Source organism: Manacus vitellinus, unplaced genomic scaffold (genome assembly GCF_001715985.3).
Source record: "Manacus vitellinus isolate BGI_N305 unplaced genomic scaffold, ASM171598v3 scaffold_34_pilon, whole genome shotgun sequence".
In the NCBI taxonomy this organism is placed as follows: Eukaryota; Metazoa; Chordata; class Aves; order Passeriformes; family Pipridae; genus Manacus; species Manacus vitellinus.
In genome coordinates, this window is record NW_021940488.1 from 7,155,973 (window position 1) to 7,300,151 (window position 144,179).

Below are 144,179 nucleotides of genomic sequence, written 5' to 3' on the forward strand. Positions count from 1 at the left end.
CCAAAATGTGTGTGCAATGGCTGGAAAGAAAAATATGGAAGATGAGTTAGAAACTAGGCAGCAAGAAAGCAGCAACTAGGCATCAATAAGATACTATTCTAATAGCTAAATTGCTAAATGTCGTAGTTACTTAATACTCCCCATCATTAATAAGAGCTCCAACTTCCTATGCTTCTGACATACTTTTATTAAAACTTCAGAAAGCGAATTTCTACTGGGATTTTTTGCATGTGTTTCTACAGCAGCAAAAAGCCCAGCTGACCTCTGTTTAAACATCAAATTGACTTGCAGTTAGGAAAGGTTTAGTGCTCCATTTTTTTTTTTTAAATAATGCCAGATCATTTCTGTTTGTTGAAATCTTATCTCGATATGTATGGGATTTTTTTTTTAGTGGAAATATTTATTTGAAGAAGTCAGCAAGGGCATTATTGAGTGGCAGTGGAGAAGGTTGTTTTAGTGGGGCTCCTACTTTGGCTAAAAAGATTTAGATGAGGATGCTTTTCTTAACACACAGGTTCAGGGAGTTCATTCAGCCCTGGATAATTATTCAGTGGGACACATCTGGTTCTTACATAGTCAGCACTCTCACTGATTTCACTGGGATTGCTACTGCAGGATTCAGCCCCACATGAGCTAGAGAAGAGAGATGAAGCTGTTTTGCTGAGGCAGAGAACAATCACTGACAAAATAAATCCACTGAAGGAAGGAAAGAAATTATTACTGCAGTCTTATGTTCACCTTTGGAAAACTACTCTAAGGTATTTCACAACTGCAAGTGGGAGAGGGCTTCAGGAGGACCTAATATGCATGGGGAAGCAGAGTTCCTTGGATATTTTTGTCATTTAGTGGGTTGTTGGGTTTTTTTAAGTGTTTCTAACTAAGCAGGGATTTTTCTGCTTTATTTTCTTATTTTTGCTGGTGAGATTTGTGTCTCATTTGGTGTCTGTTGGGACAACTTTCTGCTAGGCCAGCTTTATCCAAACTAGCAGTTAAAAAAACCCCAGTGAGAAAGTACTTTAAGATTATAGAGCAGGGAATGCAAGTGAATGAATGAAGTGTTTGGCTCTACAGCTGGGATACTACACTTGAAGAAAAATGTGAATACAGTGCATGCTTCAGAATATCACTTTTCATTAGAAACTGTGTTTTAGAATAGAACTGAGACAACTAAAACAGGAATGGTACAGGTAAATTAAAGGTTTATACAGATCATACCAACACTAATCTATTCATTAAAGAAAACTGTAATTGCAGGGGACAGCGGGCCTATAAGGAGTGTTTCAGGAGGACTGATAATTTTGAAGATTGCTACAGAAGAAAAGAGACAAAGAATGGTTTGGAGGAAAAATAGGTCTAGATGGGTGAAGCGAGCATCTGATGGTGCAAGCAATCTGGAAAGAGGAAATACAGGTTATTGCACATACTTAGGGATAAAGTAAAAGAAACTGCAGTTCATATGTTGAAGAAGCTCGTGAGGGAAGAAAATACATGTGAAGACTCATAGCAGCTCGTGGTACTTACTGAGGGAGGGGGCAAGACATGGGAAGGAGGAAGAAAGATGAGTCTTGAGTGTGAGGAAAGCTGACAGTGGCCTAAAGCATACCAGGCAAAGCTAAAAGCTAGTACTGGACAGGGCTTTCAGTGAGAACTGGAGCTGCTGAGGGCAGGACGAGAAGGCAAGGATGCAAATTGTAGAACAAACCAGGGGTGAGGCCAATGGAAGGACCCAGGGGAAATGAGATAAAACGATAAAGGGACTTGGAGAAGAGAAATATCGTCTGAAAAGTCAGAAAATGTGGGAGAGCTTTAAGGAGATAGTGTCCTTAATTTTACTCCTACAGCCCTGCAGCAAGTATTGCGAAGGGGTCATACCAGAAATCTTTATTCATTGGTAATCTCTAACTGTCATAATGGCCCCTTGGAGGTTTTGGCAGACTCCAATTTAAAATAGCTCTGAGATACACTGACATTGTAAAAAAAAGCAGCATAGCTTCAAGAGATCTTAAAACTGCCCTAACTCAATGAGGAGTCTTCACCTGCAACTCAGGGTCTGGAGCTCAGCTTTGTATTTCGGTTTCTCCAAGCAGCTCCTGGTTTTATAACCTGTTAATCCAGTGATCCTCTTCCCTGAGCAATATCACCAGAGGTAACGCTGGAGAGATGGGGGTGAAATGGAGGGTGATTTAGTGCTTTCCTGCCAAATACAGGGGCTCATTACCTTGATAGCTTAGTAACAGTGGATGGCTATCTCACCAAAGTAGGGGGTTTGCCTTCTTAGTGTAATGGCTCTTTCTGGCCTGACCACTTATGAACATGAATCTGTAGTCCTCTAGTATCTGTGGCATCCTTGTGCCTGCAGATTCATAGGACAGGCTGTTTTCAGAGGCTCCAAGAGGTGGATAATTCCAGCAGGAGAGTTGAATAAAAGTCCTGTTGCTTGCAGTGATGTTTGTTAGGAGGTTTTATGCATCTCAGTGGGGAGGAAGGGAACCAAATGTCGCAGGTGAAACATATCTTGAGCTCAGCTGAGTGGAGCTGTCAGCATTCTACAGGTTTGAACTCAGGCTACTGTGTGCTTCTCAGTGGTCATGTGGCAACCAGTGCTGAATGACACATGTTGGCAGATATGGTGTCGTTAGGCATGACAAGAAGGGGTACTGTGTGTCTACGTTTTATGAATGTTGTGTGTCCCACGCTCCTTGGGAAGTGAAGTCAAGTCCTCCAAGGAGCACTGATGCTATGAGTGACTTACATGTATTTATAAACTGTTCAGAGATATAGGAGGGTGATGAGGTCAGTCGTGGCTTCCAGAGTGTGCCATAGTTTGGGTATACACAGATATCCACAGAGCTCAAGGTCTCAAAGTAAATATGTAATGCTCAAAGGATCCCTTTTCTCCTGTGTTCCAGGTGTATCCAAATGCTTCCACAAGCACTGCTTCCATTGGGCAGGAGAGCTGGATATAAAGCAAAAGGAGAAAAAAGGAAGGAAAACCAGCTGGTTATGGCTATTTAGAATATGTTTGTGCATATGTGTCTCCTTTTCCAAACACTTTGGGAAGAAATAGTCTGCAACTAAAGTCACATCAACAGTCTGATTCAGAGTGCCTATTCAGGTAACTTTTACTTACCCTGGTGAAGGATTCAGTGGGATTGTGCATGTGAGTTAACAAATTCTTTATGCAAGTACAGGGAGAAAAAAAGGAGAGAAGTAGAACTTCAGGTCCTTGCTGGTGTAAATCACATAACTCAGATGAAGTCAGTAAGAGATACCTCCTTTCACTGTTTGCAAATCTGACAATGTTTCTGAAGAACATAGGAGGTAAAAATATTAAACAAGAGAGAAACACACAAGGTTGTGGTTATGGCACTTCCCTCACTGGCAGTGTATGGACAGAAAAGAGAACTGAAATGGTAACTATTCATGAATTATGTAAATGGTGGATGTTTATTTTTCTGTTTGTTACTTCGTGAATTGACTGTGGAAGAATTCACTTTTTCTCAGCTTTTTCTTGTTTTAAATTGTTTGTCCAGTTCTTCCTGCAAATAATTCACATTTTAACTCATCTGCAAAGAGCATAGTGGAAGACTTCTTAATGGATGTGTTGGTCTTTTAGGGTCTGTGAATTGCCTTCTTTTCTTCTCTCCCATTGACTTTACAGGGATTAGATCACCAGCATGAATGATGGATGCACATCAAAAAAATTGCCATTTAATAGCCATGAGCTACACTTGCTTTTTGATTTTCATTGAAACAGATACAATTCCAGCTGGGAAATGTCAGGTTCTGAAAGGCAAAATTTTTTCCAAGAGACAAGGGCTCTGGAAGCCCTTGTCCCAGCTGAGTTCAGTGAAGTGTTAATGACACAAGGAGGGACAGAGAAATGTTTTCGTCTCCCTAAGGAAGTGGTTCTCCATAACCAGCTTTTAATGCCAGAACCTCCTTCACTACAGTCAGTGAGATCAATAGTCAATTCAAAGGTGCAGGAAAAAAATGTGTCATTGCTAGTTTTCAATCTCACTTTAATATTTGAATTTGAGCCACTTTAAATGGTCTGGGGCTGGTTTACACCCGCTGAAGTTCCAGGTAAATCAAGCAGCTGGCATGGATTTGGTACATGCTTCCAAACTGGGAGCCTCTCTAAAAGCCTGGATGCAGCTGTTCACGGCACTGAAGCCTCTGCTCATAGGAGGTCAGAGCCTGCCCTTTCAACAGAAACAGCTAAACCAAGAGATTATAATGAAAGCACTGGAGGCTTCTTTGAGCCAAAAGAGGGTACTTTAAAACTGTCTAAAATTTGCAGTGTGTTCTCATCAGCCCTTCTGCCACATGGAAATTGCTGTGTCTCATTATAACATTTACAGTTCTATCTGTCTAACTGGTTGTGTCAGCAGGGAAAACACCAGGCGAGCAGGCACTGGAACGCCTTCGAATGTTGACCAGGAATAGAAACACAGACACTGGTGCCTCTGGAAAGTGATGACCCAGATACTTTTTCACCGTGTAATTATCAGTCAAACATATAAATGCAAGATTTATATCACCTGGATATGAATTCTTACAGCATTAACTGTCACAAATTGGGGTGATGTCGTAACACAAATGATGCAGTTACCAAGTACATTTTGACAAACCAGCATTTAACAAGTGAAGATTAATGAACTGTTCCAAAACTGAACTTTTATGCATGCTGTTTATACAGAAGGAGTATTAAAAAGAAAAAAAAAATGGGCTGCCAGAGTACTGATGACATACAGAATATTGAAATAAATAGCTGATGATGCAAAAAAATGCTGAGAGAGAAGTTTATTCAAGCACTGCATCATCACATGCTCATATCATTGCTTTGGAGCTGTGTCACACCTCAGCTGCCTGTACAGTCCCCACGACTGATTCTTGCCATCGTTACTCTGGGGCTGCTGGTCCTGACTCCAGTGTATATATAACATCAGGGGGAGTTGTTCTGTCATGGTAACAGAATATTAATTGAAAACAACAGGCTCTGGATGTTTAGTTGTGAAAAAAACAATACATTCACCGACCTGAGTAGTCGATAATTGCTTTCTGTAATGCCTGTCTTCAGCAGGCCTCATTCCAAGGTGCCTGATGCAGCCTAGCACTGGGAGGTATCTCTAAAATTAATATTAAACTAATTACTTCAAAAAAACCCCAAATGAACAACCCTACATACTATAATATACCAACAAAGCAAACCTAACACAAAACGTGAAAACTTCAACATTTATATAACATCTTTGTCCCCAAAATCTCAAACTCCTTGGTAAGTGTGGTCATTCTAAACACCCTTTGTATTTTTAGATGCTTGGTTTTCTCTGAATACTAAACTGACAATTTTTTTTCAGATTCACTACTGTGTTTGTATTGCAACAGATACTTAAAAATCACTATCTTCTGATATGTATATATTTTTATTCTCCTTCCAACACTAAAATTCCTGTACTTTGGAGGTTTATGGTTGCTGCTACTGAAAAATATTCAATATGATCTCAAAATGGCTTGGAACAGGTCGTGAGCTAGAATTCTGCAGTTAGTGAAGTAAGGATATAGTTAGTGATATAGAGTTACATAAGCAGGAATTCTCCAAGGACATTTCAATGAAGTCCTCTATTGCTGTGGAAAGCTGCACAAGATTATTAATGATCACAAGTGGTCAGAATGTTTTGCACGGTCAGAAACAGGATAAAAATAACACTCAGTATTCTTATTTTAATGGTCTGCTAGTATGGAAGCATGCTTCGTGTTAAGAGTGCCAACTTTACTGTAATAGATCAGAAATCTATTGATCTATTGATTCTTCTACAAGCAAGTGAAGTACAGTGTCTGGGGAACAGTGCACCCCTCACGCTGAGCTTGAGAAGCAAAAGCTTATGACAGTCTTGAGTAGACTTAAAAGCAAGAACAGGAGATTTCTGAGAGGAGGCAATTGCAGTTCTCTGTAGTGACTGAAGGGTGTGTGATAAGCAGAATCTCTCCAGAATAATAAGGGAAAGCCGGAAATGGGAATCACATTCTCGTTGGTGTGGTATTTTCCTAATCACATGCTTCTAATGAAAATTATTGTGGCAGGGTCACTGAAAATCAGGTTAACCATATGGCAGGCACAGGGGTTGCTTCGTAATGCGTGGGTTTGCTAAGGATTAGAAATCTATTAGAGAACAGATTTAGAATTCCATTGAAGAAAGTAATGAACTGCATTTCAGTGGAGAGAAAGTAATCTCAGATAAGCAGAGAGCACAGTCAGTTTGACAGTGGTGAGTGCTGAAGAGGTTCAAGAGGTGAACTAAAAGTCACGCAAAACCACTGAAGAGATAAAGTGAGGTGAAGTTCTTTTATTTGTTTATTGTGCTGTGGATTTCTTGAGGAGGAGTTCTGCAGATGAAGTGCCTGCAAGAGCAGATGTATTAAAAGCAACTCTCAAAATACTGAACAAACAGGGCTAAAGAAGCACTTAGCTAAGGAGCAGATAAAAAGTGTCAAAAATCCTTGAAATGAAAAATTAGAAGCTAGTGACTTATGCTGTTTCTAAATGTTCAGTGAACTATTAGGAATGATATGTAAAAGGACTCCACAGGATACAGAAAATCTTTAAAATCAGATGGGGAGATATAAAATATCTCCAAAGCCTGAAAGGAGATCAAGAGGGTATCCCAAACTTTCATTTTGCAAACCAGAATCTAACCCCCAAAACCCTAGAAGGAATTTCTGCCTGGTTATAGAGTGAACTGTTAACAAATAGTGATTCTGGTTTGATTTCCTCATGTGTTTGGATATGATAGTTTCCCGTGAAACTGCATAAATATGTGTGGGGTTTTTTTTAAAACAAAGAGCAGTACCACAGAAATCAGTATGCAAACAGAGCGTTACTTCAATATCACTGCCAGGCTGCCCTGGATTCCAGACTTCACGTGTCATGAGAATTTATTTTCTCTACATAGCATGTATATTGGGCCTAAATTAGCTGTCAGCACAGGTGGATACTTCATGAGTAGTGAATTTTTACCTTTTGTTTCTCTGTGCTATGGGAAGCACTAAACTCTACGGGAGTGGTTTGCTTTCCTCTCTGCCCACCCGTCAGCGGATAAAAAAGTGAGCCATTTCTGGGTGTGCCTTTGTTTCTACCATTTCAGAGTTCACACTGCATAAATAAAAATATGAAAGGCTGTAATATTTTGAGATATAATTTGCTGTTTATCTTGAGTGGCATCTTATAGGATACCCTTCCATTAGTAGACCTATAAGGGGAGGCTCTGCAGAGAGCAGAGGGATATCAGACTTCTCTCTAAACCAGCCAAGAGACAGTTATTGGCTCACAAACTGTCTGACCTGGGATTCAGGGGTCTTAGGGCCAACGTTTGGCACTGATTTCTCTGTCATCTCACACAAATCATTTAATCATTGCACATGCCTGTTCTGTGTCAATTGAATGGATCTGCATTGTGGAATTTATGCACCCTGGAGGACACATGGTAAGAAAGTATTTAATCTCAGGTTACTGAGATCAGCCACCCACAGGCCTTCTTGCTTTGGTCTTTTCCCCCATCACTTTTTACAAGCAGTAGCTGATAATTTCTTATCCACTCTCAGGCTTTTTTACTGTTTTGGGATGGATGTTTTGGGCTTTTTTATTTTGGGGGTGTGTGCGTGGATTTGGTTTGTTAGTTGTTCTTTTTACCTTATATGTTGATGTATTATTTCCTTTCCATTCACTTTTAACATTAGTTCTTTAGAGGTGTCCTCTAATTGCATGGTCTGGCCCCGCTAAGCTGCAACTTAGAATCACTTTCAGCATTCAGTTTACAGCACTTGTGTATAAACAGTGCAGTGTTAAAATGAAATCTGCTTCTCCATGCTTGTGTCCTCCCACTGCAAAAGAATTCCTCTTCCATTTCCATTCCACAATCTTCCTGACTAAACAGTTTTTCTCTTCCAGCTCAACAACTCCATGCCTGTAACCTCACTCATATTCTTCCCACCTTGCATCCCCTTTTGAAACTTTCTACACCTTTACTCTTGACTTCTCTGGGCATGTTGATAGCAATTTATTCCAGTAAAAACTGTATGTACCTTTCCCCTTTGGAATGACCATTTGACCTTCCCACCCCATCCCAGATTGCCTTACAATCTTTATAAAGGTTCTGTGTCATCATCTCCCCCGATGGAGGTGCAAGTTCCTGAGTAATGCTCCTTCTCTAATCACCTCCAGTTGCCTCAATACCATCCTGTTTTGTCCTCAGTCTGTATCTATATGTTTTCCCTCCTTTACCCACTCCTTTCTCTTAGATGCTCCAGCTTTTCTCTTCGCAGTACAGTCATGCTTTGGTCTTTCCTATCTTAATAAAAATTGCTTGTGCACCCTTGGATTCATGTGCCTTTACATATTCCCTCTTTCTCCTTTTCATTTCTGTGTAATTGAAAGTGTGATTTAGAACTCTGAAGGTTTCCTTTTCCAGTTATATCTCACTTTTCTTCCCCTTTTGCTCCATCAGACCTATCCCACTGAAGTTACGAAAACCTCAGAAATGGCCAGGATTGTTACTCAGGGCTTATTTGTCTTGACACATCAATCACATTCATATTGAGTATCAAACATAGCACACCTTTCTCATGATGGCTCTCACTCTTGGCAGTGATTCCAATAAATATCTGAAATTTTGTCAGGCTTATTATCTTACCACGTTTCAAATTTTCTTTAAAATTCTTGCCCGTGAAGCCACTGGTGATCCAGGTCCCCTCTGCCATGCTGACCAGCGCTCTTCCACAGTTTTCCATATGTAGATCCATGTTAACTATTAATGTCTCTCATATTGCTCTTGTGACAGCAGCTATCTTACTCTGGATCTGTGTGTAGCCCAGTCAGGTCTTGCTCCATAATTGCTGCTTTGAGTACTACAGCAATAGTAATAACATTAATAGTAGACAGAATCCTATTGACATTCAGCACTGCAATCAGCACCTTCAAAAATGGTTATAAATAGTACAGAGAAATTATTGGCAGGAAGGTCAGATGATTTCTAGGTTGTTTAAATAACAGAAAACAAAATTAAATTCCTCTTAATGAGCATGGCTTGCATCTGATTTTCTTGGATTAAAACAGATTAACCCACTAAACAGATCCTGATTCAGCTTCAGATCCTGATTCAGTTATTTCTTTTCCTGAAGCTAAAAGATGTTTAAGTCCTTTTTGTATTGATTCAGTGCTTTCTTGTCACTGTGACAAACAAGGATACAAGAAAAAGATTTGGCAAAGAAGGGGTTAGAGGGCAGGTTGAAGCCACCTGATCTGAGTGTTCAATCAGAAGGATAATCAGGTATGATGAGCTGACTCTCCTTTTTGCACTAATAGAAAGGGATGTGGGCTGAACTGTTAAAAACCAAGTCTTTCAGAAGAGGACTCCCAAGAGGCAAGGATGGAAATGCGTTTTTCTCTGGTGTGTGGCCAAAGATTTTAGTGTGAATATTGGATTATGCAAACTGTTATTTATGTCTGGCAATGAAACAATCAAGACCTCCCTTACTCTTACATTTTTCTGCTGCCCCATAAAGCCAATAACATTTGCATGTCTCTCAAAAGGTATTTAAGCCTTGCATGTATGTGCAGCATCTTCTCTATCCTTGCTTTGAAGAGCTTCACACTTCATCTAGATCCTAATTACACAGTTAAGAAAAAGTGCTATTTCTGTCGAGCCCAGTAAAACCTTTACTGAAACACTCTTCTTTAACTGTATTTCTCATGCAGCTTCTTACCTGAGCCTCACTGACTTACAAACTGGCTTTGGATGACCCCTGCTTCTTATGCAGCCATCTCCTGATCTTCCTAGTGGTTTTCTTGTCAACAGGAGCTGTTTCTTTCCCAGCTCTCAACTATTTTGCGTGTCTCAACAAGGCAATGTCGCAGACTATCTTGGCATGACAAAGTTAAAATATGATAATCTCTTTATCAAGCTTCTAATTTGCAAACCCCTGACCCAGTATGTATTCATAGAATCATTTATGTTGTTGTGGCTGAAGTGTAGGACCCAGCACTTCACCTTGTTGAACCTCATACCACTATCCTCAGCCCATGGATTCAAATCCCTGTGCAAGGCCTTCCTGATGTCCAGCAGATTGACACTCCCAACCAAATTGGTTTCCTCTGCAAACTGATTGAGGGTGCACTCCATCTCCTTGTCCAGATCATTGGTAAAAATATTATAAAGAACTGGTCTAAGTACTGAGCCCTGGAGAACATCACTAGAGACTCACTCCCAGCTGGATTTAACTCTATTCACCACCACTTTCTGGGCCTGGCCATCTAGCTAGTTTTTTATTCATGAATTAATATTCTATGTCTCCCTATTACCTATTTGCATTTTCAGTGTATATTTTTGCTTTCTAAGGTAGAGCAAACCACAACTTTAGGGATGACTGGAGCATTTGCGTGGTTATTTCCAGCTTTTTTTAATGGCTATTACAGTGCACTGATTATCAGAACATGATGGTGAATGGATTTTTAGTAAATTAAAAACTTCTCTATAATCCCAGATCTCAGTGTGAGTGTAAGATTATGGAGATATTATCCAGGTAACAAGGGAAAAATCAAAGAGAAATTCTACCTTGAAAAGTTTCCACTGTCAAATCTCCCAAAATATATTTTCCTTGTATTTTGTTAGTCAGGTAGTCGAATTTTCCCTTTCTTGATTTTTTTTTTTTTTTTGAAGCTCACCAGAGAATCACAGGGAAACTCAAAGGACTTGGTGTTGATCTCACCCAGTGGGCTGAAGTGTCCTTCCTGGCCTCTCATATCCATCTGGTTTTGCTTTCAGGAGGGGTACAGGCAGAAGACATCTTCCCTTGTAAGAAAGGACCGACACATTTGTACCCTTACAGGTGCCTTCTTCTGGTGGCTTACAGTTCACACTCCCTCAGTTCACTGCTCCCTCAGTGCAGGAAAGTTGTAGCTTTCAGCATGCTTCACTGCCAGCCAGACCTCTCCAAGAAAGACCTGGCTTTATCCATACATCCTTCAAAAATATAGGCTTTGAGCTAAATGGCAGAAGGATAGTCACAGTCGCGTTAAGTTGTCACTAAAAACACCCTTGAATTTCTACAAAGCCTTTTCTGAAGAGAAAGCTGTGACTCAAGGTTTATGGTATTTCTTGGCAAGACATTTGTGAAGCCTGTAAGGTCATGTAATCACAAAGTGGTGCAAATGTGAAGGCTTGACATAAGGGAAGGTGTCATTTCCACACGTAGCATCTTGCTACTGAGACAGGACTATCTGGGGATTGTACAGTTCTTCATACACTGAAAATGCACTTCAGTCTCTAATATCCATTGTTGGGTCTCCATCTCTAATGAACAGTCCCTTCAGGCAATATTTAATTGGGTAGTACAGTAATTTTGTGATCCAGATATAAATTCATTACAGACTGGATTGTGACTGACAAACTCATTTCACCTATGACCTAAACTGAATATGAACTCAACTCTTCCCAGGTAGGAAGCTGATGTATAAAATTGTTTTCAACTTGCTACCAGGGGATTTAGAGTGCACATTTTTAGTGGTTTAATCTGGGATTTAAACCTGAAACCAGTTACTAGAAGAGCTGGGCAAAACCAAGATATACAGATAAAACATTTTTTTTTTCAAAATGGGATCACTTCACAGAACTTTACTGTTACCAAAACAGTGCTTTTGATGGGACAGACAAAATGATTAATTTTTATTTTAGCATTGAAATACATGGATGTACTGTTTATCAGAAATATGTTTATGTGTTATGTTCTTGACTACACATTGAAAGAACGAAAGCTAAAATAAATGTTACAGTGCTCACAACGTGTATGTTTTTGCATGTTTTGCTCTTGATTACTGATTCAGCAGTTTTAAAAGATACTTTCCATAAAATGCAATACAGATAACCCTAAAGGCAGATGTTGGTCAACTTCTTTAAAACAAATCCCTAAAAATTTACCACAGCTGGAAAGAAAAGGAAATGGCTTTCTCAGACAGTTTAATATATTGAAATTAGGCAAAGCAAAAGTTACATTTGTGTTGTGCAGTTAACAACTTTTAATAATCATTAAAATTCTCTCTTTCTTCACAGAAATGAAGGAGTCTCTAGCTTCCTGGCTGGGTGAACAAAGACCTTCCAAGAACATTTCTCTGCTCCTCTGTAAGTTTATTGTTTTAATAGATATTCCCATTGATCACTGTTTGCTTTGCATTTTTTCACTTCATATTTAAAATTGACATATATTTGAATACTTACCATTATATGGTCAGTGGAGCTATTCATTTAATAGGTCAAATAATCATTATATTTCACTGGGATGCTGGGGTTTAATTCATTTAACATTTTAATCTTCCATCAGTTTTTCTTTTAAGAGGATTTCAGTGCACATACAGGATTTGTATAAATCTGTGCAGTAAATTTATTCTTTTAACAGTTTTATTCTTTCATCAGAAATTCATTTAAATGGATTCTACTATATATCACATTCACTGCCAGTGTGGCTTTAGGTCAGGCTGTAATTGATGCAAAAGCAATGAGGTATTAAAAGAGAAAGGAAATATCTGAAATTGGAAAGGGTTCAAAAAGCATGCCATTGTAAGGCCATGACATTCCTTGGATATGATGGGGGATGGACCACTCATAAACCATTTTGGTCTAAAGCCTGGTATAGTTGCTGATCTCAGGTTTTGCTAAAGTCAGATTCTGTGCTAAGAGGGCAGTTGCTTGAAGGGGCACATCAACCCAAGGATCACCTATCAGGGTATAAATATGGTCCCCTCTGTAGTGCTAAGTCTAGAAGTATCAAAACAGAAAAAATTGAAGAAAATGCCGCCTTCTTCTTCTTCAGTTTGTTCATGCAATGCGTTTGACATATTCAGGGTTTAGGGTTTCTTTTTTTGGGATCATGTAGGCTACCCTGTTGGTATGGGGTGCACAGAGCAGCAACTGTAATACATGCCTTTTCCCAAGCTTTGAGGTAGGTTGGTAATGACAAATACATGCAGCATATGGGTAGACTTTTAAAAACATCAAACAAAATTAATTTGACTGTGACACTTAGCTGAGATGTTACACTTGGATCTACAGGGTGTGAGTTCATATCTCGATGCAGATCCAGCCCCACAGCTGTCTATGGGTAACCTTGCTGACAAAAGCTTCTTGGTCGTGGATGTGGGGAATCCAAAGACAATCCAAAATGCATCTGGCTATATGATACCTCCAGTGCCATTAACTACAGGAGCTCATGGAACTTTACTCCTCTGGAAACCAAGGACTCAGGATAAATGGGGTAACCTATGGACTTCTGATAGTACTGGTGCATTCAAACAGCCAGCTTGCACAGCCCCTAAGTAAACAGAAGAATAAAACACTGTTTTAAAACTGACAATACACAGGAAAAAATTGCAAAACATCTGAGGAAAATTGAGATAGTCTGAGGAATATGCTGGGGGGTAGAGTCTGTAATATTTATGCGTGTGTGTAAGAAAGACTACGTGTCTTTATCCAGTTAAATAATGTCGATAATTTTATTGGAAAAAAATCAAATAAAAAATAAATTGTAACATCTCTAATTTTAAAGAAAAAACATAAACCTGGATCCTTTGTTTTTATTTTAAGTGTGTGGCCCTTTTATCTTAGTTAATTTTGAAATTGTTATTTTGCAAGAATAGCCAAAAGTTGGAAGGAAGTTTGGAATATAACATTTAAGCACTGATGAGAAATGTTTGATTAGATCAATGAAGAGAAATATAATGAAGGGTCTGTTGAACATGTACCGTGCTTCTGATTTTAATTCAGCAAATAACTAGCTGCAAAAATCAATGATTTACATGTAAAACTAAAATGCAGTCCTACTCAGAAATTACAATAGTTGCACATAATTGTCTTTGTTTTTTTCATGGTGACCTTTTAAATAATATTGTGTAATTATTTCTTTTGTAATAACTTTTTAGTTTCAAACATGTCTTGGGGACCCAGGCTATGGCTCAGAGCACAACTCATTTTAGGCTTATGGTTAAAAGTACAGTGAAGATAAGGTTTAGTATTAGGAGAGGCACAATGCCTAAATCTCCAGCTGAAAGAGGGTTGGCAAGACGAGCAATATCCTGCAGAACAATTTCTCTGCTGACAGTTTTTTTATCTGGATGATGGCTTCTGAGTGTGGGCCAAGACTCAGCCCATCCTGGTGGTTGGGGTTAGGGTTAGGAGAGAGACAGTTTGCACTTTCTTCAGTCAACCTGATAATCAGTTTTTCATTTTTTTCTCTAAGAGAGGTCTGTGTTTATAGGATATCCTTCCATCACATTTGAAGTTACACCCTTAGACTGATGTGATGGCTTTGTATGCTAGGGACCTAGTTCCTTCGACTTGCTGCAGTGAATTTACTTTTGACAACCAAGAAATTTGATTTTTATAATGATGCATAAATCATAGGAAAGGGTTGTCTATAATGGACTTCAGCAGAGTTAGGAGCAAGAGTGCAGTTCATACCGAGAGGATTTTAAAATAGCTGCACAATAGAGGACATACTCTTCATGGAGAAGGAGAATTTAGAGAAATTTGGGACAGGTAGGTAATAATTACACAACTTGGAGGTTTAAAAACTGCTGTTGTCTTGTTGTGGTCCATTGTGGTTCTGGGGTGGCACTTGGTTTGATATATAGAAATGCCATTGAGCCAGGAAGCTGGCCGAGAACAGAAAGATGGGGTGAAGTGCAGCATGCCCGAAACAGCTGCAGTACACTGCGCTGAATGTTTGTTAAATTGAATTATACCTTTAAATTAATTCAATTGAATGTGAGATGAATGAATTATAAATCATTCCTGGTGAGGCTATAAATATGGCTTGATAGAACCTACCACCACAAATAGGAAAAGCCTACAGTAATGTATTTGCATGTTTACATATCACTCCCCTGTGGTGGATTAGCAAGCAGAAAGAAGTCTAAAACCACAGGGGGAAGGTTTAAATAGGATGATGCAGACATTAGTGAATGATTAACTGTAATTTCACAAAGGTGGAGGGTAAGCCGTTCATTTTGCAGAATCTCACAAATGTGTTTTGAACGATTAACTAAATTTGCTTGGCAAAAGTTTAATTAAGGCTGCCACTGATTAACCACAATTGTTTAACTCAGGGTATAGGCTGGCTGCACACACTGTGTGGAGAGCACACCATTAACCGACACGAAGGTGTTCAAGGGCTCTTGGGAGTGTCTGTGCTGGCTACCCCTCTGACATCCCATCTCTGAAGAACAGAGGGAGTTACTCAGAGAACATTACACAGTTCTCCTGGAAGCCCTCTGGTAGCCTCTGACAGACTCTCCTTAATAGAGTGCCTACACATATCCAGTGTGTGTGCGCAGCCAGCGCCGGGGGCCAGTGCGTGAGTGAAGAGGGTCAGATCCCTGTCCCCCTCGCTGCAGTGATGGATGCTGCCTTCAACACTCCTGGCATTTCTACAAAGCTGCAGAAACAGACTGGGTCTTGTGTCTGCAAGTGAGCTCAAGGCAGGGAATGAACGGAGCTCTCTTGTCTTCTCCTTTGCTCCTGCTTCCTCCAACACCCCCGCCCTCCCCTTCCTACTTGTTGCTCTTGTTCATTATGAGCCTCAAAGTAATCTGTCCCTGGCTGGTTACAGCAATATTTTCAAATGCTGATTACTGTCTTTTATGGGCAGTACTATTTTGGCACAATTGGACACACTCATGAGAACAAGTGACAACTGTGTCATTTAATTGCTTTTTTTTTTCCTTGTCAGAAGGAGAAAAAAATACTAGTACTCTTCATAATAACTTATGACTAGAGCTGATTAGGAAATAAGTATTTCCTGGAAAGCACTTTGAGAGGAAGCACAAATTTTCCTTTAAAAAAAGAACAAAAAATTCTTTTCATAGGTTTATCACAACCTTCTTACCTGTCTTTTTACTCCACTGTTAAACATTCTCCCAGCTTTTCATGTCATAGATTCTGGTTTCACAATGAGGCTCTGGTTGTCTTTACCCCAAGCTCCAGTGAAGAGGTGTTGATAGTCACATAATGGCAGACCAGGTGAATCTCTCTGATGGCTACTGAGTGCACCTCTTCCTTCTAAACAGCTCCATGAATGTTATTATAAAATGAGTTGGAAAAATGGTACATTTTCGTGGTTGATGTAGTGATGTGTAGTTAAATGCTGTTTATTATTAATGTTCTTTATGATTAAGAAGACCTCTGCAATCTAGGCAGGATTTCTGTGGCTTCCCAAGACTTGACAAAGATGTCTTACAGAAGCAGATCCTCCTGTAACTGCATCCTCTCTGATTTTATGCCTAAATCATGCAGTTTACTAGTGTTCCATCCATTGGTTTGGTGTTCCTCAATATACCTTGAATGCTTGATATTTTGGAGATACTTAGTATTTTATTTATATCTCTCCTATATTGTGATGTTTGCAGAGTCATAGTGTTATTCAAGCAGTAATTTTGCATGTTTCAGAAATTCCAGCATTACTTCATTAGCAGTTTCTATGAATGCTCAGTTCCAAAAATATCCGTTACCTTGTTTAGAGTGATTTTCAAGCTAACACACAAATTCACTAAAAGGCAAACTCATTTTATTATTCTGTTGAGAAAGCCATGTGTTGCTCTATATTTGCACCCAAGGCCTAAATTTAATTTCTAATATACCAAGTATGATATTTCTATTCTTCTATTAGCAACTTTAAAAAACTAGCTAATGTTTAGCCTACTCGCTTTCTGCTTGTATACCTCTAAATCATTATTTCATACAGCAGTACAAGAAACAACACACAGTCATGTATTATCATATACACAAAAAGTTTAAAAAAAAAAAAAGGATGGGAAACCATGAATCATCTTTGGATCAGGTTATTAAGAGAGTTCATATCAATCTGCTTCCATGCTTTATTTGTCCTTTGAATATTCATAAATAATTAGCTTATCTTCTTCTATCAGTGTCCAAATAAAGGACTAATGATGTCAGGACGGCTTGCTTTGACATTTATGAAATATGCTATGATCTACCTGTAACTGATTGTAGGGCTTGCTGGAAGAGCATATTTTTAGATTGCTTCATTTTCTGTTATCAGAAAATCTGTCAGCCTTAGCTGGAAGGCTTTAGCAGTTCCCCTACTTCAAGGAGGCCTCTACGTGTCGTGCCCTTGAGAAGCATCTGTTGTTTAATGTTGTGAACCGATGTTCAGGTTAAACTGCAGAAGATTATCCAGGTCCTCCACCTTTTTTTTTGTTCCCCCTCCTGTTCTTCTGAGCCCCCAGGGGCACACAGGGAGCTAAATGATGTCTCTGGGACAGACATCACAGCCTGTCATCTGGGTTCCCAAGGAGGGCCTTGGGACCGGGGTGAGGAGAGAAGCAGAGGGAAAGCCGGTTGTTGCCAGCAACCCCCTATTCTCTGACCTTCTCAGGCTCAAGGTAACCCATTCCCTTGCCTCTTGAGGCATCAGCTTTGAAGTGAGCTTTCCTTCCCTCCCAGAGGCAGGGTTTAGACCCCTCCCTGCTTCTCCTACATGATCCCTTGGATTACTGTCTTTATTGATAACATCACGCCAGGTCCCCAAAGGACAACGTGAATGCCTTATATTCAGGTATTTCTGGTTTTCAGGAGCTTTATGAAACTTTCATCTTTACAGTAGCATAGTTGTGCCACTTCAGTATTCTTTCAATAGTATGCAACTACAGTTGAGCCAGAATGGGTACTTTTTCATTTTTCATCGTTACCAAGCTGCCTTCAACTCCATGTGTCACTTCTCCCACTTGTGAGCACAAATCCAGGCTTGCCAAATCCAGGCTTGCCCACTGAAGTGCACTTTGCTCACCACCCACCCTACACCAGACCGAAAGGGCAGAATCCTGTGGGTCGGGTGATGAAGATGAGACCCTGTTCCTTTGCAATCCCAGCAGCAAAGAACTAAAGAACATTTGGCAAAGAACTAAAGAAAACAAAATGAACAGGAGGAGTTTTTTATTGGCATACACTGTGTGAAGCAGCTCTGTTTCAATGTGAGCTGGCTACCTTCTACCCCCAGAAAAATCCACAGACCCTTTTCTCCACCCTGAATTCAGGAGGTTCAGCTCAGATTTGACAACTTGGAAGTCTTAGAAGCAATTGACAGGTCTCAAGAGAAAGTGCTGGATTGCCCTAATCCGGTTGTGAGGTGACAGATGTTTGCTTAGCTGGGTTTAGGTCACCAGGTGGGATTGCCTCTATTCTTCAGGTTAGTCCCAGGACATAGGATAAGTAGTAAGATGTTGTTTTAAAAGTCAAAGTAACAAGGGGTTACAGAGGAACTCTTTCTCCATCAGAGTGTTTTGATGATTTGTGGCTGTCGGCTTTAGATGCTGCACTGTGGCTGCAGATTCTTCAAAGTATCTGCTGCTTCCTGCAAGTATAATCTCAATTTTGTGAAGGTTTAACATGAACCAGCTGTTCCACAACCATATGGTGACCTGAGCAAGACACTGGACTGTCTGGATTTCAGTAGTTTTACTGAATGTAGGTTTTTATTTTGATACAGAAAAATGCAAGACGGAGAAGTTTATTAAATCTCTCTCTCTGCATTCACTTTTATTCTTGGAGCAGCTGCTTATGCTCAGCCTCCGAACTGAGTGAGTCAATTTACTCCAATAGATACTAAATCAGTCCCTTTATCCTTAATAGTTAGACAGCAGCAAAAGATGCATCTGATAAAATGTAGAGAAATCCAACACAAAACTTAAGCTTCCCTCACAGAGAAAGAAATAAGCCCTAACTGTGACTGAGCAGGCTAATGGCAAAACTGCACCAAGTAAAATCATTCTGCAAAATGAAAGCAGGATCAAATTCATTAGGCACAGGCAATAACATATTTAAGGTGCAATAAAAAGAGTGCCTCAAGCCATATTTGTCAGCAACTATTCCTGCATAAAGAATGTCTTATAATTAACAAAAGATTACAATTGAGCTAAATCTTAACACTTTGCATTGCAGATTTTCTATAAGCGAAGTGATTTGTCTGGCTTAACTCTGTATTCCAAGTAACCTTGCAAAAAGGTCTACTTCACTGAAAACTACCATCCATCTCTTAAATTCAACAGTTTTATCTGACCTGGCTCCCTTAAACATTTTATTTTTTTTTTACAAAGATTAAAAAATACACTGTGGAGTAAAATTATCTCAGCTTTGAAAATATGAAATTGCATCTGAAGCAGTGCTTCAGTATGTAGTAATTTACTGTGGTAGCTCTAAAGCACAGATGGGAGCGTATAGAAAGAGGATTAAGCTGCTTTCCATATCCTAAACTTTATCAGGGATAACACAGAAAACTGTGTCATTCATTACTGCCTAGGGAGTTCTTAAGTGTTAACAATTTATCCAGCTGATACATTAGAAAAGCTAGGAAGTTGTTTTTTTTCATTAGCAATAGCAGACTGCAACTAAAATGAAAGTCAAAGTTGCATTGCAAGAGTTTTATTCACATGCCAAACAGAGGAAATTAATTGCTTCACATGGAAATATTGATCACTGTACATCTAAGCCAAAATCTAAGTGCATGGACTCAAGAAATGCACTGCTGAAAAATCTATTATCCTGAGCCTTTATTTTTAAAAAGGTTCTTTTTGTTATATTAAAAATAAAGAATAATGAGACACTGTTTGTGATACTTCATGTCATGCAAGGTTTGTTTTCATAAAACAAGCTTCACATCACAAAACCAAAATGGTTTGGGATTAAGATCAGAACCTATTAAAATCAGAAGAAATACCCTCATTAACATTTAGCAGACTTTGGATCAGACCTATCCAAAGATTCAGCTGATAATACCAATACATGCAAGAGATTACAACCAAAGTCTTGTTATCCCTTGTAATTATATCCCCCTCATGTTTGTTTTCACTTGGATGCTTTGGCAATTTTTCTAGACACTTCTGTTTAAGCTATGCTCTTGGATTTATCTGAGCTTTAGGACTCCATTAGTATTTCAAAGATTTCTGAGTTTCTACAAATCCAGAGTTGCAATCCTCAAGTGGCAAGTATACTGTGGTTTTCAGTAAAGATGACATTATGGAGTTCTTCTGTAAAAACCCATTGATATAACATGGATTTTCATAAGAAAGAGAAAAGCATATTTATACTTGCAGGTTTTCTAGATTTTATTGTAAAATGGTTTATGGAATCCACTGTTTATATATACACATAGAGTTCTCTGCCTCAAGAGTATACATTTCATCCTGAAAGTGGTAAGTTGATTAAAAAAATTTCCTTAGGATTTCTTTGTCAAATTCAGTAGGACCTCTGCATGAAGGCCTGCACCTCTCAGACAGCTGCCCTGAAACTCTCTGTTACATGGTATTTTTGTCCCAGTTTCCACTGCAAATGTTTGCTACAGATCCTGTTTCTCATCTCCTAGCTTTTGTTCTATTCATCTCTGCTCCCAATGGCTTTTTGTAGGCTGAACTCTATTTTATCTTCTGCTGCTATGATTAATACACAATCAACGGGTAACATGCGAGTGTAGGACACCTTTTGAAAATGGAAAAACATTTCTGGAGTGCTTAAGACCCCATGAGCAGACATACTACTTAGTGAACTGAGATGTTTGGACAAGAATGGTGAGTATCCCATCTCCAACAGTGACTGAAATTGTTATTAGTCATATTCAGAAATATAATTCCAGCCCTCATATCAGGTTTTTTTCTTATTGGCTATCTAATCCCTTAATAATATATTATGCCTTGCTTGCTGCATGTGAGATAAATAACATGTAATCTTTAAGTAAGCGTAAACTGACACCCAGCAAAGCAATGGCTGTGGCTGACACCACTTGTAGCAGTTTCCAGTTCTGGGCTAGGACATGCACATACACATTTACCCTCTCCTATTCACTTTTCACACAGTGCCATTGTTTTCTCTCAACTGAGATTCCCCTGTATCCACTCAATCCAATCAGCTTTTTCCAGCAGAGCACTGTTGACAAAACCAGCTGAGTTCCCTGTGGTTACTGCTACACACAGTAGCTCAGTACTCAAATCTACAACTCTGGTGTGTGGTTCAAATTTCCGTCTTCTGCAGACTTCTTACCTGAGCACCCATAGCCAGTCCTCCAAAACATCTTATTTTACTTGCTGCAAGAGTTTTAATTTCTGCTCCAGTGAACTAAATTAATATTTAGTGTTTATTGGAGCTGGGACTGGGGAATCCTATGGTATCCTCTGTCAAGTGACTGCTCTAGCAACCAGGCCAAGGAGTCACATGCAAACACATGCACACACATACACCCGTCTCCTGAGCTCAACTGATACATAATTAATTTGTATAAAGCAGAACAGCTGATTCTAGGTTCTGAAGAAGGAGAAAGTCTCCTACCTGGTGGTTGGAGAAATCAGACAGAAGAGAAGAACTGAAAACAAAAAGAAAATTTGAACCCTAGTGAGAAAGGGCACTGCAGTCACTGGGCTGTGACTGGTGGGCTGCCAGGTAAGAGGCAGCAGGAGGGCCAAGTCCTGTCCACTCCTCTACCCTTATTCCTTGGGTAAGTTTGCTCTGAGGAAAGCTAGCAGATTAATCACAGAGGTAACATAGGAACGAGTGCATAAATTATAGATCCTGATTTAGCTTAAATGTAGGGTAGCTGTCTAGCTGCTCTAGCTGCTAAATATTGCCAAGAATTCTACAGTATCTGAATTTCCTCACAGACAGACTTTACATTTCTAAGTATCATTAAGCATCTTAAGAGTGAGGAAGCAACTGAAACTACACATTTGAAAATCAGTGTTTTGGCTTTAGACACCCCATCATCAGTAACTGGTAGAATGATGTGTATATGATTATGCTTTTTAGTGATACAGACAGTAAGCTCAGCTGTATGCTAACATTGGTATAGTCCCACATTCCTTGTCACAGGGATGCTGAAGGGATAACTGTGCTAAAGATTGTTAAGTTTCAGATCTGATAACAATGGTACCATGTGAGGCCAGCAGAGCCATTTTGAAGTCCCACCTACACACAATACTGGGTAAAACTGCTTCTAGAAGTTTATAGCGCTAAACCAATACATGTGTGATTCACTAAGCTATTCCTGATGGATATTTGGAGTTTATTCATGAACATTATTTTCTGCATACAGCAGTGTTTTTCTTTCTGTGTTATTAGAGTAACATGGTTTTGAACTACATGTGGATTCAATAGAGTTAGAGTAAATCTTGGCTGATCCATGGTTATCCAGGATAAAAAACCCAGTCATCTATTCCACTGAATCCTACTTTGAAGAATTTGAGTGAAATAAGAGCAGGAGGAGTCACAGGAGGATGGGTCACTCTTTGATGTACAAGTCTTTGAACTGTAACTGTGTCTGTTGTCTGTACCCTTTTTGCAGATTGCTGGATGCCAGTCTTCTTCAAGAACTGTCCTGATTGTTCCTTGTTCTCATAAATAAAAAGAAGTCAGGCTATCTGGGTAGAAGTTCTTATTCAAATACAGAAATAATGCTTTGCAGTTTCCTCTGGCTCCCCTCTCAATCCATCTATAATTCATTAGGATGATATTAATTGTGCTGTTGAAAGACTCTGTTCTACTTAAAGTAGAACAAAGTTGAAATTTCCTCAACAGCAGGATTTTTGGTTTTGTTGTTTTAGGGATTTGTTTGGTTGGTTTCTCTCTCTTTTTTTCTTTTTTTTTTTTTTTTTTTAATGTATGTTCCAGCTTTCAGGTTATCCATCATAGACTTTTGGTCAGTTGCCTGAGGTAATCATGTTCTGCTAAATCAGGGCAGGGGGGCAAGAAAGGTTACCTACTCAACCTTTAATAAAGTCTCTGGAACTCCCAACTCCAAGCATCTTGTTTAACTAGGATGGATTTAGATGAGTGATAATATCCAGTTACTAGCTCTGAGAAAATTTGGCCATCTGAGGTACCATGAGGACTCAGCTACAGCAAGCAAGGCTGTTCTCCACAGAAATGAACATGTGCTGGTGTGCTGCCAAGATTATTCTAGGGCTGCAGATGGCATCTACAGTTCCCACTGTATAAGCCTGGGATTAATGTGACTGGTGCAGACAGTGTGTAGCTGATGCAATTTTTTTACTGGGATGTGATAATCAAATTTAATTTTTCTTTTCCCTAAATACTTTAGAACACACTGATGCGCCACGTGTTGTTCCTACAACTTGTCCTGACAGCAGTGTACTGACTTCTTCCCTTTAACATCAGCCTCTTTTGTATATTTGATTACCTTAATAAAAGGCAGTAATAGTGGGTACAGACGGGTCATATTTTGCAGTTACATAAAGGCAGGAGTTGCAACAGGGCACAAGAACTGCCTTTTCTTTACAGGGGCCCTAAAAGGCAAATACAGTTTGTCTCTCACATGGCATAGTATGTTTGTAGAAGTAATGGAAAGTGCTATAACACATGGAGAGGCAGTAAGACAGTGTAGCAGGGTCATGGATAGTCAAAAACGAGGACACTCCGAGCTGGAGGCTCTGCAGTCACATGCACAGGGATGTAAACAGCTCAAATTGCTGTATCCTTGCCTCCAAAAAACAACACTGTTGTAAAGATTAGCGACAGGGGGGTAACTGCTTGGTGACACTGGATGGGCTGGCACAACCCAGATGAGAAATATGAAGCTTTGCTGGTATCTACCTGCTAAGGGTCTACCCAGAGTAACTTCAAAGACTATAAATGGCGTGTCCAAACAGTGTGGAGCTGTTAAGCTACGAAAAACAGCAAGATGGAGAGAAGTGCTCTCTGTTGCCGCATCTATTTCTTGCTGAAACATGAAATATGTTATGTGATTGATTCCAGTTCATGATTCTATTTGCAGGCCCTAAGTGTTTAGACCATTGTCTTTTAAGCGAGTTTCGTATTTCCTGGGTGCATTGCTGCTCACACTTCAGAAGTGGTCTAGAATATTAGAATCTCATTGTATTTTACTAAGTAGAGATCGAAACCTAAGTTTGCAGAGTGTTAGAGAAAAGCTTTATTTGACACAGCAGCAACTGTATAGTCTTTAATGTATAACTGACATGGATCACTGGTCTTCTCAGGTTGTATGAAAGAATTGCCTTTTTTTTTATCAGAAAGATGGTTTTAACAAGCTCTTGAATCTAATTTAGAATTAGTGTGGTCAAAATGTGGTGCTTGTGCAGCAGAATTTATTTGGAATGATTTGTAAAAGAAGAGGCTGCAGGCAGCAGGTACATATCTAAATCAGCTAAGGACCCATGAGATATATGAAAACTGAATGGGGAATTTCTGAGTTCCTAATTTTGATTTTGTAAAAGGTGAGTCACAACAAACCTGATAAGAAAATTAAAACATGAACCAGGAGCTAAAAAATGTAATTGTTAGGTTTTATTTTTATTATTCTAGGTACTACTGCAGCATCACTTTGCCAGTGAGTCACTCCTGATTTGTTTGAGAGTGAGAGCATACACAGGGCCAAAGAGTGTCAGGGTAGATTCCTGAGGACAAAAGCATATTTTTAATCTGATATTGTGACTATAAATATAGGCAGATGCAAATCAGAACTGGCTGGCTAGGAACCAGAACCAGTCCAGAAAGCTGCAAAAAAGTTGATGGTATGGACAAAATAGTACATTCTGCTCAGAGGCTGTTCCTCAAGGTGCAGGGGTGGGAGGGGTGTGCTGTGAGAGCCAGTTGGCTCTTTCTGTTTCACTTGGAGTGTGGTGCTGTCAGCAGCCATCTGACATCTGAGTATCTCCTGGAGGTAAGGAGGTGCTTGGGAATGGGACTACGTGCCTATGGCCACAGGAAGTGGGTACAAGTTAGGGTTGTCCTAGAATCATAGAATCACACAGTGGTTTGAGTTGGAAGGGACCTTAAAGATCATCTCATTCCAACACCCCTCCACAGGCAGGGTCACCTTCCACTAGACCAGGTTGGTCAGAGCCCCATCCAACGCTGAACACTTCCATGGATGGAGCATCCACGACTTCCCCGGGCAAACTGTTCCGTGGTCTTGCCATGCTCACAATAAAGAATTTCTTTCCAATATCTAATCTAAACCTATCCTTTTTCAGTTTAACACTGTTCCCCCTTGTCCTACCACTGCATACCCTTGGAAAAAGTCCCTCTCTGGCTTTCTTGTTGACCCCTTTACGCACAGGGAGGCTGCTATGAGGTCTCCTTGGAGCCCTCTCTTTTCTAGGCTGAACAACCAAGGTATTTCAACCCTCTGATCGCTGTGGCATCCTCTGGAGTCACTCCTTTTTATGTTCATATTTTTTATTTTGGGGACCCCAGAGCTGGAGGTAGAGCAGGTGGGGTCTCACCAGAGCAGAGCAGAGGGGCAGAATCCCCTCCCTCACCTGCTGCCCACACTGCTTTGGATGCAGCCCAGGATATGTTTGGCTTTCTGGGCTCCCAGTGCACATGGCCGGGTCATGTCCAGCCTCTCACCCACAAGACCTTCTCCTCAGGGCTGCTCTCAATTCATTCTCCACCCAGCCTGTCTTTGTGCTTGGGATTGCCCTGACCCAGGTGCAAGGACTTTGCACTTGGCCTTGCTGAACTTTGTGAGGTTCACACAGACCCACCTCTCAAGCCTGTCAAGGTCCCTCTGGATGGCATCCCTTCGCACCAGTGTGTCCACTGCTCCACACAGCTTGGTGTTGTCAGCAAATTTGGTGAGAGTGAATTCAATTCCACTGTCCTGTCACTGACAAAGGTGTGTCCTCAGGCTGTATCCAGCACAGTGTATAAATTGCTAGAGGAACGCTGAATTAAATTGCCAGGAATGCTCAGATCGATAGATGGATTCCTTTTGGCTTCATTTAGCTTTGGATCACGCTCTCAAGGAAGAAATAGATGACTTAACCTGAATTCTCATAGGCAGAAGTGGAGAGGCAATCTTTCTTGCAGAGTGAATTGGAAAACCTCTGCTAGCCTTTGGAAATTCTGTTCTAAATGCTCACGCAGGGCCTGGGTGGCTACAAACTTAGAAGGTAGCACTGATTGTTTGGGGCTGTTTCCAGCAGAGTGTGCTTAATAACACTGTCATCTTGATATTAAAAAAAAAAAAGCCATCAAAGTAAAAGGGAAGTGGGGTGATGGGAAACTGAATGTTTGGAAAACAGGCTGGTTGTTTGAATTTCCCAATCCATTACATAACAGAAATGCATGAACTGTGTGATTAAGAATACTAAGTAGTAAGTACAGAAATCAATTCTGTTTAGTGAGGATTCAAATCCCCTTGAGGCTTTAAAATGTTTTTTAAAGTCTAAGGAGGTGTGGGGGGGTGACATCTTTTCTGTAAATGCATAGAATTACTAAGCACAGGGGATTTATTTAACCAGGAAACTTACATTACTGAGATTAGACATCTCGTTTTCAAGGTGCTCTGGGAAGATAATGACTCCTATACCCATAATTCACTGTAGACATCAGTTTTGTCTGATAATACATAAATTGACCTGATGATAGAAGTTAGCAGTTTTCACTCCAAATAGCAGTGTAGTGCTAGATAGCAATAAAGAATGTGTGGGCCTGATTCATTGAGTTTCAGTAAATTAAAGAGCAGGGGATTTGGCCCTTCTGTTTAGGAAATAAACATTTCCTCTCTAAAAAAATGCAGTTTTTCCTTTGCTTAAAATATAAATGTTGTGGGGAAAAAAAATTGAAAAAAGTCTTTGGGACAAGGGAAAGAAAAATGTGATTATTTATCCTAAAAGGAATCTTAGCTTCAAGGCATAGCTGAATGTTATTATTAATCATATGGAAAGAACCATGGGCTTTTATGATACTGTGTTTAAATGTGATCAGTTAGCAGGAGAAGGTGTGTGAAATTCTGGTTGCACAGAATTTGATGGGAATTTTGCCAGTGACTTTAATAGACTCAGAGCTTCTCTTGGTTTCTGGAAATTATGAAAGCATCTCACTTGCCTGTTTGAGTTAGAGAATATTGGCTCTTCTTGTCTTTATTTGCTTGATTTTCTGTGCTGAAGTAAATTTTATAGCTATTTACATTGAGTAAGTTTAAAATAATCTCTAACTGAGCTAAACTCTGTTGAAAATCCTTGTTGCAGAGGTGTAAAAACTGCTATGTTGAATTGATCACTGCTCCTGTAAAATTGCCTTTTCAAAGGAGAAACAGAATATTGCAATTTGGCAGGGGTGAGGAGGGTTGTGAAGCTTTTTCCTCACCAATTTTTAATTAGCTGCTGAATGTAAAAGGAGGAAATGAAGAAGCTGTCTCTAAATTGAAGGAGATTCTAAAAGGGAAAAAAAAATCAATATCGTTTAAGGAATCTGATTTTTAGTTGGTACTTCATGGGTCCTTTCCAAACTATTAAGTAGATGTAATTTAGATCCACTGATTGGAACATCTGATTCAGGCATATCAAATGTTAGTAGCTCTACCTTAGAGACACTGTTATGATTGTGATCTGAAATGCAGCTTTCTACCATTTAGAGAGTCTTCGGGGGATGTTCATGATAAAAAATATTAAACTTCTCTTATAGGAGCAGTCTCCTGGGTTCAACTTGGTCGTGGGTTGGGGATCAACAAGAAAAGCATTCTGCACAGAAATGCTTTGTCACCTACCTGTTGGAAGCGAACAGAAGGAGGTGAAGTGATGCAGGGGTTTTATCCAGTGTGCCACCTACATGACTGCCTTCATGTGTTAGGGAATATGTGCTGTACTGAGTAGGCATTTGCTGAAAGTTCTTCTTTCCAAAGAAAATGAGAGAGCCAAGAGGAAGCCTCTGACCGACTTAATTTCTGAATCCCCCACTTTCCACAAGGATAGCCTATGGATCATAGTAGCAATGCACTATGTTTACCTTGGAATGATGATAAAGTCATAATTCAGCCTTTTCTGTGGAGTGAATAGAGAAATGTGACCACTTAGCATATGATTAGTTTTATGTTTAAAACTCATACTATATCAGGCAGTAGCACTGTTGCTCTTAGTTTTAATGATGATCAGAAGAGAAGTAGTTGTACATTTTAATTAAGGATAGATGTGCTGTAAGAGGAATAAAGAAAGGAGGAAGAAAATAGGAGTAAATGTTAGTTCCAAATTTGCTGAAATGTGTCCAAGTTAACAACTACTAATACATTATTTTTCCTTTGTCCAGCAAACCAAAGAAATCTGTGAATTACACAGTCCTGCTGATGAGTTCTTCCAGTGGCAGATGAAGCTGCACCAATAGAATGGCTGTCACTGCACTGCAAGACTGGAGGCAGTGCCCAATTGTGAGTGCCTTCATCATGGCTCAGCTTTACCAGCTTGTTAGATTATGGATTGCCACTTACTCTGAATACACAGCTGAAATCCAGTCTCCTGAAAAGGCCAAGGATGCCTAGAGATCTCAGCTGTGAAGTCCATTCATTGTGCAGGAATAGAAAACTCAACATATCAAAGACTTGATTTGTGTGGGGTTTTTTGGGGGTTATTTTTTTTTTTTGGCAAGGGTATAGAGCCCAAGCATGTAGAAATCATGTAGCAGTGAAGAAAGAGCATTCAATGCTAAGAGTGGTTCAAGATTAGAGCTTGGAAATGAAGGTTCAAGTGTTTCCTGTTTGATGAAACTGATTCTCGTACCCTCATTATAGTGTGGGTTTGCTGTTCTGTTATGCTACTGCTGCAGCAAATTTCTCTATTTATACCAGATAAAATGTACATAGATGTCACAACTCTGATGTTACCTTCAAATTTTGTCTACTTAGTTACTGTTTTTTAATTATATTCAGAGCTCAAATTCTTGACACAGATGGCTGTGATATCAAGTGGCGTTATAAATTCCTGCTGGGTATATTTATATTATTCATCCTGATAAACCAATCATAAGCTGTTGTTTCTTATTTTAATTATTATAGTAAGTGTTCCCTCACAGTTTGTAATTTATATGTTAGTCAAGGACTGGAACCTGCTGGATAATATCACCTATAGTTTACACCTATCAACAAAACACACCCTTGCAGAAGGCTGTATTAGTGAATAGTAGATGTCTAAAATGTTACCCTTTCATAAGAAGAGTCCTAACACTGACAGTACTCAAAAACATGTAATAAATTTGCAATCTTTAGTCTCAGGGTTTTAGTGGCTTGCATCCAGAATATCTACAACAGTGCTTTGGGATCCCCCTTGAAGTCTTCACTGAAAGCTGTTTCTTGTAAAGCCATTGGCCCAGCAGAATGGAAATCAGAGCGGGTTAAACTTCTGTTTCTCAAGCAGGATATTTGAACTGAACATTTTAAACCTGACTGGAATAACTTTCACCAAGTACTGTCACCATAACGCCTTCAATACAGACACAGACAGAGAGCTAATACAGCTGGAAACAGAAGGATGAATGCACCAGGATGTAGAATGAGAGCAACTGAATGCTGGAGGTCTGCTTTTTGGAGAATAAAGGAAGTCAAATAAGCAATCCAGGCTGTGCACTCAGGAGACACATCCACAGAGTCCAACCCAGGATAATTCCCAGCTTTAATCTCCAGCTCTGTGTTTGTGAAAAACTTGCCTCTGGTTTTCACATTTCACTCCAGTGACATCGTGCCTACCTTGTGAGATTTCGAGCCTGATGTGATGAATTGCACCTGTCCAAATGGTGAAGCAGGAACAACTGAAACTAGAGTTGGCCCAATGCCTTAGAAAGTTTCAGATGAGCATTTATCTCTCTTGTACAGCTCTGCACTTTTACCTTCCTACCATAGTTGCTTGCCATATGTGTGTATCTCTAGCTGTGAATATAGACTTCTTTTTATATTTTGATTTTCTTCTTGAATTATTCTCTTTTCTGTATGTCTACAAATATAAGCAAAATGAAAATTTAATAGCTCAGTGTAAGGTCGAAGCTTTCTTGGTCACCCTTACCTTGAGGATCTGTGGCATAAAATTCAGAAACTTCCCCCTAAAGGCTTTAAATATAAGTAGCCAAATCACCTCAAAAGCTGCAATCTAAAATCAAGAGATTAAATTGATCTGAATGAAAGACACATTCTCCTGAGTTACTTATTGTCATTTTACTAGCTCTTCAGTCTTTCTGGAGTTTTCCAGATAGATATTACTGTAAATAGGCATTAAAGGAAAAAAAAAAGTAATTCTCTGTAGCTGGGAAAGGGTGCTTTTGATCATTACTTTCACAGTACTTTGCACATGAGGTTTGTGCTCTTAGTTAAGATTTCCAGCTGGAGAACCTGAGGCATGGGAAGGATAAGAACTTGCTCCTTCACAAGGAAACCAGCAAGTGAGCCATAAAGCAAATGCAAGCCCATCTGTGGCAAGCTAGGCCTCTCAAATGTCTATTTTTGTGTAATCACATTAGGGAAGCATCACTAGGTGGTAATTGACAAAATCTGTTACTGTTTCTCAAGTTTATATGAGGAGTAAATGAGAAATCTCTCATTAATTTGCTTCTAAACTATAACATTTGTCACAAAGCTCCTCATAACCAACTCTACTTTTCTAATACATGAAATCAACCTGAAATTAGAACTGAAAAGGAAGCCTGGGGAAAGCCTTCAAAAAGTCTTTTGTATAATTCACAGCAAATTGGAAAAGTGCAAACCAAAGATCTTTTTCTTTTGAAATCTCGAATCTTATCTGTCCTCTGGTGTTTGTTGGTTTGTATGAGCCTTGTTTGGGTTTTGCTCAGAGAGGAAACTAACTTATGTTAAAATGTATTTATTCTGACAAAGTACAGACATTTCAATTTCACTGGGATGCAGATTCAACTGGAAAATTAATATAATGAACTGAAGTAGTCAGAAGTATGAGTGATGAATGAGTTGCCTGTCATTTACAAATATAAAGCTCTGGGCTCAAAGAAGGAAATGAAGATTCTGGTCACAAAATAACACTACCTTTCCATTTGTGGTGAACTTCAGCTTATCTTTTTGGTACTATGTAAGCAAATTTCATAATATTTGCATGAAAGCTGTAGGAAATTAATTGTGGTTTGGTGAGCAGTATTATTCCAAAACCAGTCTTATTTCAAGTATTTTATAATCTGAAAAAAGTTGAGGCTTACACTGCTTTCATCATTAATTCTTTGTCAGACAATTTCACTCCACAACAGGTGATGAAATTTTCCTAATTTAGACCAGCTAGTGACATAGGCTACTGTTTTTCTTTACAATTGCTTATTCCTTGTTTGCCTGTCTGTATACATTATAATAACACTAGCCCATGGATCAGCTTTGACCACTCCCAATCTTTTATTTTCCAGATTTGCCATGTTTTCAAACAACAAAATTGGTTTAGTCCTAATCTTCATCATCAAGCAGTCAACATGCCAGGCACCGGTTTGGTAACTATTCTTTAGTGCACAGCCCCAGAGTGTGAGGGGTTTGTATGGTTGTTTGGTTAGTTGTGGGTTTTTTTAATGATTTGGTTGTGGCTCACAGGTTTTGGGGTTTTTTGTGTCCCATGGTCCATAAGTAAGATACTTCCTTTTAAAATGTAGTCAATAATAATTGCTGAATTTTGTAAATTAATTCATATGTATAGGAAACCAGTATTTCATGAGAATTTCTGTGTGTCTCTTGATAATCTGAGTAAGCTGAGAAGATTTGCCTTGGAGTAAGCTGTGTGTTTCAGTGGTCTCAGACAGAAAGAGCTTTACTTCTGTTGGATGACAAACTTTAATGGAAACAATAGCCTGCAAAGAGAGCGTTTTCTAAGTTCGTGGAAATCATTCAGACCATGCTTATGTTTTGTTAGTAAACACTGTTCTTTAATTCAGAAAGCAGTTTGTACTGGCCTGGGGAAGCCTGTCTCATTTGATAATGGGCTCTGAATCCAGTGGATTATTGCAGGGATTTTATCTTGCAGTAATCTCCGGGGGAAACGTACAAACAGCTGGGAGAGCAAGAAGGAGCTGCATTGTGCGGCGGGAGTTTGTCGAGCGGAGTTTTAGGGCGCTGGAGTGGATCTCAATACCAACATGAACCTTTTCTGTTTTTCTCTGGTAAGTGCACACACACGTGTTTTTATTTAGTGGATTACTGAGTTCAGAAACTGAACTGGTGGGTGTGTTTCGATGGAACAATAAGGAAGGTTTTATATCACGAACTGTGCAAGGGTTGTATTGACAACGACAGGTCTCTCTAGCCTAGATGAAGGAGTTTTTGTATGAGAAATTATGCATAGCAAAATATGATTCAGTAAAAATATGGTGCAAAGACTGTATAACAAATGTACCATGCACTATCTGTGACTATTGCAAAACAATGCAGATTTAGACATGAGGCATTTCATCCAAACACAGTGAAACGCCTCATATATAAGTTAAGATTACTAATAATATGTGTATGTTATAATTTGCTTTAGGCTAGGATTTTTTTTTTTTTTTAGATGATAGTATCTGTTTCCCTTCTTCAGTAATTTGAGAGAACTACCAGAACTTTTCAAATAATAGCTTTCTATTACCCAACCATGAATAGATACTCATAAGGGCTAATTTAGTCATATGGTAATATTTGCTCACAGACAGAGGACTTAAGTTCCTCTTTAGTTGGGGTTGTTTGGGTTTTTTCACTTTCTCTCCTTCTTTTTTTTTTTTTTTCCTCTTTCCTTGCCCCAAGGCAACTGCTCAGAATGAGCAGGTAAATCAGGATAGGAAATCCACAGAAACTGTTTCTGGTTTAAAAGCTTAACCATCTGCCAATACCAATGCCCAGTATTAGTAATGGTAATTAGCTGGGTATATTTGCTGTATTTACACAGCACAGTAGATCTGATTGCCCATTTTTCATCTTTTGTCCAGACGTTTAGTATATCTTCTCCATATGTTTAGAAAGAACAATAAAAATCAATATTCAAGCTGCACTAACACAAACTGAAATAGGGAAGCTGCTTTGTGCAAACCATTGCTCCTGATTGCTAATGCTACCTTACTGCAGAGTACTGGTGTTTTCTAGATCGTAAGGATTAAAAGCTGTTTTGTACTTAAAGTAAAATGCAGTGGTATTTTGGGATTCTGTGGCAAGAGTGACTCAGAAAAATAATACCCTGGGAATTCGATGAAAATTTTGATCATAGTTTAATGTGAATGCCTGTGTATTTGTTCAAAGTTAACAATGGCTTCGTGGTACAAGCTGTAACAGCTTGAAAATACTCATTTTTGAAGTTCTTTGGGAAAGAACTGTTCTACCAGTATTTTACTGCTCCCTTGGAGCAGCTTCTTGTTTTCTATGTAATTCACTTTTAAAAGAGGTGTTGACCCTTGTATCAGTTGAGAAATCAACGTTTAGGCAAAATGTCAGGTGGGTTGTGTGGGTGAGAGAAAGGCAACCCAGGTTTCTGTGGGAGAGGTAATGACTGCAGTAATAATGGATGGTTCAGACAAGTGAAAGCTGGTGCCATGATAGTTTCTGTAATGAAATAATTAGTTCTGTTTAAAGACTGCTGCTAAGAAGATAACCTCTGTTCCTTACAAGCTTTACATGGGAACCATTCTGTCCGCTTTGGTAACCTTTTGCACACCCAGAAAAACACATCCCAAGTTATCAACATCTAAAGATAGTTTATAGGTCATTTATGTGTTTCATAAAGTGAAGAGCCCTGTGCAGTCCTCCCTATGCATGTGATGCAGTGCAGTTGCTTTCTGTAATCAGATTGTCTAGCTTGGAAATGAGTTAGTGATCCAAGGATGTACACTAGCCACTTTTACTCTGTCGACTTGTGACTTGAAAAGACAGGCTGAAAAGTGGTTGAAGTAGCAATATAAGGGTATTTTTCTATTCAAGTGAATCAAGTAAGAAATAATGCACAGCAACAACATAATTAGAATTTAAAGACAACTTTTAAAGATGCTAGAGGAGTCAGGTTCTTTAGCAGATACTAACAGCCACTGATGAATAGAAATCACAGCTGATTTACATCAAGTGAACATCTGGAGCAACTGCTAAACCTGAAACCATGGAAGAGAAATTTAGATTATTGACAGAACAAAAAGAACTGTCAAAAAAAATTAGTATTCTCATGCAAGTGTTTACCTCATACAGACTGACTGACAAGATTTCAGACTGCAAAGTGTGTGTTCTTGCATGTATATATGTGTGTACATATGCATATGTTGTTAAAAGACATTGTTTTATAGCTCAGAAAATAGTTCTCTACCCTACAGAGTATAGTGGTTGAAGTAATCTACAACCTGAGGGTAATTACAAGAATATTCTGTTTAAAAACAGAGTATATCCAGGCTTCTGGTTCATCCAAAGAGGAGGAACACCAGCGTAGTTAAAAGAACATTAGTTCGTGCTGTTGACTTTGATTCTTTGTGGGTTTGCTTTCCTACCTGTCCATAGAACTGAAGCAGTTTTAGCAGGAGAGACACAGTGTTATGGCCAGTGTAGCAAATGGTGACATGGAGGCTGAAGACACACAGTAGTCACAAGATGGTTGTAGGGGCTTTGGAGGCTGAACTGGACTCTGCCCTTCCCAAGGAGGCAGCCAGAAATTACTCCCCTCTGTCATCACCTGGGAGTTCTTTGATCTCCTAGTAGGAGTGTTCCAGCATAGCATGCTTCCCCAGCAGTTCTTTGTGTCCTGAGTTGACTTCAAAATGATTTGGTTTCTCCACTGAGATTTTTTTTGCATCAGACTCATTGCCTTGGTCTCAAGGGATTTGCAGGCAAATTAGATTTGCCTTCAAAACCTTGTGTCCCTCTTCCATTTACAAAATAATCAAATGGATGAATGTCCCTTCTTTTGTAGATATATTATGTTAAAAGGTCAACCTTAGACCCTGAATTTGCAGTGTCTTTTCCATCTCATGGTACTTAGCGTGTCAGACAATTGAATCAGAACAATTCTCTTTGTATTATGGGCAATATACAGAGAGGGGTCCAAATCAAGTACTGCTTCTGTATGAATTGCAAGGAATTATTTCACCAAACCATCTGTTTTGATACCCTGCCTAAAACATTTCAGAATCCTACAAATCTGAGAAATAAGAGTTATTATTGAATTATGAAGTCCTTTAATTAAGGTAGAATATTTTTCTTGCGCTATTTTCCTGTATCGGGTCTCCAGTATGAAGGATATGCACACTGGGGTTAGCACCAATTCACCTGGAACATTGTCAGTTAAACCTATCCTACTATTTCTTGATGGGTTTTACTGTTTTGGTAGCATTTACTCCTGGAAGCAGCAGAAGTGCCTCCTTAGATGGGGCCATCTTTGACCACGGTTCTACACTTAGCCCAAATAACAGGCTTTGCAGATATTTCTTTATACAGGCTCCAATTAATAAAGCACACACTTTTGGAATGTGCCCCGGGACAAGTACCTGTGCCTGTTGTAGCAAACCCTCAAAAACAAGGTGGCTGCAGGCAACCTGCCTGTCAAGTATAGTTCTGATGGTGTTTTAACAAATGTGCCAAGGGATCGTTTGGGTGTCTGTTAGCTGACATAAGACAAGCGTGGGCCAGGGACTGTTCTGGCAGGGGGTACCAGTGCAGATGATCACACCTGGTTCATTCTTGTCCATAATTTCATTTACTAAGAGAGATACAGGAAAATGTATCTCTGTTTCAAAAAAATCCCAAACCCCATTATTTCAGCCAAGTTTCCGTAAGAAAGTGGATGTGAGGGGCACGAAAATCTTCCTTGCACAAGGCAATACTGAAAGACTAGGTCCTACCTACTTTGACAGTAAACAGTGGCATTAGTAATGGAACTAATGAAGACAGGGAAGTATTTCAGATACTTAGGTAGTGTCAACCTCTTGTATAGCAGAAATCCATGTAAGAAGGTCAGTAGAAAAAGGCTGTGACACTCCTAATCACAGTCTTGTCCAGTTGAGCACTTGTCTTAGGGTTTAAGCCAAATAAGATCACTTTCATTTGTCTATTTTTCTCCCATATGGTAGCTTTCTAACCACCACTTTTGCTAGTAAAATATAAAGTACTGAGGGAAAGTCTAATCGTCTTAGTGATTTTCAGTAGCATTGAACTAGTTCTACATTTTATTTTCATTGTTGGTGTAAGGATGTGGTGACAGCACAATGTAAAATGTGTTACATCTAATGCTATAAACTGAAAGAGGCTTTGGCACTAAAAGCTAATGTTTCTATGGTGCAAGATGCAGAGAGAATAAGTATTAATAAAAGTGATGTAGTGGATAAATTATGAACTAGTGGAGCCTCTATATGTTAAAGAAACCATAAAGTAAATAGAAAGATGCCAATGCTGCTATGGCTACTGGGACATGATGGTACTTAGAAATGGATGGGACTTAAAAATATGTGTTTTAACAAAGAAGAATTACCTGAATGTGGAAAGACCATCCTCTAAATTGTAACGTGAGCAGAAGAGATCTGAGTGGTTGAACTTTGTAGTGCTTCCCATATAATCATCTCCATATACTCCTTGTTCATTTTAGCTGGATTTCACCATACACAGGAGTCCACATTTAAACCTGATCTGCAGAATGGCCTGGCTGCATTACTAAATGCTCCTCTCCTCCTTATGATCAATCTAGTCTCTGTATGCCAAGATGATAATAATATCATGCAAAAGAAAGAGCTACAGACAATTATTTTCTTCCAGATCTGTCTCACATCCATGCTTTTCCTTGAACCTTATTTTCAACCTCACTCTAACTCTTTCACCTGCTCTTGCACTCCCACTCCCATGCATATGATCTCTCTCCATTCCACACCCTCCCTGTTCTTTACACACAAACTCCCTCTCTCGTGAGTTCTCTCTTTCTCCATTCTACTCCCTCTTCCCTCTACTTCTTCTCTACTCTATCCTTCTTTCTTTTTGCCTCTTCTTCTTTCCCTTTCTCACATCTCTAACTCCCTCTCTCAGATGCACACATGCACTTCCTCATGTACACTCGCTCTTTATCACACATGATCGTGCTTTTCCTTGCCCACTTGTGCTTGTTCTCACTCCCTCTCTTATACCATTGCACCCTTTTTGTGCCCTTGTACCCTTTCTCATGTCCATGCCCCCATTTCTGCAACATTTCCCTTTTTCTCATGGTGTGGCACCTTTTCTTGCAACATTGTTCTTGCTGACTTGTGTTCTTGTGCTCACTTTCTCACATCACCTCTCTTTCCTAAACATTCTGGCTTAGCAGTGTGCTCTGCTTCCCTCGCAATCTCCCTCATTCATGCTCCCTCACTGTCCACCTTGCTCTTTTCCCTCTTTCCTTCTTACACCCTCTTTCTCTTCCTCTTTTCCCACTCTTTCTCTTTCGCAATTCACCATTCTGTTTCTTTCCCTCTCCTCAAATCACCTCCTCCTCTGTCTCTCCTTCTCTATCACTCTTTAATCTGCTCACTCTTTAGCTCATTTTCATGTGTTCTTGTTACTTGTTATGCCCTTCCCTGTTCTAGCAACCTTGCTCTTTCTTTCCTGCTTGCTTTCCCTTATTTCTTGGATGCTCTTTTTCTTATGCCCTCACACCCATCCTTTCTTATGTGCATTCTTTGTCATGAAAACTTCCTGTCTCTCATTCTTGAGAGCTTCCTTTCTTGGGGGACCTCTTCCCCCTGCATTCCCCTCCCCAAGCACTTGCTCTTTCTCTCTTTCTTGTCCTTGTTCTTTCTTTCAACCTGTTCTCTTTCTCATGTCCTTACTCCAACAACCCCCCATTCTCCTGACACCACCCTTTTCTTATGACCTCACACCCTTTCTCTCAACCTCATCCTTGTTCCTTCTCATTCTCCCACACCCATTTTTTCATGCATGCTTTCCCTTTTTCTGCCATGTTCTCTCTTGGTTTCTGGTGTGGTTCCTCTCCCAGTCTCTTTTTGAGCTTTAACTCTCTGCTCTGTTCTGTCTCCCTGTATTTCCACCTCTTCCCCTTCATTTTTCTTCAGTCTTGCTATCTTTCAGACACTACCTCTTCCTTTCCAGCTCACACACTCAAACTCTTTCTTGCACACTTGCACTTTCTCACATTAACTTGCTTTCCTGTGCCCTCACACACACACACCTCTTATTGTGCCTGTTCCTTCTTGCACATGGTCATTTTTCTTGTGTTCTTTCTCACGTGCACTCCTGCTTTCCCATGTCCTCCACTTCTTGCACTCATTCTCATTCTCCCATAATTCTTTGTGCACATCCCACTCCCTGTGCCCTCCCTCTTTCACATGGACTTGCTTTTTTTGTGCATACTTGCTTTTTCTTATGTGCCCACCCTTTCTTGCAGCCTTGAGCTCCATGTTTCTCACACAAGATTTCTCTTTCTTGCTTCAGCTCTTTCTCACACTCTCCATTTCTCAAGGACTAATTCCCACATGCTCCCCAGTATGCTCTTTCTCCCTTTCTCTCTCATTGTTTCTCCTCTTATCTTTCCTCATCTCCTGCCTCTCTTATCCTCACTCTTTGCCTCCCTTTCTCTCTTTTCTCTTTCTGTCTTCTTTTACTTTCCTTTCTTACCTTTCTTCTCTCCCCCCTCTCTCTCCTTTCACTCTTCCTTGCCCTCTCTTTTCTTTCCCTTTTTATCTCTCTCCTGCTCCCTTTCACATGAGCTCTCCTTTATGCTTCTGTCTCTTAATTAAATGCTCTCTTCACAAAAGTCATGTGTTATTCCCTGTGGAGGGAGAAGTATGTGGTCACATTTTACGTTGGAGAATTCTGGAAGTTTGTAATAATGTTTTAAACTCATAATTTTTTTTCTAGAAATGCTCAATCCACAACTTCAGACAAGGAGCTGAACCATCACTGCTATATGGCGAAATACTGAGAAATAAAAAATAAATGCAGTAATAAAAAAACACAGTTGCTGTCAAAACCAAGGCTCAGCTGGATGTTCTCACATCCATGTGCAGTGTGTTTCATAAACCAGGCAACAGTGTCCCAGGAAGCATTAACATATTAGTTCCTACAATAGGCTCAAATACATAACTTGAGTGTTTTCAAGAACAATATATAATATTTCCCCCAAAACATCAATTTGGGCTTATCAAAACTCTGGTAGACTGAAGCAAATAAAGATGCATAGATAAACATTATGCTTGCAAAAATTAGTCATGTCTTTGAACTGCTGCCTCTCCAGCCAAAAATATTTCCTGTAAAATTTTACATATTAACAGTATAACTTCAAATATACATCTGTGTTTATCTTCTGTGCTAAAGTAACAGATGCCTTTAAATAATAATAATGAAATTGAAATGTTAATTTCAATAGCATTGCTCTGCTCTGTCATACTGCTATAAATTTGATTTATTCCTTAATTAATGCAATTAAAATTAGTAATCAAAATTCATTGGGAAAATATTCAGTGCAGATCAAAATGGCAACATCTAAAATGTGGGATCATCAGTTAGAGTGTCTTTAGTGTTGCCATCTGCCTTCATTTAACTCTTGAATTATGAAATGGCAGTGTGTATATGTAATCCTGGTTCTTGGAGTTGTGGGATAAATGTGAAAAATCTTAGTTTCTATTACAGTGTTTATATTCATGGTGGTTGGAGAAAAAGAACCTTACATGCACATTAAAACATGGAGTTCAAAAATTTGAATGCAAATGGAATTTATTTTTAATTTTACTCATTATCATTATTTTGGGGGCCTAAATCATGATTATCAAATTTTGGGAGCTGGCAGCATTGTTTCTCTTTATTTCTAAGGAATGGAGCTACCTTTCTGCATCAGATTAACCTTTTTTTTCACATAAAGAAGTACTAACTATAAAATAGCTCATACAGAAATTTTCATGGTTTCTAGTTTTTGTAGTTTTCACAGGAATTTTCATGTAGTGCTCAAGTGGACATATACCCCTGATTTTACTCCTGAGCAGATAATATTCATTTTTGCTGTACCCTCAGTTTTACATCTGGCAATCTGTGGAATCTAAGTCATGATACTGTGAACTCTGGCATTTGGGTACTTACTATAATTGACTTCTATATGCCTTTTTAGAGAAAGAACTAAATAAAGGATTTAAAAAGAGAGGAGAGGAAAAACACACTCAGTTTCGTAAATCACAGAAACGTCTTGCTTTTTTAAATTATTAATAATTTAATATGTTTACAAGTGTTCATCTTTGAAAATCTGTTTAACTATTTTAGGAGGGCTCAATGGACAGCTTGTATGAGCCTGTCCCAGAACATCAGGAACCCAAGGATACAACTACTACTGACAGCCAGGCTAGCACTCCAGCGAGCCCACCTCTGAACTGTGGACCACCTGATAGGTCTAAGTCTTTGGTAAGTAACATTTAATTGCAAAGCATGCAATGCCTTTTGCAAAAAAACTATTACTCTCTATGTGGACACGTGTTCTGCTGGCTTCTCTGCCATTTTGGGCTATTTAGGCTCTTTAGAGCCACTGTTCAAATCTCATCTCTGTAGCCAGTGACCTGATTTCTGTCCAGTCTTAACAAACACACTTGAAAAGCAGGTCATGAGTTTCTCTACAGTTAGTAGCACAGGGAGATTAGTGTAGCTTCAGTCTACGAGGGAATTTCTCTTTGCAAATAGTAACATATGAAAATGCTGGGAACAGATATTAGAATAGTTTGTCTCTAAATGAGATCCTATTGGTGTCTTTGGTTGTCCTTTTTATTAATTAAAAAAGTGCATTTCTAAAGAGTTTGAGTTGTATGAATTTTGTAACTGATGGCCTCTGGAACAACCTTTACATTTTACAAGACCTTGTTAGGTAAATGTGTGAAGAGAGTTGTCTTCTGTTTTTTACATTTTTTTTCTTCCTAAACAATGTTATCCCACTTAATTTTTTATTATTGGTGTGCTCTTGGTATAACATATAACTGAAACTTTGGCAAATACTTTAAAATAGTATATTAAATTTCATAATCTTATTCCTTTAATAATCTCTGTTACAACTATATTGAAACATGCCATTCTACATTCCTAGTGTCTAAAGGTGGATATTATAGTAGAGCTCCTGCATCCATTCATTTTCTCCTTTGCCATGACTACAAACTAACTTAATATTTAATGACTGCTATACTAATATTTCCTTGGCCAATAGATGTTTATCTGACAGGAGCAGTATTTAAACAAAGTTAAATGAAAAAACAAGATTTGGTTTTTTTGCTTGTACCCAGAATGTGACATATGCTGCCTTAATAGACCCCGCAATAGATAACTACAAGAAATTGCCCTTTATCTTCTCAGGGTATGGTACATCCATAGCACTGTGCTCTGCTATGGTTTTCATGATGTGTAAGACTAAGAAGTAAAACTGCAGTGGTTGTTTACATCAGGCTTCTTGTTTCTTGCTTTTTCTTGTGTTTTTTTTTCTTGTTTTATTCTGTTTTTTTGATTTGACAGCATTACTTCAGACTTTTCATTGTATCAGTGTAGAGTTAGGCTTCATCAATTATTTGGCTAAGTAAAAATAATTAACCTATCCAATACAGATTTTTATTTTCATTGGGCCAACCTAGAGAAACAGATTTGCTACTAGTGTAGATTAGAAAGTCCTGTACATTAATCTGAACAAACTGTAGCAAAACCTCTCTCACGTTGCTTATTGCTGTGTTTTGTGGGATGGCACTGCACAGTCCATGAAGATACATGTACAGCAGTGAATAGAAGAATCCAGAACTTTAGTTTCTGCTAGCTCTTATCATATATATTTGTTTTCTTAAAGGGGATGTTTTAGTGATGGCCCATTTACTCATCACTAAATGTAAAATTCATCATCAATAAAAACCAATACTAAATGGGTAAGCACACTGTTGGCTCATGAGGAAGCTTCCTAAGACTGGCTGTGGGTTTTATTTTCTGTTTTGAGAGAATATTCAGCTCAGCACTTAACTAAAAATAACGGCTGGATGCTGTGTCACTGTGCTGGCTGTAGAATCAACATGATTATTTACAAAATACTCTCTAGAAATGGAAAACAAGATTAGTGATGACGTGTCGGCAGTAAGACCTATGGAAAAATGTCACTGAGGCCAAAGGCCTGTGTGTAATCTTATCTGCTATTTCTAGCATGTGAGTTATTAGACCTACACCTTGGATGAAGCTGTTAAGCTTATTAACTGAGCCCATTTGTACTTCTCCCCTATTTTTAATTCCGTCACTTGGTTCCAGGCTGCGGGGCAGCCCCCACAGTGTGATAAATTCAGAACATTATTGACTCCATTTAGCCATCCATCATTACTCAGTAATGCACGTACTTAAGTGCACTGCTAAGTAGGTGTGGGCTCGAGTGTGTGTTTAAATGCTTGGCTGAGGCACGGCAGATTCCACTGAGCTGTTAAACCTCCTAAGGGTGGAGCAACCTGGCATGGCACACTTCCCCCTCAGGAGGCTTTGACCCCTTCCTTTTTCTTATACAACTTCAAAATCAACAGAGCAGGCGCTCCAAGGTGTGCTCTCCTCAATTTTAAAAAGGGTGACTAGGGCTAGAGAAAATTTTTCCTTATATTGCAACAAGATAGTTATTTTCTTGCAGTTATCTTGTCTGGGGTGATTTGTCCTAATCACAGCTGACCTGTGACATTCTTCTAGAGACGTAGGAAATATAGAGTACTGTGGTCACTGAAGCTGTGCAGGACATAATTCAGTGAACATACTCCTTGGACACCTTTTTTTGAACCATGGATCTCTTTGCTTCTGGCCAAGTATCTTCCCAAATGGCACATCCTGAATGAAGAATAATCTCCCTTTCATTTACACTGTTCTCCTTCACATAATTGAGGACACCTGTTTTGTTTACAGAATTTGCCTGGGCTGTTCCCACTCTGGGTTTCTGTGGTACTGTCTCGGGCCTGTTACATGCACTTGCCTTTTGATTTGAATCCTCTTGGGGAATTGCCCTGTTAACTTTGTGGTTACTTTGCCTGTTGCTCAGCTTCAGTAATATTCTCAGACAGAATTTAGATTTATGGAGTTGTTTTTGGACTTCATGCATAGCAAATCTGAATTGGACCTTCCTCAGAAACAGCTGGTAGCCATCAGCACATAATAAATCAGATGGGTGCTCTTTGCCTGTAACTGTGCTGTTAACTGGGAAACTGAACTTCTGCCCCTTGTAGCTTGCTGTTGCAGTCTTCTACCTCATGAGCTGTCTCAGGCTCCTAAGAAAAGAGTCTCCAGCATTAAAACTATTTTCATATATTTCCTGTCAGACTGCAATCACCAAATGTCATGAGATCCACATATTTTTCAACCGCTGACCGTGATATGATTGACTACCCTGTATGGCAGAAAAGGGCCAAATAACTTGTCGGTCTTTCTAAGTTGCTGCCAGGAAAATCACAATCCTTTGTGGTACCTGCTTTAATCTGCAGCGTTATAATTGGCATTTGATTTCAGCGAGGGAAAGAAGAGTGCTAGTTATCCGAAATTATCATTTCCCTGTTTGCAAGTCTTAACAGAAACAGGAGTTTTCTCAGCCAGCTTGGAAGCACTGGAGGGACTAATTCAACTCCTTATTTCAGAGTTATTTGATGAAATCAGGGAAGAAAGGACTTTTTCAATAATTTTATCATGCTCGATTTCCACATGTGCAGTTTGTTTCTAGGAAACAGATTGTTCTCATTTGGGGTAGGGAAGGAAAGAGTTGTTCCCATAAACAAGGTAATTATGCTCTTTGGAGAATCTAGGTGAGTCTTTGGAGAGTCTAGGTGAACCTTAATTTACATGCTAAGATAAAATAAGTTTCTAAAAACTAGTTTAACGTTAAAGTTACGCACAATTTTAAGTGTAATCAATGCTGAAAAGATACATTAAAAAAGTACAAACAACAGTAATTTATTCTTGTACTTCAATTTAGCCAGCTGATTCAGAAATAGCAGGAAGGGTGTGTTCAATGAAAGATGCCATTTTTAAATGGCCATTTAAATCCACTATCATATTTCATTTTGGCACTGCATCCCATGATATCCAGTGAACTCACATCAGTTATCACCTCAGTGTATGATGTATTGTCATCAATGTGATTTTGCTGGACTTTAGGAAACCCAGGAAATTTGGTTTCAAATCATGCAGCAAGAGATTAAACCCGTGTTTCATGATTCTCACCAGGTGTTTTGCATGTGAAGTTATGAATTAGTAGTCTTTCCAGGCATATGGCCACATTGGGGTTTAGAGAGGATCCTATCTCCAACTTTTTCCCTGGATCATATACAGATTTTTAACTTACAATATCTCCTTTGGTCTCTGACCTCCATGCATAATGCTTGCTTTAATAAGCCTCTTTGAAATAAAATATTTGATATTTTTTAATGAGATTTTGACACTACCCTTTTAAATAAGACTTAAAATCGCTTTTTTAAACATTTTTCAACTTCTCTGTGTTGCTTATGCACCTCATCTAGTAATTTCTCTTGAGCTATTGAAAAGATTTGTCCCAGGACTAAGATGCTGATTTTTTTTTCTTTTCAACAATAAAATTATCTTACTATGCTTACATTATTTCGAAGTGGATGATAAATTCTATATACTCTTTTGATTTGCACGCAGCATCTGTGAAAATATCAATACATGCAAAAACCCCAAAGCTGTGAGGAAACTGCATACAATTATTAACATTCATGAATATCCTGGCCAGAAGGACCTCCTACACTCAGCTAAAATAACTCAGTGCAGGAGAACAGCCTTTTCTTAATGCACTCTCCTGAAGAAGCTTGAAAAAACTCTGATGGGTTTTACTGAGAGAAGAGAAAAAATATAGAATGCTCAGTTATGCACTGACATAGTTTAATGTAGTACATGGCTTGGCTTTTCATCAAGCAACCTGGATGACACTTTTAAATTTTACTGTGGTCAGTCATGAAGATGTAGATAGTGTTACATGAAGGAAATAACTTAAACATTTTATGAGAAATGGGTCCATACACTGAGGTTTTCATATTTATAAAATTAAGAATGGTTATACTTTGTTTTAATGTCTCTTGTTGCACAACAGATTGAAGTGGTATCATCATGGACATTTTTATCCCACTTCCTGCTTTCCAGGCTGGAAGAAATAGATATGAAAGTGATGCAGTGCTTTGATATTCTGTCTTAGGGGATATCAAAATATTACAGGGACTAGAGATCTCTTCTGTCCTAGCATGACATCCTCAGGTTTTCTTACAACTAAAATTACCTTCAAGTCCCCGGTTAACTGTGACAGCAAACATGCATTGAGATGTTTTGCCATTATTTGCCTGGTGAGGCATCCTTTTTTTCACTCTTTCAACAGCTACACAATCCTTCCCACATCTTGTCAGGGTATATATATTGGCTGGATCCTGGGCTCTGTGTGATCTTTCCTCCAGGTCAGTGCTTGATTCTGATGGTCCCACTCAGAGCTTTACACAACTTTCAATTTTATTTACAGTTTCTTGCACTCTTCCACATTCCTCTGCATGTAATGGGTTTAAAGGGTGTGTGTCCTGTGTTCATCAGAAAACCACATCCCATTATAATGTGTGGGCATTCTAATCCTCATAAAATTTAAAATAATCATACTATGGAAGAAATATGATATTAATTATTGGGGTATGAGTATGATTCTCTGGTTTTTATCAGAGGTATTATGGTTATCAACTTCTTGGGAGCCATGGATATTGAAGCTTCCTAAAATCAGGACACATAACTACATATATTCTCTGCCACAACTTCAGCTGTTGGAAAAAGAAAGACTGGAAATGCTAGTGGATATTAAAAACACACATCAAAAGTACATAACTCATTGTCTTATCACTGACAAAAATATTATATTTGGATTAAACCTTTTTGATTTTCATAGATTTTTTTCTCTATCTTTTTAAAAGGAATTTCCTGACTTTGAGAACACAGTGACCAAAAAAAGAAAGTAAGTTGAGACCAGTTCAAGGTCTACACAGTGTCACTATATTTGTCTGTACCTTTCATCCTTGTTGTTTTATTAATGTTTGCCAATGTTGCTTTGATTCTCATAAAGTACATGTATTAATGTTGCAGCTGAAAAGCACGTAACAAGCTTGTAATGCATTACTAAAGCTCTTTTGCCATGATTTTTTCATATACACAAATCTTTCTTCCAAAATATCAGAACCAGGACAGCTAAAATCAAATGCAGTTAATCTGGGCTTGGTTTAACCATATGTCTCCTTTTCTGAAAGATTGAAGTGGTAACCTATTTTATAGCATGTTTGCACCATTGACCTGATAATCTCCTGAGGAGGGTTTTTTGTTTGTTTGTTTATGTTTTTAATCTAAGTAAAAAATTAGTTTGCAAAATGATTCAGATAAAGCAGGTCAGACAGTATTTTATGAATTATATTTGTGACAGCAGCATGCTTTGCATCCATTTGTTAAAACACAATGCTTATGGTTGGGGCTAATGATTAATATGTACTAGCAGGCAGAGGAATTTATTTTGAAAATTCTTTTTTTTTTTTGGCTTCAGGTTGAAGGATATTGCATTACTGTAGTGGTCTCCTTCAGACGAAATCTGAAATCCTACCTAATGGAATGATAGAGACAGATCTAATCTGTCTGCTCTGACAGACATGAAAATCCCTGGAGTTTTTGGGTTTTTTTCATTTGTAGGTGGGGCTCCACTAGATTCAGAACATTAATGTTATCTGTGCCTATTGCTAAGAAATCTCAAAACAGATAAAGATTTCTAAGAAAATCAAGAACTCCTTTGTTTTAAGTCACAGTTTTAATCTGTTTCTGGTCATCTGATAAAAACACTAGTAACTTATCACAGAGATGTATGCACTCAGAGCTGTGAGATCTCAACTGTCTGTCACCAGCCAGGGCCCCGTGAAAGTGCTCCCAAAATTTCATTAATTAAAGTATGGACATAACTCTGTTATTCATGGTTTTCTCATCAATCACCTGGATGCCTAAGAGTGTCCTGCTTAGATCAGAACTATCTGCCCCAGAAATAAAAAGAGCAACCTATAGCTACAGTGTCAAATTTTTCAATGCAAATAAAACTATTCTATTTGAAACTTAATCCATTCTAGGTTAGTTATAAGAATTTAGAAGGGTTGTTGAGACCATTTGACTGATCAATTAAAAAAAAATGAGTAAGCTGGAAGAAAATAGTTTGAGTCAACATGAAAAGATTTTGTAACAAAAATTATTTCATTGTGAATGTCCAGCCATCACTATCCTGGCATGGTATCTCCGGTAATAATGCAGAAATTTTCACACTGGCCTTTCCAGTAGATTTGGAGAAAGTGAACAAAGAATTATCATTCTCTGTTCCTTCCTCTGTCAGGGCAACAAAGAAACACCACATTATATAGAGTAGCAGAAATAAAATAAACAGAAGTATGCCTTGGTTAGGCAATAAGAATTAAATTGTGGAACTCTGGAAGCCAAAACAAAAAAAGAAATGCAAGTGATTTTAAAAGGAACTAGTGGGTACAAACCAGTTCCTTAAAAAAACCCAATAGTTCAGTTACACCCTCTTGCTCAGGAAGCCCTTCAGCACTTCCATGCCTGAAGTTGGGAGAGGGATCTTAGATTTCGTGCTCTTTCCCTTCTGCTGATCTTTGTAACAGATTAGAATCTCTGGTCTCTTCCAGTATATTCTTCTGGCTTCATCCTTTAGCTCATAAACTACTCTCCATTGGGTTTTTAATGGATAAAGTGAAAAAAATTAATCTTTATTCAAAGATTTCTTTTTCCTCTGTTAAGTTACTATATTCTTTAAGTCGTCAGCTGTAAACTACTGACTGCAGATGTAAGTGTGAGTTAGGACTACTCCCTCATGTAAATGTGCAAAAAACAAGGTTTACTCGAGCAATAAAATGTCACTAAAGGTTGTGGGGATGTATGTAGCTCTTTGGTTCAATCTGTTATTATGTCACCAAACTTCAGACAATATGTTCTAAAAGTTGTAGGACACTTCAGATCACATCTAAAGAAAGTATCTCTTATTTTCTTCCCGATGGATTCCCTGATTCAGTCACAGATTCCTCATTACAAAATAAAATTGAGTACCTGTTTTTGCAGAATGAAACCTCAGATGCTTTCAGAGCTTTGTGTATCATGTGGGAGTAGATGATTGAGTGAATGACACAAGCCAAGTAACTCCAATTAAAGCCAGTGGGAATTGCACAGCTAAATCCCTGTGCCCTGCTTTGAAGAATTAGTTGAAAATACCCATATTTGATTAAATGCACTTCCATTTTTTTCATTCTGACTTTCAGCTAATGGTAAATTCTTTTAATTCTTTTAGATCCATCCAGAAGTCCATGTCTGAAAATGAAGCATTTGGTTAGTAACTGCTTAAATAATTTACTGTATACCTCCTAATCTCAGAGAGCCAACTTTAATTAAGGGTCTGACTTGCTTTAGAGCTGCTGGAGCAAATGCAAAGGAATGGGAAAAATACAGTTAAGCTATCAATATACTCTTCCACCCTCCCTGCCTTTCACAGACACATAGTAGGTAGATGTTGAAAACAAACTTGTTAAACATAGTAACCACACTGAGATTTAAAGAACCCGTTCTGGGACAGCATTAGAAATACTCAGCATGTCCAATGTTTCTTTTAATCATTTCAATAAAGCCCTGAAATATCTCTGATCTAATAAAATTCAGGTCCCTTCTCCTTGCCATTTTAAACTACTTTGTAATAGCTTTCACAAACAAGTTCACCAAAAAAGAAATTCAGGTTTGCTTTTTTTTAAACCCCATCCTTACACTGTGTATTATTATCTACACTTGTGGTTCAAAGGGTTCTATTTTGTAAATCCTCTATAGGAAATAATAATCAGCTTTTAAAAAGTAAAAGTTCCTTTTTTTTCTTTTTTTTTTTTTAATGAGTGAGAGCTTCCTGTTAACATGCTTTCATTTATTGTTTGGAGTTTTGGTTTAGTTGTTGCATCTAGTCCTTACTGAGTAAAAAAAGGTTGTTATATCTGCCTGTAAAGACGCAGCTGTATTTCATATCAATGTGTCTCGGGGAGATGAAAGCTCCCCTGTGTTAAGGCTTCACTCTGTAGCCCTGCACTGGGAAGACTTTCATGTAGATCAGTATCATTTGGTCTACAGCAGACAGGCTCTAATGACAGGATCAACAAGAGCTTTCATAAAGAAAGTTTTCTGACATAGAGTGAAACCCACCATTAAATAAAACTTAACAAAACAAACCCAGAAAGCAGAAACCCCTAATAGTTATCAATATGTTGTGAAGCCTGACCACTTTGAAGTTCACCGAGGGAACAGGAGAATGGCCATCTCTTCTCAAAGCCAACCTAGTTTCTGCCATCCAAGCTGAGATAGTACAAGCCTTGGAGTGCTTGGAGTGGGCATCTTTGATGTTATTCCTTGCAAACACTCCAGCTTGTTAACTGTAAACTTAAATAATATCTATACAATTCCTGGAAGCAAAATAAAGGCACAGATGTTCTGTGGGCTCTTAGGTCTTAAAATCAGGGTTAAGGTAAAAATCCTTCTAATCGAGTTTTAACAGTGTTAAATGAGGTATTTGCAGCAAAAGATAATAAAACCTGAAGTCTGACTATAATAAATACCATCCATCCATCAAAATTCCTGTATTGCAAAATCATCAATTCATTTCCATGTTGAAGCAGATGCTACACGGTTCTGCAAGCTTGTTTGATTTGCATTCTGATGCTATTTTTATAGAATTTCCTGTTATTTCACGGGTTTGCTATGAATTCAGGTGACTGCTCTCTGTGCTTTTACTTTAGACAGGAAAAATGTGAATGGCACACTTTGGCAGGGTTCCAGGAAGCCGGAGAATGATTCGTACATCAGAAGGCACTGTCAGCTTGAAGGTAATTGCTAAACATATTTCAGCTGATTTTGCATTTTCCACAAAGTATTTTAAAGGGCACCTCGGAAAATTCCTCATTTTTCACCAATAATCCAGCTAAATAATTTGTCAGGTCCTTTTGAGATTTATTTTGTCCTCAAGGGGAAAAAAAGGTAGTTAAAATAGAGCTTATCTTAAAATTGGTAAGCTAAGAACACACTCTGTGACCAATTGACTCTATAGTCCATGGGCCAAAGGAGACTTTGCTACAGTAAATTGCCATAGTTGTGTTGTATAGGGCTTGCCAACTGTAGAAATCCATGTTTCCTGGATATTTTACACTGCTCCAGGTATCCAACAGGGAAACAGTGCAACTTTTCCCAGAAAAAAAACCCCAAGACAGGTGCAAAAGAGAGCTGGCAAAAGTTTAGATGCGAGTACTTTGTCTGATTCTCCTTCTAAACCCATTTGGACCAACTTTATTAGAACAACCTTGCAGCTCATATATGGGAAGTTGCTAATGGCACTGTTTAAGAGTTGACCAGTATAAATTCATTAAAATAACAGTGAGAAGTAAGAAGTGAGCAGTCACCTTGTCTAGTTAAACACAAAAATCAAAATGCTTTGATAATCTGCTTAATGTTGCTTCCAGGAATGGCAATTATGTTTATACTTTTCAAAGGGAAGGTAGATCTCTTAAAGTTGCCTAACCAGACCAAACCAGGCAAGGTTCAGCAGAAGCAGAAACCAAAATATGTAGATGCATGTTTTGTTCTCCACTTGAGCCAACAAAGCAGGAATATGGCCATTGCCTCAGCTTTTAATATCTTCTATACGAATGGTCTAGAGATTTTCCACTGCTAAGAGAGACTCCACTCTTACCTGGATATGTCAAAGAAAGAAAAGCACAGGGCACCAGCTTTCCCTCTGGAAAGGGATTTTATTCCCTTCACCACTTGAAGTTAAACTGTTAAATGTTTGGAAATAGATCTGAAATTGCAATAGCTACTGTATTTGCCCATGTGTGGGCAAATTAGGATTCTTGACCCAGAACAAGAAATAAGAGAGGACAGGAAGATTTAAAGGAACTCTGCTCTTGTGATGAACTAGTGAGGGGAAAAGGGACCTTCAGTAAGTCTTGTTGCCTTGCAAAGGAAGAGGTTCTGATGATAGGTGAAGGAAATATTAGGTGTTTCTCTTCAGACAAATATTACTTTTAACCAAAGCCCTTTTGGAATGATTCCTCAAACTATTCCAGCAGTTGCCAGTTTAGAAGTGGGGAAAGGCTGAGTGAGAAAGCAGAACTTTTTGACCTTCCTCCAAAGTCTTTTCTACTCAAGGCACTTTTTACCCTTTTAAATATCCAAAGCATGCAAAAGAAGCAGTGCACATTTTAAAAGCTGACAAGTGTTGTAATTGAAGGGCAGGGGCCCAGAGGGAACAGGAAGCAAAGCTGGCAGCTAAATAAAAATTTCCCTTTTCCCTACTGCAGTAAAATTATTTCAGGGGAAGTCCCCTTCACACAGTGGTGAAAACCACTGCAAGGAGATTTACAGTGTATCACTATCGATCAAGATAATTTGTCATTATTGATCAAACCGTTCTCTTAGCAGAGATAATCCTTCAAGGTCTGCAAGTCTATTGCATAATATGAATTTCTCTTAGATGTAAAATACCATGCATGGTGGTCAGCATAGGCTTCTCTGCTTACTTCAGAGCTATATTCACAGATCTGTCTCAAGTCTCACTAAAATCAATGGAGAGACATCCATGGACACTGTCAGCTTTTGGATGAAGTTCCTAATGCCACTGTGTGTATTTCCTCTAAAAAAAAAAGTTTTCCAGGCTGAAAAAGCAATGAAAACACATATCCCACAGACACAATAGTGGGAATACTTGTCTTTGCTCACAAGGCCAAACCCAAATCATCGAGATTTGCCAGCCTAAAAGCATCATTGTTGAAAAGCTGACTTGCAAGTCACAGTCATTGGGCTTTCATGAAAGAGTATTATGGGGACAAACAGGAAAGAACTGACAACTCTTAGAGTCAGCAGATGTAATTCTCCTCTGCTCCTACTTCATTCCATAGGAAAGTGACTGGTACCCATTGCCAGACTAGGAAGACAAGACAACTGTAGCTTATATATATATCTTTTCCATGGAGTTTTTTGGTTTGGCTGTTTTTTTACACAAATACCCTATTCCATAGTTCATTGGTTTGGAGAGCTGACCTAGGCAAGATTTAAGACTACTGTGGATGCATGTTATTATGGCCAGCAAAAGACATCATGGTTGGGAGAGAACACTTTTATTTATTATTTGCTTTAATAACTTGCTGTTTTCATCTGGTTTTGAACAGAATTATGTTAAAAGTAGTGTCACAGCATGTAGTCTTTCAGGTTAAGGACATTATATGTTACCCCTCAGCTTTTTTGTGATTCAGCTGCAAACAGCTACCAAATAATACTATTTTGGATTAGACTGTAAGAGGGCTTTGAGGCACAGGACTGAACACTGCAAGACAACTTTGAAACTAAGCTTACAGAGCACAGGGCTGCAGTGTGCTGAGATGCCTGCAGGAGATGAAAACAAATTAGCCTGAGGACCAGAAAGAACCCAGTTACGTTAATGGTGTGTTGCATAAGCACTGCTGAACATGAGTTATGCTGCTTCTAGAAGTCCATCCAGCTCTGTAATGGAATAAACAACCAGATTGTCAGACACCAGGCCCTCAGTGACTTCAAGAAGATTTGCAGCTGCTCAAGACAACTTAAAATCTGGACTAGGATTTTATGTACCTCTTTGAATATAATTTTTCGTGATCGTGTTCAGACCCTTTTTTCATGTGATAACTGAAGAATCTCAGTCACTAACTTAAACTTTCTGTTGATTGTAGAGAAAACAATGCAATCAGTCTCACCTGCCTACCCTTAGCTTTGTGACTCTATATGTTAAGTAAGCTGTCCTTTTGCAGACAGGAGAACTACTGATATTCCTCAGCAGCAATGTGGATATCAAGTTAGAATTCATGAGAAAAAAACCCTCAACGCATTTCTACTGGTTTCTAGTAACTTTGGAAAATTACAGTAGTATTATGTGCTGTGATTAGCAGATAATTTTTCTTCTGTTTTGGTTTTTGGTTTTTTTTTTGTTTTTTTTTCCCTGCAAAATAACTGAGTGCTTCTGATATCTGTGTTGATGCAATCTGATCACTAGGGCCATCCTACACAAGCATAATGGTGGATGCTTTGCCTTAAGATTAGGAGTAAGAGTAGATCTTTCAAAGTAGACTTACATAAAGTAAACTTTTCAAAGACTTCTTTGACTTATTACAACTCCCTGTTGTAGTGAAGGTTCATACTCTTCCCATGCAAAGCATTCATTTCTTGGAAGAAACAGGAGGATGTTCATCCTCTGAGAGGAATTTCTAATCTAATCTAAAATGAACAGATCTCAATTGCAAAGATCATTTTTGCCTTTAACTTTTTATATGAATATTCTACACCTTTCTGCTGTAAATTAACAGAGCAAGAGAAAGGACTTGGTGGGGTTCTGGGTTAGTAAACTGAAGACTAAGTATAGATAAGAAGGAAGCATGAATGAGTTTTCTTTATGTGAGTCAGTTTGCCAGTTTGTTCTCCAGTCTCACTTCAAAGCAGTTTAAGATAAAATGTATGTTTAAATGATATAAGATTAACTTCAGAGAGTCAGAATGTCAGCTCAAAACATCAGTGCAATTCAAATGATATTCCTCATAACAACATAAAACAGGACATTTTAAAGCATGTTTTCTCTTTTTTGGTCATAATTCACAGAAGATAATATTATTGCTGATGGAATACATTTGCTGCAAGGAAAGAAGATAGAAGAAACAACATGCCAGGTGAAAGAAATACTCTTTCTGAAATCTAAAATTTCATTCAAATGAAATGCGTATTTCTTGTTTCCATTCAGCATTTACCTAACCTTAACTTCATACTCAGTATGCTTGTGTATTTTAGAAGCTGAGTTTAAAAGAAGACTCTGGTGACTACCAAAGTTGTCCATGATTTTACTTGTGCAGACCATATGGATTTTATTGCATAGGAAGCCTTCTCTTTCCCTGAGCAAATCCATTTCTGTTAAACGGATGTGCTAGAATTGTGTCTAGCAAGATCTATACTAAGTGTTTAGATTAGTCCTGCATGATTCATATTGGCATATGTATCCTAATGCTTTCTGAATTTCTGTAAACATATACCATATCTCATCTTCCTAATACTGCATTAATTATCCCACTAGCACGAGCAGTTAAGGAAATTTGACCCTTGGGTTTACATAATCATAACAACAACATAAAGGTAGGTAACAAGCCATCAGCTGGTGAACAGCAGAGAGGTGAGGAGAAAGACTTGTATCTCTGGAATTAGCATGACTGATGTTTGCTTTTTATTCACTTCCAGCCCGATGTTTGCCCTGATAATATGTTACTTAAAGGGACAGTTTATATCTGTGGCAAACCATCTTAGCTCTGCTGATTTCACAGGAGATAAAAGTTCACCCAGTTTGGGAATCTGACTAAAAATGTGTAACACACCTCTCCATATGTGTGTCTCCTAAATGAGGAATTAATACAATAAATTATTTAGGAGCTGAAAAATCTATTAAATTTTCTTTTGCAGAGAAGTGTTAAATTCAAGGTGAGCACTAAACTTTAGAAAAGGCTCCAAGCTGAGTTTCCTCTGTTGTTTCTATACAATGTCAGGAGTCCTTTTGGATGTGTAGGTTAAAAGCAAGAAAAAAACTGTACTTGCATCACCCTGAAGGCATCTGAGATAAGACAGAGAGCTGTGAAGACCCAGCATTTAGGCAGTGCTCAGCTCCAGTGTAGGCCAAAGACACAATCAGGATTAAAAAGAAAAGTCAAATGATCTGCATATCGGGGGACAGATGACCGTATTGGAAACTTGAAAGTCAGTGTGTTCCAGGTTTCTCCTGCTTTCCCTCAGGCTTTTATCTGTCTCTGCACTGTTAGTTTGTTCCCATGATTATCTCCTCTTCCAGCTGCCAAAAAAGTAGCTGAGGAGGGAGGAAAGGAGAAAAGAACTCTTTCTCTTCTGCATCTCTCATTCTCTGTCTCTGATTTCTTCCTCTCACTTTCTAAGTACTATGAAGAAAGATTGCTCTTTAATTTCCCACAACAGTTCTTCCCTTGGTGTGAGGGATCTCTGGCTCTGCCCCTGTCCTGCCATGGAAGCTTTTGGGCTGATTTCTGGTTAAGATCATGGAGGTCATTCCCCAGACATGACAGAATATGGAGGGGAAAAGGGAAGAAGTAATAGGGAATAAGGCTTATGTTTGCCCTAAATATAAGTTTCCTTAAAATCCCTTAAATCTTCTTCCCATGAACCATTTGTCCCATTTTAGATGCAAAGTTCTATTTTTCATTTCTCAAAGTGTTTGAAGGCACTTCTTGGGGTACATGAAAAATGAGCTGCAGAGACTTGGATACCTCCAAACTTTGGTACTAATTTAAGAACTATTGCATTTGCTTTTTAAAAATTTCAGGGTTTATGACAGTATTTTGAATTTTAGTGATCGTTACCTCTCACCTTCATTATCATCAAGAAAACATTGATACAATGCTCTTTTAAGCTTCCAGAATAGTCTGATTATGTCTGTATTCCTTTGCTGTGCTACATTATGCACACAAATAAGGAAATGCTGAGAGAACAGCACTATGGGGAAAGCTCTCACTCTTTTTCTGCAAAATCAGCACAGATTAGTGCCCATATGAAGTGCCTGTTTGCTGATGCACAGAGCGTGGGGAACAAACGGGAGGAATTAGAGGTCTGCATGGAGTTGCATGGCTGCAAGTCTCATGACCTCAGCAATGTGGTGGGACAGCTCACACAACTGAACTATCCCCTGGCTGTTTCTCCTGTCTTTAAGAGGTCTGGAAAGAAAGTCCAGGGAACTACAAACCACACTGTTACCCCAGTCCCTAGGAATGTGATGGAGCAGTAGGCACAAACTGAAATGCAGGAAATTTCACTTAACATAAAGAAAGCACTTCTCTAGTGTGAGGGGAGGTCAAACACTGAAGAGGCTTCCCAGAGATGGTATGAGAAGTTCATCTTTGAAGATTCTCCTGTCAAGACACGGACCTCTGCAGCTTGTTCTGGTGACCTGTTCAGAGCATGGAGTTAGACTAGACAATTCCCAGAATTGCATTCCTGCCTAAGCTAGTCTGTGTGAGTTTGTGATTTTATAAGACATGGAACAGGCAGATTTACAAGCAAGGGTAAATAGCATAGATGAACATTTTAGATTTTTTTTCCCCCTTTTTAAAATAAAAAAAAAAAGAAAAAAAAAGAAAAAAAAAAGAGAAAAGAAAGCAAATAAGTTTTCCTGAGTCCTTCACAAAAGCTTTAAGCCTTCTCCATTTCCTAAATTGACACTCATTCATTCCATTCATTCTGTAAGTGCTGGAAAACAGGGGCTTGAAATAGAAGTACAGGTTGAGAGACACAGTGTGAGCAACACTGCAGTAAGTGTACCTTACCAGAAAAAGGAGCTTTACTTTTTGCATTTATTTTTCATACCTTTGGTCTTGTTTACTCATGTCTAGCAGGGCTCCCTTCGTGGCTCAAACCCTTTGTAGCATATTGGGAGGGACACAAAATATCAAGTAATACAGTCTTTGGGCTAATACATTTTCAAAAATATTTCATGCCTCATTTCTCACCTAAATTCTTAAGTTGCATTCAGCCTTCAAAGTGTCATTCACATTCATGAAGAAAAAAGGCCAGTGTTCATTACTTTCCTGATAAGCTATGAGAGCACTGCCAGGCTTGCCCACTAGGGCATCAGTGCCCCAGGGAGTGTATTCTCATGGTGTTCCCATTGTGAGGATATTGTGGCCAAAAAATGGCTTATGGGCAGGTGACGGCAGTGTATATAGTCCTGTCTTGGCTTAGTTCTGGGGATTGTTGTTAGCCCAGTTCAAACTCACACCCTTGGTGCTCAGCACCCCAGGCAAAATGAGGTGAACTGAGCAAGACCCTTCTTAGAAATGCATCAGTGACACTTGCTCCTCAGCTGGGGGGTTGGTGCTGAGGGAAGTCTTCTCTGGCTTTTCTGCTCATTGAGAAAGGAAAACCAAGATGTAGGCTGAGACCCAAAGATCCTGTACTATAGTGCATGGCTCTGCCACTGTACCACGTATGCTGTGGTGTCCCCAAGATGTTCCCAAGTCCCAGATAACTCAGGAAATTAAGACAGCTCAATATCAAAATTATTTCAATGGGTGTCAGCTGGTGCATGTCAGCCATTTACTTTTGTATGCACAGAGCACTGGGTTGGAAAACTGCTGATCTCCCATATGTATTCAGTTACATGATGCAAATTATGTTTATTTGTCTTATTTATGTTGGATTTCTTAAAAATCTTATTTTATTTTATTTTTCTTACCATCTAGGTGATAAACTATGAGCAATGGATTCCACCACGAGTTCACAATCCAGGTGTGCCTGGTAACAGTGAAATGGTGAGTTGCCATGAAAATTGTTGATTTTTTTTCACCAGCAGCCAGCAGCTGGGAAGAACAGGCTGTTTTAGTAGAATTTCCTGTACTATATGTTCCTTCCCCAAAAGCTGAAAGATCTTTATCCATATCCCTGTTATTAATCATGATATCTCTTTGTCTTTTATAAAATATCTTATTATTGCTTTGCTATTAATAACAGTATTTCTTTATCATTTATAGAATATTGTATTATTGCTCTGTGATTCCCAGGAGAAAATCTGTCTATAATCCTAGCCTGCTTAGGTCTGACTCTGCACTCATTTTAGACTAGTTGGAGTACCAGACTAAAATAATGGGAATATTTAAAGGTCAGATATGTGTGGGCAGGAGCTTTATCCAAATTCAGTGCATTTTACAGAGCTCTTCGTATAAACAGAGCAGAAAGTTCTCTATCATCATATACTATTTTAATATTCACTATCTGCAGCCAGGTTATTACTGAAACTTTCCAAAAATTTCTATGGTACAATAACAAGAGTGCCATGGACACAATGAACATAGGGCAATTTTTGTCTTCTCACTATTGCACTGTACACTCTGAATTTAAGCACACAGGTAACCATGATTAAATCATTGCACTTTTTTGGGAAAGGCAAAGCAGTTGAAGGAAAATCACAGAGATTAGACTCTGCCGTGACTAAATTCTTTAGGCAGAGAATTGACATGCTGTGCAAGTGGTTTTATTGAAATTAATGCAGTTACACCCAGGGAAGAGAGTGCTCAACAGGACCGGGATTGCTGGAATCCAACCAACAGTGTTTTACACTTAGCTTCCAAATTGCTGTATTTCTGTCACCAGGTTAATCCTCATAACACCTCACTGAGCAAAGATTTCTAAGGTGTTTAAAATACCTTAGGATAAACCCAAAACAGTTTATCAGACTCAATTCAGGTCTTTCTTCTGTAATGCATTTTCAGAAATGCATTTTAAAAATGTATACTTTTTTGTCCCTAAATAGTCATGCGCACTTCATGCAAATTATTTGCAAATAAAGGGCAGCCTGTGATTTATTTTTTTATGCAATTCATTTTTATTTGTGATGGGACATGATTTTTCATCACTAAAACCCGTTAAGTAGAGAAAACAATAATATTCTTGTTACTTGGTCATGCAGGAATTCTTTCCTTATAAATAGCTTTGCTTATAGATTGAGGAAAAGCACAGTTCACTTGATTGTCTATCTGGTTTCTATATCAAAGAATGTTTTACCTCTATTTGGATAGGCAGCTAAAATTCCGGCTTTGAACACTTAGGTAAACCAAAATAAAATACTGTAAATTTAAATGCTGTCCCAGCACCAGCTGATACTGCATGATCTTTTTTCTCCATGAAAGGGGGTTGCTGCATTTGTTATTTAAGCATTTATGACTTTTCCCTAATGATAGACTCTATGAAATGAGTGCTTTTAAGGCAAAGAGGATTAGAGTTTGCCATTAATGAAATTATCTGAATAGATTATCTTCCATTTATCTTGATGTCTCCATGATGGAAATCCCAGATCATAACTCAAAGTCATCATGTTGCTTTTGTGTCGTTACTTATAAGTGAACAAATTATTATTGCTACAAGAGATCTTATATGAGAGCAATATTAGCATTTTAAACCCCTATGATTTATTTTGCAAAGATATCTCACAATGAAAGACTGAAAAATTACACCCCAGTTTCTCTCTTTAGCTAAGGTAAAACTGCAGTCCTACTATCTTGAATTTGGAAGAGGAGAGAGGGGGATTGAAATGCAAATCAGAACGTGACCAACCAAAGCGTTCTTGGATTTGGCCCACAGTGGATGATGAATAATCAGATACCAGCTGTAAGAGGGCCCTGAGCTGACTAGAGTTTTAAGGTGGGTCTGCTGAGACCTTACCCTACAGTGAAGATCCTCAAGAAGACCTAAATGGTTTTAAACTCAAAAATGCTATCTTTTATAAAATCTACAAAATAATAAAAACCTGGCAGAGATTGAAAGCACCTAGGTTTTGTCTATATTAGTAACTGGCACAGTAGTATATGACTATCCTAGCATTGAGGAATACTGCAGCATCCACACTATGTTCCCTTTCTCCTGTAGATTTATCATAGCAGGATTTCTGCCTGCATTGCAGGCACAGTGTGTGTTTCATCTACACACAGATGAAGGAAAGATGAAGAACAACAGAACAGTTGGTGCTGATGAGTTGATGTCCACACTGTACGTCTTATGGGAGGTCTACCTCTGTTCACGTCATCTCTCTGGACATTCAAGAGCAGCTGGAATTCTTCAGCTGAACTTCTGGAAAGTGTCTTTCATCTTAATTTTGTCTGTGATGAATTCAGTTGGTGGCACTCTGAGGCGGAATCACAGCTTACAGGGACAGATGTGAAATTCACTTCAAAACTAAAATACTAATGTAGCTACAACTGGACACTGGAGGCATGGAAAGGTGTTTATATTCAACTCTCTGACTTCCCTCTATTTCCTTTGGTTGACTCCCAGTCACTCTGCAGATTTCAAGGAATGAAACATGCTGCTGAAAAGAGGGGAGTCTAAACCCAAGTGCTATCCACCATGGGAACTTTTGCATTACTTATTGTGATTAACAAAAGAAGGACTCCTAAGTCTTATCCCTAAGGAAAGAAAGCAGCATAGTCTATTAATGCCTCATGCCAATTTATAGCTGGAGCAAGATGAAGTGGTCATGCAAATCATTTGGTACAAACCCTTTCAACGTTTGAAATTAAACATCTGAATATACAGGGAAACATCTCACTTATTGTCACTTAGCTTTCACTAACTCTCTGCTTCAACTGAATATAATTTCAACACAGTTGTCTCATGACACAGAAGTAACTAAACACACATAAAAGTGACCTCTGCCTGGGCATAAGGTGTCTCAGACTCCTAGTTGTGCTTACAGAACCTCATGTCTTCATATAAAAATATCTGAACTTTTGGCAGTTCAAGCATAGCAATCTCTATAAGCGCTTATCTGTCAAGTGAACAGTGGACTTTTTTTTAATCTGAAATCAACATACGCCCTCTCCCTTATCAGTGCTGCAGGGGATGGAAGTGACTTGTAGGATGTGAATGCTGGAGCTTCAGATGTGCTTCATGCTAAGACTTTGCAAAGAGGCTTTAACCCAAATGAGAGCTGGGGAGTTCAGGATCCCTTGAGACCCATTCCTAAGCAGCCTGCCCTCTATACATTAGACTGCTGGCAAACTCTGGGATGACTTTGTCTCAAAGGATTATGCATGTGAGGAAGAAGGAAGCATCTATGATTGTGTGACCTATTTGCTGGGGAAACTGCAATAAGGACCTCTGCATTTCTACCTTTTGATAACATCAGCACCAGCACTTAATCGCTTGCAATATTGCCAAAGATTTATTGCTACAATACAAAATCATTATCAGTTTAAATAGGTGAATATCCATAGAAACCAGACAGTATTGTTCCAAAAAGGTAGCCATCCGTTAATTACAGTCTTAACTAATTTCTAATTTTGTTTTGGTTTGTTTTGCTTCATTGAAAATCAGATATTCTATGTGAAACACAGCGTGTGACTATGGAACAGAAGTTATTTGCTGTCAGAGTATGAAATTTCTCTCTGAAGCTCACAGAGAAGTTCAGAGTCAGACTGGAAGAGAACTCAAGTGTTTCTGGACTGATTTGGAAGACAGCAGCTGGTTTAACATAAGTGAACATTAATGAGATGGCTGCATGTTCATGAAGTTCTTGCTCTAGGAGCCTGTAGTATTTAAACCTTGAGTTTCTCAGTAGGAAGCTGGTGGAGTGTACAATAACAGATTTGAATTGTCTTTTACATTATTGTCATTTAATCTAGGAAACAAAATAAGGTCTTGAAGAAAGAAAGACAGATGTCAGTACTTCAGAACACAGTCCCATAAACACTTAAATGCAGTAGCTCACCACACCTGGGATTCCTGTACACACTTAAAAGGCTTCTAGATAATGTGGTGGATGCATGTATTAAAATGTTTTCTGGAACAAATCTGGAATTAAGTACTAAGCAATGCTGTGGTATTCAAGAAATGTAATATGTAAACAGCAATATGAATAATGTTCTAAGAATTGTTTATTTTTTTTTTACCTATTTTTCCCAAGCAAAGAAGTGCCTAACTTCTAAAGCATTGTGTCAGTGATCAGTTCTTTGAATCTGAAACTTTGTCATTCTCCAGATTAACACGTTACCCTTATTTTTTATTTGTAGGATTTGAATAATTTTAATGTCTTTGGTTTTTTTGCCAGGGCACAGAACCAGAAGATAAAGTAGAGTCCATGGGAACATTAAAACGACTGCAGAAATTGGTCCGAACAAAAAAAACGAGTACACAAAGCTTGGAAGATGTTAAGCATGTTTTGCTCCCCCTCAGTAAGTACAGCATCATATCAGCATTCTTGCCAACATTTGGCAAATGACACTGTATTGAACATAACTGTAAACAATCCTGTCCTGGTCTGTCATTCACCACCCACAATTTTCAAACCCCAGCTGAGATGTTACTGTGATACCACTTGAGTGCTGACTTCCTCATAGTGTGAAAACCTGTTTCCTGTCACACTAGCTCGAGTTTTGTAACAGTATATCTCGCAAGTGGGGATTTTAGATAAATAGAATTGTATAACAGCGGGGCCTCTGGGATGGGGAAAATTTGGTTTTGCAGTAGTTCCTAGGTTTGTATCACATTTCGGATCAGAAAGGCAAAACTCACGAATGTGGAGATAACTTTCGTTGTTAACCCAGGAAGCAGTAGCAGCTGGGAGTGCAGGAAGGTCTGTGTTATGATAAGCAAGTTGGCCTCTCATCATACCTGATTGCCTTGGGCCATAAGGCACAGGAATTCTACACTGATTCTGGGGTCAGGTTATTTTCTGGAGTCTCCTATGGGTCACTGATCTGACTGTGCAGCAGTTCTTCCTCTGAACTTGTTTTGCCAATTTAAAAGTGCATGCACTTGTTGTAAAATGCACTTGTGTATATGATCATTTTTAAACCAATGCAACCAAATGAGTTTAAACTGTCTGATGAACTACTGCTCCAGCCAACTCATTGCTTCGGCTGAAACACATGAGGAAATAATGGATTTCAGCCACTACTTTGTAGCTACATACTGAGAAGGGATGGGAGAGGAAATATCCAGAAAGTTTCCTAAACTTTTCCATTGTTTAGGCTAAACTCATGCTCTCTGCAACTGTGACATCCAGTTACCAAATTTTCATATTCAGGGGCAGAACCAGTAAAATTTTCCAGGCTTTTGAGGGAACAAGATAAATTTAACAAATGGAGAACAAATTTTACTTTTGGCTCAGATGCCGGACCCAATACAAAATACTTTCCATTTCCCTAATTATCACGGTTATTTGTTTTTTTTAATGGAGTCCTTGTGTTTTTCATTATACAGAATGCAACAGACAGCATTTAAAAAAAAAAAAGTGCCACTTTCTCTGTGAATTGCAACATATCATAACAGAAGTATTTGTATTTTTAAAGATGCGTTAGAGGATGCTTATCTCTCTGAAGAGGATGAAGAAGCACTGACTTCTTGCATGAAGCTGACAAGACCTCAGGAGAAGAAAACCTGGAAAGACAGCTCAAGGAGAAAAGAAGAGAGTGAGACCAGGCCAGATTTTATTTCTGCGTCTCTGGGCCGCACATACACTTCCAGACTTAATAACTTAGGAACTATTTCAATTCATTCAGAAACTGAATTTCACTTGTGGAGTGACTGGAAGACGTTTCCTGACAACCAGCTCTGTCCTTGTGACTTCTTGATTTCAAAAATAGAAGAATGGGAAAACTGTACTTGCTCTTCTCATCAGCCACATCTCACATATTCCCTAACTGATATGGATCTACAGTACTCCTGGGTAAGTGGAAGTGGTTTCTTTTGTGCTGATATGCATAAAAAGTGGAAACTTTTTGCTCTGACTCAGCATTAAAGGGATGCCGTCATCTTCCATGTGGTTATGAAATGCAATAAACCAAATTTAGATTTCAGGTAAATGGATGTGAATGCATTGTTCAGGCTAACACCAGGGTTCATATAGCCCTAGGTAGCTCATTTTTAACCATGCAGACATCAGCAGCATGGAGATGGAAGGCTTTAGGCTATTCTGTTTCTCATCAGCACACTCATGTATTTTTGGGTTTTTATCTGTATATTAAATACTCATCCTTCCAGGCTTAGAAAAGTTTCTGGAAGTCTGGGGTAGGTCAGTAAGGGACAATGAAGCAGATGGGCTTGGATCAGGCTTTTAGAGGTCACTGCAATACTAGTAAAGGACACTAGAGTTACTTAGGCAAATGTCAGAGGTTGAAATGGTATCTGTGCTTCTGCCTTCTTGGATCAGCTCAGCTGGTAGAGCCTATTTTTGCAGTAACCTGTGTGCCAGCAAGAAGATTTTCGGGACAGAATCAAAGAGAGTTTAATCTTGGTCTGAAATTATCTTTCTGGATAGTTTTCTAGGGGAGGCTTTTGTATTTAAATTGATGTGTTTTTTTAAAAGGCTATTTGAAACGGGAAAAACAAAAACAAGAAAAGCTTTTGTTGGTGAGATATACAAAATACAGTCACTGCAATGAGGCTTTTCTCCCTCTCCTCACTGGGCACAGCAGGTCTTCTGGCACTCCACATAGTGGTAACCACGTGGTGGGGGAACTAGTTGAGTGAAATGTATGAGGGAAGCAGTAAAGAGCAGCCTCTTTTCCCTTCGTGCCTGTTCCCTCAGCAGTGCTCCGGGGACAGAGCTGTCTCTCACTATGAAATAAGGCCAGCTCCCAGGAAAGTGCACCTAAACCACAGGGGGCAAGATACCCGCTGAAACCTGCCAGCTGAGTGTTCAAAGGGAGACCTGAGCAACCATAACCTCAGACCAGAGAGTCTCCTGCTGAAAACACCGTGTTCTGTAATGGGTGCTCATATATCACTGGGAAAGGTACATGTATAGGTGTGTGGGTCTATATAGCAACCATATTTCTGAATACATGGAGGTAGTAATTCAGGTCCTTTTCAATGGCACAGTAACTGACATAACAGGCAGTACCTGAAACAAGGGATTTATCTAGCTGCAGGTTTTCCTGGGATTTGATGTAGAAAACAGAAAGTGTAAAACTTCCATTGATAGAACCGTTATTAGAAAAGAGAGAAAGCAAACCACCCCTAAAAAAACCTGAGGAAGGTGCAGCACTGCAACCCTGGACAGCCCTAGCAGTGCAGAGTCCCAGGGAGAGCCCCTGCAGACAGACCTCTGGGGCAGAGCGCTGGCAGAAATAGGCTGGGAGCTGTGAACATAGGCTGTGCTCTGTCAGGTGAATCCTCCTGCCTGACAGTAAATAGGACTCTCTGTAGAAACTGCATTGTGTCAGGGATGCTGGGCTCCATCATATGCCTGGCTCCTAATGAAAGCAGCTTTCAGCATCCTGAGCCAAGGATGAAGTCCCAGGTCAAAATAGTAATAGATGTGTCGGTCAGATTTATGAGACCATAAGTGTCAATTCAAGTAATTTTATTTCATTTTGTCACAAACAGCCTGTTAACGTTCTCTGCCCTGGTGAGATTTGTCCTACCCATGTTACTATTAACTGCCAGCAAGGGGTTTAGTGCGTTTTTTTCCTGAATTGTTTATTTTGCCATCTGCCTTCCTGACGGGCTCCCTGACTTTAATGTATCTCTGTGGGCTTAGTGTCTTTGGATTTAGATTACAGTCAATGGCAAGTCACCTCATTCTTTGCATTTGCATTCTACCAACTGGCTCAATTGAAGATTACAAAGACTGGATTTTCAGTTTTGCTGTTTAAGGATCAAAAAGCGGACACTGGTGGTTTTACTATGAGAGGATCAGACACTGGGGATGGTGCAGATGTTCTTTCTGATGTTGATTTACTTGTTAGAGTAAACCCAATATATTCCATGATACTCTTTTTGATTCTATGAATAAGAAGATATAAATTCATTTTCTTGACTTGGCAACTACTCTGTTGTCTTTGCTGCAGCATGTTGTGGAGGAGATAGACTGAGATTGTACTGCTGAAATTCCTGTTGGTATGTCCTGAATTGAGGCACACAGGCAAAACTAGTAGATGCAAGACCAAGATCCAAGACTCTGCTATTCAATCAACAAACTGTGGCTTATCTGGCTTGGGGGACAGACAAATATCTAGGTTGGACACATGTTATTCAGGCTCATCTCAGCAGCATGTGCAAAGCTGATTGAGTCTAGCCTTAATTAAAGCTTGAATTGCAGATAGTGAATTAAGTAGTGCTCTTCCATAATCATAGGGAAAAAGACCTAGATGTCTTCATGATAGATTGCTGTTTAGAGAGACAAAATATGAGTAATCCTAATTCCCTTCCTCCATTTTCTTCCCTTGACTCCTTTCTTCCTCTTCCGTTCTTCCTCCTCAGCACTTTACAAAGCCTCCCTTACAGTGTTTCCTGTTGCCATTTTTTTTTAACCTAAACCAGTAAAAAGGCTGACAGAAGTCATCCGAGCCGGTCATCTGAATGAGAACTGTGAGAACAGACTGCAAAAATCGTGTCCCTCTTCAGCTACAACAGGCTCCCCCAGCTCCAGTTACTCTTCCTTCAGCCTCCCCCCGTTAAGCTCCAACACTCACCTACGTTAGCTGGACTGCCTCTGGCCCAGGGACATTGCAGGCAGCTCACATCTCACCCATCCTGCCCACCTTCATGTATTGTGAAAATATTGTAGAAGTCTGTATTTCTGTCCTTTAATGAAATCCAGAACTGTGTGCTGTGTTACCGTTTTGTAGCCACAGTGCCACCATTAGCAACTTTATGCAAAGCGAACTTAGACATAGGTCTTTTTTTATACTCTTTTTTTTTGTATTGTTTAGCTCTTTAAAATATAATTAGTGGTTGGTCAAAATTTTGCCTAGGGCAACACAGAGCATTGCTTTTTTCAGTGTGTCAAGAGTGCCATGTGAAATTATTGTAACTGGTATTCTTTCCAGAGAGAAGAAATTTACAAATAATTCTTCCTTAAAAAGTGAAAGAATATATTTTTAAAAATACAAAATACTTCAGAGAAAAAAAAAAGAAAAATATAACTGTATGCTTGAAAAAAGAAACTACTATGCTGCATATTTTCTCATTATCACAAAGTATATTGGGGGAGAGAAATGAGTGATGCAGGCTGATGTTTGTGATGTTATGAATCAGATAAAAATCAGATAAAAATCAGGCAGAGGATGGAGAAAAGATTGTCCAGACACCACTTTAACAACCACTTGACCTTAATGTGAAAGGTTATTGGGTTTTAATGCTTCTTTTTATTCCTCAAGCTTAGCCCTGCAAAAAACAGTTCAGCTGTCTGTCTCAGAATTTTTTTAAATTGTGGTTACTAGAAGCTGCCCTTCTGTTATTTGTATGCTAAGATCCTCACTGCCCAAACAAAGCAGTATACTTAGAAATGCCATGTCCATATGACTTTTATACAAGCTATTTCAGCCTTCTGTTGCTTTTTCTCAGTCTGTGCAATTGCATAAGACTTTTGCAGTCTCATACAAGGCACGAAAAATCCACAGTCAGAGGCTTTCAAAGTACAGGAGCTCGATAGGCTTGAATGGACCTGAAATAGGCACGGAGTGGAGCACATTGTGGGGTCACAGATGAGGGGTCCTCTTCACACAAGGGTTCAAAGTCTGTCCTCGACAGCCTGAGACAGAAAGAAAAAAGCTGATGAGTCCCTTTCTCTTCTTCCTCAATACTTTAACATGCTATTTCACTGGCTGACCCATCCACTCTCCCAATAACTGTGCAATATGGAAGCTGTGTTTGTAGAATCATCCAGGCCTCCTTTACAGGAGAGGGAGAGGAGACAACATCCTCTGTTGGAGACAAATCAGCAGGGAGTTACTGGAAGTAGGTTTATCTTTACACATCTGAGCAGCATGGTTAAGTTTTACAGAAGAAGGATTTAGGCATTGATACCATAAGAATATTTATCTGTTGCAGCCTTTGTTTGGCATTCAGTGAGAATGAAATACAAGGGACATTTCCCAAGACTAGAGAAGACCTGGGATTTTGGTGAGGAGAAATAAAATCTAGAGGTACTGCAGAGCAAGATACCTTTTCTCTCCCATTTTCAGGTTAAGAGAAACCAATCTGCAAAAGATTGGTTTCTATCCGATACAAATGCATTACATTGTGGTGGAATGAATAATAAGTTTGGGAACACTACAAGTGATTTTATGCCAATATATGTATTCATTCTGTCCATATTCCTCTCAGGAAAGTGTTGTGGTCTTGTTATGCCCTGCTGTTATGTCTGTGGTTCTCTGTAATGTCAGTAACCTTGTGGCCTCTTGCTTTCCTCGTGGTCTGGCTTGCTTCCTTGTCAGACAAGCCGTTTCTCAGCATCTCCCTTTGACCCCTAGTAGACATGCCTATTTTGACACTCTTAACTCTGGTTTTGGACATTTTCTTATCCTAACCTTTCCTGACATGCTGTACTTAGTAGGTTCTGGTTCCCAGTTGCCCCGTAATGGCCTTGCTTCTTTGCTGTGGTGCTCTTCCCCTGCCCTCTGCACTGCTTCTGCTGCTCCTGGTCATCTTGGTTCTCAAAAACATGCTGTATATTGCCTTGAGGTTTATGCAGGTTATTGGATCTGTGATACCAGTGACTGAGCATTGTTCCCTAGCTTGGTGAAGTGGGGAGGAAGGGTGTGGGCAGTCAGTACTGAACAAAGAGGACAGAGTGCTCTTCTCTGGCAAAATGTGCTCTGAAGCTGGAAGTTGTATTGACCATTTGCACAGCCCACTTGTGGGAAGATTTCTGCTTCTTTTCAGAAGTTTCTTCTTTTCAGCCAGCAGTTTCTCCTGCACACTAGAATGCCGTGGGCTTTAATGGACTTTCTGATTGCTCAATTTTCTTAAGCAATTTGACTGTTTTCTGCAGGTTTTGATTTCTTCAGCTAATGTCTTTCTGTTGAGAGACACCTGAACGTGCCTTAGAAGAGCTTTCTCAATTGCATTTTGAATCCTCGTTTGGCACAAATATAGCACTAAAAAGAACGCCTGGAAATCCCCAAATTGCCTTTCTGAGACACCAGTTTTAACTGCTCTGGTCACTGTGGCTGCTTCACTGTCAGTAATAAGTGGTCCTTTTAAAAGCTGTAGCTTTTGTTCCTATTTCAGTGACAAGGCAGGAAGCCAGATTCTCACCAAGTATAAATCTATTTTCTACTGCTGTTAGAGAGTTCTGCTTAGCTATACCCAAGCTGAGGCCCAAAGTCTTTGCCCAGGGAAGACATAAAGGGCAGCTGGAAGGGTGGCAGTAAACAAAACCCTCAAGACCATGATGATGGACGTCCAGGTGATAAGCTGTGGCTGAGACATGAAAACAGGATTTGTTTTCTAAGGTATGAAACTGTCCCCAGCTGCTTCTTTTTCATCTTATCATGTCTTAATTTAAAAGGCTCCCAACAGGTTTCCTGTTGCTTTTTATAACATTCTAGCTAATTTCACCTGTTACTCTGCTCTTCCCACCAGTTCAGCACCTCATCCCTTCACACTCTGTACTCAGCACCTCTCTTGCAAGGTAAAGATACAGCTAGAGACACCCCCATGCTCTCCAGACTGCAGACTTTGAAGATACATGAGCTGATAGACAAAAAGGAACAGTGCTACAGTTAAATTTAGCACATGATTAAATTCAAAGGCACTCGCTTTTCCTCAGTCCAAACCCTGTTCCAGAACCTTGTTAAAACTTACTTTAAATTTTAAGACTTGTGAGGGGGTAGGGACTGAGATGTATTTATGCAAGTCTGTTGTGGTCAAATGCTGGTGAAATTTGAATGGCTTTGTTTTTGAAACTGGTGAAAAGTCAAGAGCCAGGACTAAATTTTCGGTGTCTACTTTTCTTGGAAATACCAAGCAAAATATGGACTCAGACAAAAAGACACAAATGCTAGTGAACTTAAGAGTGCTTATTTTCTTGATGCTTCAGAGTCTGTAGAGATTTATTTTGTCTCCTGTCACAGGGAGCTTTATTTAAGAAACAATTACATCAGTAAGTTGGTAAATATTATATGTCTCGCTTCAGTTAAATACAAAAAGTGGAAGAAAATCACATCTCTTTGTGCTTGGCTTTGTGTTTGGAAGAGAGAAGCCTGTGAGGGTGTCCAGCCTCACTAGAACTGCACCATTGTACTGTGCTGATAGCAAATATCTGCCACTACCATTCCACATCCTACAGTGATTTTTGCTATTTCCCGCATAGTAATGTGAAAAATTTTGTGTTCTCATCTGTGGTGACTTTCCCATTGTAGTCTTACAGCAGTTTTAAAAAATATGAAAAATCTGATACCACTGCTCTTCACTGTGGTAACTCTTGTCCTATTTTATTTTTTTCATACCTTACTAGAATTTTCATAGCTATATAGGGAATGATGTCATATTTTTCATTAATCTTAGAGGCATGTGTACCTAACTTTACCAGAAAGCTTGACAAACTTTTTCCTCTCCACATTTCTGGGCTGTTCTGTAAAGTTGGATTGCTAGTACCTGCTAGTATATATAAGGCAGAATGGTAATGGAGTGAATTTATTTGCACTAAAAGATACTTTAGAATATCAGAACATTTTTAATATGGTTACAGATAACTGCAGAAGAACATTGTAATTCACCTCAGCAGATTTCATGGGTTTGCTTCTGACATAGCTGCTAGGTACTGCAGAGCTACAGCTAGAGAGAGAAATGAAAGATTTCAGATTACTGTCACGAATGTAGTGTGAAGGGGACTGTAATTGTTGAAAGTGTGGGGAAAACTGGGCAGTTTGTATACTTATTCTTTGTAAATGGTGTATGAATTCTTAATAGAAAAAGAAGAATGCTACCTGCTTCATGAAACATGATTAAGAGTCAAAATATAATTAAACTAAGTGCAGTTGTTGATAACAAACTGTCTGATGAAAGGATGACTTCCTGTTAACATCCTTTAGAATTGCCAAAACGATGCACTTTTGTGTACTGAAGGAAATATATTCTCTTACCTGTCTGCTGCTTTACACACCTACACTGTGATAATATTATCCTTATGTGGATCTGCTGTCAGCCCAGTATTTTATAATAGGTATTTTTCTTGGGTTTTTTATGAAAAAAAAAAAAATTATAAAGGTTATCTTTCTTCCCATACACCACACAAAGCAAAAAAAAGTACACATTACTCTGCTTGATCGGTGCTTCCACCGAATGAATCAGCTAATACAGGCTGTGTTTTCATGCTGTGTTGTCCTAATGCATCAGCTCCTGATGCTGGCAGGAACATTTTGACCAGTGAAGCTATCAGGTGCCTTGGGATATGCTTATCCAAGTCTGCAACTTTTAAAGTGCAATTTATCTTCTCACACAAAGTAATGCAGTTTTACTTCTGCATGGATTTTTGAAACCTAAACTTTTTTTCCTGCTCTTGTGCTTGTTGAGCTGTTGATGAGCTTCCCGTTTGTAGTCAAAATGTTTAATCTTCACTGTGCTTGCATTAGCTCAGTGCACCTTTTATGTGTGCTCATCTTCATTCAGGAGAACAAGCAAGCTCAGCTTCAGGTTTCTTCTGAGTCCCTGATGAAGCTGAAATTAAAGTGCTACTCACATGACTAATTAGGTAAGGATTTTGAGGCTTTGGTAAGGAAGCCACAACTGAAGATGACTCAGGGATCCTTACTGACCTTAAGTTACAAGAGTATGTAAGTGGTGGGTAGCAGTGCCATACCACAATGCCTGATACTCCTTGTCTTCTTCCCTATGTAATTCAAATGACTTTTCTCTTGGGGGACATCAATTTTCTGGAAGTTCTGATCTGGCTCAAAACCTGATTATGTTTGCTTGCTTGTTTTGTGAGTGTAGATTAAGCTAGTTATTCTCTTTGGTAAGTCATTTTTGTACGTTTTAAAGTGTTCCTGTAAAGCTTATTTGTGAAATAAGCCTTTCATTAATTAGAAGAAATTAGTTCTGTTTTCATCTCCCTCACATAGAAGTGAAGGGAAAGTCACATGATATAGGTGCTCAGCAATGGCATAAATGGAAGAGTGAGGATTTTCAGTGCCAGAAAGGCACTAAGGTTTCCAGGGCTGCAGCATTATTATAATTAATGCATTTCAGAGTCCTTTAAAAGAAACACTTTTGTTGTGACATTCTCCAGAAGTAGGGTATGTCTTGCATAATTTCACACTTGTTTTTAGAAACTGAAAATTTAATGTGAATACTGGGTGTTCATCCAACTTTGTGGGTGAAATGAACAAGAATAGGGTCTGAAAAATAAGACTGGAAGAGAAACAATGGACACACAGTGGACACACCTCTAATTCTGATATTTAAACACTTTCTGGTGTTTAGATCATTAGAAGACAAAGACCAGAGCTTTTCAGAAAGAACTGGAAAAGGTTTTGTATCTGACTATTCTCTCTCATTTTGAAAGGAATTCACCTGAGGTAATGAAATTTCTGGACCAATTTTTTTGTAGACATTTAATTGATTGAAGAAGTTCGCCTTCCCTAATACATAAGGAAAGCAAATTGGAAAGTTGAACCTAACATAATTCTTGCTGGAAGTGCTTGCACTCCAATCCATTTGAAGAAATCTGGCTGAATATTTTTGTGCAAAAGGAGCACATTAATTATGTTAAATGACACGAAACTTCTTGTTCACTTCTACTTACAGCTTGTGTTTGATAGCACAGCACAAGAAATGATGACAAACAGTGCGTGGGAAGTACAAAGATCAAGAGTTCAGATAGTTTAAGATCACGAGGAAAAAACTTTTGCAGGTATCTTGAGGGTTTCTATATTTAGTTCTAGGTCACGTAGGTGTTTTAATACCCAGCTTTCTTCCCTTACATTTATGCTTCCACGTATTTCCCCTAAAAATTGCGTCAGGATAGTATTCTGATTTTCTAGTTTGAAAGACCTGAAATCAAACTCCCCAAACTTTTCTCGCAGCTATATTTGCTTAGATTTTCTGCACATCTAACCACAGGGTCAAAACCTTAGAATTACATGCAGTCAGTGATCAACTGCAAAGTAGATAGCTTTTAACATAATTTCTTAGTGTTTTCCTGAACTAGAATGACAAAATGAATCCGTATTCCATTTCTTCATAACTTCCTTAACCCCATGAATCATGATCCAGTGATTAAGGATGTAGATAATACAGATTCAATTCCCTGCACTTCTACAGACTCTTGTGTGATATTAGACAAATCACTTGACTTGTCTGCCTCAGGCTTCATCTGCAAAATGGGGATAGAATGTTATTTTACACATCAGACAGTTGTTGCATGAGCAAGAATACACACACCAATGTACCAGAAGTGCAGGAGTTCAAACAGTTTATTTGCAGGCTCTGACACCTCCATTTAGATTCACTCACTGCACTGAATGAGACAGACATTGAGTAGAGAAAATGAGGTAACTATTAAAGCTGCATTATTAAAACTGCATCATAAAATATCCACGCATAGGACTGAGATTCAGGTATCACAGATAGCATTCATTCTGCCTTTCCTTGACTTTAAAACTTTGTTTTCTTAATCAAATGAGTTTGTGTGTGTGTGTCTGGTATGTAAGGGTGTTATTTTTTTAGGGTTTTAGGTATTATTATTATTTAGGCTTTGAAACACAAAAATGTTTCAAAGATTTTTTTGTGAACTTTCCCTCCCTAGGAGGGAGGAGCATAATATTAATATTTCACTTCACCAGTTTGTACACATATTAAGAAAAAACCCAAATAAGATTTGCTGTAAAGGAGGAGACCTATATCTAGCCTTCAGAGTTTTGCTGCTCCTGGAGCGAAAATCTTCTCCAGTTTAGTGTAAAACTACTACTGCTTTTGTTCAGTAGAATTTTTAGCAGATCATGGAGCTGTGGAGGGAAAAGTTTTGTCTCCTTTTCATCAGCCTCTGCTTTCTGAGGCAGCAACAAGAGAAGGGAGACAGAAAACACACAGAATAATGCGTGTGATAAAAGTAAAAAGGATCATATAGGTGAGAATAGGTGGTAAAAAAAGATTCTCTAGAGAAGGGGTATTCAAGGTATGAGTCAAAAGCTCACACGCTTTGTGGGAAGTGAGAGGAGAGGAGTTTGATAATACATTGAATAAAGATCAAGATTGGTGGAAGGAATATGGAAAAAAAAGTGGGGTGTTTGTAAAGAGGCCAAGCATCAATCTCTCTTTCCACAGAGCAATTTCAGAAACAGCCTCTCCTTTTCATTCCCTTCTCTCCCCAAAGACAAGTTACTGACACATAAGTAATTACCTTAAACATACTGAGCACCATGACTGTCCCTGTGAGTGCTTTTAGCCTACAGCCTGAGATAAAGCATGTTATCTTAAACCCTTAATGAAATAAATTTATGTGACTGTGCTTCACTTCATCTTGTTGATGGGCTAAGAGAAGGTTCCCACCCCGTTGGTGAGGCTCAGCTGACCTGGGGCAGCTTAGTCAGTTGTGACCATTCAGCCACAACCTGCAGTGTCCCGTGAAATCCTGAGTGAGGCAAGTAGGACACTAACCATGACCAGCAAAGGGTGCAGTGATCACCTTGCCAGTCCTCCCCAGTGAGGGACCTGGTGCCAAAATCCAGCAGGAAAAATGCCTTGTCTTTTTCGTGAGGGAGCTCAGCATGGCTGCATCTTTCCCACCCTCCTTCACCTGTACCCTGGAGCAAGTAGCTGTTGGATCAAGGTAACCACCTACACCTGCCAGACAGATGCACAGAGCAGAAGCCAGACCTCCCTGCAGTGAGGTTCAGGTCTGGAAATGAGAGAAAATCAACCACTCAAGTCTCATTCCCAGTATGTGTGATTTGGCAGTCTGCTGATGGAGCTAGTTTGACCCACATCCTGCTTGATTTTTAAGGTATTGCCATTGATGTCAGCACCTGAATCAAGTTTTGTAACAGTAAGCCCACAGGTCTGGTACAAAGTGAGAAAAAGAAAAAAGAAAAGAAAAGAAAAGAAAAGAAAAGAAAAGAAAAGAAAAGAAAAGAAAAGAAAAGAAAAGAAAAGAAAAGAAAAGAAAAGAAAAGAAAAGAAAAGAAAGAAAAGAAAAGAAAAGAAAAGAAAAGAAAAGAAAAGAAAAGAAAAGAAAAGAAAAGAAAAGAAAAGAAAAGAAAAGAAAAGAAAAGAAAAGAAAGAGAGTTATCACCTTTTCTTGATGATGACTTTTTGTGTTTCTCCTGCCTATAATCTGGTATCACATCAGTTAGATGGGTAGAAAGAGAGTTTTAAGCCTGAATACATATAAAATCATCTTGTCCCTCTCAGTCACTTTCAAATTATGATTTTCTCCCATATTCAACAAGAAAGGAAGAATAACATTTTTCTCTTAGAAGCAGTATGGAATCAAAACCCTGCAAGTGAATATGCAGTATGCCACACATTATTCTTTTTCATGTTAGTATTTGCACAGCAGTCCTAAAGCTGTGATGGCACAGCAATGTGACACTCTGACACCAGTGAAGAAATTCAGCAGGAGATATTTACTGGTAAAAGATGGTAAAAACTACGAAGAGTTTTCTGACAGCAGGCTGGCATTAGAGTTAATCAGAATTTACTTGTCTTGATATTGATTCTAATCAGAGATAGGCTGGCAGACATCATGTACATACCTTGAAAAAATCCCCTGCTGCACTGTCAGTGCTCCTGTGTTAAGCTGGTCTAAATGCCAAATGAAGCATATCATGCTTTGTGTATGAGATTAAAACAGAGGGCCTACATTTATTTTTATATCAGTTCCCTTTATTGAAAATCTCATATTTGAGCTTTCTGAATAGATGTACGAGGCAACCATCACTCTTTATCTGTAAATGCATTTCTGGGAGGCTGAGCTTCAGCTGGATGACTATAAAACAACAGTCACATAAACCTGCAAATTACGTGGCATAAAATGCCCTTGTAGCTGATTAGTAATCTCAGTGTTCACTCACTGAGATGTTCTAGGTATGAACACTGCAATGTAGCCCTGATTTTGATGTTCACCCAGACAAACAGCGTGCTGTTCTCTTGCCTGTCTGAGCTCAACAGCAGCACCTTCCTGCCAGTTACTTTCTGGTTTTCATCGCAGACTCTGCTTACAATAAATTGTACAGGAAAAGCACTGGTGACGCACACATTTCTGTAGGAAATCATTACACGGATTCTGGATAAGACTGTGGCTGTGTTTTACAAGACACCAACCTTGCTGACTTCGAGTTTTCTAAACAGGAATACCTAGAAGATATAGACACAACTTTGGCTCTTACTCTTCAAGGTAATAAGAAAGAGATTTTTTCAATAGGCGAAAGCCAATCTCCTTGAGAATCCTTTTGTCACAGTAGTATAGATTTTTATTAGTGTTAGTGCTAACCTGACACAGTGTAGGTATGACTGATCTGTTCATCTGCTGCTAATGCAAGAGAATGTGTTGGGATCAAAGCTTGAGATAAGTTCTTGGTACTTCATTTTCCCTTTAGGCCAGGTGGTGTTGGGAACATGCCAAGGACACAGTCTGAGAGCCTGGCAATGAGACACTTTTTCTTACTCACAGGGTAGTAACCTCTTTTTTGTACCAGACACCTCTTTAAACTCAGTAGGAGCTCCTATAGTAATGCACTATTAGCCTGTCCCTGCCATATTTCCTCATGACTCCATTGACCTTAGAGGCAAAGGATTAGCATAAGAGAAGGAAGAATCATAATAATAGTTTTTTTCAGGAAGAAAAGGAAGCCCAGTAGTCTGAGAGAGGCCAAATTCACAGTTCCTAGGACTTGGCATGGTGAGGGTATTCCTCCTGCTTTGTGCCCTGATGGTTGCTTAAACAAGCTTAGACTCCCACTCTTTGTTAGTGTCTCATGTCTTTTCATTAGATATATGTCATTAAAAATCTCCCCAATATAAATTATTTAGCAAAGACTAAGTTTTTGGATCAAAATTCATATATTAGTTGTTCACTTTGCTGAATAGACAGTTTCTGCAGGTTTCATAAAAATTATGCTTTCTATGGAATAGGAGTCTTCTTGATACAGTGTCAACAAACTGCCAAATCAAGGGTGTAAGCTTAAAATAGTCTTCAATTGTGTCTTGTCTCTCTAACACTCTTGAGTTTCTGTGGCTTCTCCATTTTCTGTTCCTGATGAAAAAAAGCACAGAAGAGCCTATTCAACAGGAAATTATACACTTTGTTGCATGAAATCCCTGAGCATTTTGGACCAATTTTCAGTACTAAATTCTGGCTGCTCGTGGTGATGAGTTTGCAGTGAGTGTGGGCGTTTCAAAGATGAAACCTTAAGCATCCAGTTCTACTCCCCAGCACCCCAAAATCACAGCCTCCATCTTTGGAATTAAAAGAAAAGTGAGTGTGTTGTTTAAATAGTTATAAACAGAGCCCACCCTGCAACCTCTGTCTTCTTTCATGGATTCTTGTCGGGGGAGGGAGCACTTAACTTCACTTTTTCACACTTGTTCCTTTTAGTTTCCACGGAGTCTTTGCCCTGTTGGTTTATATGGAGAGAGCTCTGTTGAGGATTAGCTGTGCCTGTATCTGTGGCTGGCCCTTGCTCAAATCAGACCAGGAGAGGGAAGTATCTAGCTAAATTCTGGCCCATAATTAATACATATGAGGAAATTGTGTTCTGCTCATGAACATTCCTTGAGGAAATAAAGATTAAATTTGTTAAGTAAATTATTCACTGCAAATTACTCACTCAGCTTCACTTGCTATTCTGAGATTTCTGCAATATCTGAGTTAGATCATTTCAGGGAGAGGCATGGCCATAAAAGCAGAGGCTGAAGGCATGATTCCTTTCTTGTACAAAATATAAATCTTCTTTTAATTAAAATAAACAGACTAAGACACTCTGGGATTGCTTAGCATTAGGGAAAGTAATGTACAGCCCCAAGGTATCCTTGAGTCTCTGGTTAAACTTGGACCAGATTTGTCTGATGGACAATGAAAAACGAGTTGCTAATATGAGGAAAGTCTCATTTCATTTGCTTTTGACAGGTGGCCAGCATGCTAAACCTTTCAATCTACTTCACACCCTGCCTTATAGTTCAACAGAATGATCAAGTTTTGAAAGGATAAGTTTACATTTACAATTTACACTGGAAGTGATCCCTCAGGGAAAGGGAACTGGATGGAGCTCTGAGGGGATATGGAGCTGTTGCAACACTTTGATTCCATGTGGGAGGGAGGCACATAAAGCACTTGAATATCCAGGACCATTCATCATGGTCCATTCATTAAAACTGAGTAATGATAATAATAAGCTATAAGGTATGTTGCCTTTTATAAATATAATGACAGTGGGAATCATTCTCATGGGGTCATCTTAATTATTTTTAAGTGGATAGCCCTTTTCCCCATAAGACTTTCCAGATAAAAGAGTGACATTGCCTGGTTATTTCAGGATAGAGGAGTCAATCCAAGCCCCATAAAATTCACCTGAAAACCTTCTATTGATTTCACTGGGGTTTGGATCAGATTCAAAGTCCAGCAAGGAAATGGAATAAGTTACCTGCAGTCATGTCCAACAGAAAACTAAGTATAAGAGTTTTTCTTTTAATTTTACATAGATACTCCTTCTCCTTTGAAAAATTAGCTTCAAATACAGAGGATATAAGCACCAAGCTTATTATTAATTTTTAATTCAAAAGAGCTACTTTTGAAATGTATTGGTTAACCAAATTAAATGAACTTAATGTTATATATGTTTGATTTTCTTCACTTTGTTACTTTTTAAAACTAGTGTGGGTCACCCTTCCAAGGGCAAGAACATAATCAGGTCAGCTTTCAAGCTGCTATAATTTTTCTGGTATGTGGATGAGGATAGGAAATAGATATGGGTGGGTACTATATCTCTTGAAATAGCCTCTTTCCTCCTGTTTAACAATAAATATTCTACAGAAAGGAAGCTCATATATTACTCTTCAGATGAGTTCCCATTTTATTAATCATGAAGATTTTAACAGTGGCCTGAGACAGGAAATCACAGTGTAATGATCAGCACAGTCTGATTTAATCCTCACGTTTGGATCAGATTAAAAAGAGAACCAATATACTGCAATGTAAGTCTAGGTAGATAAATAATCAAGTTTAATTACTTTTAAACATACATACAGCTTTTAAAACCATGTATGGCTCTACTGAATTACTAAGGCTGATTAAATATCCATGGTAAAACCTCCTTATGCTTAGAAACTTAAACTGACATTTCAGGTGGTGTTTTCAAATATAGAAAAGAAACATATCTCCCATAGTTCATAATTATAAATAATTAATTATTATTAAGATCAATTATTATGAACTCTGATTAATATGTTGTTTTTAATAACGAAAAACCCCACATTTAACTCTGTTTTAAATTAGTGTAGCTCAGATTTAAAAGTGAAGTGAAACATCTTGGTTAATGGGTTGAGGTTCAACACACACTCCATTGCAACCCACTAGCCTGGAGAGTTTTTTGTTATATTTGACAGAATTTCAGTACCTTAACTCCAGTTCCTCCTCCCTCACTTCTTACCAACCCCATTCTTAGAAGGCCTGGAAAGGAAAACCTCATAAGACCATTAGCATATAATAATTATTCTTTCATCAGTTGGTCTCAGTCCATTCAGTTGCCCATCCATCAAAATCCAAGAAAGCCTCCAAAACTGTTCTTAAGCCTTTACACAGAAGTCCAAAGAGCAAACTGAACTAGGAATTCATCTGAGGAGCATGTCCTTGGAGTACTCATATGGTAGAGGAGGAGGAAGAGAGCAATTCATCCAAGAGACTACTTGTCTATCTAGCAGTGTCTTCTCATGCATGTCCAAAAGGTTAGAAGTGTTTATGGGACTGGGAAGGGCAATTCTAAAAAAATAAGCAGTAAGACCTGTGCATTTCGTACCATGATGCATTTCAACCGTCAATTCTTTGTGGTTTCAGTTTGGATGGTTTCTTGTTTTACCTTTCCTTGAAATTCGAGTTCCATCAAATCTAATATTAAAAGAATGATGTAGAAAAAGAAAGGCCTGTCCACTGAGTATTTGGATTCACAAGAACTTTGGAATTTTTATTTGGTGCAAGACACCTCCACAGTGAAGTGCTTTTTTAAAAGTGCTTTTATTTATGTAAAACTTAGGAGTAAAGGCTGCTTAGAATATATTTATTTGGGGAAAAAAAATTGGAAAATATATTATAAAATTTTGAAAAAAAAAATTACCAAAGTTTTTTCTTGACACTTACTTGAACCTTTTCTTGCAATTTAGAGAAATATATTTCTTTTTCATTTGTAGTAATCTTAAATTAAGGTTTAATTGAAACTCTGTGGGTGGCCCAAAAAATTTGGGGTTTTGAAATTGAGAATTCACCTCCATCTTTCAGCAAAAATTTGGGAGTGTTTCATAGTTTCAGGTTCTGTGACCTATGATTCACAACAGATAAGTTTTACTTAGAATACTCAAGGTTTTTGTTTGTTTGTCTTTGGCAAATAATATCAAGCAAAATGAAGCAGAAATTCAAAGCTATCTTAATACCTCCACTTTCCTTTATCCTCTGGGTTTTTTTTCAAGAGGGTGCAAAGGACCTCTGCCATTCTCCTCTGTCTCTTTGTTGTAAGCCTTCTGTTGTAAGACTTGCCTTTTCTCCCTGTGACTTTGTCAGCAAATCAAGGACAGCAGAGGACTGAAAAGTGCTGTTTCAGGGAGTCCAAATCCTCTGATGAATGACAAAAAAATTATTTCACCACTCAAAAGAAAAAGGTGGCTTTAGATACTTCCCTTCTCTACCAAACAGTGACCTTTAATATCATTGCTTTTGTTGCATTACTGTAGAGCTAAGAGAGAAGAGGAGGTGTTGGCACCAGTTGGACCACACACCCACAGTACAGTGCAGATCTGCTGGGCAATAATATCCCTTGGTCCTCTGAACATCAGCACACCTTCTTCACAGCTGAGTCCCAGCACACGATGAAATAAAGGTTCAGTTAGTGCCATAAGGCTGAGAGGGGAAAAGTGAGAGAGGAAAAGAGAATGATTTTCTTGAGGTTGTCCAAAGTCTTACTGAGGCCTGATGGTGACCCAGAAGCAGATAAGTTTTAAAGCATTTCTCACTTTGAACCCTGTCCTCATTTTCAACTCGTCTCCTTGGTGCACCTCTCTCTTTCTTGTCCCTGTCACTTCCTCCCCTCCTTCCTCACCCCCTCCCCAAACGAAGTGTTCAGTTTACTCCCCCACTGCAACAAAGCAGCTGCATGAAGTCACATCCTGACCAGAACAAGGAAGTGACCAATGTACACGTCTGTAGTACCCCCTGTTGTACTTAGTTTGGTCACAAGGCAGTAGTGGTTGCACATCCTCTGGATAAACGTGGCTTAAACATGTTGAAGAGAAAACCATCTAACGCGTCCGACAAGGAGAAAAGTCAAAAGCCAAAGGTAAGAATGTTCAATTTTTGTTGTCAATGAGCAATAGCAGGAATTTTTACCAATTTTTAAGAGGAGGCTTTCCTTTTAAATCCTAGTTTCAGGGTTTCCTAATGGGCTAGTGAGTGCCTCAGTGCTAAAACCTCAGGAATCTATTTGAATATACTCACTTCATAACATAAGGATCATAAGGATCCAATTCAAGGAATCATCATTGTGAAGCTGCTACAGCTGTGCTAAAGAGTCTTGGTACTGGACTTTGTCTATTATTTTAAGTTCTTCATCAGTCTTTTAACAGAGGAGATCATAAAATCCCCTCTTTCCCTTTGATCTATGATAAATTGATGATGTAGCAGAAAAGAGTGTGAGAATTGGTGAAGAATTAGAAAAGCTATTCAATTTGTTCCTTATTTTAATAAATTTACTTTTGCATCACCATAACCAAAGGAGGAGAGAGTACTTGACAATTAGTGTTTATCTTCATTTCTCTGGGAATTATTGAAATTCAGCCTGAATTAAATATTCTAAATAAATTCATAATGTGCTACACTGGACACTTTCCACAATCTGGAATTGTAAGAAAGGAAGTGAGAGTTTTGCAAGAGGCATAACAATGTGTCCAGTGCTAGAAATTTATTTTCAGTCCCTGCATTGAGTGCAAAATGACCTCTGTGTGTTGTATTGTACATATGTGTTGTAAGGCTTAAGTGAAATGGCTACTGCTTGACCTGAGGGCTTCATTATCCATTTCTGCCTCAGTTTATCAGTGCTGAAAATTTAACAAAGAGGTTAGAAAAGTCTTTTAGTATATCTCTTTTCCCAGCAATTCGGCAGCTCCTAGTTTACAGACCCATCTTCTTATTGTTTGAGAATACACCTCCCTTAGTGACTTCTGTGTCCTAAAAGATTGTTGCAGACACTGTTACAGCAAGAATCTTCTGGTTTTACACAGCATTGGCTTTTGCATATTGTGCTTGCAGTTTTAAACTATGATTCATTAACAGTTAAAATTAATGTGAGCTTTTTTTTTCATGGATTTGAAGCAATTTTGAATCCATTTTCCCATACACAAATGGGTTTTTTAAGCATTGCACTGGTTGCTTTGGTGTGCATTTTCTTCTGTTCAATCATCATACTGTTTTTTAATGGCAGGGAAGAAGTATAATTAATATCTAATTACACTATAGATTAAACAAGAAATGACCATGAAAGACTCTGTGGATAGGCTTTGTTTTCCTGTATGCTAAATATTTTCAAAAGCCAGTTTTGGTCTCTCTCTTCTTCCAGAATAGAACATTCCTTAACAATAATCTGATTTTCATTTTTAATTTTCCTTCACAGTTATCCACTCATGAATTCATTCCATGCTATTAAAATGCTGGCATTATGGCTTCTCAATTATATATATGTATATGTACATAATGCTCATGGATTTGATTCACTGTAGGTGCAAAGCAGGGACAAAAGGAGTCTAACCACTTGACTGAGTGTCACAGCTGCTGACTTTGCTGTGCTGTTTTTGACCTATTGTAAGTGTTTACAAAAATGGAAAGGTCTTGGTGAAGTGTCTCAGGATGTCTTTCTGTCTCAGGAGTGTTCTTTCAGACACTTCACCTCCTGTTGGCCCACTTTTGCACAGAGCTGTGTAAACTTTCCATGACGAGAGTGCTCTTGCTCAATGTGCTATTCACAAAGAGGGCATTGGAGAAAAGAGCCCCACTTTGCATAGAATAGAAATCTGACTTTGCTGTAGCACGTTTTGAAACTTATCCCACAGAAGCAACGTCAATACTTAACTTGCTTAATGCAGAATTGGGTAAGATGGGGCACAGGTCCTTACCTCCTGACAGAAGTTAGAGGATATCACAAGTGACTTCCCCAGATCACGTTCTGGCTGCCCCTGCTCTGAGCAGGCAACATTTGGTACCTCCTCATGCTCACAGGTCAGCATTCCACTGTCACTGTGAAGGTTGTGGGCTACCTCACCTTGCCTTTAGGCAGCTTAGACATCCCAGTGTCTCCAACACATCCACACAGGGCCAGCACGAGACCTGTGGGAGAGCCATAAGGTCTGGAATGTTAAATGAAAATCAGGTTTGCTACCCTAGACCTCAAAGAGGACACCAAAATGATCTTTTTAGGTAACTGAATCCTAATAATGGTTACTAGTTGTCTTTATCACAAGTGTATGAACTTCTGTGCATTAATCCAAGTATTTTACCAAGATTTTCTTTTTAATCCCTTTGGTTTTATTATTTTCTAATGTGAAGAATGTTGGCATCCGGTTATGCCTTTTGATGAGGATGAAGGAACACGATGCAAAGCTGGTGTTAAAGCCCTTCTCGAGGCAATTCACTGTCCCTATATAAAGCCCCTCATAGTGGTGGACAAATGACCAGTGCAGCAGTAATACAGGTTTGCAGCATCTAATTGTCAGTTCTCTGTGTGCAATGCATTTACCTTACTTATTTACTACTGTGGTGCTTAAGGGACTTCTGCAGGCGTGGTAAGTGCTGCATAGACAAAAAGTCTGTCTTAGGACTCTCAGTTTCTGCTATGAAAAGTTTGATCCTGTGCCACGAAATAGTATGGTTGTAGTTTTTTCGGTTAAGCAGCAGGATTTCTGTAGTGCTGCAGTCATGCTAATAACTTATTTGAATGTCTGGCAGCTTTTGTGTATGCATGGATATGCATATAACTACTGAAAGCATTTTATGTAAACTATATAAATAAACATTCATCGTTAGGCAAAAAAACCATCTACACCTGGTGTCATACAAGAGAAAACTGGGAGAGAAATGGGAGGGAAATGCTTTCAAAAGAGATGTGGAAGGATTCTGATCCTTTGCAAATGTTAATCATTTGCATTACTATTGTACTAATGTAGTTGCATTACTACTGTGGAACTGTACATTTGTACCTTGTACAGCAGCTGAGGATCCCAGATAACAGAACTATAAGGGAAAAGTCCTAAGGGTTAAAATTACCCTGCTTAATATTGAAGCAATTCAACCAGTCGAAGGGCTAAGCTCTCTATTTCAAGCCTATCTAATCTAACCTATTGTCTACGCAGGACCTTAAATGATTTTCTCTCACGACAGAGCCTGTGCATCTTCCATCCCTTCCTTAAGGGAGTCCTTACCTGCCCTCCTTTCATTTCTGCCAGATGAGACACGGCTTGGTTTACATGGTGTGGCTGTTTTGAGCTGTGGAGTTATTTGTGGGCAAGTGAGGTCAAACAAACCAGGTCTTGCACAAAGCCCTGAGGTTCCTGGTCACGCTGATGGCTGGACTCAGCTCACTGCAGGGAGAGCATGTGCATTGCTGGAGTGGTTATTGCAGGGCAGAAAAGCAGAGGGGGTAGCTTTTACTAGATGTGTCTCAGCTGTGGGTCTGTGCAGTCTGTCCCACCACCCCTTAGAGAGCTGGGGAGGAGGAGAGCAGTTTACTTGGAGGATGAAGGAAAGACTTCTGAAAACACCTGGATTTTAGCCTCTTTGACCCTTATGATGTTACAAATGTCAGTGCATCTGGGGAATGGAATGAAGCAGATTTAGAACGATGGGGGGAAAAAAAAAACATTCAAAGAAACTATACAGTCTTCTCTTTTGTATAGCTTCAGGCAGCACCATACAAATAAAACACCCTTAAAGAATTTCACAGATACTCTGCATTCCACTTTGCACTGTTTTACACGTTTGACCAGGTGCAAATAATCTGTAAAACATCCCTACCTTGTCTTGCCCACTTCACAGGACATAATGTGCTGTGCAGAACCTATTCCTTTCTCTCTCTCTCTCTCTCTCTGACATTCCTCCGGACACAGCAAACTTGAGAACTGCCTGATGATTCTTGGCTTTACTTCAACGTGAAGGAAAGACGACTTTGTGCCATTTTTTCTGGCTTGACTGAAGAAAGTCTTGTGTCATTATCCTACATGACAGTTGATCTGTGTTTATGCTAAAGGTTTGAGACGTCTTTTGTTTCCTTATTCTGCTTCCAAATGTGCTTGGTGCTTTAAACTCAACTTACTTCTGGTGTGTCAGACAATTCAGGGTCAATGCCTCTGCATTTTGTTTAGGCAAAAATATGTCCAAGCTTCTAATTAAATCAATATTCACTTACTTAGGTGATAAACCTTTATTTGTTTTCAGGGTTATGAGATAATAGTGGCAAATCCAATGGGAGGAAACATTTTAATATGCAGATTTATTCCATAGTACGATTTCATGCCAGTAATGTTACTTTTTTATAAGCTTTAAACAAAACCCTGACTTCACAGAAATGAATGCACTTTTTTGCCATAGACTTGAGGCCAGAATTTCCCCTTTTTATATACTCTTCACAGAAGGCCTGATCCTGATTCTGAAAACACTTAAATGAATAAATTAGCTGTGATCCCATTGATTTCAGTGGGATTATCTGAGTAAAGTTTATCGCTTGCCTAAGTGTTTGGAGCCTGTAGTGCAGACAGATGCTATAAGCAAGTTTTTTGGTGCTGTATTTTTCTCTGACAGTGGCTTGTGCCTCTCCAATGGGGAATACTTGTTAAAGAAAAGAAAATAGAAAATAGGTACAGCACACCTAAACACCAAAAATAATTCAAGGCATAATTAGATCTTCTGTAGGACAAGATCTGCAGTCTAGAGATTGCTCAGTGTTAATGAATATTAACTAGGATTTATCCTTGAGTGAGGAAAGCTGAAGGTTTTAATTTTATTTCAAAGGTAAAGACTGGTAGAGTTATGAAGTTTTATATTCTTTTCTTTCCCCCTGAAATTTCGAGTGCATAATAAATGAGCCACTGCTAATGTCACAGATGCTAATTTTCACAACCATGACTGAAGTGATGTTCGTTTCCATTTGCATTTCATTCTAACAATGATGAGAGGTGATGAGTTGATGATAAGCTGTTTTCACCGTACTGCCCGCTGTGCAAATTTATGCTTATGGGCAAAGATGACACATAGTTCTGTCATTAAAGGTCTTTACTGCACTGCCTCTTGAAGAAAGACTGTTTGTCAAAATCCATTTGAACTCTGTTAAATAAGCAGAAACAGATGACAACATCTGGGAAGTATTTTTAAGAACCTGGTTTATGGTGTAAATACCTGTGGGCCTTTATCAGAGAGGGTTCAGAGAAAGAAAAAATGATACTTGTAATAACCATGTATGTCTAGATGGGAAAGGAAGGGATTACAGGTGACACTTCAGAAGGTGTTTTCTGTCTCCCTTAGGCTTCATAAAAAACTAGAACAAGGTTAGAGTTAACCTTGGGTTATTTTCCTTCTGTGAATGGAAGGCTCTACAATCATATTACTGCTCCTCTTACTTCTGATGTTTTTTCTTCATTTATATTATCATCTTGCTTCTTGCTCATCAGTTAATTTTTTTTTTTCAACAGCAGTTTCAGGAAGTTGTTTGTGTCTTAACATATATGTTAGCATATCTCTTTTAGTAAGGTCTTGAAATTGGGGGAATTTTGTTTTCTCACCAGGAAGTCAGGGTCCAGAGTCTTTGTGGGGGAAGAACAGCCATCCCTCACCTGCCCCTTGGCAGGAGGCTGATTAGGATGGCCAGACTCCACATTTCAATGCTCACATCAAGACACAGGCTCATTGAGGTCTCATATAACTCTTGACTAGGTTTTGTGTCAAAGCAAAAATGAGATCTGTGGCCTGGTCCAGTACTGACATCTTTTGTGTGTTCCCTTGATTACACCACTTTTTAAATTTTCAACCAACCTTGCACAATGTTCAGGCAATTTCCTATTTCTTCCCTGTCTTGGTTTTCCTTAACTAGCCAGGCTTAAGTCCTTAATAGCAGAATATTTTAAAACAAGTGAGAGCAAATCTCCTGAAGGGAATATTGACACATTAATATTCATTTTGCTTAGAGTAACAAATCCAGTTCAGTTCTGTGTTTGTTTTCCTAAGCAAGTGAGAGCATTTCAAGAGGTATGTCTGAACAGTCTTATCCAGCCATTTTTAGAAACTACATCATTTATAACTGTATTCTCTGATAAATACATAGCACAACCAGCAAAGTGACATAAATCAGCATTTAGTTGTCTTCTAACTCTTTAATTAGATTTGTGAAGCAGTTGACTTCAATACTGTGTTTCTAGGAAACCCAGAATACCCCAAATTAAACATTGGCAAGGATGTCTGTCATTGCTGGGAAAAAAGATCAGTAGCTACATATGGGCAGGACTGGCAGAGGATGTGGCCTACAGTTTTCTGTAGTTTCAGTGCTCTTCTAGGAACCTCTATCACAGCAACATGACTGAAGTCATTATAAAGCTGTTTCTTGGCAGCTAGTATAAAGAATCTGTGGTTGGCTACACACACTTCATCCAGAGGAAACAACCCCCTGGTATGTGGGCAGAAACCGCTGGGAATACCTAATCCTGAGAAAGGAAAAAAGTCTTCTGGGTCTCTATAATCACAATATCCCTTAACCTTTATCTTCTGGAAGCCTGCAGCAAAGACAGCAGGGTTACTACAGCTGTTTGAAACAGTTATACTCTGTTCCACAAATTATCTATCAGTGTCAGTGTTTTTGCTAGACATTTTGCTGCTTGGCACCAGGCTACAGATTATATATGCTCTGAATATTTAGCAAGTCTTATGTCCTTTAAACCATCCTAATGGAAATCTTTGTCTCGTGCATCAGATAGAGGCATGCTGTATGTGTGTTGTTATTCCACAGAGAGATGAATGACCACCTACCTTTTTTCCCAAGTGAAAGCTCTTCTGCATACATGCTTGCTCTTACCTTTCTAGCTCTTTTTTGAATCCTATTCCACTTACAGCGCATCCAAAACTATGTTTTTACTATTTTTCTTCTTTTCAAACTTGGGGCTGAAATTCCACCTTAGGGAAGAGTTTGGAGACTGCTTCAGGAAAGTTGCTTCTTTGACTATATATGATATATACCTTACTGCCACTTTTTTTTCCCCGGCCCTCTTTGGTTTATTACATGGATACACAGAAAGCTGGTGTGAGCCACTGAGTTATTATATTAATTATTGGGTCTGAACAACTCGTAGCTCCAGACTTGGGGTCTTACAGCTGGATAATGACACATTCTTCAGGCTGCTTAATTGCCAGTCATAGCATCTTCTGGCACTGTTCTGATAAGCTGAATGTCAACAGCAAATGGTCTTTTATCTCTGATCATCACCCAGCACTGAAGTTGACAAGTTTTCTCTGGGAAGAAGATCAATCTCCTGTTTTGCACCATTATGTCTTCTGGGTGGAGTTTTAGTCCCGTTCCTACTCTTCTATGTCTTTATCTCTTTTATCATTGTCACAAGAACAACCATATAACCTCACACTCCTGTACTTGATTTCCATGAGATGCTGAGTGGTTACTTCCCTGAGAACTGTAGGAAGTTGGAATTTCTTCTCCTTGGTCATGTTGACCTCATTCAGAAAGTCTGTTGTTCCTTCAGGTGTGTGGAAAGAGACATGAGACACGAGGTTACTGAAATACTTCCGTACTTGGCTTTAGGTTTTTCTGCAGTGTTTCTCACAGACAAGATAAATGCTAGAGGAGTTCTGTTTAATCAGAAAACATGGCAAAGCTATGGTGCAGTTTCATGTCTGCCCTCTACCACTATGTTTGAGATAGAGATGGAGCTTTGCCCTGAAATAAAGAAATCAGCTTCACTTAGCAACAGCACAGCCAAAAGCAGATGTGTGAAGGTGAGACAACAAAGTGGCTGAGACAGCTGAATGAGCTCACTCAGCTTGACTCTCTGCTGCCTTCACCTGTGCAAAGTGGATGCTAAGCTTTACCACTCATGAACTGCTTTCACTCGCCACAGTGCTGCTGTTTTTCTCTTGTATTTCTGTCTGTCTGCCTCCTTCTCTAAGATCATATATTCAGTATAAAAACCTCTTCACAGAGTGGCAAAGGAGACATGGTTCACTGATGGATGAGAAGCTCAGAACCTGTGTAGAGGGTGCATGAAATGACTGATGATGGTAGAGCAGGCATTCAGCTCTAGGCGCAAGCACATGGCAAGCCTTTTCTGATGTTGTCCATTGGCGTGTTTCCATTATTTCCTTCCTGTCTCTGTAATGGAGTTTATATTTGCTTGATTAATGTATCTTGGTAGTTGTGGTAAAATGTTTGAAAACTTTGTATTTGGGATTTTAGCCAGTATGAGAATGAATGGGAAGAGGCAACATCTTCCCACCTGTTCGTGAAAGCTTAAAGCCTTGTAGCTGGGACAAACCCCTTTGCAGTGATAGGGGTGATTTCAGTAGGATTTGGAATATGGCCTTGAATTTGGGGTTCAAAGGACACCTTGAAGGCCTCGCTGCTGTCTCTGCCTCAGTAGCAGCATCTCATTGGTGTCTCTCAACTGCGTGCGGCTTTCATGGAGATTGCAGGAGAAGGGGGGGGGGAAGAGCTCAGTCTCAATTTTGTCATGTGTCGAAAGGAAAACATACTTCATGCACCTGCTACATTTGTTTTTCATGAAATGAAGTTGTAGTTTTCCACTGAACTGTGATTGTCATAACCCCATGCCACAGAGATAATCATATGGAGAGAGGGTAAGTGATGTGCCCATAACAGTACCATTTGTTGCGCCCAGTACCCCAGGGAGCTGTTGATTGTATTCATTCCTTTCTGGTCTATGAGTGACCTGAACAGTATCAGGATGCTATCTTGTCTTCAGATGAATATGTTTTTTCCTGGGATAGCAGTTATAGAGCTTATGCTACAAAGAAAACCCAGAATTTAACACATCCTAAATTCTGGACTAAGAATTATTCTTACCTAGTCCCCAGTCACAGGGAAAGCCTGAGCTGGCAACCTTCTTTCAGTTTCTATAGTCGTCCAAAATCAAAAGGTTACTGAACTTATTTTACGAGTTCAAATTTCCAAGGAGCATATTTTAGATTCCCTGGCATAAGTTGTGCAAGCATGTCCAGTTTTTGAAGCCTGAGAGGCTTCAATGAAGTGCCACATGTCTTTCTTCAACTGCACAATAAGGATAACTTATAACAATAAATTATGACAATAAGCCAACACTGGAACTCAGACAAGGGAGGATACATGAAAGGGAAAAAATGGTGACTCTGGTCTACATTTGTTTGTTTGTTTGTTTGTTTTGTTTTTCAAGATAAAAATAATTTAAATAAATGGACATATAGATCTGATGAAACACGAAAATTCACAGTGACTGATGATAGCTACTGCACTGAATTTTGCTTCTCTACTGTAGTGCATCTCCATTAAGGCAATTTTAGCTAATCTCACTATGGATTCATTAATCAAGTGTAGTCAGGATGTCTGAAGAGAGATAATGAAGGGGAAAAAAATGGCCTATTGTTTGGATCTTATTCTTCAGCTAGTTAGTTTGTTTATCATATTCCATAATATTTGTACCCCGATAAATAAGTTCCAGCTGCAATTAGTTATCATAATAGACAACTAGCACATTTTTATTTACTTACAAGTTCAAAATTATTCTATAAATAGATCAATTAACTTTGTGTTATCTTTAGATCAAATGCCTAAACAGATTTCCAGCCTGCAGTATCAGCTAACAGTGACATGGAAACAAGGTGGACCAGTAGCATTTTAAAATTTCCTCCCTTTATCCAAAGACACAAGCATCCATGGAGACAAATTCCCTAATCCTACATCTTTTCTCTAAGCACTAACATCCTAAGTGCATACTGCAGTATCAGCAGTCCTTAGTGCCTTCCAAAATTTCTCCTCTAAAAAGCCTAAGAAAAGATTTGTTCATTTTTTACTTACTTTTTACTCATTTAGGATTACATACTGTATATCTGCCCCACATAAAGCTGTCACTATGTTACTTTAAAAAAAAAAAAAGAAGTTGAGGTTCTAAGAGCCTGGTGGGGCTGGAGCCTGCTGAAGATGGGAATGTTTATAAGCTCTGTGATATTAACTGCAGCACTCAACCTCAGGTGACATAAAGCATGCAAAAAAGAACTTTCTGTCAGTTTTATTATTTCTAAAAAGGTTCCCCTTGAAAGAGAAGAGTGACCTTGCTCTGCTGAGCTGACATATGCCACTGAATTAATGGCTAAGCTTTGCTGTAGGGAAGCTTGCAGAAACATTACAACTCCAATGGCTGAGTTTGCTGTGAACATTAATCAGGGGAACCAACATGATGTATCAAACACTCATTTAAAAGTAATAAAAACTAACTTTCTTTCTCCCCCTCTCCACCAAGTTTCTCAGAATTAGCTGATTGTTGGTTATTACCTGTTGTCAAGGGTAAGACTGCAGTATGGAAGTAAAAGGGTTTTCTAAAGTTTGCTTACTCTTCAGAAAAACAAACAAACAAACAAATGAGCTTTTGGGATGGTCAGATTTGACCGTGACTTAGAGGTTATTTTTTAATCTTGTTCCCATCTAGAAGGTCATTTGAGGGAACACCTTCCACTGAAAATGTCCTTTTCCTTGTCAAGGAATGCACAAGCTGCCTTGTATCCTCGGTGACTCCCTGGAGGCAGGACAGCTCCCATGATACGCGTGAGCAAAGCATAACATAGGCAAGGAGGCTCTTGCTACCACTGAAATAATCCCTGTGGAGGATCTTGTGGTGCAATGGTCAAGTTGAAGAGGCTCTGACCAAACCACTGTCTCACCAGGCAGGAGTATTTTCTGCCTGTCCTGTGTTGCTTCGCTCCACAGTGGGTAGGTGAGCGCGCTACAGTCGGCAGCTGTAGCCACTCCTCGGGCTTCCAAAGGGAACAGGAAACCCCTCAGGCAGGCTGTGTCCCTCCAGGCTATTCTGAGTGTGGTCTATGTGCAGCACCACGAGTAGGCTCTTCATTGCCTCTTCTGCTGAGCATTCATGGCAGTCACATTCCCACCTCCCCTGTGGGAGTGTGGTGGCTGCCCCGCTCCGGGTGTGCTGGACAGGCAGGGGGGTCCCTTCAAAACTGGGCCCTTGGGGGCTGTGTTCTTCCAAGATCATCATTGGGCATAAAAGTATTTTTGTCTTCACTGAAAGCCTGCAAACGTGCTTGTGAGTAATTTCTCTCGCACAGGAAACCCAGCCAAACCCTGCAAGGTCAGGACCTAGATAACACACAGCATTAATAAAATCATGCTGTATAAGTAAGCAGGGGAAGGGCTTTAATTGAAGCTAGGTGATTCGTTTTATTAAAATATGAGAATTCGTCTGCCAATTCATCTGGTTTGAAGAGGAGAAAGTTTCAGGAGAGGAAAGATGTTGGTATTTAAGAGATTAAAGATCAAAGCCCGCAATGCTTACGTAGTGTTTAACCAATCTTTTCTCAGACAGCGCTCCCCTTACTGCAGTGATGGTTTTGTGGAGGGTGGATTTCAAGGCTCGTCCCTCAATGATGTTTCTGCCCATGTGTAAATCAAGGGTAAAAAAAAAGGATACCAGGGAGGTAGAAGTGCACATCATGCCAAATCCTTAACTGTCATTTTCATAGCTCCTTTGAGTTTGTCACACATCCTTAACCTTCTTTTAAAGTCATTTTCTTTTCATGATTTTGCGTGCTACTGAAAGTCACTTTTAATTAAATGTCATATAAATAATAAAGTCTTAATTACATAATTATTGCAAATACCTGTGTGCACACTCCCAGAATTGGACAGACTGCCAGAAGAGCACTTGAAGTGACTTTTGTCACTGGGAACTGAGAGTGCTCTGCAGTAACTGGGCAGGAACGACGGTGCTAAAAATTCAGGGTCAATGTTCATTTAAAGAAAGAGGAGTCAGGTCCCTTCCCCCCCATTGCACATTTTGCAACACTCACTTGCACAAAACTTTCCTACTGTTAAGACTGACGTTTCTTAAATTACTTCCTTATTTAGTTCCTCACAAACTTGTTTAATCAACACAGTACAGTTTTTGCCAGATGAAATTGCCGTTTTGCTCAGACATCCTACCTGGCTTGCCTCTTCCTGAGGAAGACTTACAGACCTTACAAGCTATCTCAGTGTCGTTGAACTTCAGGAATGGTAGTTTCCCCCTTGCTCTCAGCTGCCCCAGGGCCTGCCCTGTGCGAGGTGCCCTTTGAAAGCGCTCGAGACGGGTTTCTGGTGGAAACTCTGACGTGCAGGCTGGGTTATCTGGAACTACGTACTTCGTGTTGGCAGAGCTTTTGGCTTGAGAGACCGAGGCTGGTACCAGGTAGAGGTGCTGATAAAACAGCTGCTCAGTGTTTACTTTGGAGAGCACAGTTTGTTCACCTGGAGGAGTGTTAGGCACGATTAACTCGTTATTTAATCCAGCTTTTCTTTTCCAGCCCTTTCCCATCATTAAAATGAGGCAGTTTTGCTCAAAGTCCACTTTGCTCCCCTCTCTCCCCACCTCCATGTGGTTACTGAATACCAGGCCACGATAAAATTATAGAGTCATTTTTAAACCAGTTAAAAATGCCAATTCAGTAGATTGCTCTATTTGAGTTAGCAAGAACAAGATGTATCTTTTTTATTGCTTTTGACTGGTGAAGTACAGGGTTTAGGCCATGTTTTGTGTGGGCCATAAAGTTATATTAATAGATTGGTTAGTGGTCAGAAGTTCTGTATGTGTAACTAATGTGTAAAAAGGAAAAAAATCCCTGAAGTAGAAAGGTCATGGTATCTTCTCTTTTGTTGCTTCTCTTACTCCTTGGAGAGTTGCTTAATCTTGTATGCAAATTCTCATTCTTTATACAGAACCGAGGGGATTTTTGGTAGTGGTGTTGTTTGGGGTTTGTTGGTTGTTTTTTTTATTTTCCACAGAACATCCAAAAAGCTAAAAACTGCCATCTTGCCATCTAGGAAAGTAGGAGACAATTCTTTTGATTATCTATGCAGCAAGATAAGCTAGCAGAGTGGAAATATTCATCCCTACTTGGTAACTCTTAATTGCATTTTCAGAGTAGTTTCCTCCTTCTGAAGGGACTAGGACCATTAGAGAACAGAAGAAATGGACGGAATTTTGATCTCCACTGGTCTCCATCCATCAAAGCATCAAGAACAGGCTGTTCTCTTGAGGGCTGCTGTGGTTTCTTCCAAGAGAGAGGGAAGAAGACAAATGTCTGTGGCACGCAAGGAAATTGAGCAACATGCTGAGTTCCCTTTTTGTTACTCCCACATTTGCCCCTATACAGCTTACACAGTTTGGGTAGTCTGAGGGTGAATGGAAGCTAAAAATGAAAATGCATGGAGGAATTGGAAAAGATTGACTTGTGTGAGAGGGTCAGTACAAAGCCATTGCATCATGCTGGACTTAAAAGATATTTTGAACAGGACTTGAACCAAAATATAATGGGCCAGAATTTCTCACAGTGGGGAACCAGATCTCTGAGCAGCGTGAATTGTCCAATGGAAAACATGAGATGAATATCACCCATAATGAATTTTTAGCAGGATAACTGCTGTCAGTTTTGGCTCAAAGGTTGTCTTTAGACACAGAGAAGCTCTGACTAGCTTCTCATAAGAACTATCTGACTTCTATAATATGTCCTACAAGGGAAGAATGTTTTATAACTGGAAGACATGTATTTCAGAACCTGTTGTTGTTGTTTTACTATTTACATACCATACCATACTATTTTCTGGGGAAAACTATAGGGTATTTACAGACAAACCCAACCACCAACTGCAGACTGTCCAAATTAAAATAAATGACAATTACATAGCACTTATCCCTTTAAAAGGATTATTTAAAGTTCCTGGATTTCAGGGAATAAACAATATAGGAGAAGATGGAAGGAGGATTTAAAATACTGAAAAGCATCTTTGATATTTTTTATTATGCTGATTTGGTATACTGAAAGGGAAGGGATGAAAGTTTGTGCATTGATTTATAGAAATTACTTGATCGGTCCTTGTGTGGGAAAACACAGTTGTTTGTCCCCTGCCCACGCCTCCATTAGATATTACTGAGCAAATTCCTATTTGCTTAACATATCCACTGGTAGCTCCTGCATGAATCAAGCGAGAAAAACCACTTAACTTTATAGGATGGTATCAAAAGTCAATAGCGTATTTTCTCCTGGTAGCTTTGCATTTACTTTAAAAGCCTCCCTTCACCTGGAAATAAGGCCTGTTCCTATCTTCACAAAGTAGGTGTTCCCTGACGCTAATGCAGTGACTGACACTACTGAAACTAATAGTTCCACTCTCTTTGCAGCCAGGAGCTCCTAAATCTGCTTTTCGTTATCAGTATAATGGGGTTGGATATGTTTTTAAAAGGTGGTGCCTATTGATTACTTAATGGAAAAAGTTAGTATAGAGAACTGCTGAAGCAGCCCTATTTAGTGCTCTCCAGTGCAGCAAGACCATTATCTACAACAGTGGAAATCATCCTGTAACCCTTATTAATATTTAATAAGGATGAAGCAACATTGAAGTACACTACGAAATAGCCCAAGGCTTCTGCACATGTAGGATATAAGGTTGTTTCGAGGGTTGAAAACGAATAACTGATTTCCCTGTGCTCAAGCTGTTTATAGGTAACACCAACAATAAACAATGTTTTTCCTCTTGTTCCTTTTAAAGTATTTGCAGCACATCTGCACTTTAATATACAGTTATTCCTACTAGACATATTGAAGTGATTGAATGCAACAGAAAGGTCAGTGTATGTTTAGAGATCGCTGTGGGAGACTATTTTATACTTTCCCAGTATTGCTGTGAATCCCAGCCTCCCTCTCTATCCCTCTCACTCCATGCTGCAGGGCACATTTGGCTGGGTTGACAAGCTAGTGAAAGGTGTTAATCCTGTCTAATAGAACCATAATCCTTGGGGCTGTGTTTTTATATCATACTATTGAGCTAACCCCTTGTCACAGGATATTGTTCATCTACTTGATAGCAAAGTTCTTTATGGGAATTTTAGATAAAATTAAAGTGTGCAATCCAAATTGTCCTTTTCAATTTCACAAGGTAAAAACAAACAAACAAAACCACAATGTTTAGCCAACAGAGATTTTCTGAGAGATTACAATCAATTAAGAGGAGAGCTGTGTGGGTTTTTTCATTTTTTTTTTCTTTTTTTTTTTTTTTCATTTTTTTTTTTTTTCCCCTTCAGTGAGTAGTGAATGTCATTTTACTTGTCCAAAAATATTCACAAATCTGGGTCAGTTTCTTCAAATAACCTTTGGCTGGAAATATTTTTCAGGTTAGATGTGCCCAGAAATGTAGGGGAGAAAAAAAAATGTTATTTCTCTTTCTCTTGAGCTGTACTGCTTAGAACATGGAGCCAGAATGTGTGTACACTTTTCTCTTCCATTTGTCTGTGCTCAGGCCTCTCCCCCTGCTATGTTGACATTAATTTTTTTGGGGAAGGTGGCAAAGCTGGTTAATAAATAAGTTTGGGAAAACAGGGAAATATAACAGCAAGGAGCTTTTATTTTCTGTTGTGTTCCAGGGGATGCTGATTTTATTCTTCTCAAATGGAGATTTTAAGACAAAGTATTTTCACATGGCTTCCTGTAGGGTTTTTTGTCTTTTTTTTTTTTTTTTCCTCTGCAAACTACTTTTAGTTTAAAAGTGGCTGCATGCAAGAGAAGGGAACTAATATGGAGAGAAACCTTGTGATTTATGAGCAGGGACTGAAAAAGATGGGGTCCTTCCTGGGTGAAAACACCCATGGCCAAGAGATTTCTCCTTAACTTCTCTGGAAGCTGGTCCATGCCTGTGTGACTGCACTACAAAGGCAGGCAAAGGGACAGCCTATTAAAACAGTCCTTTTCTCCTCCTCTTTTGTTGCCCAAAGGATGATCTACCTCAGTTGCTTCTGAGGCTACCTCATGGAAAGTTTTGCCCAGTGAAGAAGATTGGAACTCTGTAATAGTAGAGCCAGGAGCTCACAGCTCTCTTGTGTTCCTGTTTGGAAAGCAAAAGGAGGTAGCTGGAGATTCCAGGTGAAAAGGGCACAATGGGTCCTTTAAAAACCTGGGGGAAATGAAAAGATGACTCACGTTGCTGGGGGTGGGGGAAGAAAGCAATGGAACAAGGAACTAGTTTGGCTGAAATCAAGGGGGCAAGGCAAAATGATGAATAAGTACAGGAAAAGCTGTACTTAGCTGTACAAGCCAGGTAGTCTGAAATCACTTATTAAATCAGTCAGGATGTATTTATTTTGTGGTTTGCTATTTAGTTCAGGGTTTCTTTTTTTCCTCCAGAGGGGATTTTGAATACTCAAAAATAGACTGAGATGATATTGCATCGTATATAATAGTAAACCCTGCTCAAGAATTCTGATGCTGCATTAAAGACTTTCATTTAGTATGGAAGAGTGAAGTACTTAAAAAAAAATGAGTCATTCTGGATTTAGCTTTGAGTATTGGTGAAGACATAAAAACAAGCTCTTAAAGACACTGTAGAGTGGATAGATGTACAAATTCTGGCTGTTATTAGAGCCACACTTAAAGGGACTTCTGACTTGCCATCAATGCCAATTTTATGCATTTTGCCACCATGGGTAGCTCTGTGTCAGACAGCTCTGTCTGGGCATGTCTGACAGGTATTTCTGCATGACCTCTCACCTCAAAATCTGCTGTACCACTTCCCTGCTTTCCATGCCACTTATCTGCATGCAGAAGGGGTGAAAATTGGAGGGAAGTAAGAGCAATCCATTCACAGTCTCTTGATGCACAGCTCAGGTGATGCAGCTTCTCTTCCGCTAAGTAAAGCTGTGACACGGGAAAAAACTGTACCCATTTATGTTTAAAAATCAGACATTCTAATTGGACAATTGAGAAGAAAAACACGAGGCCTGCCTGATTATTCTGTTACTCCCTCTGCAACGTATGCATTTTAGACAAGATGTATTTACAATCCTCGGTGGTCCTTGCTGATTCCTGTTGGAAAAGAACCATAAATAGTTTCCCCAGCTGCAAAAGTACACTGTATAAATTGTCACAATTTACACCACCGTGCCTGGGTCTATACCTTGTATCATATTTATGGAAACAGCTTTTTTCCCGAGCTCTTAGACAGCAGTGTTTCTGGCCTACAACTAGTGCATAGGTATCTGAGTATAAGTAATGTGAAATAGATGTAGAACTCCTAATCATATCCATTACCTAATTAGTATTTGGAGCGGTATTGTTTCTCTTTACTCATTTTTCTGCTTCTGGCTGAACAGTCACAATTTTTTTTCCCCTCACAGTCACCTTCTAGTTGGTTTCTAGCTGGATGTAGCGGTTCACGGTCCACTGATATGGGAGGAATTTTTAACACAAACAGATGACTTGACAGTTGTATTTAAGTCTTAATAACAGAACAAAAGACCACCAGTGAGTCAAGGTTTGTCTTCTCCTCTTTTACAGCGCACAAGCAGCTTTGGAAGCTTTGACCGTTTCAGGCACCACTCGATATCAAAGACAGATGATTCAGCTGAGGTCTGTATAACAGAAAGTTTTAATTTCTTCAGTTTGCTTTCCCATGACAGTTATGCAAAAACATTGGGAAACTAACGTGTACATTTTACACTGGTGGGAACTTTGCTCGTGTCCCTGAGCCTGTCTGGGTGATTGAGGCCTTGCCAAAATGAACAGGACAATCACACCTAAACTTTAGCACTTTGGTGTGAAGATTAGAAACAATTTTTCAAAAAAACCACAAAAGTGCACCTCACAGTGGTGCATGCCCAAAGTAACCAGCACTTTACAAGTAACCCACAAATATGTCACTTTTGTTTTCAAGACCCCTGCAAAAATCCCCTCAATTCTTACTTGTATTAGGAGCAATAAATAATGGCAAACAACATTTTCTAGCATAAAACATACTTTCTTTCTTTCATTCACACATACACTGGTGTGCTGCAAACCTGTTTATGTACATGATTTCCCAGGAAAATGGCCATGACTGACTTTTATCCTGCTAACTGTATTAGTGTCCTTAATATTTCCCTGTAATTCCTATTTCACTACACTGCCTTTTACTTTCATGGTGAGTTATTGCTTACTCTTTTATTTCAAAACAGATCTCTGAGCTGGAGACTATAAGTGACATTGGAGAAACAGTACAAACCAAAGCAGCAAATAATGGAGGAAGTCTGAGTAAGAAGATGAGAGCCATCTCACTCACCATGAAGAGAAAGATGGGTAAAAAGTACATCAAGGCACTCTCTGAGGAAATGGTAAATACAACCTAAGAGTCTTGTGTTTGTTGACAATGCATGTGAAGTAAAAATTTTCTGTGAATTTCTCCCCTTCATGTCTCAACTATCGTCACCTATGACAATCCATAAAAACAGGGTAACACACACTGAATTAAACCAGCTTTTGGTATGTACCCTTTCTTTTATGTGCATGTTAGTGTACAAATACACACACAGCATCACATGGTAAGGGACTAAGTGGAGTTCTACATCACTTAATTTCACTTTTTCATCAAGGATCATGTGTACAAGCAGTGCAAAAAAATGTCCTGATATGGACAGAAGGGAGTATCGACTGAACCCCATCATCAGTCTCATACTGAAGTTGTAAAAAAAGCCCCATTAGAAGAATTTATCTTTCAATACAAGAAATATTTCCAAAGTCCATTTTGTAAAGGTCAGCCAGCATCCCAGAGAATGATAACTCATATGCCTTATCTCCTTTTACCTTATCTAATCTTAGTGAAACTATCCTTATTAAACATTAAAACTTACTGCAAACCCTGTTTTCTCAATACATTGTGTCAGTGTGTTCCAAATTAAAAAAAAATAAGGAAAAAGAACTTATCACACTTAACAATCCTAAAAAATCTAGCTGCTCTGCATCCTATCTCACACATGTGTCAATATCAAATAAGTAGGGAAAATAAATAAGAAATCTCACAAGTAGAAAACAGTGTTTCACAGGATACCTTTAAACAGTTTTCGGAGGTCAAAGACAAGGATCCCTATTTCATTAGTTTAGGGTTTTTGGTTGTTTGTTTTTTTTTTCCCCTAAACTTTGAGAGGTGGCAATCCATGTTGTTTATATTATATTTTTATATTTACTATCTACACAAATTCCCATTATAGAAATTCAATGGATTATCTGGTTGGACACACATGTAGCATGATCTCCTTTCCTGCAGGAGATGATGACAATCAATACCAGCCCCCATGACTAATCTATTGGTTGTGCTGCTGGCTGGTGTAACAAGCACGGTCCTTGTTGAAAACCAGTATAGTCTCATTTCAGTGCCATGCCTGATATGTGCCTGTATGGGCCTCTACTTCATCCATGCACCATCATCTTTGCTTCACTGCATCATTATAACTAATGAATAACTAATATTTCCCCAAATACAATGTAACATCCTAAGTACCGCAGGAAATTTCAGTTGCATCAGGATATCATGCACACTGACAATGTGATGAAATCCTCTGAAGAAACTCCTTCCTTTGAAAGCTCATCACTATTTCATTTAGCTGCTACATCATCTCTAACTTACCTGTGACCAAAATATGGGTCCTGTTGTTTTGAACAGGCTTGTGATTCCTGAGGTGTGAGGTATTGGTATAAACTCAAGGGGCCAATTTCACACACCATTAGATTTTGTGAGAGAAACCTGCATCTGTTAGTTCTGAAATGCACTGGATTTTGAGGCCAACGTGTAGGTTGGGCAGCATGGTGAGCGCAGTGCTGGAACACACCAATGTCATCCGTGTGTGAGAGAGCTGTCTCCCAAACACCCCGGCCACAATTTTCAGAAGTTCAGTGCAAAACACAGCTGTGTCAGCTAGAACTTCACCATGTGCTTTCAGAATTGAACTTTACATTTCCTTCTCTGAGACAAGCAGAAAAAAACCCACCTTATCTGTCTACCTACAAATTTCCCATTACAAACCTTTGTCTCTGCCATGGTATATTGCAGCCTTTCGAGAGGGAGAATCGGAGTAGCTGTTTGAGCAGGGGTGGAATAGAGTGAGTGAGACAGAGACAAGACAGAGAATTTCTCCAGGGTTCTAGGGGTGAGTGCTGGGCACCCATAGTACCAGGCATTCAACTTCTAAAATGCTTTCTCTGACAGAGTGGTTCTTAATAAAGTGCAATGATTAATTAATCTCCAATGATGATTTAAAAAGAAAAAAAAATATGTTTATCTAAAATACATTTCTTGGGGGTTAACATCTGATTTTTGTGTTAAAGAATGAAGAAGGAAAAGACGACAGTGATCCTGGTGGTGGAATACACACTGAGAAGGTATCCCTAAAAACCAGTGACTCTTTGGAAAGTCTCTATAGTCTGAACAGTGGCCAGAGCTCATCTAGTAAGTACAAGATATCTATACTTCTTATTCAGTCATTTGATCAATATAGTTATTGTTTAAGTCTGCAGTATCGGAGCTGGTGATGGTAGAGAGCTCTTCAGTCTGGCAGACAAAAGTGTAATTTGATTAAATGGGTAAATTGATTAAATGGGTAGCAGCTAGATACAGCTCTGTCCAGAAAGAAGCTCAGTGTTTTCAAGAGTGGAAATATTAACTGAATTTAAAAAATCGCATGGATTATAGGGGATGTTGCTGGTAAATATGCCACAATTTTTTTGTGGGGTTATCACTGCTGTAGTGCTGTCACCCACAGGGTTGCAATCACTGGGTGCAGCCACAAAAACATCCTCTCTGTGAGTAGTGGCTCTGAGTTCATCCTTTGCCCTGCAGATGAGAGGCAGACAGGGAGAGGTCTCTCTGAGATGACAGGTGGTGGGGGTCTGACCTGGCAGCTTCAGGTCATGATGCAGAGAGACACAGCTCACTTGAAACCCACTGAAACCCCTCCCAACAGGGTAGTCTTGGCCAGAGGGCAGATGAATCTCTAATGAGAAGTTTGCCTCCACCTCTCCATGTGCTGGTCTGCTGTGGACGTTGGCTGGGCAGGCCACAGTTAGCCGTGATGACATTGCAGTGCCACCCCTGCAGGCACTGCTTGAGCCCTGACTGCAGACTGGAGCTGCAGTCCACACCATTTGCACTTAGCAGTTAATCTGGCCCTGAGATGGAACTGTGCACTTAAGCAATCATCTCAAACAAAACCATTTTTATGATCATTTTCTATGATGTGATTTGTGAAAATCTTATATGGGAGTTTACTTCCAACACGCTGCTGCTCTTATCTAAAAACATATTTGGATGGGATATTGCAGAGCTTGCTCAAATTTGCTTGAATTACTCTGCTGATATTTTATTGCTCAACTTGGATAAAATGACAGGCAGAAATGTTGATAAGATTAAAATTTCCCCCTGCAATGCAGGTTCCTTTGATGTTTCAGCTAGCTCTGTAATGAAATAAAATAACTTCTACAGTACTTGTTTTCATTTCTCTGAATAAACAGGAGAAGTTCAGCAGAATTAATTCCCTAAACTGCACTTTTAGGGTACATATTATTAATCTGCAGAGGTAATATTTCAAAAAGTCTGTAAGTAAAATGTGTAGTCTATTAGTATCATCACCAGAAAAAGATTACTGTAGGGAAGATATTAATGAAAGATCTCCTACCCATTTTCTTTGGTCTCTTGTAGTATGATTTTTATTGAATGTATTTATCCTGGAAAATGTCAAACCCACACAGAGTACGCTCTGTCTCTGATTCTGTGTTTTTAAACACTTTCCTCTCGGCTGCCGGGCAGAATTGCATGTCTGGGCACTTGGTGCAGGAGATCTCTCAACTTGACTGTCTTTCAGGTGGGGTGACCAGCTGCTCAGATGGAACGAGCAACAGAGACAGCCTCCGGTTTGATGATGAGGTCCCCTACAGTGGCCCCTTCTGCGGCCGGGCCAAAGTCCACACTGACTTCACACCAAGTCCTTATGACACTGACTCTCTGAAAATCAAGGTAAGACAACCACTTGGACTTCCTATTTCCCAGAAATGCCAGGGGAGGCATTTATTACATGTGAAGAATATGTTTACTTATGCATTTTTAAGTGTTAAACACATGTAACACTCTAAAAGCAAGACCCATCTGGTTTTGCAGTGCTTTTGTAAGGACTTAGTTCAGACAGTGCTGCAAAGCCAACTGCTGTTAAAGGCCTTTTAAAGCATAGATTCCAGGTAGGTACTCCATCATGGCATCTACATAGATACCACAGCTTTCCTCAGAGTAACATACATGTTGCTTCCCACATACTAGGTCTGGAGTAAGACTAAAATCTCCTGGGATGTGAAGTTGTCTCCCCAGCTTTTTCAGTCACAACCAGGATATATCAGAAGCTCAGTGGCACCCACTGTCTTTAAATAGATGCTGTTTGCCTTTCCACAAAGCTTTTCTTTAAGCCTACCTTTGAACTATGAACTTTCTTTGGCCCAGACATGGCAGGGGTGTCCAGGCTGTGTGAGTGAGGAAAAGGAACAACAGATGAGGCCCTAGGTGAACATTACTAAAAAAAGTCTGGCCCTTTTCTTCTCCTATTCACAAACACATCCAATATCATCATCCTTCTGACTACTCATGTCTGTAAATCTGGACCTCTTTAGCACCTTCATATCCAGATTATATTCATACTTCAGGACCTTTTCTTTTTCACAGCCTCTTCTTTTTGTCAAAATCCCCATCTGTATCTCATGCAGACTTCCTCTCCTCTCTGGCCTAACCTACAGCCATTGCAATGCTGGTACTTGCAGTCTTCACCATTTGCACTCCACTTCCACTGACATCTAGGGCATTTCTTTTAAAACAGTTTAACTGTAAACCAGCAAATATCTGTGGGTTCATATAAATCCCTTTTTTAGTCACTAGGATAGTGTATTTTAGAATTATATACTCGTACTTATGGTTGAAAACCCCCATATTTATTTCACAAGATTTCAGCACCCTGAATCTGAATTCAAAGTGCGTCTGCAGCTTGGCTTAGAGCCACTGCCTAATCCTGATCTGCATCCACATCTGAAGTTCCTGAGCCTGCATGAGTGTGTAGAACAACATGTGTGCTTATAGAGCTTTAAACAAATGTTTGTTTAGTTTCCGTTTCAAACGTGCTCACAGCTCTGAGCTCCATATTCTAACAAAACCAGGTCACCAGAACACAGTCAGTTTTGTACTTGGGTTTCTACCAAAACTAGTGTGACCACTTGACTTGCAGTTTCCTGACCAGACCAGAAAAGATCTAAAAGTTTTGTAGTTGTTAACATATATTTTTAACAAACTGTGTTTGATTTCTAACTTAGTAACAGAATGCCAAATGAAGCTGGCGTTTGTTGGATAACTCTTCGAAGATTTTCAACATTTTCATAAGTTCTGTGATACCTGCCAAGGAGACAGGACTCCCTGAAAATTTTGAGGTCCTGAGAGCAAGTTGTGTGGGGTGTATGACTTAAAAGGGAGCCTTTTTGCTACGAGAATTACTCAGTGACTTTTTTGCTGAGCTGAGGCTTTGATTCCCACAGTGTGGCTGTGAACACCTTTGCCAAAAAGCCCTCTTCAAGTAGCTGTGTTGTCACTCTTTTTTAGCACTCATATTTCTTAGTGAGTGGACAAGTGTGAAGAACTGAAGTCTCTAGATCTGTCTGCTAAGGCCCCATCCACTATTTTCTCTGTCAATTGTGATAATAGTAGTGGGAAAATTTGTCAGTCCTTTGGGAAGGACAGATAGGAAGGTATTAAGGGAGTTAAATGTTCTTTATTGCCTTTGAGAAATGTAGCCAGTGTTTTTTACTGTAAAATGGGTAAGTTCACCTTTCACATAGCTCAGCTATTGGTTTTTGAAGCCCCTTTAGGGGCTGGATAATAAGATTATTGTGTGAATGCTTTAGCACACATTCAGAAAATAACCTCACAGTGATCCCTTGCCTTTTGCAAAATCTGTTCCCACTGTCCATGGCAAAAGTTGATTGCTGATGCAACCGTATGCAAGTGGAGCACAAAAATGGTGAAGGGGGCTGCTTATGACCACCTTTCTTTCACAAAGGTATGGAGATAAGGGCTAGCTCAGTTTTCTGTAATTATTTTCATGAGAGTTTATAAAAGCAATGGTGCTAAATCTAGATAATTTTTAAAATGATGACTTTTGATCCAGAAAGGAAAAGCTGCAGATAACAAACCAGAGGTGTAAGCAGTCGTGTGCTTTTTTTGTTGTTCTAGAAAGGAGACATTATAGATATCATCTGTAAAACTCCCATGGGCATATGGACAGGCATGCTGAACAACAAAGTAGGAAACTTCAAGTTTATTTACGTGGATATTATCTTGGAAGAAGAAGCTGCACCCAGAAAGATAAACCAGCACCGAGGAAGCAAAAGGACCAAGCCTAAAACATTGCAAGAGCTCCTGGAATGTGTCCGCCTGCAGGTCAGCCAGCACATTTCCCAGCTCTTCGTGTAACGTTTCATTTCTGTGTGCTCGGGTTCGGATGCCATTTACAGGCAGGAGTAGAAAGGCAGGTTTCAACAGTTTTGATGTCAGCAAAGCAAGGCAGCTTCATATCTGTCTTTTATCTGACACGAGGGGCTATAGAACCGCATTTTATCACCTCATCTGGTCAGGGTAAGAGGCTCCACACAAAGAGGCACAGCGGTGACTTGTCAGGTCACCGTACCCTGACTGCAGTTGTGTGTTAAGTGCAGGAGGTGTGTGACTGTGGACAACCTGAGGACAGGACTGCAGTCTGACTCCAGTGCCAAAATCTAGAATTTGCGTTTCTAATTTCTTTTGGTCTTTAGGGAGCAATAGTCTTTTTGCACTGTGCTCGTGTTGCTTCTTTCTCCGTCTCTGCAGCCCTAGTTCTCGACTGAGCATCAAAGCGTAATGGGGTCATGATTTACAAGTAACATTTTTAATAACGGTAATTGCTTTGCTGCTGATGCAAACACTCATTTCCCTGGAGCACGCAGAGTTTCATACTGAGTCGACACACAGCTCAAGGGGGACCACGTGTGACACAGCATGGCTGGGGTCTGCCCCACCTTCTCACCCTTGCTTGTATCAAAGGGCTCCTTCTGTGCAAACACAGAGCACACCTTTCCTCAGAGAGCCCTCCTCAATCCAGCATGAGAGACACTCATGGAATGACCCACAAAAGTCCAGACACTTGGCAGGTTAAATAGTTTTGGCAGAGCTCTGTCCTGGCCCGATTTGCTGCCAGAGTCTGTTAGAGAGTTCAGGCATAGATGCTGGGAAGGCCAGGATGACCCCCAGGCATCTCTACCTCTGTCCTCTCTTGCTCTCCAGCTCTGGTTTTATGCCAAAGTCTAGTCAATCAGACTGGAGAATGGAGCCCATTTCAACCTGACAAAAAAGTAAAAGTGGAATTGTGCCTATTCCTCTACATAGTACTTGTTTCCATGAGAGGATTTGCTTGTTTCTTTTTGTAGGAATATGCCTCAACCCTCTTGCTAAATGGCTACGAAACTCTAGAGGACTTAAAGGATCTCCAGGAAAGCCACCTCATCGAATTAAATATTTCAAACCCAGAAGACAGGGCAAGATTGTTATCAGCAATTGAAAACCTACAGGATTGTGACAGTAAGTGTTTAAGCTTTGTTAAGAGTCATGTGCAAGCTGAAACATATTTAAAGAAATAGTCGTTCTCACATTGCTCTCTTAAATGATTTTTCTTTTAAATATGAAACATGGAGTCAGATGGTTTTCTTATTTGTTCAGATAGCAAGCCATACATCTCTTCTAGATATGTATATGATTACTATACTAGTAACACATGAATGATTTAAAATTTCTTATTTATAGTTCCTACACTAGAGATTAGTAGCAACTATTGCTTAGGAACAATCCTATCTATGGTTGGGGACTGAATCCTCCCAGAGGTTAAGTGGCTTCCCAAAACTCATAAGTCTGTGCAAGAGTAGAAAATAAAACCTCCCCAACTCTGCACTAATATATTAACCAAAATAGAACTTATTTTAAATAGCTGCAGTAAAGAATTTTTTTTAAATTTTTTTAAACAAGGTTCTGCAGAAGAATATGTGTTTTCCTTCCCTCATTTCATCCCACACTTAAATCCTTATCCAACTTAGTTTCTTTCGTAGAAAGGTTTTGTAAAAAAAAAAATAAATATACACTAATAACTGCTTTGCATTCTTTTCTCAAAATTAATCTAACTTATTTTTTTCCATAAGCTTCCAAAATCTGAACATACCGTGTGTGCGTATGCACATGTATTGATCACCATTTTGTTTTCTTCACTTGTTCCTTTCATGGGGAGTGGAAAAGCTAGGATACAGAACAGAAAAAAAACTACTCTCATGATATTTTAATGATGTTTCCAGTCTGACTTCCAATCTTAAATAATTTATGTCAAATTTGTAGAAACTACAGCTAAGCATCTACTTAATTAGACACTCAGCCAATACAGGAGATGTTTTCCTCTTCATTAATATTCGTGCATACTCACCCCTGTGCTAAGCAGTCATTTCGTCAAATGTGCACTTGCAGTTCAGTAGCATCTGAAAGAAAGAGAAGGGAAAACAATGACTTCCTGGTATATTTAAATATCAGTTATTGTCAGGCATCCACTTGTTATCTCCTCAGTCAGTAGGCAGCTTTCCAGTCTTTTTGTTCTGAATTTTTGGGCTTTTTTGGAACCCCTTTTGTACATTCAGTCTTTCCTGTTCTTATTCAGCTTCCAGGGAAAGGTAAGGTTCTGGCAAACACATTGGAGAGGTGTTAGAAAGTGGTTTTTTTGCCCTCCAGGTTCAAAAGTTCTTTCTGGTCTATGGCTCTGTGAGATGACAGGCTAGAAAAGGACTCCTGAAGGGCTGTCTGTGTAGAAACAGCGACTGAAATAGTGAATCCAAGAAAAAAAGGGTTATATTTTGCAAGAATTGTATTGCAGGGACCTATCTGGGAATCATCTGAAAATGTTCATACTGACTATACATGTATTAGCGTATACTTTGTGGTTAACTAGCCTTGCTGTGCTTTCTGCACCTTTTATTGCATATATTTTTTTCAATGTTTAACACCAAAAAATAGTGAAGAAAAATGCTAGATTGTAATTTTGCAGTTTTGCATCAGTGTGAAATCCAAACTGAAACATAATGGTTTTTAACAGACCACAGGAATGTTAAACTGTTCGTAGTGGTGAGGATATGGTTTACTATTTATGTTCCCTGAGTAACAAAAGCACAGCAATCAGCATCAGATATTGAACCTTTTTAGAATATAACACCAAGTCTTTTTTCTGAAGGTGTCTTAACACTTAATGTTCTACATACACCTGTGCAAGGACCAAACCTAACAAGTCTTTACGTGTCCCATACACTGAAAATTAATAAATTTACCTTTATTACCCAAATAGGGTTCTTCCTATAATAGAATCATGGGATTAAGTCAGTTCTCCAGGCAAACCAGTGTCCCTGATGTTATCTGTATGGTAGTCTAATAGTTCAAATTCTTGTAATGGTTCTTGAAATAATAACATTAAATCTTAGAAAGTGGTCCATGCTTTAAAATCAGTGATGACACTGTAGTCTTTTTTCAAGAGATGAAATGAGTATTTACTTCACATGCACTTTAGACAAGTATAGCAAATCTTTCCAGTATCCAAATTCAGTAAAATAATTTCCCCAGAATTTACAATTAGTCACAGGGACCAGAACCACAACAACTTTATATGTCATGCCAGCTGTAAACATTCATTTAAGTCCAGTTGAGTTTCACGAGACTCATGTATATTTTAAGGTAAGCCATGCATAAATACTTTCCCAGTTTGAATCTGGAATCGGGACTGGATCAAATCCTCGCTTTGCCTGGTTGTGAAAGGCTCATAGCACTTGTCATGTGACTGGTAGGGATGGAAGAGAATTTAACAACCTGCTCTAAAAAGGAAGACACTAAAGACTAAACTGGATAGAAGTTATCTGTTAAGTCTCTATAACGAAAGATGAGGTGTCAAGATGATGTTGGGGATAAGCTCAGCGTGAGTCTGACGTTGTACAAATCATTTGACCTCTTTGTCCTTCTGTCAATCAGATTGGAAAATTGGGTTGAAAGAGCTGGGTGCTACTGTGAAAGTGAATTCTGCATCTGAACTGAACTTTCCTGGGTCAATATTTTTTTTTTTTTCTAAATGGGCATGGCTCAGTCCGGCATAAATGATTTTTTAATTAAAATTGATTTTCTGCATTGCTTAGAAGTGAGCTGCATAATTACCCACAAATACAAGGTAATCTGTTTACTGGCCAAGAGTATTCTAATTAGAATTTCAGCACTTTTCCAGGTAAAAGTTCACTTTTATTATAAACTTTGTGAAAAAAAAAAAAAGATACTAAGGCCATAGACCATATTTACTCTTCTAAGCCCATCTTTCTCACAGAGCTTGGAAGACTTCCATGTCTCTGAATTGCATTCATACTTCCATGGAGCATATGTTTGATTAATGGATGGAGTGTCAGGTATGGTCCAGAGTTGAAATACAAGGGTTTCTGAGTTTTTGTGACTCTGCTATTATTCAGAACAGCCAAGCATGTTGGAACAGAGCTTCATTTTACTAGATTCTACTATAATTGTAGTAAAGCAGGATGTCATATTTTTTTAGTGTGTTATCTGATCTTTTGAGATGTTCGGATGCTTTTACAGGGCTTTTAATTTCTTTTTCGCTTCTTGGCTTTTTCTTTATATTTATTATGTATTATACTAAGTGATTTCTTCATGCCACATACTTGTGGCTATATGACTCATTTTGCAGAATAAATATTTTCCATTCAAAAGACCTGCAACAATAGTTTCCACATTATATGCTTCTTAAAACCATGCAAAATGTAGGATTTTTGGCAGTGAGAATTTTTTAATCTTACATTTGATTCAAACCTGAATGAATTTGAAATGAAAAAATTGCCCATCTCATACCAGAAATTAAAAAGTAAGTTTTATTTAGCAAGTGCTACCACATAGTGTTTTTTAAGCAGATTTTGCTTCCTAGCACTGCACTATCTTCTTTCTATGTTTCCTGAGAGTCCGGACCCAAATTCATCATCTTCAATACTTAACAGAGCAAGGCTATCCTAGAACTGCAAGGTCTTGTAAGCTCTTCATGACCTTTCCTCCCTTCCCAGATCTCTTTTTAGATTTTCTATAAGTTGATCAGACCTATATATTTGGGACAAAATGATTGGTTTTCATGAATTCATGGCTTGTGAGGGGAAAAAAAAGGTCTTTTTTGTAAAGTATTTCTTAATAGCTTTCCATTCTTCTCCCAGATGGCTCCTAGACAGGAGATGGATGTCTGTGCTTTTTTAGGATGCTATTTTTAAAGTGAAGCAGTTGCTGGATGGTTAATGAATAAAGTAATAAAAGAAGTTTTGAACTTTTTTTTTTCTTGACCGCTTCCCAGGACGCACGTTTTTCTGTGTGCATAATAGGCTTGATTCTCTTCTCACTTAGATGATTTAAGTCAAGAGGTTCATCCCTAAAGTCCAGTGGGTTACATTAGGCTGAAGCTATTCTGAGCTAAAGAAGAATTAGACTTGATTGGATATGTGCATACAGTTCATTTTATGGAAAAAAAAAGGTGAATATGTGCAATTTGGGGGATAATATTTTATGCTTATCTCCCCAAATCCTTTCCTTAGCTTACTTTTCATATTTAAGTGCAGATCATACTCTAAATTCTAATGCCAGTTCCAGATAAGATTTGTTCTTATTTGTTGTACTTGGACAGCAAAATAGTAATTAGCTAAGGACATGACTTCCAGTTCTCAGGTGCATTCCTTACGTGACAATCAAGCATCAAGAGTACTATTTTACACTGGGCAATGCCTTTAAATACGTGAGATCACACAATATCATGTCAAGGTCAGATAGTGCTCAAAGACAATCTCTCCTTCTGTACTCTGGTACAACTCATTGGCCTGGACATAATATTTCCAGATTTCCCAAGGAAGCTCATCCTTGCATGAATATTAGTTTATTTCACCTTTTCTAAAGGCACATCTGTTTGCTTCCAGATTTTAGAGAAAAAAAAGAAGCTTCTCATTTCTGTTTCCACCATACACTCTCACATCAGTTCAGTAACTTTTCCCTCCCAGAAAAGCTATGCCATTGGCTTCAATGAGAGCAATTTTTTCAGTTGCATGTCTGTACATCCACAAAAGGTTTACTCCTTTTGGTGCCCAAACTATTGCACAAACCCGTTCAGGTTTCTCTGCTTCTTTTTCAAGAATTATTACCCTCTACTGCTTCAAAATGATCCTTTCTGAGTTTGATGCTTTATGAGTTTTCATTTCATTTTAACACTTAGCTGGTCTAACTGGTACAGGCACCACAGGTTGATACATGGCCTTCAGATATACCTAGGAGATCTAAATTCATGCTCAAAGACACACTTTCTTCAGTGATGCCCGGTGACAGGACAATGATAATGGCCAAAAACTAAAACACAAGAAGTTCCACCTCAACATGAGGAAGAACTTCTGTCCATTGAGGCTGGCAGAGCACAGGAACTTGCCTAGGGAGGGCATGGAGTCTCTCTCTCTGGAGACATTCCAAACCCAACCAGATACACTCCTATATAACCTGCCCTCCGTGACCCTGCCTAGGCAGGGTGGTTGGCCGAGGTGATATCCAGAGGGGCCTTCCAACCCTAACAATTCTGTGATTCTGTGATTCTATCTAGTTACTACATCATGCTGCTCAGCACATCACCACTGCACCTTCCAGGAAGACAGGCCAGTGACTCAGCCTAAAGCACTATACTCCTAGTCCAGTTCTCCTCCTGGACAAAACTCATGAAGGCAAACTCTCAGAGGGCACACTCATGAAGTATGGCTTGCTGCTTGGTGACCTTCTTTTTGCCCAAGAAAAAAATCCAAGCCTTCGTTCCACTCATCTGGTTTAAACTGGCACAACCACACAGGAGTCAGTGTGACCCCTGTACGTTCTTGAGCTGAATTGCCTTAGACCTAAGCTTAAAGTGCTCTCCTAATCAGGACTTTAACCTCATTAAGAAAGGGAAAAGAGCTGGTGAAGGGAAAAAGGAGTCTATCCCTGCATGTGTCATGCACATCTATGTCACTGAGTAACAAACCCTCATTTTAAAGATCTAAGCAGCGGGGGAGATAAGTATGCATCACACGTCTCCTACCAAGGCTAAAGGCCTCACATTTTTTTTCAGAAGTCTGAATATAATCCTACCCGTCTAAAGTAGTACTGGAATATATGTGTCAAAATGATGCATATCTTGGGCTCTTCTGGCCATATCACAGACAACAGTGACTGAAAGCTATTTATCTTATGTGAAGCTGCTTTGCTGTAGAAAAATGATAGGACTCCCATGCGTTGATAAGATAGTTATTTCCGATGATTCTGCAACATCTAACAGCAGTTTAATTTTATCAATTCCTGTTTTCTGTGCATCGTAGTTTTCTTCTGATGTCCAAAAGATCAAGGCAGCAAACTTACCTTTACTTGAACATATAAGTGCTAGAGAAAGGACTTAAGTGGAATCGAATATAAGAGCAAAAAGCTTAAAAAAAGAAAAAGAAAAAAAAGAGCAAAAGTTGCTTTGCTTTTCTCATGAAGCGACATCTAAAACTGCATGCTGTATGTATTTTTAATACTCAGTATCCTGTTCAAGTGGTTTAGTACTTACTGCATAATATTTAAGGCACCTTTAAAGAGAAAAAAGGTGTCGAAGTTTACTTTCAGTCTTTTCTTCTTAAATATGGAGGGGGAGGGCTTATCTTCAACTTTTTCTGCTCAGAATGAAAGATAGAAAATACAATATTTTTGCTGTCTCAAAAACCTGGATATTTAGTAAGTTTTTCATGTAAGAAAAATTCTACTAGTGTTATAGGAAGTTTTACATATTTGTATGCTTTGTAAATAAAGATTTCTTATTCTCCTAACTGATCTAAATTCAAATTAAATAAAAATTAATCTTAGTTCCAGGCTTCCATTTCAGCCTTTTCCCCTGAAACACACATGGGAGACGTTGATACAAAACAAATTTAGGACCCGTTGTTCACATGGGAACTACTCAAATTATCTAGACAACTAGTTACAAGGCATTAATACACTGACTGAAACTGCGTTTTCCTTTTAACCCGCTAGTTACTTGATCTTCCCATGGTAAAACAAAGTGGATGGAGGCTCCTCTCTGACCTTGAAAATGTAAACAGGATTAACACTTTTTTAGGTCAGTGCTTGCCGGGGCAGCAGATGATGCTGGGGAAGCAGATAAAAGCACCAGGGAGCAGCATTAGGCTGATGAGGGGATTAGGGTGGAGGCGGGCAGGGAGCGCTGCCCACGGCCGCGCAGGAGGCTCCGGGTGCTGCCCGGGACCCGCGGGGTCTGTGCCCGTGGGATGGGGCTGCGAGGAGCTAATGACACGGTTTAGACAGGGCTTTACTGGGGCATCTGCTGGTCTTTGTGCTAAACTACTCCGGTGGCTACGAATAGCAGCAGTAATGCCTTCGCTGGTGTAATGCCTTTTGTAATTCCTTCCTGACTAAAATCAGAAATCAATTGGACCCTACATGATCAAATATTTTCCCTGCAAAGAGAGATAACATTTGACATGACAAACTGTGTTCTGTAAAGTGAGAAGGAGATCAAAGAGTTACAGATATCAATTACATCTGCTGAAACGTGTACTCTTTCACGCAAGTGCAATTAACCACTAATTTATTTGGGTACAAGGTGGAACTTTTATTCCTTGGAATATATTTAAAGTAATTTTTAAAATTATTTTTAAATACATCAGGTTATGTCTATAGCCTCAGGCTTAATGCAAAAATGACAAAGTTGAGACTTTGGATTCTTTTCTTCAAAAATCAGATTAATTTTTCGACTTATTTAGGCAATTGAAAGTTAGAAAATATTAAACAGACTTAATTAGGCCAAAGAAATCTATGAGTCTTCCATCAAGATCTCAAAATGTTTCTCAATATACCACATTGGTTTGTTAAATAAGTTTGTTGAAATCTCACACAATGAAAAAGGTTTCTGAAGAAATTCTCCTGCTGTTCCATTTCACTCTAAAAGTGAAACATTTCAATTTTTCATTTCTAATTTATGCTTCATTATACAATACAAGATTTAAAAAAAAAAAAAATCAAATATAAAGTCTTTTCCCACTTTAACAAATCTTATAATTTCCAACAATTGAAACAAGAGTCAGTATGAACTTTCTTTGTGGAAATTTTAAACTTTTGGGACCTAAACTGGATTTAGCTTTTGACACAGTATTAAATCTTTCATATATTAGGACTTCCAGTCTGCCTGAACTTGAATGGAGACAGTTTAAACATGACTCAAAATCTAAAACTAACTATTTAACCATGGAGTAACAAATCAAGTGAAATAAGGGAACTGTCTTTGTAAAAGCAAAAAGGTTCCATTTTTCTGAAGAGCTAAAAGTCTGAGGTAAAACCATCTGTTTCCTCTGAGACTTGTTCCCCATACTTTGGAAGGCCAGACACAGTTTGAAATAAAAATTCAGTTAGGGAAGGGTGATAACAGCACACACACACACACAAAAGTACAAAAGGGAAAGGTTTTATATTTTATAGTTTATTTTCTTAAGAAATGTACTGTGAGTAAACATCACGTATCTCAAAGCCAGAAAAGAGGAATACACAATTTAAAAATGAGATAAATTAGAGTAATGATATACAGGTATGTCCTGTCTTGTTGAGCTTTTTTTTGAAAGGTCTGTTGATACTCTCACCGAGTTGCATTTTTGAGTTTCAACAGATTAGTCATACAGCAGCTAAACAAGGACAAATTATTTGCAAGATAATTTGCTTCTACTCAGTTTTTGAACAAGGACAAATTATTTGCAAGATAATTTGCTTCTACTCAGTTTTGGAAAGCTGTTCAAAAAACATACAGCAGAAATCAGGCATCTCAGCTTTCTCTGAGGTCTCTGTGTTTTGGAAAATAACCTTCTGGATACCTTCCTAAGCTAAGCTTAGGAAGTTTCCATCAGGCACCCACTCGCATTGAAGAGTTCAGTGCTTTAGAAAACCTGGTTACCACATCTTTATGCCGAGCACTTCTGAAGACCAGCACATTTTATCTCCCTACACAGCACACAGTGCATATCAAATGGTGGGGGTTACAGTCAAAAGGCACAACATCTATAATGCAACATGTCATAAACATGAAATTGCCTGGGCAGACTCTGGAACACACAAACATAGATGTGTATCTGCCATCTGTGGGCATGGTGACCTCACACGGCAACTGTGGGCAGCCTAAAGGGCCTCAGGCTGAAGGACGAGGCCAAATTCTCCAGAATTCATCTCTGAGAAACATACCGAAGGATAAAAACCAGCCTCAACGTCAACTCAGATGTTGTTATACTCGTGTGACCATATTTTTAGTTCTTTGATTCTGAGGTTTCTGTTTCTGGTGGACAAAAGATATTGATCTAGTCATGTGTATGTTACCAGCTCCGTTTCTAAAGTTCAAGATCAGTCATGCTGCTACCTCAAGCTCTTTCCCAAGATGCTTATTTTGACAATTTTTTTTTCTTTCTTTTTCTGTTCTTTCTAGCTGAACAACAGCAAAAAAGTGAGGATGGTCAGGAGACACAGAACTTAAGCCCTCACCCAGACTCTGACAAATCACAGTTAAATGACTGTCCAAGAGATTCTGGCTGTTATATCTCATCAGAAAATTCAGATAATGGCAAAGAAGAAGTAGACCCAGAAGCCCTGTCTGACATGGTGCAGTCAATAGCAATCACTGAGTCAAACTGATTCAGTCCTGCTGCTTCTCTGGAGATTTTCGAAAAAGACAATCGGATTTGGCAGTATGATGGCACAGAAGCAGAATGCAAAATATTCTCAACACCAAAAATCTACTTTTGTCTGATGTATGATGCTCTAGACTGTTTAATACGTGGACACTTGATAGCTAAATGTTAGTTGATAATAAGAATATCTCACATTTTTCTTTTCAATGAATTCACAGACTTTTCACTGAAAAAGTTTATACATAAGTATTTATAAATATTTGTACAGCGAATGCATTTTCTATAATAATAGAGATATTTTTTAGGTAGTGGTTCATAATCTGGAAATGTTAATTTCTGGAACTGTCTAAAATGTAAATATTGTATATATTTATTTTAAAAATATATGGATTGATCACACTGTCTCTATTTTCAGCTGTGTTTTGCTGATATATGTACAGAATGTACTTTCATTGGTATATCATCATAATAAAGAGTGGATATATTCAAACTCTACTTTGAAAAGTACCAAGCTAATTCTCATTAATATTAAAACTGTTTCATAGCACTCCTCTCCAAAAGGAGCTCTAAAGTAGACTATCATCTCCTGTACTTTATCTTGAAGGCATGAAAGAACTGTAGGGTGAATCTGAATCTAGTTCTCTGTGTTCCTTATCTTTTAGAAGAACACAGCCACCCGAATGGCTTGTGCAGTGGCAATTCTTTTATGGTTATTTTCACCTGTTCTCATTTGTCCCAAGCATTACACAGAGAATGCAAGCTTGGAGAAAAAAAAAAAATCAGTATCAATGTTATGCTTTTATGATAATCTTTTTGTGAAGCTGTTGCCTTTTGTGTGTGGTGTGAAGTTTGTTAATAGAGTATTTGTTTGTATACAGAACTCGAAAGCTAACGTGGTTATTGTGCATGATTGTCTTTCATATGAGATTTTATTGTCTTTTCCCAGTATATTTCACACTGGAATGCACATTTTAACCGCCTGTCTTCTTTTAGAGTACTTCCTTCAATAATAAACAGAAGCATGTGTTTAAGCCCTTTAAAAACTACTTGATTTTTAATGTGGTCATTACATTTCAAAGACTGTTCTCTTCTAAGACTAACACAGTAAATGGCAACTCCATTGAGCATTTTTAGCATGCATAATAATCTGTGTATCAAATCAATAGAAAGACTTTTTGCGCACTCATTAGTCACACAATTTTCATAATTTAAGGCATTTTGCATTTATTTTAAAAAATTTCACACATATTGCTGACAGTTTGAAAGAAAATCACCTTCAGAAGAGATGAAACACAGAAAGTTCCACCTCAAAAGGAGTATTTCTGAAGAAGCTATAAACAAATGGAAAGCTTTTCTCTCTTTCTTTTTTTTCTCCCAGTGTAAATACTTTCTGTTCTTTTCATGACACCTCAACTGACTACTGCTGTCAGACTCCTAATATACAGATCTGCTTTGAAGGCTGTAGCATAAAAATTGCAATTTTAGAAAATGGCATTAACTAGGTTTCAAAGATTTGGAGTAAATACACTCTATTTAGAAAAATAAATGAGGAAGGGAGCTACTAAGATTTGGTTTTGGTTTTAACTTACTTTTTACACTGGAAACAAGCATCATTATTTAGCAGGAATGACCCCATACCGCCAGGCATGGTGGGGATGGAGGATTGTGAGAGCTTGTGTCAAGCAGCTACATTTGTTAATGCTTTTCTAGCCAGTAGTGCATCATGACATGCAGTACTGACATTGCTTAATATGACTGAACATCTGAAATAATGTATTTGGATTGGCTTCTATCATCTCCTCATTCTAGAGGAGGACTAAAGTCAGCCTGAATTCCTCTAAGAGTGGCCTCTCTTTTGGCTTTTGTGGCAGAGGCGCTTAGTCTTCAGGTTGCTTCTATCTAGACATCTGTAAAAATGCTGAGCCTGTAAATAACATGTTGAGGTGAGTTTAAGTATGATTAGGACTGTCAAGAAACAGCTAAGTTAGGTGGGTCAAGGGCTAATGACCCCAGAGACCAGAGATGTATCCTGATATAAATACTCCGAGAAAAGTTAATTTGCGTAGATTTGGAAACAAAAATAGGTCTCCCTAACTAGTTACAGTGAGACAGGCAAAGCTTTCAACAGAGCAGAACACCCAACAGCTGATTTATTTTACAGGAATTAAACTCTCAGGAGCTTGAGGTGATGGTAAGAGTATAAAGGTGTGAGGTTAACTAGTTGGGAATGAAGGGCATGAGCTGTGGCTTACCCACTTCTGTCTCTAACCAGTAAGGCTCTATCCAAAGGGCTTCTTATTTAGAAAAATGTATCAACTGAAGGCTTTTTTGAGACATTTGTAGCTTCCTGCGAAGGCAGAGCAGATTAGATCTCAAACTGAGAAACTTCCGTTCTCTCACATTATTCTGAGAAAAAGAATGAGGAAATTTGGTACCACAAAGTAAGAAAATGTGTTTTCTACAAGAAGCATACCCAGCTTTCTTTCATCTTTCAGTAGTCTCATTAATCACACTGATCATGGACTAAACTCTTTGTAATAGCACCAACATTTCTCCAACTGGCTTTAGTGCTGGGTAATCTGAATAAAAAATAATTCTAGGAACTGTTGGGAAAAGTCTGGTGCAGATCTTAGCTCCTTTTGATCTGTTAATCTCAAAAATGTCCCGGACACAGGGAAGAAAAGAAAGCAGTACAGGTTTTGTTCCTCTCTGTCACTTGCTCAGTAGTGTCATGTCCCTTTTCATTTTTATTAACCTTTCTCTACCATTAAGGAGGACCAAAACATTTGTAAGTCTCTTATTTGGAGGTAACTGAGAGTCCACTGCTCCCTGCAGTTACAAAGTGTTGCAGAACCACTCAGTGACAGCAGAGGTGAAGCTAACGAGGGTAGTCCTTCTGGCCTTCACCCTGGGGCTGTCCTGAGCCTCAGAGGCTGCGCTGCAGCTGCAGCAGACTCCCCCAGGGCTGGGGCACTGGGCTGCTGCTGACACGTGTGCTGCTGCCTGCCCACAGCAGAAAGCCACTAACTCAGAAAGACTTTGGGGACCCACAGATAAACTCAGGTGGTGGTGAGCCCCATCCTCCCCAAAGGAGAACCAGCTCTGGTCAAAGTCAACACCGCATTTAGCAGCACTGCCTCATGCTCAGCCGCATTTGACTGCTGTTCACAGCTGCACCACATTAAAGGAGGGCTGCTCCACCAGCAAAGAGGGCAGCTGAGTGCCAGATCACAGCCCTGTGATCCATGTGGACTAGCCTGCAAATCCCAGGAGTCAGCATCCTGCTCTCCAGGCTTTGTAACAAAACTTCTGAAAGTCAGAGAGCATAATTGCATCAGCATAGAGGCTAGAAACAAGGAGGGTTTTGCTTTCATTTTGCTGAGGTGGGAATGAGCACAGGAAGCATATGGTGGAACGTAGGCAGACCTGTGGAAATTCTGGAGGAGACTCGTCTCTGAGGGACTCAACTAACCACTGGCTGCCAGCTGGACTTTGCCCAGCAGTCCAGCCAATTTTCCACCCAGCTTTCCAGCCCATACCTCACCAAGCCTACCACTGAGTGGCCAGTCTCTCCAGTGATGTGAAGAAACCCACAGCTTGTCAGCTGTGATATAAAAGCTGCCTTTATACCGCAGTGCCTTTTCCCAGGTAGTGGCAATTCAAGTAATTTCTAGCATTGTCACGGAGCTGCATCACACTGGCAGAATCTTTAGAAGGCTGGTGCAGAGATAACAAGCCAATATTGAAAGAAAAAAGGATACCTTGGGTGCTGTGAAACAGGCCAGTTTCTAGATGTCACTGTGTTCACAGGATGAGTACAACCTGCCCCTTCCCTGGAAATTAGCTGTTCCATCAAGTCAAGATCCATATAGTCCTTTCTGCCCACAGATAAACACATATATACACACACAAACAGATGCCTGGCTCTTTTGTCATGTCAGAGGGAAGTAATTTCAACATGTATAGTAACAGCTTGGCAAACCTCCTGCCTCTTTTTCACAGCTCAAAGATGAGGTTTTGGGCTACGTTAACCACTGAGGAGATTATTTGCATCATGCTCAGAGGTCTGTGGGCTGTGTATATTGTACTGCTGCTCTGTGCTCTTTGGTCAGTTCCAGGAACACAAGACATGGGATAGTATAAGCATATTCTTTTGGTCTAAGAGTTCCTGCATGAGGTGTTCACTTGCATCCCGGATCCTTGGCTCCTGGTAGGCAATAAGCAGATATTTGCCTACAGCTCAGGAGAACGTAGAAGAGCCTATAATACATCTGTGTAGAGCTTTCAGTTTGTATATCCCCAGTGCCTGTCTTACCTGATGAACCCATAAACCTGTAGCTCTTTTTCTGCCTCTAAAGTCCTGAGGGCTGGCCAGAGGTCTGGCACTGGCTGGAATCCCTGCTGCAGGCTGACAATCAGCCACTGACTTCGTCAAGCCTTTTACTGCATCCAGCTCTGGGGTCCCCAGCACAGGAAGGACATGGGCCTGTTGGAGGGAGTCCAGAGGAGGCCACAAAGTTGATTAGAGGGGTGGAGTACCTCTCCTACAAGGAGAGGCAGAGAGAATTGGGGTTGTTCAGCCTGGAAAAGAGAAGGCTTCAGAGTGACCCAGTTGTGGCCTTCCAGTACCTGAAGGGAGCCAAGAGGAAAGATGGAGAGGGACTATTTTAAAGAGTAGTAGTCTGGACAAGGAGGAATGTTTTCAAACTGACAGAGAGTAGGTTTAGATGACATATTAGGAAGAAATCCTTTGCTGTGAGGGTGGTGAGGCACTGGAACAGGTTGCCCAGAGAAGCAGTGGATGTCCCATCCCTGGGAGTGTTTAAGGCCAGGTTGGATGGAGCTCTGAGCAACCTGGTCTTGTGAAAGATGTCCCTGTCCACAGCAGAGGGGTTGGAATAGATGATCTCTAAGGTCTCTTCCAATGCAAATGATTCTATAATTCTGTGATTCTACAATTACCTGACCCTAGGAGAAGGCTGGTCTGTTCCTTACAAGACCAAAAGAAGTGGTGACAAACCTTCTATTTTCTCCTGTCTAGGAAAGGCCAACAAATGCCACTACAAGTACATGGCAAAAAGGACTGGGAAATAGTAATAAATTCAAGCTAACACAACTGTTAAATCTACTGATTTGCATCATGTATGCGTAATTAACAGCAGTAACCGCAATGAACCTGAATTTCTTGGGAAATACATATTCTCTTGAAAGAGGAAACAGGTGGGAGGAGGTCCATGATAGGCTTGGAGGGTTTGAGAAGGTCATTTCATTTTCTGTGTCTTGGCAGAATCTGTTCTGACATGCCTAGAAATCTCTGCTAGTCATGAGAACTCTCTGCTGACAGTAAGAACACAGAAAATCTGCCTGTGCCAAGAATTCATACACAAATGAGGGACAAGAGGGCTGGAGGGCAAGCGGTGTTCCTTAACGGTTCATATACCTCGGCTGCTTAAGTTAAACCTGGCCAGTGTCCCACAGTGTGCATGTTCCTTGGGCAGAGCCTACATGCCTTCACCTCCTAAGGCCTGTTCCCCATGCCAACCAAACACATGAATACCCCCCTACTCACTGATGTTCTGACATGGGGCTGTGGCAAAGCCTGGGCTTTCTCAAATGACCCATGTTCAGGGAACTCAGGTTTCAGAGTTTGTTTCTCCATGGGTCCTCTGTGCTTACAGTGAGTGAAGATTAGAGTAACCCTTACTACTGTCCTATTACTTTCCCACGTATGGAAGGGCTCTCCTATCGTGTGCCATACACGGGTTTTTAGGGTGGAACATCAGAGGTGTAGACACGTTGTGCAACTCAGCATTAGGACATGGAGACAAGTCAAGACTGTGCAGGATCATAGGGTGGTTTTGACAGACTGTGGACAAGCTGGTTGACACTGTTTGGCTACCAGTCAAATCCATATGGCCGGGGGAGGACACGGGAGGATTTCAAACTTAATCGTCCCCAAGCCTTAGCTTTCCTGCAGAAAGAAGGAACCAAACTGTGTGAATCACAGCTCCCCTGAATGTAAATGAACACACAAACATTAAGAGTTACTCAGTGACTTGGGATCAAGTTTGAATACAGCAGTGTGAACTCTGCCATCAGGACAGAGATCCTGTGCTGCTTCTACTCTCTGTTTCTAAAGCACCCTCACCTGGACACTACTGACCTGCTTCACTCGGATGCCAGGTCTCTGTGACTGTTCCTGCAGCTGGTTAGCTCAAACAGAGCTGAAAATCAGGCCCCAGCCTTTTGTTACTTTTCTCTGAAAAGAAACAAGGTCCTCGTGCCTGTGATGCACATTATATCACAAATCTTTCTAAAATGTTCACCATCATATTTGAGAGCAGTCCCTTGCTGGCTATCAAAAAAACATCCTCCAGGGAAAGCACTTCTTAAAGTACTACTGGCAATAACCTTAAACTTTAGAGAGTGCAAATGTATAAGAAATGGAAAGAGAAAGCCACTCATGTGGTGAAAAAACACTTTAGAGAAAAATGAATACAGTAAAACCGAGGAACTTGCATGCTTTTAAAGAAATCTCTCTGTATCTTACCCAAGTGCTTTGCTTCTTAAGTTTACTCTCATCTCTAATGTAAGAGGTGAATGACTAGCATCATTCTTTACACCAGCACATTAAAATAAAATGTAACTTACTGAAAAAGAGTTACTCCTCTTTAAACCTCTCTGTGGTAAAAATATACAGAAAATACATATTTTACTTCCTTGTCAATGTTTCAAGCTATGTGGCTATTTAAAGACAATGATGAAGTATCAGAAGGACATAAAAGACTATAATAGTTAATAGCTCTGCACCACTCAATTAATGCTATGTACATGCCTACAGGACATCTACTTGTCTTAGTTTTGCCTTTTTTTTTTTTTTTAGGCAAAATGTATTATCAGCCTTTGCTCATTTTAAATTTGTTAAGCAAAACATGCTTTGTAACCTAGAAAGAGCTTCCATCTGGGGCTTTGGAGGGGTTGCTTTTTTTATTTTGCTTTCAGAGTGGAGGGAAAGCCATCGTCAGTGGAAGTGGTTGTGTCACAAGAGTGACTTTACCAGTTACGGCTTCATTTCATTAGAGGAAAACAATGGGAAAATTGACTGGTTTGAATTTAATTTGTGGACATATTTAAAACTTAGCTAAGGGATTAAAAGCATTGTATGTTGTGAAAAGCATGAAGGCTGTGGCTATATGGGACAGGCCCTACAGGTGTTTGCTGAGGTCTGTGAAAGATGATGGCTGAGTGTCCAGCAGAACAGGACCTGTGCATGAGAAAAGCTGTATATCCTCTCACTTACAGTTCTAACATGGCAGTGAATGTGTGTTTGCTGTAACACTGGATTGTCCTGTGAGACAGACCAACCACCTATAATTCTTGCATAAACTTAGTCTCTGCAACACTGTAATTTCATCTTTTACTCTGGCAAAAGACCTAAATCTTGCCCAACTGGCAGAGAAATTAGGCATTACTTGACAAAAATAAACAAATTTGTGTGAGACATATTTGACAATATAAGATCCCAGATAACAGGTTTAGCTGTATACTGTACAGTACTTCATAACTTCAAAATTGAGAACAGGGGATCATTTAATTAAAACCTATTCAACTGAAAATCCTATTTATCTGAAACAAATGTTTGTCCTATCTATAATATCAACAAACTATTCACATGAGCAACTAGCAATAAACAACAGAAAGATGCACAATGAATGTCAATTAACACAATTTGCTATCAAATAAACTTGCAGTTTATGTATACAGCTTTAGTACTGTCCTGTGTATCCATTATAAAGGTCAATTAACCTCAATTGCAGCTAGTCAGCTTGTTCTAAAACAAAATCAGCATAAGATACCTTTTTTTTTTTTTTAAATCGGCATCTCAGCAGTTCGGTTGCCTGACACTGAAGAACTTCTAAATTGCTAAAAGTCTTTGCTAAAAGTTTTATGTTAGGAAATGTCAAAAAAAAAAAAAAGAAAGAAAAAAAAGACAGCGAGATTGGCTGAAATTGTCAAGGTGTCACAGTGTGGCTGCATAAAGCTTTTAAAAATATTCATTATTCAGCACATAATCATGGATTCAGAACAACAAAGAGCTTTGGTATGTGTGTGCCTCAAAGGATGAAAATCTTCCTAAGTAAAGCTTTCGATGCATACACTAATCCAAGACTACACTAACAAATCTCTTGAAATGGAAATCCTTGCTGAAAATGGCCTGTGTGCTTTAAACATTATCAAAGGGGTTTTTTTCCCCTCTCCCCTTTGGCTGCAGAATGTCAGCATTTATGGTAAAAGTCAATCAGGTGCTCACTTGTTCTGCTTAATCAGGAAGAAGTGGTACCACGTGGGCACTGGGAGCTCTCATCTGGAATTGCACAAGCATCACTAACTCGAAGGACCATCAATGTTGTAGAAAACAAAGGCAAGTGGGTAGAAATCTGACATATTGGCCTGTGAAAAAGGCATATGCATAACACTTTAAATGGGAATATTTGCAATCACACTCAAAAATACGGGTGAATCACTGGACTCAGAGAAACACTGTCTTCTCAGGTGCTAATCATTACATCATTAATAAAAAAACCACACATAGATACACAAAAAAAAGCCCCACAAAACCAAACCAAACAAAAATCCAAACCAACCAAAAAACCAAAGAACCAATATGGATTATTGATCACTTTGCAGGACATCCTCTAGTGGCCATTCCAGCCACTGACCACACTGACCATTGATTCAGGCTTATATCCAACCTGTCAGTATTTAAGAGGCTGTTTAAGTCAATTCTTAAAAATATAATGGGTAAAGGGGTGGCTGACATCATGAATCAAAATTCTGGCCCTGCCAGAATCTTCTACAGTCTTTTTGAAGCTTATGATAGTTACAAAATGACTACAGTGGTGTATTCTTTCTTTAGAAAAGAAAACATATGAGACTGTACAAAGACCTAGGGGGAAAGAAGATTGCTTTCTTGGCGTGTACTAACACACCTTCCTTCTCAGAAGGTTAACAGGGGTTCTGTGCTTTCTGTGTCCTTTATGAACTTTGTCTTTGCTGCAGGCAGATGGTGTTCAGTGCTACAGTGCAATTTTTTTCCAGCATTATTGCTACTGAGGCTCATGGAATATGAAAAAAATAAAAAAGCTAAACCTTGAGAACATAATTATATCAGACATAAACCTGTAGGAAAATGCTATGTTTTCAGGGTAAAATTCACCTGTGCCCCTAAGGCCTACGAAGTACTTGCTTACAATTGTAGTCTGAAAACTGCAGTCTCTTTACTACATTAGACTATCCTGACTCACTGCTTTATCCTACTTCAGTGCTTAATTCTTCCTAAAGGTGATCTTTACTCACCACTTCATTGCTCTAGCAAACATCAAACTGCATTACACTGTTTAACTTACCAGGATTACAGTAGTAAAAAGAACAACTACCACTCATAAAAAGGTAAGAGTCACATCCCTGGCTGATGGGTATGTGCTTTCAAAATTCAGCTACAAACATGAACACACTTCATGACTACAGAGGCAGCAAAAAATTTGCTTTTCGTTTTTTTCACATAGCTAGAAGAAGCCCTCCTAAAAACAAATCTGTGTCTGAATCTTAGCATTACGGTTCCATCATGAGATAGGGTGAAAACAATATGCTTGGCTTACTTAGCTAACAATGAGTGTCTGATCTGTACAGACCAGATGAGAATCTTCTGCTAATCCTTAAGTTACATGTAAAAAGAGAAAATGTGCAGGTATTGATCCAGGGTATGCAGAGATGCTGCAGTTCCTTCAACTGAAAAAAAAAATATTTGCTATGATTTCTCACTAGTTGAGAAAGTTTGCAATCAAAGATCTGTACTCCCGTAAGAACTACTTGCACCTCATAAATCATGGTTTGGTCTGGTAACAGAATAAGAAATAGACCATCTGAGCCAGCCAGCTTGGGGTAAGGTGATACCTCCTAAAAGGCATACTGAACATCATCAGGGTCTTGTGAAACAACATTTTGATTAGCTAAGTGAAAATGAATCACTAGTGTTGGCATACAGCTATGCTATCATTTTATTCAAAGAATGATCAATCAGTAGTAGAGTGATGAAACATTAAACAGAAAGATCAATTCAAGACATTATATTCTTACAAGTCTCCTAGATCCTCTACTCAAGATCTGATAGTTTCCACAAGACTTATCAGACATGGATGATAATTACAAAGATATGGTAATTGAGGGCATTAAATCAAGTGTGTGAGCTAGATCTGCTGTCACAGCAAGAACTTCTTCATTGAGAACTGGCAGAGAAGGAGTTTCTTCCCCCTCGACTGGCACAGCAGGATCCTCATCCAGCCACTGGCACAGTAACAGGTTCCACTTTAAATCTATCCTATCCACACCCTGTTGAAGTAATTCAGTTAATTGCATGCATCAGTCTTTGGAGAAATCTTTCATACTGCTAGTTATGTCCTTGGATGAGTAGGGTAGCAATCAAACACTGAGGGGGCACACTGCTGCCTGCTAGACCTGGAATCACTGCTACAGAGCCAAGAGTCCACTTAAGCACCAAGCAACCAAGTAGCCCACAAGATCAACTAAGCTTTTAAATACTATAAATTAGTCAAGAAGGGATGTGCTGCAAGCATAAATGTGTGAACTGTGGTGCACAGCACTATACAGGGGGAAAAGCCAGCCAGACCATGACTCGACAATTTAAAGAATTTGATGCTAATGTTAGTTTATTAAATTTCTTTTTTTAGCTTTAGGGTGAAAAAAAAGAAAAAAGAAAGAAAGAAAGGCTGTGCAAAACCAAAAGAATTGCAATGAAGCCCTGACAACACATTCACCCAGACAGATGAGACACAGTTCTTCTGCAGACTGTGCCAATATTGACTTCCACATAAAGACCTATTTTTTTATAGAAAAGGTTAACCTTCCACAATTTACTTACTCATGAAATATAAGGTGAACAGAGACACTAATGCAAATGATCCAGTATATTAAAAAATGCATTGAGCCAGGAAACATTCAAAGTTCTGTTATAAATTATCTTTTAAGGTCTGGAATAGCAGACATAGTGGCTGTGCCAAACCCTATTAACTGGAATAGATGGATTTAGAAGGAATCTTCTTTTAGGGTTGGTCTCTAAAAGATATAGGGGTTTTCTGTCCCATTCATCCTTTAAAGATTATTTTTAAAAAGGGTTATAGATGGTCAATCACGTTGTTAGGAGCCGAGTAGCAAAGCAGATATGGGCAACTGGAAGTACATATTTCACAGGAGCAAGGTATAATAACAGATGTTTGATTCCTTCACATCCAATCCCATAAAAGTTATAAGGATGGGGGAGAAAGAGGATAAGTTGGCTTGGTCAGCTTTTGATATGAACTGAAAATGTGAGGCTGTGGTGTTCTCCTTCTCCTACTGCCCTCAGACAGCAGTGAGAGCAGTAACCAAAGACAGGGAGTTGATCTGAATAATAAAGTTTTTGTGCTTCTCTCTCCAGCCTGGGACACCAGAGAGACGAGTTCACACACCCCTCCTTTATTTTTACTACTATTCCATTGAGTCAGAGAATTTGTGGTAATACTGGGAGTTTGAAAGAGCAGGAGTCTATGAAGAAATTCCTCCAAATTTCCCACTGACTGGGGAGCTGAAAGGCCCATAGGTGTTAGGTCTTAACTTAAGACTTGATTGCGTGAAACAGCCCATTTGGGGCAGTAGTACTGTGCCAGGTCTCTGTGCAGACAATTTTATTCTGCTGTAATATAGCAGTTCTTTCCTCTTTATGATGAATCTAGGGTTGTGGGAGAAGGTTTTGTACAGATTAATTCCAATTAAACCCCAGTTACAAAACCCTTGCACATATTTCTTGGCAGAGGCAAATTTTTGCTAGGTAGAAAATTGCTAAACTCCAGAATCAGGGAGCTTAGAGATGGGATGAATCCCTTTCCCTATGGGACTGTCCCTTAGTATTTCAGTTTACAACCTGACAATATTTGCTGAGATGAATGGAAAGGTTTTCATACAGAGTAGGACAGTCTTTAAAATGAATTGTATTTTTCCTTTAAATATGAGTAATGTGCTAGCTGGTGAGAAGTAAAAGGGACAAAAATAGAAAGATGAAAAAAAATGTCTTTCCTTGGGTACAAGATCTGATGCAGAGATATTTGCTATGTAGGCTGTGCTGAAAACCCTGTAATGCTTTGAAGGGACCATAGTGGTCCAGCTTACCTGCTGTGATTGAGGCAGAACAGGGTTAGTGTTGAGACAGCAAGAGAAATTCCCTGGGAAAAGGATTTCCTCTGGCATGTGTATTGACCCTGGCTAACAAGAAATGCCAAAGAGATGCTGGATTTGAGAAGAGGTTTGAAGAGATCTTGCTCCAGTGTACCCTCCTTCAGTCAGTTTATGTGAATCCAGTGTTGCATACCTTTGCAAAGCCAAAAGAGACAGCAGACTATGCTGTCAACTGGGTTTGGGTTTCACAGTTCTTTGCTCAATATGTGAAGCTTTTGTGAGGGCCATTCAAGTTCAGCAGTCAAGCATGGAGCAACCCAGACACCATGTCCTCACATGTTCAGGCACTCTTTACAAGCTACAGTATTGTAATACTGCATCAGATACTACTCTGAGCCAAAGATGGTCTCTCCTACACCTGCCAGAAGGTAAATTACCAGCAGTGATTTTTACAGCTATACTGTCTCAATCATTTAAAAGTCAGTTGGTAACTTACATGGTTCCTTTATTAGCAAGAAAAGTGCTTGTGTGGGATTTGCCTGACGTGCTCTCACTATCTGGCATTTAATCATTCTTTTTAATTTAACCAAGAGAGATAACTCCTCTTGTGTCTAGTCTCTTCAGGAGGTGACTTACTTCCTGTGTAATTTCACTTCAAGCAGCATGAAAAACAACTATGCTGTTCATCTCCTCCTGCCTCCTCATTTTTAGCTCTAAGGTATAGAGCTTAGTACCGTTGCACATTATGCCAGAGGTCTATTAAGCAGCATACTGGTGCACCGATCTGGAAAAATGTAGCAAGCAATGATGCTGGCTGCATTCAGCACGAGCCTCGTAAATCCTGGGCACATTCCCTGCATCGCTTCAGAGGTGCCGAGGTAAAAGAGAGGAGCTGTGCTATACCTGCATGCACGACTGATTGCCAGCGCTGAAATGTCCCCTCAGAGCGAGCTGCTGCTTCTCCCTGGCCACTTTTGCTCCAAGGGGCATGTCAGCAAGGGAGGCAAGAGACAAGAAAGGCAAAGAAGGGCGCAGGGGATGTGCCCAGGTTGTACCATCCGTATTCCTTGGGACACACTTAGATGCTACGTGTCAGAGCAGCTCCCCGGCTTCCCCATTCTGGCTGTGGGCTGGCAGCCAGACACAGAGTTAGGAAGTCATAACCAGTTCCTCACTCTGCTTCAACAAACATGGACTCAGCAAAGATGAATCTCTGGCCCGGTGCCTTCGCTGAACACAGAGCCTGAGATGCCGGTGTATTTTTACCACTCACATTCTCTCTCAAAGTCTGAGACCGGAACTTTTATGCAGAATTCATTCACTGAGTTTTTGATTCTTTGCAGGCAAAACAGTGTGTCAGCAGGTATTGTCTTGCTCTCTGAAAAAAGTAATCATCTTCAGTAGCGCTTCCAGTCAGAGGGTCTCCAGGGCTGACACCAAGCTCTGCAAAGTCAAAGGGGATGTTTGAAAGAAAGGGTTCTGGATTCGGCTCCAAAGCCTGTCAAACATTTTATGTATGTCACATGGCACTCCTTGGAAAGTATCACTGTCCCTGTATTATGGGCGTAAATTATAATGGAAAGAGACAAGTTTTGCTAAAGGCTCCTACGCAAAACTGTAGTGGTCGACGTTACAAGTGATATCCTGTGTTTGCCTGCATTCTCCTTGGATCATGCATCTATGAGGGTATGAGCACCTCAGCTCTCACTGGTGTGAGCTGGCACAGAATTTGGAAATAACCTCTCAGCTTCTGTCTGCAAGGGAGCTTCGAAACAGTGCCTGCCCGACACCAGCAGTGAGCCACCAGCTGTGAAGTCATGCTGCCCTTGCAGTTCCCATGCTGCTGGACAGCCTCACCCCTCAAACCTTTTACACCAAGGGCCCAAACAAACATCAGGAACGATGTTCCAGCAAACCATTCATGGCATGGGCATGAAAACAAAATAAAACCCCTTGTCTTGGTAACTTTTTCTGAATTAAACTAAATATATCCTCCACTTGCTGAGTGTGATTGAAAAAATTGATGTGCTCTTCCTCCTCTGAACCTGATATTTCTGTCACCAGCGTGCTGGCAGCCAGCTACCACCCTCCAGACCTCTCCATCCTTCCAGTCATGGGAGGCTCCCTGTGTGGCACTCCAGGTCTGCAGTGCATTGGGAAAACCAAGTTGCAAAAGCTTGACTCCCAGGGGCTAGAAGGGCAATGGTGAACCCTCACTAAAAATGGTGGAGTGCATCTCACCCAAAGGCGAGTTGTTGGTCAGCGCTGTAATGTGGGTTTGCAGGAACCAGGGATAGGCACTTGGCTTTACCTGAGAGCAACATCAAACTCTGTGGACATGTGGGGAGACATCAGTGGCACTTCCAGCCTCGTGCCTGCCTGAAGGGGACAGTCAAGCTTGAACCACTTCAGCAAGAAAGGCCTCCTGGGGGCTGGGAGCATCCCAGGTCATGGCCACACTGGTCTCCCTTCATTACCAGCACATGGGGAAAGAATCGCGGCTGTGGGGGACACCGTGAGCGGCAGGTGGGACACGTGTGAGGGGAAGCTGTGGGAGGTCACAGGCCCTGGGCAGGCGTGGGGAAGGGGAGGGCAAGGCTGGAGCACAGTGACTTGTGCCAAGGAGCACCTGTGGGTGGGCTAAGGGACCTCAGAGCCTCCCGGAGCTCCCCCAGACCCCACAGCTCAGCCACCTCTTGCTCCGCCATGCGGGAAGTGCCTCCCATCTGGCAAGGGGAGCAATTAAGACATCAAGAGTTAATTTATTTGGTTTTGCCCTAAAAACGTTGCATTAGAAAGCTCCTGTTTTCTGCAGGGTTACAAAGGATAACAAATGGACGAAGAGGCCAGGGGACCGAGCTCTGGCAGACGAGGCGAGAGCCGTGCTGAGGAATACCTCATGTTAAACAAGCAAGATAATTATTCTGCTCTACTTAGCACTGGCTAGGCCTCATTCGGAGAATGGCATTCATTTTGGGGCACTGCATTTTAAAACAGACAGAGAAATTGGAGAGAGTTCAGAGGAGAGCAACAAAAATGATTTAAGAGTTAGTAAATAAGACCTCTGAGAAAAGGTTACGAGAGCAGGGGCTGCTCAGTCTGGAGGAAAGAGGACTGAGGGGAAGCATTACTGTCTACAAATATGCAAAGGGCTGTTATGGAGAGGACGTAGACCAATTATTCTCATTAGAGAACAAGGACAGAACAAGAAGTAATGGGTTTAAGATGCAGCAAGGGGGAATTTAGATTAAATATTAGGTAAATGTTATAACTATTGGAAAACTTAGGCAATGGAACAAGTTTACAGTAAAGTTTGCAGAATCACCTTTACCAGAGAAATATGTGGCTGAGATGAAAGTGCCATCTATCAGGGCTAGGCTAAGACTAAGGAGATACAGAGCCCTTCTTCATTGCACAGAGATGTTCCTGAGCCCCTCAAAGGCAGACAACAAGGGCTCCTAATAAACAGAAAGCTACCAATTCAGCAGAAAATGAAGGGTTTGTGTATACACACATGTATATGAATATCGATGAAATTAACACTGTGCAACAAAAGAAATGCTATCAGTAGTCACTGATAAGTAGCCCTTACTTTTATTCCATGTTCTGTCCCAAAACACCATGCCTCCACATCAGTGTTTCTCCAACACTAAGGAAGTCATGACTGGGACATCAGTAAAACCTTATATAAATTTTGGGGTTCTGGTTTTACATTAGTTTTCCCAGAGGAGGGTGGAGGCAGGAAGCTCACTTGAGGAGGCAGGAAGCATGACTTACAACCGAAAGAATAATTTGGAAGTGCCACGGATGTCCAACTGTGTTACTGACACGGATGCTACTGTGACAGCTCCATCATTTCACCCCTCTGCCTAGTTCAGATACAACTGCACAACTAAAACCTGACACTGCAGAAAATACACAAACATGTTGAGACATGTTCAAACTACAGTAAAAGCTTCTGTTTCCATAGGGTTTGAGCTGTTTTCCTCACCAGTCCATCTCTGACAGGACTTTTTCCATCAGAGGGATGTTGGGAAGAGGGAGACAGTGACACTGCAGAAAATACACAAACATGTTGAGACATGTTCAAACTACAGTAAAAGCTTCTGTTTCCATAGGGTTTGAGCTGTTTTCCTCACCAGTCCATCTCTGACAGGACTTTTTCCATACTGTGTATGGCAAGTTCCTTGCTACAAAAACCAGGTCCTTTCTACTCAGTGGTTACCTTAACTGCAAGCCAGAAAACAACAAAGGCACAAGCAGGGAATCACAAATGGTGACTGAAGTACTGAATCACTCCTACTGCTATCTGCAGTTTTAGAACACTGCAGAGCCTGAGAAATGCTACTTTCTTTCTATGAAAATAGAGTACAAACAGAAATACCTGTAACTGAAACTCAAATAATACCTTAAATTTAGATTACCGCTACCATTTCTGTGATGTTCTAAATGCTTTGAAAATCAGTACAAGCAACCATTGGAAGTCTAATAACTATCAAGACATTTGGTGAAATTTTTCTAAAACATCAATTTCACTTTTTGTCATTAAAAGAATATCCAACCCAAACCAAAAAGGCTCCCACACTAGGTCTACTCTGAATCTTCGAAATCTATTCTGATAATTTTGAAAATTTTGGGCTAAATAAGACAATTAATGTTAATGTACAACTCAGCCTAGAGCGAGGGTTTATGCTGAAGTTATAAATTTATTTGAAACAGAAAAAAAAATGGGGCAGAGCTATCATGAGCAAGGTGTTAGTCCAACTGCGAAACAATGAAAAGGGTGACAGTGTAGTCAAGTGCAAGCACAAACTATTTATTTGCTACTATACTGTAGTCATTGGGAAACACTCCTCTCTCCTTGCTGTAGGTCAGTGCTCTGGAGAGGTTATCATCACTGACCAAGCTCTTTGTAACATTTTTTGAGGCTATCATAAAGGCAAGCAAGAAGCATGTGCTGATAAAGAACTGATTTGAAATGTCAGCCTTATGGAAGAAGGTGCCAGCACAGCTAGCTGGATTTCCCCCCCCCCTCTCCCCCCAAAATCAAGAGGATTAAAACCTTCCTGGTCAGGAAGAAGACCCTGAGGAAAAGAAGCGAAAAGTCTGGCAGGGCTATGAACCTCATAGCCATAGCAATAATTTTGCAAATGACTAATAATAAGGAGTCGATAATCCAAAGGATGATCTCTGAAGTGAAGAGCACCAAATTACTTTGGGGAGAAAATCAATTACCTCCATTTGTGGCTGCACAGCCTACAATATGCAAATACGCAGAAGTTACCATAGTTTCAGAAACCTGAATATCAACTTAAAAGAGAAAAATCCATGGAATTTTACAAGAATCACTCAGAAAATACCATCTTCATGAATGCTTCATTGACACAGCTGCAATGTTATTGTAATATTCTTCATCACAAAGGCTGACAGCCGTCTAGAGATGTCAGCATCTATGAAAGAGATGCTGCACTGTGGTGAAGGTAGAACGGGGTGACTGGGTCTGGAAGGCAGTACAGAAATCAAATTATCATCAAATATCGTGGGCAGATTTTAAACATCTTTTCTCTTGCTGAGCGGTGTCTTACTCCATAACTGGGTCACTGAAATTAATGGAACTACTTGCAAGTAAAACAGTACTCAGTGTGCCCTAGAGCATCAGAGTCTGACCCACAGTACATATTCAAATGTCACCTTGTATTTTAATGCATCTCAGACTTAAGGGGGTTTAAAAATTGTTATTAATTTAGAAATAGATTCCTTATTGGGATCAGACTCTTTTTTTCACTAGAAGCACAAATGTCTTTAGAGGAGATGTCTGAACATTTGGCCACTTGTTACCAAAAATCCCATTTCCATGCCTGCATAATCCACATTCCCTGAAGGTTTTGAGAGCAAGGAGCTTATTGTTGATGAAAAGGGAGAAGAGAAGCCTAAGGGCTGCTTGGGAACTCCAGATGGACTGAGGCCTCCAAGGGGAGGGTGCATTCCTCAAGCATCTGCTGGTGAGCCAGGAAGAAGACTGTATGGGGCAGACCTCATTTACACAGCAGTTAAGCATCGGGTTTAGGCACTTTGGTTAAAACGCATTTAACCTTTGGATTTAAGGATAAAATACTATTATCCCTATTGGGGGATAACTGACAAAAGGACTGTGTCAATTGTGCTTGGAACGATGAGTCTCCCTAATTACAAGCACCGCCTTCACGACCACACTAGGGAAACCTCTGAAAAGAAATGAGACAAGAAAAGTTTCATCCAGAACAGCTTATTTAGGAGCAAGGATTTTTCTCAACCTCAGCATATCCCTGGTATTTTCTAAAAATGGGAACAGGATGGTGTCACTTTTGAGATGTCAAAAAGAGCTGAAAGTACTTGGACTCAAGCCATGGAGAGAGAGCAACCCAGCTGAGGGACACGGATAAGGACCTCCTAACCTTATTACATGATATGAGAGAAGGGACAGACCCTCCTCTCAGTGTCAAAAAAAAAGCAAAGCAAAGCAGTGAGAGATCTCTGTGCCACATAGGCGAATTTCTCCCGTTCTGGTAAAAAATTATTAGACCTAACAGAGAAGATGACTTGCCTCACAACTTACATCTGTGAGAGACAGACTGGGGTTAAGACTCCACTTGGAGGAGAAAGTCTCACCTAGTACCATTTCACTGTTCCTCAAGCTTATTCTGTGACCCCTTTTATACCTGCTCTTCAGAAACGTGGGGCTGATTAATGCCTTCATAGATAACTTCATTTAGTGTCCCGAGCTGCTGGGATGAGGCACCAAGCTGGAGTTATTTAAATATTCTTTCCTTTAAAAGGTAACTCCTAAACCCTGAACATAGACCTCATTAATACCTGCAGTACTTCGCTGAAAGCATGGTGAGGCGTAAGAAGCTGCAAACTTGTCCAGTCCAAGGTCCACTGAATATATGTACTGTGCAGGCCACATGCCATGAAACTAGATTGTCCCAAGGATGTTTTGGGTCTGCCATGAAGTTCTGGGCTCTCAGATACCCTCTCTGCTGGAGTGTTGCTGCTGAGTTAATTTTCAGTCCTGAAATAAACTAACACTGCACCACAATACTTGGCCTTTTGTAAGACAGATCTCATCAAGAATTCAGTTCACCAAATCTTGACAAGAATTTTTCTTTTCAAGTAGCAGAAGGATTATGTATATATATTTAAAGATAACATGGGAGTCGGTTGCCTTAGTAACAGGATCTTTCAGCCATTGTATTTAGTATTTACTCAGCACTGGAAATGTACACTGTATTGAGAAGAAATGCTGTATTTTTATTAGTCTACCCCTGTGTATATGCCCATCAGCAGCAAATTCACGCTGCGTAGTTTGACTTTCCATTTCTGAGTTATGTGAAACCTCTGAGAAGAGAGCATGCAGAAATGAAACCAGGGCACCTGGTGCAATGTATTTTTGTTACAAGTGTTTTGAGAGAAAAAAAAACTGTTGTGAGAGTTTAAAGCACAGCACTGAAGATATTCCTTGTCTCTCAATAAGATCTCTAGCAGCAGAATATAAAAGCATTTCTATTTCATGATTTCATATTCTACTAAAAAAAAGATCTACAGAAAATAGTTATGAGAGAGGATTTTTGTACTGTGCCATTTCCACAACTGCATTAATGTGCAGTACAAATTAACAAGCACTGTTAAATGCTGGTTTACTTCACATTTGGGGGGTGGGGGAATGGATGTTTAAAGTGCTATTTCAAAGCCTGCTTCAGCCTGGGAGAAGCAAGGCACCAGTTACATCTGAGCCAATTAAAATGTGGGAGAAATTAAGTGGAATAGATCCACTTAATTTTGGGACGAGCCAGGATGCCAAAAAAAGTTCACCTCTCTTCTTCTGCAAACATGCCGTGGGATTTTTCATCCTCCCAGCAAGACACCAGGGCTGCTTTCAGATGCTGAGCACAAACCCACCACCTCCAGCTGCCCAGCGCGTCCCGCGGGGGAGCGGGGCTGCCTGGGGACAGAGTGCCACCTACCGCGGCACCGAGCCCTTCCTCCGGGGCCGTGCAGAGCCGGCCATCGCCCTGCTCCAAAACAACGGGCAAAAAAAACCCCACTCGGCTTTGATGGATTTTGTCTCAAGACCCAAGGACTGAAGCAGGCCCCTCCAGGGCTGACGGGATCGCAGCATGCACCAGCAGTGTAACAGCACGTTGCCCAGGACCTTACAGTCCCAAATGTGCAGGGCTGATGCTGGAGAAGGTTTAACTGCCTGAACTAAGCCAGCAGTCTGTTCCTTGTCATAGTCTATGCATCACCTCTTGCTCATAAGGTAACCCGGCTACTGCACCGACAAGAAATCCACTCCCGGGCTGCTCTCTCTCATTATAATTCAAGATAGTGTAAAACACTTCTGTATTATGTCAGTTTAATATCTGATATTGCCTCTGGCACAGTGTTATATCATGCCCTTACAGGATGATGGACTCCAGTCTAATATGGCTTTTCCTTCTGTAACTACTGAGATCCTCTATCCATTTTGCCATCCAGAGCCTGCTCAGATAGACAAGCAGAATGTTATAGTCACATAGAATAACTTAAGTGAAATTGCAGACGAACCATTTATTCTGTATTGAAAAATAAAAGCTGGAAAATAGACATTCAAAATGCATAACAGTGGTGAGAGCAGGCTGAACCAACCAGTTCGGCTGCTTGAAGCACTATCCAACAAACGCAGGCCTTTTCTTTCATCATGAACTGTCTCCTCCCCAGTCCTGATTTTCTCAATTTTGTTTAGCACTAAATATTGTTGCATAGATGGGCTTGGAATGGACTTTTTGGTTAACTGATGAAAGACTGTGCTCCCAGATGGAATTACTGGACTGTGCACTCCCCCCAGAGGGACACGTGGTTCACCACGTTCCATGTGTAGGGCTCCGTTGATGCTCCACGAGCTGGAAAAGCCAGTGATGCCACATAGCATGGGTGCAAGGAAGGCTACAAAGCACCCAGCTGGATGGAGGTCACCAGCTGGAGGAGTGGAGATGTCGATCTGTTTCCCAACAGTAATCACTTCCTTCAAGTCAGTCACAATGTTTGTGTATGAAGAGAAAAGTGCTTTTTTTCCCCCCGTTTCCATTGCCATCTTTTAGTATAGGATAGAGAAAGCTTCTTGTTTCTGTCAAAAGTGGAGGGGGAAAAAGATAGATAATACACATTGTTTAAAAATGGCACAGAGATGGCAAGCTGATTTTCCAGACAGGCCCTCCATGAATTATCTCATTATCGCAGGCTGCAAACTAAACTGCATTTTTCATAGAAATGCCTTTTACAGGAAGAGCTCTGCTACTCTTTATCACACATTTGAGCTAAAATCTATCAATCTGCACAAAAAAAAAAAGATGAATTATGAGAACTGGGGAAAGGTTAGTAAAGTTTTTTGTATAATAAAGATAAAAAAAAATAAAAGGTTTTACTTGTCTGTCCGGTCAGATTTTAGGGCCATGCAATTCAAAACTAAAATATATAAAAGTCACATAGAAAGAGGTTTATCCATAGAATTCTCAACCACACACAGAAATCAGAAAGAAGAAACATAATGGCAGTAAATTACTAGCCCTCAGTGACCGCAGATAACAGTCAACTCAATGTTATGTTATGGGAGATCTACTGTACAAAATCAAATTACCAAAGAGATTTAAGTATTTGGCTCCCAATCACATACCCCTTGGAACTCTCCGGATATCCCATATTTTCCACATATTGAGCCAGAATGTGTAATCCAGCTTCAAAAAACTGCAGATTAGTAACTGTGTCCATACACTGCATGATATCCAAAAATTGTTTTGCTTTAAATTAATGTGGTAGCAACAAGGATGCTGAAACAGATATATTTAAATTTGGATTATTCATTAACACTGAAATTGAAAAACCCTTATTTATGATTTGGTTTTGTTTTAATTTGCTGATATGGATATTGCAGGTTTTGTAGACGTGTGGCATCTGTATCTATCCTACAGTTCTTCTGTCATACCCAACTGCTTCTGAAGTGAAAGCCTGGAGGATGGTTACTGCAGTAAAAGGCAGACAGAGAAGGACAGGTAGTATGTTATATTGTTCCTTGGATCCTTTTCAACAAAGTGAGGGTAAAGTATTGATGTTGCATGATATGAACTGAATCTTCATCTCCTTGTGATAGAGGGGACAGCTACAGTGAGAGTAAACAGGTACAGGGGAAAAAAAAAAGGAGTAAGTTTGTTGTTCCAGCAGCTGATGCTGACAAGGTCCTTGGGAAAGGGGAAATCTGAAAGAATCGACATCTGTCAGCTCTGCTCACTTTGGGCCTGACTGACAGCAAGAAAAGAGCTGTTATACTGAGATGGGAAGCATTTGGGGCTTCTCCAGAACATACGAAGAGATGCATTCTCTGTCCCAAAAATTCAGCAGAAATTAATGTACTTCTACCACGTCTTTCTGAGACTGTGAAATCCCTCCCTCACACTGAGGTTTAATTGCAATTATGGGCACTGTGGGAGCACCTCAGCATGCCGACAGCACCGGCGCCCTTTGTGCCACGTGCTATGAAAAGAAGAAGGAAAAAAAAGCAGTCCTGCCCAATGAGACTGTTTGCACACAGTCAGAAATGTTTCTTAGAACCACGACATAAACATACTGTTGCATTTTTATCAGTATTTTGTATTTGGTAAAAATATTCTGAAGCTTAAGGGCTCAGTGCCCACAAATCTGCTGGCATGCAGATTTCACATATCTTGTAAAGTCTACAACTGTGCTGGGCTGTGCATAAGCAATAGCTGATTTTTCAAGCACTTGCATAGCTGAGCAGCAGGACTGAGCCAAAAGCATGGCAATGAATTATCTGCTGCACAAAAGTATTGATACAGTCCAGCAGACCTACACACAGCACAATCATTCAAGACAGAGAGAGAAAGCTGGCATGGGACTTTTATTTTATTGTGATTGCACAGAAAGACTAATTTATGCTTCTGTGGATGGATCATCTTCTCTAGCAGTGCATACTTCTTCTGGAATGGCTCTAACTTTACAGTATCTGCTTCCAACAAATTTGTCTCCAGGCAAAACAGACACTTGCTACTCACACGACAGTGCACGGGGGAGTGATGCTGAGAAAAGAAGACATTCTGTGGCTAATATCTTTGCTTGTCTTGTAAGGGTAATCTGACTAATGTCGGAATGATTCCGTCAATATTGTCAGAAATAGGTTTAAGAGCCCTCCAGGTACGTTGCAAGCCCTGGCACAGGCAACAACTAATGCGAAGTGGATGCCAATTGACCAGAGGTTCTGGGAAGGTACAAAGCAACACTAAGGACCTTGACTTAGGCTGATGATGACACAGTTTTCTTCTTCTGTGTTCTCAACATTTCTCTCCCTATTTCAGACCGACTAGAGTAGGAAAGAATCATGGTGGGATGTGCTGTCAAGTGCTGTTGGTTTCACATACTGCACTCAGAAATTAAACTGAGTTTGTATAATGCTGGATGAGCTTGCTCACATCTTCATTGCATTTGAACTACATATCCATTAAAATGAAGTATGCTGGCTATTTATACAATAATGACAACTCTGGTTCCTGCAGGACAGATATGTACTCTAAAGATCATTTGCAAATGCCACCAGCACTTAGACCAAACAGCAGTTATAAACAAGGACACTTCCATCCCATCAGATCTTTGCTGCTCCTCCTCAACACAGATTCCTTTCCATAAAATAATGGAAGAAGATTGATGTTGTTGTGAGCTCTCTGAAATGGTGCTTGAGACACCTTGCTTCAAACTGCATTGGCCATCCAGGCTTGTTATCTATCCTGGAGTCACTGATGTTCTGTGTTCCTCTGCTTCACACTGTGTAAAGACGAATACGTGCTCTAAACTATTATTTCTCCTGTATACTTGGGTTAGAAATAATTTGGGCCAGAGAAAAGGAAAATAGGCATAGCATAGATGCTCCTGAAGTACCCTAACACTACTTCAAAGTGATAACTGAAATAGCTCTTCTGTGCCAGTCAAAAGATTCACTGTAAAGGCCCAAAAGTTCTTATCCAGAGCACAAACCCACTGAAGTACTGTAGGTGATACCTTCAGGAAAAGGACAAATGTAAAATACATACTCTGATACTTCGTCCTCAGTACTCCACAAAAAAAGAAAAGCAGGATTTTCTCTATCCACACATATCACAAAACCTCTTCTCCTTTTCCTGGGGAGCTTGCTGCTAAGGAAGCTACATTTGAGTGCATTCTTCTGTTTATCCTTTTGTTGTCGTTTATAATAGACAAAATTGACAAGCCTGACTGACATCTGTATGGATTTCATATGCACAGCAACAACATGAATGAGAAAACGGCCTCTTGGGAGGCTGCTGGGACTCTTGTTCATTATCATTATCACTGTCATGATTCGTGCAGATGATGAGACTCCCAGCCATCCCATCCTCCTTGAGCTATAGCTTGCACTCTGCAGCACCTTGTACAACGAGGTGCTGCAAACAGTTGTACGAGCAATCAGTTTTCCTGTCACCCCCCACAGAAGCATTCTCCCTGATTCAACAGAGGACACCCGAGCTGAGCAGAAGGTGGATGATGTGTTCCAGACATCAGCACGAATCCAAGCCAAGACACAATCCAGCCCCACTAACCCAGGCTGCCATGGCCGGGGAGAATTCAGCCAATCTCACGGCTGCCATTCAGCCTTGCAACACCTACTCACCTCACTATGGTGAAGCAGGAAGAGAAAATCTCAGTTGCCAGGCTAGCAAGTGCCAAAATGCTTTGTCTCTTCAATAAAAGTTCTGGGTTATTACTATTATTATTATTATTACTATTCACACCACAGAAATCTGTATCAGCATGCAAACCAACTGAAATTCAAGTAGAGAGGTGGCAGAGACACCTGTGAAAATCTCATTTCTCTTCCAGACTGTTTTTCCTGGACATCTATTGGGTTACATCGTACTGGTATCACTGCAACTGTATTCATGAAAGGGGAAAAAATAATTTCGTTGTTAACCTCAAAATTATTTCATGAAGGTTCGGAGAAATGGGTATGTTAAAGCAATTAAATAAACTGTAATGAAAAATGAGCCACCATTTTCATGACTAACGCCTTTACAAGACTTTGGATAACTATTGCAAAAGGTTAATATGCTTTATATGAATCTGCAGGTATCTGTCATACATTTAAAGTGTTCTGGAGAAGCACTGCTGCATGGCAGAGACATCTGCTGGGAGCTCCTCACACTCCTCTTACTCCTCGATCTGGGGCTGCAGATCCCAGGAACAGCCCCAAGTTGCTCCTGCTGCCTCCAGCTGGGGAGTGGGTCTCTGGCTAATGAAGAATTCAGTGCACACCTGCCCGGCGATGGCCAGTCAGCCACTCAACGGGAGCTAGAAATCTTTAGCCTACATGCTGGAATTTAAATGGAAACTTTTGCATCTAAATTGAAGGTTATACTCCTCTTCCAGCTGCCTGACATTGAACTGTCTGTCAGAGGAAGGCTGGGCACTGCTGAAATCCTTCCCTTTCCCAACCGTATCCAGCAGAGGAAGATCAATGTTTTAATTAGGGAAAGGAACTAACAGTGAGCTCTTTAATTTTGACAATGTGATTGCACTAAAGCTAAGAACCTACTTTTACCTAAGTTAAAAACTGAAAATGAGGTTTTCAGGTTTAGGTATCTTCTAAATTCCTAGCACCGATCACCTCCCTTCTCAGAGAGACCTTGACTCCGCTCTCCACCTCCAAAGTGGATCCAAATCCTTCTCTCCCTTCCTTCTTTGCAGTGGAAAAGCATAGTTTGATCACACTGGGTTGCTGGGATCACACTGTGCTTTGACCATATCCCAGCAACCCGTGTTTCAGTTTTAGACAGTGGCTTTAAGATGACTGAGACATTGCAGAAAGCACTCACTGAGTAAACCCTAGAAAGAGGAAGTCCAGTTTTGTATAACAGCAGGAAAGAGGATGTTTTGCAAACTCAATTCCCTTTCCTCCAAGTGTGAGGATACTGCTGATGCAAAGCATCCTACAAAATGAAAACAAGCTGTATTTGATTCCACGCACACCGAACGCTTGAACTGTGTTTAGCACATCACAGGTCTGCGGTTTGAGCAATACTCCCCAGTGTAGCAGGATTTTTCCTGCAGATACCAGTTCACATCTGATGGGAGACCGTTTTAAAACCAGCCTCTGCTCTTACATTGTAAGAACAACTCTCTCCCTCAAGCTACTTGCAGACAAAAACATGTTTACCTCCACCTATCAAAGCACCAGGGGAAAAGAACAGCCCCTTGAAGGAAATTAATCCCTGAAAACCGTTTGAAATGTTATAAACAGCTTACTACCAGAGTGAACAGATGCACTAAGAAGGATAAACAAGCATTTGGCTGAGACCCTCTGAGGGCGTCAGCTCCACGCCCCCATTACACTCAAGCCAGTGGCAGGCGAGTGTTGAGGGCCCGGTGGGTGGTGGCCAAGGGCCAGTGGATGTGGCACAGCTGGCACAGCCCAGGTACCCAAGCCAGCACGCAGCAGAGGCTGCTCAGACTATCAGCCAGCGTCACTGCAGCACCTCTCTCACCATCACTCAGCTTTATCACAGAGATTGGCTTTTTCAAAGCATTTTTACGGGTCTGAACTGGCACTGCCTGCCCTCAGGCGAGGATGCTCAACATGGCTGTATGTGCCTTGCCTGCTGTTACGGGGAACAGGATAAAGCACATTGTTTCAGGAAAAAAGATAAAAAAGACCAGCCTTCCAGTGTCTGCCCTTAACCACATTTATGCTTTCCCCATGAGGCAGTCTGTGGGGTGGGGGCTATCCAGAGCTTTCCCCTCCCAGTCAAATATGCCTCTCCTTCTACTGACAAATGAATATTCAATTATTCCATACAAAATCAAGCCATTTCCTCCAGAAGCGCTGAATGTTCCCTTCTGCTCCTGAACAACCCAGGGTGGGTGTAGCACTCCCTCAGATAACAGAGGAAAATAGAAACAGGTCTTGCTCTCATGAATGAGAGCTCTGTGAGGGTGGGTAAAAGAAGCTGATGCAGAAGACTCTGTGATAATGCCCAAGAACATAATGACAAACTCACTAGGATTAGTTCTGCCAACTGTGTGGATGCAAGAGAAGTCTGGCATCTCTGTGCAGAGTCCAGGAGCATCCATGAGCAGGTCCTAACAGGTCACGGAGAAGATGTGGGGAAAAAAGAATTAAGACACTTCTGGAATTCATCTAAGCATAGGTACCGAAGACCAAATGTTGCCTTCAAGGGACTACAGAGTATGTACAGTGGATTGAGCCTTCAAACTACACAAAAGCCCAAAACAGATGCAGGGGAGTCAGTGGCTTCTGAAGAAGTTTCTGCTGCAGGGCAGAAAGCCTGTTGAGCTGCTCTCCTTGATTTGACTCCCAGGCAGGTGGCCCGTGCTGTGTAATCCTGCAGGGAACAGCCAGGCCTCCAGGGAGTCAGTCAGGTGGGGAGGCCTTGACTGATACGCTGAATTCATTAAGCAGCTTTGCTCTGGAGAAACAGAATGGAAACTATATAGGAAAGGGCATTTGAGTTCTGTCCTTCAGTTGGGATCAAGTGATCCCGACGTCTTTCAGAGGTTTAACCTCAAGGACAAAACCCAAAGCCTAACCTAAGCTTTAGAAAAGGAAGAAATCTCTGAAATGAGGCTTTGTATTAGTATTTTTTAAAAAACATCCCTACATATCTGCACTCTGCCGTGTGATATTTCAGATGGCCCCTATGTATTAAAAAAGCTTGCTATTAAATACCAAAATTATGAGCAAAATCCAGTTTGATTGTATGTTCTGTTTATACTAAACTTTTTTTCTGATCACCACAGAGACTTGCACAAAAAACAAAGTGCCTGCTCATGAGTTATATGAGTGAAGAAATACTGTAAACAATAAGTTTTCCCCCACTTGAGAATGAGCACAATTACGATGGTCCCAACTTCAAAAAACATGATTAAAGTATCCAACTCTTACATATGGAATAGAAATTAGTTACCTATGTAATTAGAAAACAGTCAGATCATGAGTCATTAAGAAGGTTGAATGGCTTAACCTCCTCTTCCCTTACCACCTTCTCATGCTGAGAACAAAGCACATCACTGTAACTGTGTTAACCATAAGTGGAGGATGCACACCTTTTACCCTGTTAAGTTAAAGTGGTGCCACTTTTTTGCACATAGAAGAAGCTTTTGAGAAGTAAGCTCCTGGGAATTACTTTTGGGTTATGTGTCTTTCCATCACTCAGGAGAAACAGAGGTGCTAAAGATGGTAACTTGCAATGGAACTTAGTCTAACTTTTCTCCCACTATACTATTTGCTAACAGCTATTCATTTACGAATATTTTCTAATAGAAAGCATTTATATTAAGCTACATTAAATTAATTTCTGCCTGAAACAGAAACCTCATCTGGAAGAGCCTGCAAATCCTTTACTGCTTATGAGAGCAGAGCATAGGAGAGAGACAGCTGACAAGAAGAGAACCTACATTGTACTTGACATTGTATTTCTTGGAGTGATTACCACTTCTGCTCCTCCAGGACGCATTTGAGGAGCAGGTTTTACCTGCATTCTCCTTACGTGTCTAAATGTCAGGTGGGCAAGAAGGAAATCTCCCCTCACCATTGACACAGAGAGGTAAAAACTGCCATGGCTGTCTCACTGTTGAACCATTGCATGTGGACTAATTAGCATAGGAAATGAGAGAATAATCTAACCAATAGGAG

The 144,179-nt window shown here is 39.7% G+C and overlaps 1 protein-coding gene and 1 long non-coding RNA gene across 4 annotated transcripts; both read left to right on the forward strand.

The window, feature by feature from the left end:
• Positions 1-2,939: 2,939 nt before the first annotated feature.
• Positions 2,940-22,468, forward strand: LOC108640466. 2 transcript variants are annotated; one of them, XR_001921199.2, is made up of 4 exons: positions 2,940-3,115; positions 12,108-12,176; positions 20,466-20,626; positions 22,390-22,468. It is a non-coding gene; the product is annotated as an uncharacterized LOC108640466 (long non-coding RNA). The 2 variants fall into 2 exon arrangements; XR_001921200.1 differs by lacking the exons at positions 20,466-20,626; positions 22,390-22,468 and adding an exon at positions 13,104-13,557.
• A 9,353-nt stretch (positions 22,469-31,821) lies between these two features.
• On the forward strand, positions 31,822-116,235 carry LOC103762630 (SAM domain-containing protein SAMSN-1). 2 transcript variants are annotated; one of them, XM_018077010.2, is made up of 17 exons: positions 31,822-31,952; positions 40,018-40,155; positions 45,687-45,727; positions 48,095-48,132; positions 49,575-49,661; positions 53,455-53,522; positions 57,099-57,167; positions 61,457-61,580; positions 62,700-62,819; positions 62,910-63,076; positions 97,904-97,975; positions 98,560-98,715; positions 100,703-100,823; positions 102,235-102,386; positions 104,631-104,837; positions 105,860-106,010; positions 115,003-116,235. In XM_018077010.2, the coding sequence occupies exons 1-17, from the start codon at positions 31,929-31,931 to the stop codon at positions 115,206-115,208; spliced, it is 1,941 nt and encodes a 646-aa protein (XP_017932499.1). In that variant the 5' UTR covers positions 31,822-31,928; the 3' UTR covers positions 115,209-116,235. The 2 variants fall into 2 exon arrangements, with proteins under 2 accessions (XP_017932499.1, XP_008927556.2); XM_008929308.3 differs by lacking the exons at positions 31,822-31,952; positions 40,018-40,155; positions 45,687-45,727; ... (5 more) ...; positions 62,700-62,819; positions 62,910-63,076 and adding an exon at positions 80,492-80,618.
• Positions 116,236-144,179: the final 27,944 nt, after the last annotated feature.

Excerpts from the sequence above, each read along its gene's own strand:
- LOC103762630 (XM_018077010.2), top strand. The coding sequence starts at position 31,929 with ATGAACCTTTTCTGTTTTTCTCTG. Across the intron at positions 57,168-61,456 it reads TGCCTGGTAACAGTGAAATG|GGCACAGAACCAGAAGATAA; the intron begins GTGAGTTGCCAT and ends TTTTTTTGCCAG. Across the intron at positions 102,387-104,630 it reads CTGACTCTCTGAAAATCAAG|AAAGGAGACATTATAGATAT; the intron begins GTAAGACAACCA and ends TTGTTGTTCTAG.